Below are 127375 nucleotides of genomic sequence, written 5' to 3' on the forward strand. Positions count from 1 at the left end.
GTGTAGCATTTTGGAAGCATTTCAGAGAAATTTCTATTTTCAGAAACAAAGGCAACACCGTTCATCAAAATAAAAATGTAACAGAATTATGTACTTATGTAGTTTTTTGGGCCAAGTTATAATGAAATCAGACCAAACTTAGGAGGAGTAGCATATTGAAAGTATTTCACAGAAATTTCTATTTCTGGTAACCACGGCAACACCGTTCACTGAAATCTAAAATGGATATACAGAATTATGTATCTTAGTATAGTCTACTTATGTGCCAAGTTATAATGAAATCAGACAAAAAATGTAGGAGGAGTAGCATTTTAAAAGTATTTCACAGAAATTTCTATTTTTAGTAACAAAAGTCTACTTGTGTGCTAAGTTATATTAAAATCAGACCAAAATGTAGGCGGAGTAGCATTTTGAAAGTATTTCACAGAAATTTCTATTTTTAGTAACCACGGCAGCAAAGTTCATTGAAATCAAAAATCGATACACAGAATTATGTATCTTAGTGTAGTCTACTTGTGTGCCAAGTTATAATGAAATCAGACCAAAACTGTAGGAGGAGTAGCATTTTGAAAGTATTTCACAGAAATTTCTATTTTTAGTAACCACGGCAACACCATTCATCAAAATCAAAAATCGATATACAGAATTATGTATCTTAGTGTAGTCTACTTGTGTGCCAAGTTATATTGAAATCAGACAAAAACTGTAGGAGGAATAGCATTTTGAAAAATTGTTTACAGACAGACAGACAGACAGATGGACAGATGGATGGACGCCGGATGCATTACTATCACATAAGCGCTTTTGGTCTCTGAGCTAAAAATGACACCTCACCCAAAAAGACACCGAAAGCGGGAGACCACAATTCTTTGAATTTGCTTTTTTCATATTTTTACATGGCTGATTTTGATACATAACAACTTTTGTTCCCAATGACATCTGTTTTATTGAAAACAAATCGTTTCTTTAGAATGAAGTATTTCCAAAAACTTAACCTGGCCCCTCATCTGGAAAATGTAGGACTGATTAGATACAGCATCTGAAGCAAGTCCAGAAATCTTCATCCATAGATGTATAATCTATGCAAGTTTGGTCCCAATAAGCCCTATACTTACTTTTGAATGAAGCTACTCCAAAAATCTAACCTGGTCACTCCCCCAATAAAATGTATGTTAACTTACTGTAGATCACTAAATTTTCGCGACACCTTATTTTTGCGAGATAGTCATTGACTCTTGATTAGCGAGACAAAATTTTCGCAAATTGTGGTTATTGCTCTATCTATTCTTAAGGAATACTATTACACACGAGAATTAAATTTTCGCGAGCACACTGTCTCGCGTAATTACGCGAAAATAAAGTTCTCGCGAATAAAAAGTGATTTACAGTAGTTGATTCAATACCCAAGAGCATGCTCTGTGTATAAACAATTTCTAAAAGAGGTAAATTATTGACAAATGAGTTGATGAAACAAGAATATCAGCAGTCTCATTTTAAGTCAACATTTCATAAGTTCTATGGTCACTACAATGACCTGTCAGCAAATACAATTTGTCATTGAGTCAAATGCTGACTGACATTTTTCATATTAATTGTTAGTCCATTTATTTTATACACTGAATTGTTGATGACAGATTTTTCTGTTATTTCCTGATCATGACAAGGAGCACACAGTGAGAGTGACTGGTCGGCAGGGGATGCTCACTCCTCCATGGCACCTGATCCCACCTCTGATGTTTTGGAGGTTTGTGTTTGCTCTGCTCCTATTTTGTATTGTTTTATGGACTTTTGATCTTGAAAACTGTTTGTTTTCTCCACTCCATATGTAATTAACATGGTCCAAGCAGGTCTTTTAGGGTGCATCCTTAGATTTATCATCCATAAAAGATTAATATAGGGCTAATAGTTACTTCAAGTAAAGACTGCTCCGAAAACTTAATCTGGTCCCACATCTAGACAAGAGGCCCGCGCTTTATAGGTCACCTGAGCATCATGCAACAACTTTCAAATGATTGAATTTGGTTCATGTTCATGTTTTAAGTTAGATGTTATGGCATTCACAATTTTGAAAGAGGCACCATTGATTATCATAACTATACACTTAACAATTGTTTAGTTTGTTTACTTTATACCCATAAGCAGGGTAGGGGAACAAAAAATGCATTTCAACTAATCAGCAATATTCAGCAATAATCAGAAGTGCCCCTACCACACACCTACCCCTGACCCTAGGTCTACACATTGCACAATTTTTGAAAAGGCACACTTCCTTATCAAAAATGTTTGATTAATAACAAGGAGCAGATTTCAAACAATTCATTTTTAGTATATAAGTAGAGCCTCCCCATTGGTATTCTGAACCAGGGGCCTTGAAATTCACAATTCTGGAAGAAGAGTCCTTGCACATCATAACTACTGTATACAGGGAAATTTTCGCCCCCTTTTTATTTTCGACCCTTTTGCCCTACTCTCATTTGGGCGAATTTAAAACGGGCGAATTCAAAGAAGACAGTAAAATTTCTTAAACAAAAGAATGATTGGGCGAATTTAAAACGGGGCAAAATTGTTTGCAAGTGTAAAGGGCGAAAATAAGATGGGGCGAAAATAACCCTGTATACAGTATATAGGTAGTTCATCTGCTTATTACCCAGGAGTAGAGAAAAAGATTTTCATAGATGTATTATCACTATATAATCATTATAGACCCACGCTCTAACACCATAACCCCTGATTTTGGAAGAAGCACTCTTGCTCATCATAATATTTACTTTGTTGGTTTATTTAATACCCAGAAGCAGAGAAGAAGAATTTTAAAGAATTAATGCATTTTCACTATATAATCAATAGAGCCCCGCCTTAACACCAGAACACCTGACCCTGGGGCCATAAAATTCACAATTTTGGTAGAGGCACTCTTGCTCATCATAACTATGTACTAAGTTTATTTAATACCTAAGAGCAGACAAGAAGATTTTCAAAGATTTAATACATTTTCACTATATAATCAATAAAGCCCCACACTAACTCCAGAACACCAGACCCTGGGGCCATAAAATTCACAATTTTGGTAGAGGCACTCTTGCTCATCATAACTATGTACTTAATTGGTTTATTTTATACTTAGGAACAGAAAAGAAGATTTTCAAAACAAGAGGCCTATGGGCCACATAGCTCACCTATTGAGAAGCCCAAGTCATTCCGTTCTTTACCAGAGTTCCCCCTTGTAATCCATATTGTGACCCCACCCTACGCCACTGATCATAATTTAGACATTTTGAAATCTACACTTCCATAGGATGCTTTGATTCCCCATTCCAGCCCGCCCTACCCCACGGGGTCATGATTCAAGACAATTTAGAATCTGCACTACTCCGGTATGCTTCAACATAAGTTTCAGCTTTTCTGACCCAGTGGTTGTTGAGTAGAAGATTTTCAGAGATTTTTCCTATATATTTCTATGTAAAACTTTGATTCCCCATTGTGGCCTCGCCTTCCCCAAGGGGTCATGATTTTAACAATTTAGAAACCTGCACCACTCCAGGATGTTTCCACATAAGTTTCAGCATTTCTGGTCCAGTGGTTCTCAAGAAGATTTTCAAAGATTTTTCCTAAATATTTCTATGTAAAACTTTGATTCCCCATTGTGGCCACGCCCTTCCCCCGGGGGTCATGATGTGAACAATTTAGAATCTACATTATACCAGGATGCTTCCACATAAGTTTCAGCTTTTCTGGCCCAGTGGTTCTTGAGAAGAAGATTTTCAAAGATTTTTCCTAAATATTTCTATGTAAAAATTTGATTCCCCCATTGTGGCCCCGCCCTACCCCCGGGGGTCATGATTTTAACAATTTAGAATCTGCACTACCCCAGACTGCTTCCAGCTTTTCTGGCCCAGTGGTTCTTGAGAAGAAGATTTTTAAAATTTTTTAAATATTTCTATGTAAAACTATTGTGGCCCCACCCTAGGATGAATTTTACAATTTAGAATCTACACTACCCTAGGATGTTTTCACATAAGTTTCAGCTTTTCTGTCCCAGTGGTTCTTGAAAAGAAGATTTTTTAATGACCCCACCCTATTTTTGTCTTTTCTTGATTATCTCCCCTTGTGAGGGGACTTGGCCCTTCATTTTAACAATTTAAATCCCCCTTTAAACAAAAATTGCTTTGTACCAAGTTTGGTCAACATTGGCCCTGTGGTTCTTGAGAAGAAGTCGAAAAAGTGAAAAGTTTACAGACGGACGGATGACAGACAAAATGTGATCAGAAAAGCTCACTTGAGCCTTCAGCTCAGGTGAGCTAAAAATGATGCATTTTCACTATATAATTATTATAGAGCACCACCCTAAGACCAGAACCCCTGACCCTGGGGCCAAAATATTCACAATTTTTGCGTAGAGGCACTCTTGCTCATCATAACTATGTACTTAGTTAGTTTATTTGATACCCAGGAGCAGAGAGGAAGATTTTCAAAGAAATAATGCATTTTCTCTATATAATCAATACAGCCCCGCCCTAACACCAGAACCCCTGACCCTGGGGCCATGAATTTCACAATTTTGGTATAAAAGGACTCAATGCTAATTACAATCATGCCAACAGTTTGACTGCTTGATGTCCAGGAGTAAAGAAGAAGATTTTTAAAAGATTGCACTAATTTTAGTGGTTTTGGTCCCACCCCCAGGGGGAGCAGGGACCATGAAATTCATGATATTTTTTCCCCCTTAACCCACAGATGCTATATGCCAAAATTGGTTGAAATTGGTTCACGGTTTCAGAGAAAAGGGCTGAAAATGTTTAAATGTTAACGCACGACGAACGGCGCACAACGACCGAAGAAAACAGATTCTGATAGCAATATGTCACCTGAGTTTACTCAGTGACCTAAAAAAGTGGGTTGGATGCAGCATCTGAAGCAAGTCCAGAAGTATTCAACCTCAGATGTATTATCTATGCAAGTTTGGTCCCCATTAGCCCTATATTACTTAAGAATGAAGCTACTCCAAAAATCTAACCTGGTCACTCAACTGTAAATTGTAGCTCAGATCAAGCATCTGAAGCAGGCTTTTTAGTGTGTATCCTTAGATGAATCATCTCTGAAAGTTTGGTAAATATAGAGCTTATACTTCAGAATGAAGGTGCTCCAAAAACTTAAACATGGTCACTCATCTGGAAAATGTAAGTTGGATACAGCATCTGAAGCAAGCCTGATCGTGTGCACCCTTAGATGTATCATCTATACAAGTGTAATCATCATGATGCTAATTGTTAATTGGAAATAAGACCTGTTATAAAATTTTAACCTGCTTCAAAAACCTTAATCTGCCCTAAAACATATACGAAGCCATTCCTTAACTTAAATTGCAGCATCTGAAACCTTGACTGTGTCAATGAACTCAGGAACCTACTAGAAGTAAGTTCCATGCAAATATGATTAATGTTCTAGGGCATTACAGTTCTTAAAAAGACAGAGAAATTAAAAGATCACCAAAACTAAAATTTCTAAAAATTATGTAAAACCTAAAGTCAAAGTCAAGGCATCAAAAATCATAGTAATTGCTTGGAAATATCTTGTCATGTCAAAATTTAAAGCCATATGGCTTTTAACATTTTTGTATCTGTGCGATATCTCATAAACCTTTTAAGCTTTTGCAATGATATTTTATACTCCCTATGGCTTGAAAAAGACCCCTATTTAATTTGTGGTCAAAAGGTCAAAGGTCATAAATTCTTACACTTTGTGTGTAGAAAACCTTCATTTCTTGGCGATATCTCAAGAAGCTTCGAGTTTTTGCAATTAACATATTATACTGTAACTGTTTATGTACCCCCATCACCCTTCTGTCCATCCCTCCATTTGGCTGTATTTCTGCCTTTCTGGAACACTTTCATTTCCAAGCGATATCTTAAGAAGCCTTTGAACTTTTGCAATTATTGAACTTTTGCAATTAAATTCTACATAACTCCCTTTGGCCTAAAGAAGATACCTATTGATTTTGATGTCAAAGGGTTTAGTAGAGGCTAAATTAGACACATTTGGCTTCTTGTAAAATTTTGACAATGTAGAATGTCATGTAAATATGTATGCAATATGTATGTGACCTATTGTTTGCATTTAATTCCTCGCTAAATCAAATTCGTTGAAGGCAGAAGGGAAAGATTCTAGTTTAGCATGTGAGAGGTCCCCGGTTCAAATCCCAATTGAGCCTTTTGAATTTTTTAAAAAAAAATCAAAAGCCTGAAAGGTTTCTATGGCGTTGAACAAGGAAAATAATATCAAAAGATCTAAAGATAGGTCAAGTGAGTGACTCCGGTAACATAATACAGTGAAAACTGTATAATCCGACACCTGAATTATCCGACACACTGTGAATTCTGACATAAAATTTCTTTCCCATTTTACCATTTTCCTTGTTTTTAACACTGTGCAATCCAACACCCTATCTATACCGACACAAAAATTGTACCCCAGTCATGTAAAAGAAAAGGTTTCACTGTAATAAAATTAACAAGAGGCCCAAGGGCCTTGAATCGCTCTTCTGATAAATTATACAATCTATCCTAAGACCCTAGATGCACCAACTGAATAAGTTTGATGATTCTTAGCCAGTTAGGACTGAACATATTTAAATGTAACAAAAAAAAATCTTAAGTAGGTCATGGTATACTTTTTGATTGAAATTTTCTGAGGACACAAGATGCAATAATTGACAAAGATGGATGATTCCAAGCCAATAAGTACTTGAGATATTTAAAAGTGGGTCACAGTGCCCACTTATTGGTAACATTCTCCAAAAACCCAAGATGCATCTACTGACAAAGTTTGATAATTCTAAGCCAATAAGTACCCTAGAATACTTAAATATAGCCATTAATGTCACAAAAGGTACCATACCTTTTTTCGGATCATCATTCTTGGAAAACCTACGATGCTTTAATTGACGAAGTTTGATGATTCTAAACCAAGAAGCACCTAAGATACCTACATATAGCCATAAAATGTCTAAAGTAGGTCACCATGACCTACTTTTTGTAACATTTCCAAAAACCCCAAGATGCATCTACTGACAAAGTTTGATGATTCTAAGCAATAGACCTGAGATATTCAAAATTGGGTACCATGACCTTTTTTTGGTCAACATGCTCTGAAAACCTAAATGCATAAAATGAAAAAGTTTGATGATTTTAACCAATCAGTACCTGAGATACCTAAATATAGCCATAAAATGTAAAAAGTAGGTCACCATGACCTACTTTTTGGTGACGTTTAAAACCAAAGATGCATCAACTACAAATTTGATGATTCTAAGCCAATAAGTACCTGAGATACATAAATCTAGCCATAAAATTTTAAAAATAGGTCACCCTGACCTATTTTTAGTCAATGATCTCCGAAAACCCAAGATACATCAACTGACAAAGTTTGATGATTCTAAGCCAATCAGTACCTGAGACAATAATTAAAAAGAAATTAAAAAATAGGTCACCATGACCTTTTTTTGGTGACTGTTTCAAAACCCAAGATGCATAAAACAAAAAGTTGAGCTCTAAGCCAATAAGTACCCTATATTTAAATATAGCCATAAAATGTCATAAGTAGGTAAACGTGACCTCCTTTTTGGAATATCTCCGAAAACCCAAGATGATCACCTGACAATTTTACATTCTAAGCCAATAAGTACCCAAGATACTTCTGCCTAAATTTAAAAAGAGGTCACTGTGACTTACTTTTTGGTCAACATTTTCTGAAGACCAAAGATGCATCAACTGACAAAATTTGATGATCATAGGTCTAATAGTATTCAAAATATGCCTTTTAAACAACTTGAAAACAAATGCCGTCAAAGTACAAAAAGTAGGTCACAGTAACCTACTTTTTAATAAATATGTTTTAAGGCCCCAAGATGCATCAACTTACAAGATTTGGTGATTTAAAACTTTCGAAGTCTGAAATAATGGGATTAAATGTTTTAGAAAAGATTAGCCATAAAATTAAAAAGAGGTCAAGTTGACCTACTTTTAAGTTGATGTTGTTTGAGGACCCAAGATGCACCAACTGACAAACTTTTATGATCATAGCCCTTAGAGTGTCCAAAATATGCCTCCAAATCAATTTGAAAACAAAAGCCCTAAAATTTAAACATAGGTAATCAGAATTACAGAGCTCACCTAAACGAATTTATCTTAGTAAGGCAAAATCACACAATTGACCAACAAAAAAGTGTACATCCTAAACTGAAAATATTTATGCAATTTTGATCTGATACTTTGGAATAGACCTACCTAAAAACTTCAAATTAGTTCTTTTTCATAAAAATGTAATTAAAATCCAGCATCTGAAGCAAATTTGAGAGTTTTCATCCCTTGAGGCATCATTTGTACAAGTTTGGTTTATACAATGTTATACATGTATAAGCCTTATATTTTTTTGGTAAAATTTTAACCTGTTCACTTAACAGAAAATGAGGTAGATTCAGCCTCCAAGCAAGCCTGGTAGTGTACATCCTTAGATGTTCATCCATGCAAATTTGGTCAACATAAGCTTATGATTACTTGGAAATGAGACCTGCACCAAAAACTTAAGCCTCCTCCAAAACATCAACCTGGTCATTCCTTTGCTGAAACAGGTCGAGGAAACTCCTTATATGGATATTGTTGTGATTGCGCACAGAGGTGCTCACAGCAAACAATTGCCCAATCCAGTGAATGAGCCGAAATGCATGATGGCTACTACATTTTTATTTTTACTACAAACAAGTGGATCAGGGAAATTTAATCACTGAGGAAAGTCAGATAACAATTTTTTTAAAATGTGTTTGAAAAATAGAAATTGGGCATAATTAAAATTCCCCATGCTCACATTAACAAACAAAGTAAGTTTTCCTCATTAAATAGTACTTTGAAATACCGCTCACAAAGTTTCACAAGTAAATAAGACTCAAGTTCTTTAACTCTATTTGTTAATTTGCCATGTTCTGGTTAAATTTATTTAGTTGTTGCTCAGTAATTTGTTACTAGAAATTAAAAGTTAAATTAAAAAAAAAAAAAAAAAAAATTCTTAAGTTTACTTTTTTATTATTTACATGTTATATAAACCCTCATGCACGTTGATCATAGAATGTGGGTAGCATATTTTTTGAAGTTGATACGTTGAAAACATTGACAATAGTGAGCACACCTCATAGTTGAGTTTTTGGACCAAGGAATAGTCTCGTGAAATTGATTTACACACAGCAGGGGGAAAGCTGTCAACAATGACAAACGGACTTGTACGATGGAGTGGAGAAAACCCTAATTTTAATCATTGTAAATCATTTGTATGTAAATGTGAGCATGGAATTTAGTAGATAATGATGTTCATAGCGTATTAAGTGTGTAAAATGCTTGGGAAAATGCATCACGTTTTTCCGAGAGTGATTTAAAATATTGTCCTTGTAGAAACACACGTGTAGTATTTTTGTAGTAAACCATAATGCAACTCACTAGCTGATTGGTCATTTGTAGTCCCCTTTGGGTTTTACTTAACATGTAAATTTATTCCACTAAGAAAATAGTTTCCTCGACCTGTGAAATTGCAGCATCTGAAATTTGACTGTTACAATAAAACACACTAGAAGCATCTTCCATGCTTTCTAATCAATATAGGAATAGAAGTACTTAAAAAGAAAACTGCTCCAAAAACAACCTGGGACGCTGACACCGACGCCGACACCGAGGGTTTCATAAGCCCCCCAAACTTCGTTGAGGTGAGCAAAAAAGGGTCCCCGTGACCTACTTTTGTGTTAACATGATGTGAAGTCCTGAGATGCATCAACTTACAAGATTTGAAGATCCTAGTCTTTATAGTAAGCAAAATATCAACATTTTTTTTAAGTGAAAATTTTGGTCAACTTTGAAGTGACCTTGAGACCACACCCTTTGCCCCAGGGTCATGCCTTGAACAATTTCTAACCCCCAACATATCCCGACCCTTGTATGTAAGTTTGGTGAAAATCTGCCTGGTGGTTCTACTACAGGAAAAGAAGATTTTTTAGAACCAGTACTTTTGATTTTTTTTTTGATTAGGGGTCCACCCTAGTTTTAGTATAAATGGTAGCCCTTGGGCCAAGGACCCCTGTAACAAATTTGACAATGTTTGGGCCCAAAGGGGGTTTTGAGTTATGGCCCATATTCTAAAAAGTTAAGCACACCGCCAACGCACACCACGCAAATGGCCATAGCATTAGCTCTTTGAGCCTTTGGCTCAGAAGAGCTAAAAATAGTCGTAACACAAATACAGTATGGGCCTTTGTCCTGGTCCGAATGAAGCAGGGTTCGAATTGACCAGACATCGTAGAAATGTTCATCTCAATATATCAATCTGATTTCTTTTCAGTCAATCAAAGACCAATGAAGAGTTTAATAAATTTATATGTTATTCTTTCTAATTGTCAGAGGTTTTTCAGTTGTGTTTGATCTAAACTACAACCATGACTCTACTGTTACAAGTCGATCGACTTACGATAGGGCGCGGTAAACAAATGGAGGAAATGGATAAATACAGTAAGACTGGTCAATATCATCAGTTGTTCAATAAAATGGATTGCAATTTAAAAAGTAAAGCTAAGATTAAGAAATTCAATCTTTATAGTCTTGTAGTATTCATGTTTATTTTGTAATTATTTCACCAACTTTAAGGTTGTTCGTATTAAAGTAATACCCCCCAAAATGTTATTCATGTCATTGATGCCCCTCTGTAGAAATTCATTGCAACAACCATAAGGTTTTTCTTGCAAAAATTAAACATAATATCATTGTTTTGTAGAGAATTAATTGAAAATACAATGATTTAATTTTATATTCAAGCTATTATTCATTGTGAGCATTTTAAAAAAAATTGATTTACAGCTGTTGCTACTTTCTATTGCGGATGCATCCACTGACACATTTGGTCGCGTAAAGCTGACTGATCACAGATGACGAAGCTTCGCTCAACGCCATAAAAAATCAATTATTAATGAAAGTATTTATCCCATGTTTAACCCTTTATCCTGTTGATATAGCTCATGTGATATCGTTTTCATATCACACAGTTGGACTCACAATGGATTTTGCATTTAATGTAGCTGCAATAATGTAGGCCTCTCCGATTTTTTTTATTTGAGTTTTTTGGAGAGGGCTACAATTCCACACATTCCGTAATGAAGAATTCATCGTCGAAAACCAAGGCCAAAATGTTGAACCTCTCCTACTTTGGCTGTAGTTGAATGAGAAGAGAAATATTTCATAGCTCATAGCTCATTAAAATATTGACCAATGTGAGAAAAGCACAGTCAGAAAATGAACTTTGATGTAACCTTTCAATACCCAATCGCAGTTTACAAAATATTTTTGTTTACTTTTTTTGATGATGTCAGTTGTTGATTTCAATTGTGAAGGAAACAAATATAGTCATTGGCTGAAGATGAAACCCAGTAGCATACACCATGTACGAAAATTCCCGTCTGCCCGCACGCCCGAGACGCACTAAATCGAGAGCGGACGTATAAACTTTACTTTGCATCAGTCCGCCTGAACGCACTAATTTTACCACACCCCTTCCATTTTTGCAGAAAATGTTTTAAACAAATAAACAATTATTGATCAATATGAAGAACACCACCATCGTCTTTTAACCTGAATTTCCTCTGTTTTCATGCATGAAACGATATTTTCAGCTTTCCTCTGGTATATTAATTGTGCATAATTTTAACTTAAAGGATCAGATAGAATTCAAACACATTCAATGTGTTTATTTATAAGAAAAGCTTAGTGTACTATATGAACTTTCATCTAAGGGTAACATGCTGTGCTTTTATTCAATGGTTGTTTTAAACTCATTTTTGTTTTAGTTAAATAAAAAAAACTTAAGTAATATTAAATCATATCACAATATTTTAGCCTTTTAAAATTCTTATTATAAATTAATTATAATGAGTGTTAAAAATTGCTCTTAATAAGTACTAAAATTAAAGATTGTATTTTTTTCTTTTCAATTTCAATTAAAATCAAACAAATAAAATATACATGTGAATATACCTACATGTATAAACGTTGATATTATTAAATAGCATTATGACCATTCATGTATCTATGCTATCTTTCAATGTATTTCAAATGTAAAAAAAATTATAAGAAAAAAACCGGCCCGACAACATAGGACATGTCTTTCAGATTAGCAATTAATAGTGATTATAGTGTACTGATTTTCATTTTTCCTATAACTTTATAATGAAGTAAACAATGACTGTGTGAATAAAATTTTAATCCTTGTAATTATACTGTGTATGAAATTCAAGTGGATGTGAAATAATTTACAAGTCTGAGTGTGTGTATACCCTAGTATTGAATTTTATTATGCGGGCTTGCTAATTTTCAGCAGGGCTGACAGATTTTTTGAGTAGTCAGCCCTGATGGTCCACCTAAATTTTTTCTGAGTTTCAGACACTGCATACACTCGTAAATACTGTAGACGTACTTTTTTCCACAGGGTCAAAATTCCGCGGATTCACAATTTCTGTTTAATCTGCAGGTAGAAAATTATGCGAATTTCTTAGACTGTCACCATTTGCCTTACGTTTATATTAAGTATGCTTGGACAAATTTCCGCGGAAAATATGTGACCGCATGCATAGCATAAATTAATACCACACAGAAAAAAGTACTTCTACAGAATTCAAGATAACAATTATTTAATTATTTATGTGATCAAGCAGCCACAGGTAGGAGAGAAAGCTATAAGTGGACTCCAAACCATGGCTTGAGACAATGAAAGAAGTTATGACATGTACAAACTATTATTATTGTGTGATAAATATTTTAAATTAAAATAATCTTCATAAACACATTTTAAAGAATAAGCAGTCAAATCTTTATGGCCACATTTGCATTTTTTGTTTGCTTCAGTGCATTTTGATAATTCTGCAAATCAGGGGAAAGGGGGTTGGGTTCAGACCCCCCTCCCCCCCAAATCTTAGCATCCTCCTCTTTTTTCCTTCAGCCTCCAACTCTGAGTATTCTAAGACCCAAATTGCATCAACTGATTGATGATTCTTGGCCAAGAAGTACCTTAGATATTCAAAAGAAGGTCTTAGGACTGAAAATATTGCAATATAGCTATAAAATACCGTAAGTAGGTCACAGTGACCTACTTTTTGATTGAAATTTTCTGAGGACTCATGATGCATCAATTGACAAAGATTGATTATTCCATGCTGATAAGTACTTGAAGATATTCAGAAGTATGTCACTGTGACCTACTTTTTAGATAGACATTCTCCAAAAACCAAAGTTGCAACAACTGCCAAAGATTGATGATTCTAAAATTGAAAAAGTAGGACATAGTGACCTACTATTTAGAGACGTACTCCAATGACCAAAGATGCAATTGAAGAATCTATGCCAATCATCTTTGTGAGCCAAGGGTGACGATCCGCTCTTTTTCTCTTTTCACGAAGAAAAGCAGAGTGTCATCCTTATCTAGCGAGGATGTATGCCTATTAGTACCTGAAATATTTAGATATAGCTATAAAATTCAAAAGTAGGTCACAGGGATCTACTTTCAGTGGAAATATATAGAGGACCCAAGATGCATAAACTAACAAATTCAATTTGATGATTCTAAGTCAATAAATATCCGAAATATTATTTTATTATAAACTCTAATAGTAGGTCATGGTGACCACTTTTTTACTTGACATACTGTGAGGACCCAATTTGCATCAACTGCTATCTATGTTCCCTTTTTCCCAAAATCAGTTGAAATTGGTTCAGAGGTTGCAGAGAAGAAGTTGAAAATGTTGAATAATTTACAATAACAATTTATGATGATGGACCAAACAATAATAGGACATCTGGGTGACTCAGGCCAACTAAAAGGTAAATACGGATTCAAGATTTACCTTAGTTTTTTCAACAACTTTATTGACAAGATTGCTCCCTCCAATCCATGAGAACAACCCCCCTCTCTGATTATTCTGATCTGTGGGGGACTCGGGGGTCATCTCTGCTGGAACTGGAATATGAGAACTGGCTTCCCAGGGGGTCTCTATTTGGGCTATTATTAAAATAAACAATACTGTGTGAATGCAAAGAAAAGTGCAAGGAAAATTTTGCCCAAATGAATATAATATTTCTCCCTTTGCCCTAATCCAAGTTGGTGATTTTAAAACAGGATGAATTTAAAGTTGAAAATTGATTGCTGTAAATGTATTATATTTGGTGTGTACGATATTTGGCGGATATTGATTTTTCAACAAGTTAGTGTAGATTTGATTTAAGGGTGTCTGAATGAACTAAGTATTAATAAATGTTTTTATATATAAGAATTTAGTGATGTACTTGATTTAGTGGAGACTGCTTCCCAACAAAATCACTAAACAGAATTCACCACTATATGTAATACATTTACAGTACTTTAACACAACTGGGTCTAAGCAAATCTGAAATGCAGCAATGTCTTTTCCAAGTGTGATATGGCAAAAATAAATGAGGCAAAAATAATCTTGCATACACTACAATATCAATATAAGAATACAGACTTTTTTCAGTGGCATGCTTGAAAAATGTAAAACTTCTCAAAACTTTTTCATTCACTTCTTTAAAAAACACTTCTGCTTACACTTTTTTTAAGCAAAGGGTTATCCCTTTTTTAAAATCATCATTTTAGAAAAAGGGTCCAAAACTATTTTAGATATAATTGTGACATATTCAGGAATGATAAAAATAATATATCTGATTGGCTCATGTGGGTTCTTCTTTGCATCTTATAGCAATCGTAAATAAGCCTATGGGCCTCAAGGCTCACAGCATTCTCTTGACCCTGCTTTTCTTCATTGACAGCTTTGATTCATGTTGTGACCCCACCCTATCTCACGACTGTATTGTGACATGCATTTTTTTTTAATAGTTGTAGCCCCATCCTACCATCGGTTTCATGATTTGAACAAATTTTAATCACTGAACACACTTTCATATGAACACACTTTCATATCAGTATAACTTTATGATGTTCTGTAAAATATAGGTTTCAAAAGATTTTTTAAACCTATTTATTTCTATATGATTTACACTTAACCCCCACCTCCACAGATCTATTCATATCACCCTGATCTTTCTGGGTAAAAATATGCACTGTACAGTCAAATCTTGTCTCAAACTTGATGGGACCAAGGTAAATTTTCGAGATATCAGATGATTCTAGATATAGGTTAAAATACATAATGAATAAGTAATTGGGAAAATAAAGTTAAAATACATCTATTGGGAAAATTGGATTTTTACAGCACAAATAAGAGGTAGCAATAGTTTTCACAGATGAAAAATCTGTAACACTATTTATTAACAAGCGGCCCATGGGCCACATCGCTCACCTGAGTAGCTTTGATTCATGCTGTTCATTACCTAATTTCCCCCTTGTAAAACCTTTTGTGATCCCACCCTACCCCACGGGTCATAATTTGGACAATTTAGAATCTACACTACCCCACCATGCTTTCGCATAAGTTTCAACTTTTTTAGACCAGTAGTTCCTGAGCGGCAGATTTTTAAAGATTTTCCCTACAAAGTTCAGTGTTAAACTTGGATTCCAAATTGTGGCCCCACCCTACCCCAGGGGGTCATGATTTGAACAATTTAAAATGTACACTTCCCAAGGATGCTTTCACATTAAGTTTCAGCTTTTCTGGTGAAGTAGTTCTTGAGAAGAAGATTTAAAAAAAAAAAAAATTTAATGTAAAACTTGGGTTCCCTATTGTAGCCCCACCCTAACCCTGGGGGTCATAATTTGAACAATTTAGAAATCTACATTACCCCAGTATGCTTCCACATAAGTTTCAGCTTTTCTGGCACAGTGGTTTTTGAGAAGATTTTTTCTATATTCTATCTAGAAAGTTTTTTCCTATATATTTCAATGTAAAACTTTTATTCTTGTGGCCTTGCCCAACCCCTTGGGGGTCATGATTTGAACAATTTAGAAATCTACGCTACCCCAGTATGCTTCCACATAAGTTTCAGCTTTTCTAGCCTGGTGGTTCTTGAGAAGAAGATTTTTAAAGATATATTTCTGTATATAAAACTTGGATTTCCTACTGTGGCCCCGTCCTATCCCCGGGGTCATGATTTGAAAAATTTAGAATCTATACTACCTTAGGATGCTTCCACATAAGTTTCAGCTTTTTCTGGCCTAGTGGTTCTTGAGAAGAAGATTTTTTAATGACCCCACCCTATTTTGATATTTTCTTGAATATCTTCCCTTGGAAGGGGACTTGGCCCTTTACTTTAACAACTTAAATTTCCCTTTACCCAAGGATGCTTTGTACCAAGTTTGATTAAAATTGGCCCAGTGGTTCTTAAGAAGAAGCTGAAAAATTTGAAAAGTTTACAGATGGACGGACAGCCAGACAGACAGATGGACGACGGGTGATCAGAAAAGCTCACTGGAGCTTTCAGCTCCGGTGAGCTAAAAATCAATGCATTTCCACTATATAATCAACAGAGCCCCACCCTAACACCAGAGCCCCTGTCCCTGGGGCATGAAATTAATAATTTTGGAAGAGCCATCCTTATTAAACATAACTATGCACTTGGTTAGTTTATTTAATGCCCATGAGCAGAGGGGAAGAATTTTAAAGAATTTATGCATTTTCACTATATAATCTATTTAGCCCTGCCCTAGCACTAGAACCCCTGACCCTGGGGCCATGAATTTCAGCATCTGTTAAACTTAACCTAAATGCTGATTATAATCATACCAACAGTTACTGCTTTCATGTCCAGGAGTAAAGAAGAAGATTTTTTAAAGATTGCATTAATTTTACAAGGTTTGGCCCAACCCCCAGGGGGGCAGGATGATGAAATTCACAATTTTGGAAGAGATAGCCTTATTCAAAATAACTATGACAGTATGTTCTTGGTTAGATTATTGAATACCCAGGAGAAGAGAGAAGATTTTCAAAGAAATAAGTAAATTTCACTCTATAATCTATATAGCCCTGCCCTAGCACTAGAACCCCTGACCCTGGGGCCATGAATTTCATAATTTTGATAGAGGACTCAATGCTGATTACAATTATACCAACAGTTTGACTGCTTGATGTCCAGGAGTAAAGAAGAAGATTTGGAATAATTTTACTGGTTTTTGGCTCCACCCCAGGCCCCAGGGGTACAGAAACTATGAAATTCACAGTATGTTCTTGGTTAGATTATTGAATACCCAGGAGAAGAGAAGATTTTCAAAGAAATAAGTAAATTTCACTCTATAATCTATATAGCCCTGCCCTAGCACTAGAACCCCTGACCCTGGGGCCATGAAATTCACAATTTTTGTTCTCCTTCACTCAAAGATGCTTATGCCAAAATTGGTTGAAATATGTCCAGCGGTTTCAGAGAAGAAGCTGAAAATGTTCAAATGTTAACACATGATGCATGGCAGATGAAAGGGATAGCAATAGAGTGACTCAGGTGACCTATAAATAGACAATATAGGCATTGTTTCATTGTGGTACAATACACATTCCATATTGTACAGCCCTTGTAAACTCTGCCAATGCTTGACAGACCTGATTTTCACTGTCACTGGTCTGACTATTTTTAGCCAGTCTACTTTTGCTGCCAGCATTCCTCCTTAGTAGCTCTGAATCTCTTTAGCATTGACTAAAGCAAAAATACAGAACAGAGTATGGTGGGGATGATCAACAGCTGTGTGATGAATAATCTGAAAACAATAAAATCAGAAGTATAAAAAGTATCGATAGCAACAAATTTGAAAACAAGATCAAAAGATCTTTTAAATAATCTTCACCCAGCAAAGTTAAAACTGAACAAAATATATGATTTGGAATTGAGAGGCCAATGTTGTAACAATTTGAGAGTTCCAATGATTAGATTGAAATTGTCTTTAATAGTTACATGTTTATATATTACTGAATCTCTTTCTTTTGATGTTCAGTAAAGACCTACTTTTTGCAGTGTTTTCTGTAGAGAGGGAGATTGATCAGCAGGTGGATTAGTGTCCATTCTAGCACACAGTTGGTACATCAAACTCAGAAACTTGTAGGATTTAATATTGTCCATGTTTATCTAGGATTTTAAGAAGCAAATTAATAGAGACGAAACACTATACATGTCACATATTCTGAGTGAAATATGTTCTCAAAATTCATTACCATAATCAAACCACTAATGTCTGCATAGGTAGGATTACTGAACCATAGGGATACCAGACGGAATATGCGGATATCGTGTTTGTCCCCATGCTTCAGACATTTGATATAGTTCTGGACAGCCTGTTTTAGGCATCTCCATCTATCCTCCTCCATAGCATTCAGTTCTGACTGATCTATCTCACTCTGTTTGCTTAAAGTTCTATAATATCGACTGAAAAAAGAATTTTAATTTTATTTGACCAAATAAAAACTGCAAAATCATATGTAATGAAATACATGGAGAAAACAAACAGTATTTTAGCTCAAAAGTCCATTAAACATTACAAAATAGGAGCAGAGCAAACATGGACCTCCAAAACATCAGAGGTGGAATCAGGTGCCATGGAGGAGTGAGCATCACCTGCTGACAGATCACTCTCACCAAGTGTTCCTTGTCATGTTCAGGAAAAAAACCCAGAAGTATCTGTGGACAACTTGGTGTGTTAGCTAGTAGATTTTGATTTTTTTAACCCCCCTCCCCCAACTTCTCTTTTTACCAACATTAACAAGTGCAATTTTACGATCAGGGTCAATAATACAGACCCTGAGACGTGCTACCTCCCCACACGCTTGCTGCATGAACGGTACACGAACGCTACATGATTTGCACGAAACGCTGCATGGTTTGCACGAAACGCTACACAATTTGCACAAAACACTTTGCACGAAACGCTTTGTACAGGTTTCTCACACGCTTTGTACATGATTCTACACGTTTTGGCCTCGGTTTGGATTTTCTACTCGGAATCTCTCGGACATTATTACGGTTTTATTGTTGAAATATTAATTACATCTCAATCTCACAAGCTAGTTTAACAGCTGTTTAAATTAAAATTCAGTAAACAGCAGTATTAATATATAGAACGATAGAAATATTCAATACTCTGACAGTTGTAATTAATTAATAAATAATTGTCAATAAATAATTTTGTATTTATTTAACCAGTTGTATAGAGATAGAATGCCGATATCATGGTGTACGTATTTTATTCGCAGGCTTACTCACTGCATTATAAATTATTATTTTTATATATTGTTATTCATTACAATACGCTTCTTGCAAATTAATATTTTTACATGTATTATATTGAACAAAAATTTAATTTCTTACTTCAGGTAGCTACAACTCATTTGTTGATTTTAAATAACAGTCATTGATTAAATTGCGTTTGCTTTCCGTAGGCAGATTACATTTCTTGTTTTTTTTTTTTTAATTAAATAATAAAATTTGTCTATATAATTTATCCAAAAAATGATTACTTTAGGGTCCATTTTATTGCTAAATGTATATTACATGTCAGTAAAAGTGCAGAACAGATTTAGTCAGGTTATCATTTCAGTTAATTCAATGTAGATCTAAAGTTACACATACGGATATATTAGAAAGAAAACTGAAATATCCTAGATAAAATAAAAAAAAGGCCTGAAGGGCCATAATATACAATGATTGACATGGATGTAAAATGTAAGGAAATGTAGTATTAGAATATTACTTAGTGTTTCATCAGAAATTTCTTACTGCAAGGGTGGGGGTTCGCTGAATTGACGGTATATACGTTTCTTGGCAGTTGAGTTTATTTTTTCTAAATTCATATTTAAATGAAAAATACAAATTCACTAATAACCTTTTTTAAAGGTAAATAAAAGCTAAATATATAGATTTTGAACAAATTGTCAGTTTTTGCTTAAAATTATTCTACAATAGAGTTTTTCATATAAAAGAGATCTAATCACGAAAAATTGTTCTATTAAAATTTTCTATAAAGCCATTGTCTTTTTACTGTTTTATGTTACGGTATTGTGCTAATTTTGCTATCTACAAATAGGCCTAATGACCCTCCCTTATTTTTTAATGTGTCTACTCTTGCAGTTATCTTGAAACTTTTTGTTCTCATTATGTAGCACCAATGTAATGCTTACTGCATGAAGATATTGTCACTATGGAGCGCTTCTGAATAGTGTATATAGAAGCACATGCGTTGGAAAAGTGCTTTCCATATATGGAAGTAAATTATAGAAACATTGATAATGTTAATCACACGTTTCAGTTTTCAGTACATGAATGCAAAAATTATGTGTTTAAATGATGATTTTTTTTTTTAATGTCGGAGCATCTATGTTATTTATAGAATGACCTGCGAATGTTGGAAAACCCCACATGTACATTAACAATTAAGTGTATTCCTTTTACCGTTCGTACTATCTGACAGCCATCTGCAGTTACATTTTATGGTTATTAATTAATATTTTCATCAACTACAAGCTTGATATTTAGTAATATATGCCAGTGATTAAATTGCAATGAACAAAAATTGGCAGTTAGGCTATTGCATCATACCCCATGCCACGATATGCATTGAGTTTACAACATTGAGTTGGCGGGAGATCGTGATCGCGTTATTGCCAGGCAAAAACGGCCTTAGGAAATCACTGCTTTTAGCAGCTGTTTAAACAGTTTGTAAGGTAATATACATTTAATCTGTGTTCCTACGAACTATCTGGCGCAATAACGTACTCCCAACAGAGTTCTCTTTCTTTCATTTAGATTGACGCTGTTGACACATACGGTCAGAAGATATTCTTCCGCATCCTCACAAGAGTTTATTCAATTTAGTTTTTTTTTATTTGGTTTATCTTGTCTTCAGTGGCGAAAATTAAATGAAAATAACAAGGTTTTTGATTAAGGACTTGGTGAGTAATTTTCACAACAAACGTAGAATAAAATTAAAGAAAAGACGAGGACTATTTTATCTTGCTCATGTCTACTAGAATACACAGTGAACTCTTTGCCGTAAAAATACACCGGGAGCTATAATGGCTTCGTAAGCCATAAAAATGATTTACAAAACAAATAATATACAATATGATTCATAATTTACTTCTGAACTTTAAAATATTATTTTCTTGAGAAGACTAGCAAATCAGTACTACATGTATTTACGGCTAGAAATTCATATTTGCTAATAAAAGATTAAATCCATGGACATAAGTTGTACCCATTAAATAATAATCAAACTTTATTTCATCTCCAAAACTTTTCAGGAATGCAACATGTACATGTCACAAAACAGGTATGTTCAGTTCCATGTACTCGGAGCCCGTGGTTGCTTTTGTAAATGACGTTGATCACAATTGAAAAGGAGGAAAGAAGATTTCAATATATTTTTAAGGGGTGTGGCGGCGCACACAATTAACAAAAGATTTAAAAGAGAATGCAAGAGTCAAACATTATTTATATATAGAAAAATCAAACATTTATTTAAACTAATGTTAAAGTTAACTACAAATTGAAAGACTGTACTATAATTTTCTTTTGACCCCCCCCCCCACTACACACACACACACACTCCCCGGGAATATCTAAACCTGTGCTCGACGGTGCAAGTGAATTAAAATTCTAATCCATTTATTTGATAATAATGAACAACGAATTATATGTATTAAAAGGTATTAAATGACACATCGTTTCTGAACTTTCTATCAAATACTTTAAATGTAAAGACAAGAGCGGATATCTTTCTTCTTAAAATAAATATATGTGTATATGTATGAATACTGGTATATATTTCTTTCTTTGAGAAAAAAGATATCTAAAAACCATAATCGCATTGATAGTATATTGAACTCATTGCCCTTGAAATTGTTGTACATGTACATTATGTATAATTAATTTGAACACATTTTCTTTAGGAGAAAAAAAACGCAAACGAATGTATTATACATTACCTAGGGGTGGGACGATTATATACCGATACACCGATACATACCGATATTTTCCTCTAAGATACGGTTTTCGATACAAGCATGCAAATATCAGTACGAAATGATACACGAACGACCCATCCAAATTGAAAATGGAAGTACCTGTCCTCGGAAAATGGCGGCTTGTACGAAGCAAAGAGATGATGTTGATTATTGAAAACACGCTTTAGAACTAATAAGTCGTTGGTTAGGGGTAAAACGTTTTCACTTTAAAGCAGCCTCGGAAGATTAGACAAGAAAAGTTCAGTATGTAATGCGTGCTATACACAGAAAGTATCGTTTCCAGAACATTTGGTATTATTAATTGTTAGTCCATCTCGTACTTTTTTTTTGTAATCTCAACTTTGCTACAGACTTCAGCAATTAATAATAATGTAAATGTGATGCTTTTTAAAGGTACTTGGACACAGATTTGAAGTCAATATTTTCTCTATAATATTACGACTTATATATTTTAATAGCATTTCACACAAAAATTAATAAAAAATCTTATTTCATGTAAAAGTTATTAATACTTCAAATTTTTCGGCGGGTTTGATTGACACATGCTTGCACTTTCACAAATTTTAACCTTAATATTAATCCTTAGGAAAAGTGGCAATCTTGTGTATTAATGAGAGATATTTAAACTTTTATCCAGAAAAATAATTTTATTCAGAGTAGAGATGTTAGAAAGAAAACTCCTTCACAAGTATCGTCATTCCGAACTAAGAGTTGCGTACAGGATTTAGCAAATCGAGCACACTCGTGTTATGTACACAGTTTTTGTAAACAGGGCACGAGTTATGTTTTTGTTCATGTGTACAATTCACCGGGTGTGTTCTATATCGTCACAGTCTGCTTACCACAACTGCACGGACTGAGAGTATATTGTGTGTTTGTTTTGCTTTCGAACATGTCTACTCTGAATTTTCTGCATTACAGTATTAATATTTATCATTTATACACAACAAGATTGCCACCTTTCCTAAGGATTAAGAATAAAATTAATTTGTAAAAGTGCAAGGACGTGTCAATCAAACCCGTCAAAAAATTTGAAATTTTAATATCTTTTAAATGAAATAAGATTTTTCATTTATTTTTGTGTGAAATGCTATTAAAATATATAACTCGTAACATTATAGAGAAAATAATAATTTCAAATCTGTGTCCAAGTACCTTTAAGTGAATCTAATGTAGCATCTAAGTTCTAAGTTCTCTAATGAATTACACAGCTATTTGTAAATAAACAACTTCTTAATAGTAATTTGGTAATAATAATATGTACATGTATTATTGTTTTTGTAAAGTTTTAGTTAATGAAATTGATGAACTTCAAGTATTAATTTCAAAAGCACACATGACTTGATATAGAATAATTTGATGATTTAATGTCAAGACAAAAAGAAAAAAAAATAATTTAGCATAATATCGAGATATGCATCGTATCGTGCTACTGTATCGAGATACGTATCGTATCACAAGATCTGTGTATCCTCCCACCCCTAACATTACCGTGTAATTTCATTTACTTATTCCCATTTTTAACTCCTAAAATACCACAAGTATAACTAATAAAATAATAACACAATTTGACATCATGACATCTACTTCCGAATGAATCTTACACATTTCTTACATGATTCTTACACGAAAGTCGCACGTTTCTCACACGCTTGCTACACGACTTGCACAAAACGCTCGCACGACGCTACACGGTTTGCACGAAATGGAAAGCGCATGAAAGTTACACGCTTTTTTTGGGTAGTAGCACGTCTCAGGTCTGTAACAATGCAGTGCATCTTTCAAGTCATTTAGTCAGAAGGATCTTAAGTTATGGTCTGGTCTTGTTTTTCTTAATTTGACCTTGAATGAAGAAGGTGGTTTAGGTCATTTTCAAACAAATCTTCAATTACATTATTCCAATTGGATTACATGCGCTGATATTTTTTTCAATAAAATATCAAATATTTGCCAGATTCGATGTGCTGCCTATTAATACAATAATGCCTGTTTTTTTAGTGGACTGCCTCTTAATTCTTTACTGTTTCTTATCAATTCTCGGTAAAATAATTTGAAAAGTTCAGAAAATGGCACAGATTTGTTTTAAAATTGATTTTAATGATTTGGGGGCTTTATTTTGTAACCTTGATCTTGAGCCTTACAAAGGCTGATTTGTTAAACAGGTTGACCCCAATGGGTTGGAGAAAAAAAGTGTCGACCTATCATTAAAATAATTATGGTAGGAACTTCCAGTGTTTTTCCATAGCAGTTATATCCCAGACAAGATTTCAGACAGACAGACAGACAGATAAGGTGATTTCCATATATTACAGACAGTAGGGGTGAATGGACACATCACTACAGCTTAAGTTAGATATTTACTCTTTCTCAAGATTGTCCATTCCAAGCTGTTGCATCCTTGTTATTTCCTTTTTTGCCTTTGTCATCAAGTTCTGCTTGGCTTCAAATGTACTTGACTTCATGTAGTTCACAATGTGTTGATACTGACCATCAGCAAACCGAGCCAGAGAAAGATACGCATCTAGAATTGTATCCCCTTTCTCCTCCAAGCTCTCTAACAAACTCACTGTCTGAAGGAATATCATTTTGTCATCATTCCAAAGTCCTCATTCTCAAAGCATAGATAATTTCTGAATTCACGGGACAAAAAAGCTTACTACAATTTAAGTATTCCTTGCCTCATTTCTTCCATAAATTTGAAAATAACCTTGTACATCACAACGTGACAATATCTTACCTTTTCAAGATACTCTTCCATAATGGTGTTGGGATCTTCTAAATTAGTTTCTGCTGCCCAGTTTCCATACATACTGAGGACTCTAGGGTACAGCTTTGCTGCTTCCAAGTTGCTTTCTTGTTTCTTATTGAAATAAAAAAAATAAAGTGCCCCATCACTGCATGATACGCCTGTCAAATAATTTCTATCATCATGAACAGTTTAAAGTGCAAGAAAATAATGTCAATCTTGATTCCATGATTTTCCCATTCCTTAAAGTATTTGATGTTTACACCCCTGTGGTGAAGGCATTAATTATAAAAAAATGTTACATCATAAATGTGTTAGACCTTGTCGTATCCCCATCATATTAAGCAATATCAAATTAGTCTTTTTAAAACAACTTAATCTATACCAAGTTAAAGCTGAACAGGATTCGTAAAAGGAATTTGTCCACCATTTTTGTTCCCGAGTCTCGCTACTCTGCAGACCCCTATATATAGGGCAAAACTTAGACACTGTTCAGTGTAATCAGTCGAAACCGAAGAAGATGGACGTATGCTATACAGCACTCGGTAGCAAGAATAATAATGTAATATTTGGTCTAATGCAGGAAAATAAGATACCAAATAAGTTTACAATTATAGTTGTATAAGTCAGTGCAGTATACAAACACGTAACTGCAAAATAATATAAACAAAGGTAATGCAAGATAACCAGCACGAACACGGGTCGCCATTCCACACCGATGCCCGTGACAATAAAGCAGTCAGGTGTAACAAATGCGACGAGTATACCCTAGTATTGATGTATCATAGATTATGCTATCGAAAATGGCGTATGCCTATTTACGAGTCGTGTTCAACTTTAATTTTGAAACTACAAGGCTGGCCATCAAATGACATATGCTATAAACTGACAAGCAGTTCTCCTGTCTTATTCCCAAAGGAAACAGATAAGAGCTGCTTGATCAGAGATGCTCTACAGAAATGACTGAGACAGCTAGCCTTCTTACATTGAACTCATTAATCTTTAACTGGATGCTTGTCCACTCATTACTCCCAAGGGATGAATGGATCAGAACTATCTACCATAAAACATTTTTTTTTAAAATACTGCATCATAATTTTTTTTTAGATTTAATGTCAGACAGGTTTTAATCTGCAATTCATATAGACAAATGGACATGCTAATTCCAACCCCACTCAAATAAAATGAGTTTTAAAAATATTATATATAATATCAGATTAGTTTACTATGCAATATCAAATTAGTTTTAATTACTCTTCATCAAATTCATTTTAAACCTTGGGCTAGCCAACAAGAACTATCTTTAATTCAACAGGCTGACACCCATTTGCCCAATTCCAAAGGGATATAGATAACACCTGCTTGATCAGAGATGCTCTACCAGTTACCTCCTCACACTAAACTCATTAAGTTCTCTCTGATTTGACAAGCAATTTTCTGTTATCAAAATTCTTCTTGACCAGCGCTTTATAATTATACCTATGGGAGAGATGGAATTTCTCTTATAACATACATTACATTAAATTTTGTTACTGTTATAGATTGCTGTAAAGTATACAGCTCTGCATACTTTTTAAACTCACATGGTTTTACGCACAAATAAAGGTCATATGTTTCCAAAAATATTTTATAGCATAATAGCAAAACAACAAGGTAATGCACATAAACTGTATTTGATATCCTTTGTCAAGGTAACACACCCCTTAAAAAACTGAATGATTTTTTTAAAAGACTCTCTTAAAAGATTTTAAGCAAAAAAACAAGAGGCCTATGGGCCACATCACTCACCTGAGCACTAAGGGTAGGAAAAAGTAGAAAATGGCTTTTTATTGTAAAGTTTAAATCCAAAAGTAGTCCCATGACCAATCATGGATTTGCTATTTTTTAGAAAATGATTTTTAAAGAATTTTCCTATACATATCTTTAAAAAATTTGGTCGGCCATTTTGGCCCCGCCCTACCCCCGGGGGTCATGATTTGAACAAATTTGAATCTACACTACCTGAACATGTTTCCATATAAATATGATGAATTATGGCTTTGTCATTCTTGAGAAGATTTTTAAAGAATTTTCCTATATATTTTTATGTAAAAGTTTGGTCAGCCATTTTGGCCCCGCCCTACCCCCGGGGGTCATGATTTGAACAAATTTGAATCTACACTACCTGAACATGCTTCCATATAAATATGATGAATTATGGTTTTGTCATTCTTGAGAAGAAGATTTTTAAAGAATTTTCCTATATATTTCTATGTAAAACTTTGGTTGGCCATTTTGGCCCCGCCCTTCCCCCGGGGGTCATGATTTGAACAAACTTGAATCTACACTACCTCAGCATGCTTCCATATAAATATGATGAATTATGGCTTTGTCATTCTTGGGAAGAAGATTTTTAAAGAATTTTCCTATATATTTCTATGTAAAACTTTGGTTGGCCATTTTGGCCCCGCCCTATCCCCGGGGGTCATGATTTGAACAAACTTGAATCTACACTACCTAAGCATGCTCCCATATAAATATGATGAATTATGGCTTTGTCATTCTTGAGAAGAAGATGTTTAAAGAATTTTCCTATATACTTCTATGTAAAACTTTGGTCGGCCATTTTAGCCCCGTTCTACCCCCGGGGGTCATGATTTGAACAAATTTGAATCTACACTACCTGAACATGTTTCCATATAAATATGATGAATTATGGCTTTGTGATTCCTGTTAAGATTTTTAAAGAATTTTCCTATATATTTCTATGTAAAAATTAGGTCGATCAATTTGGCCCCGCCATACCATAGGGGTCATGATTTGATCAAATTTGAATCTAAACTACCTGAAGATGCTTCTATATAAATATGATGAATTATGGCTTTGTCATTCTTGAGAAGAAGATTTTTAAAGAATTTTCCTATATATATCAATGTTAAACTTTGGTCGGCCATTTTAGCCCCGTTCTACCCCCGGGGGTCATGATTTGAACAAATTTGAATCTACACTACCTGAACATGTTTCCATATAAATATGATGAATTATGGCTTTGTCATTCTTGAGAAGATTTTTAAAGAATTTTCCTATATATTTTCATGTAAAAGTTTGGTCAGCCATTTTGGCCCCGCCCTACCCCAGGGGGTCATGATTTGAACAAACTTGAATCTACACTACCTGAACATGCTTCCATATAAATATGATGAATTATGGCTTTGTCATTCTTGAGAAGAAGATTTTTAAAGAATTTTCCTATATATTTCTATGTAAAACTTTGGTCGGCCATTTTGGCCCCGCCCTACCCCCGGGGGTCATGATTTGAACAAACTTGAATCTACACTACCTGAGCATGCTTCCATATAAATATGATGAATTATGGCTTTGTCATTCTTGGGAAGAAGATTTTTAAAGAATTTTCCTATATATTTCTATGTAAAACTTTGGTCGGCCATTTTGGCCCCGCCCTATCCCCGGGGGTCATGATTTGAACAAACTTGAATCTACACTACCTGAACATGTTTCCATATAAATATAATGAATTATGGCTTTGTCATTCTTGAGAAGATTTTTGAAGAATTTTCCTATATATTTTTATGTAAAACTTTGGTCTGCCATTTTGGCCCCGCCCTACCCCCGGGGGTCATGATTTGAACAAACTTGAATCTACACTACCTGAACATGCTTCCATATAAATATGATGAATTATGGCTTTGTCATTCTTGGGAAGAAGATTTTTAAAGAATTTTCCTATATACTTCTATGTAAAACTTTGGTCGGCCATTTTGGCCCCGCCCTACCCCCAGGGGTCATGATTTGAACAAACTTGAATCTACACTACCTGAGGATGTTTCCCCCTAAGTTTCATCTTTCCTGGCACAGTGGTTCTGGAGAAGAAGATTTTTAAAATATGCCACCAAATTTTCATTAATTCCCAACTATCTCCCCTTGAATGAGGGCGTGGCCCTTCATTTGAACAAACTTTAATCCCCTTCACCCAAGGATACTTTGTGGCAAGTTTGGTTGAAATTGGCCCAGCGGTTCTTGAGAAGAAGTCGAAAATGTGAAAAGTTTACAGACAGACAGACAGACGGACGCCAGACAAAATGTGATCAGAAAAGCTCACTTGAGCCTTCGGCTCAGGTGAGCAAAAAAATGATGCAAAAATTATAATGATTCTTCAATATCATTTTAAAAATTCATTTACTATAGTTTTTGCAGTAGTATGTGGTATGTATGTAATATTTAATTCAATTCTTAAACATTAATATTTTTCAATGAACTTTGATTATATATCATTTTCCTCTCGGTTTCATTGGGATCTAGTGACAAAAAAGGATAAGCTGCACATGGAAACCATGCAAAAAGGTAAGATTATTTATTATTTCTTTTTAAAAAAAAAACATGTTATTGTTACTATTGAAAAGATTTTTTCCTACATTTTTGGACTTTGTTATTTTGAGTAAGACAAATCTCTCTTGATGCTAGACTTCAGATCATTACTTTGAGAAATGCAAAATTAACATGGAAAGAAGTAGAACAATAGATAACAGCTGAGATACTGCATCTCCATCTCACACTACGGCCTCATGTGACGGTATAAGTTACATGGCACATTGCATGACTTGCCTAGACAAGGGAGAAAAAGCAAAGTCACCCACAGACAAGAAAGAGTGATAAAGAACCTAGCGTTGCAAGATAGGAGATTTACAAAAAGAGAGCTGAAAACAAAGATTGTAACCAGGATATCCTTAAGTGAAATGACTCTAAGAAAGAACAAGAGGCCCATGAGCCTTATAGGTCACCTGAGTATCCCATAAAAACTTTACAACAATTGAATTTGATTCATGTTTTAAACCTGAGGCCATGAAATTCACAATTTCGAAAGAGGCACTATTGCTTATCATAATTGTACACTTAGAATGCTTACTTTGGTTACTTAATACCCAGAGGTAAATCAAAGTAACAAAGAGAAAATGCATTTCCACTTTGTAACCAGTTGTGCACTCTATCCCACAGGAACCACAGACCCTGGGCTTATATACTGTACAGGGGGAAAATAACTCGCGGTGTTAATATTCGCTATATTCACGGTGTGAACAAATCCGTGAATTCAAGAAACAGTGAATAAATTGTCAATAATCTCCATGTTTTATTTGGAAAATTGAGAATAGACTACGATAGATTTATATAGGTGTTCGTGCAGTCCGTGGTCATTTCAGTAATTGCGAGTAGTACTGTCATTCAATTAATTTTAATTATCACGCTTTACTTTAATTCAAATCGGCAGATAATAATTTGTGTTTTTCAGAAGCTGTTTTAATAGCTAACGCTACATGTTTCATCAATCAAAACACGTGAGCCATGGATTTTGATTACCCGTGCGTAACTTATGTTACCACGTGTATTTGTTACCTGCATTCTCATGCATATTAGTTCATGTAGTTTTTATCGACATTTTGGTTTTTAAAAATCGTTCAAATACATATCGAACTTACTGACGAAGGAAGTGTGGAGGGATATTATTTTGTAGAACTACATAAAAAGTTTTATTTCTGTCCAGTAGTTTTTCGCTGCGTTGTATTGAAGATCTCGGGTGCACATGCACTCATCTTAATAGCATATAGGAAAGTCATTTAACGTTTAGGGACTATTTATAACTGCACTTGTGTTAATTAATTATTTATAAAATCTAACAATTTTATAATAACTTACCCTGTTATTCGTGAAATAAAGACATAACGCTTATTAATATCGTTTACCTGTAGCTATGGTATGGATTAAATGGAGACAAGGGAAGTAACTTTTATTATTACATACCAAATTCCGCGAATTCAAGAAACCGCGATCGTGTCAGATGAGAGAAAAACGTGAAAATTACAACCCGTGAAATTAATCCCCTATACAGTATTTCAAAATTTTGGAAATTTTAATATCATGAATTTTATTTCATCATAAATTGTTGATTAATACCAAATTTCAAAGCATTAATATATTTTCAGACTATGTACCCCCCTCCATATACCTCTGACCCAGGGGCCCAGAAATTAACCGTTTTGGAAAAGGCAGCTTTCTTCATCATAATATGTACTTAGATGATTGGCATAATACCCAGGAGCAAAGGAAAAGATTTTCAAAGAATTCATGCATTTTCATTATATAAACATTAGAGCCCCACCCTAACACAAGAAGCCCTAACCCAGGGACCCTGAAATTCATAAATCTCAAGGAGGCATCCTTCCTCCTCATAACTATGTACATAGAAAAGAAGATTTTCAAAGAAATAATTCATTTTCACCATGTAATCTTTATAGCCCCGCCCTAGCACTAGAACCCCTGACCCTGGGCCCATGAAATTCACAATTTTGGAAGAGGCAGCCTTACTCAACATACATATGCACTTGGTTAATTTATTAATGCCCATGAGCAGAAAAGAAAATTTTCAAAGAAATAATTCATTTTCACTATATAATATCTTTATAGCTTCGCCGTAGCACTAGAACCCCTGCCCTGGGGCCATGAAATTCACAATTTCGGAAGAGGAAGTATTATTAAACATAACTATGCACTTGGTTAGTTTATTTAATGCCCATGAACAGAGAAGAAGAATTTCAGAGAATTTATGCATTTTCACTATATAATCTATATAGCCCTTCCCTAGCACTAGAACCCATGACCCTGGGCCCATGAGATTCACAATTTGGAAGAGCCAGTTTGACTGCTTAATGTCCAGGAGTAAAGGAGAAGATTTTTTAAAGATTACAATAATTTTAGTGGTTTTGGCCCCACCCCCCAGACCCCAGGGGGGCAGGGACCAGGAAATTCACAATTTATGTTCCCCTTCACCAATAAATGCTGTATACCAAATTTGGTTGAAATTGGTTCAGTGGTTTCAGAGAAGAAGCTGAAAATGTTCAAACGTTAATGCACAATGCACGGTGATGGATGAAAATGAATATCAATTGGTCACTTAGGTGACCTAAAAAGTTAAACAAGTATGAAATTGAGAGCTACATTCCTGCTAAAAAGCCATAAATTTAGAAAGAACAGAAACAAAGATGTTTGCAAACGACAAGACATCACAAACACATGATGAAGAAAGATTGGGAAAGTGATGTGTTTTCAGATGAAAGTTTGTTCAAATCTTACTTTACAATGACAGGAAAAATAGGTTGAGTTTGCATGGAGAAGAAAAGCTGAAAAGGATGATTCAAAATGCCTACAGTTACTGTGAAACATCCATATATCCAAATTTCATGCTGGGGAGTTTTTGGAGCAAACGGAGTTGGGGTTTTGAAAAAATATGAGGGAAACAATTTCATAAAAGCTGTAATGTTTTAAAGTTTATATCAACATGAGTTGGATCATATAGCAATAATAATTACCCAAGCCTTCATTTTCATATAACATTAAACTGTCATCCTCACACATGAGAAAGTAAACCTTACTTGCTCTAACATCTTCAATATCTTCTTTGTTAAGTGTTTGGCAATGTTTTGTTCTCCTCTGGACCAGAAAAGTTTTGCTTCTTCAGTCAGTTTATCAACTTGCATTTGGAAATCTGAGGCTTCACAAGATTTCAATTTACTGACAACTCCTTCAGCAACCTAAAATGTAAACCTCAACATGAGCAGAGCCTAAAACATACCAGTAGACCTCAACATTAACAGCCACTCAAGTTTATAACTTGACACAAGCAGAGTCTAAAACATAATCCCAAATAAAAGCAAAATCTAGAATATAAACCCCAAGATAGGCAGAGCCTAAGATACGAGGGGTGATCAAAAAGTTCGCGAACTAGTTCAATATTTACAAAACCATAATTCAGATCAGAATGAAATTTGGCACACATAAAGTCATACACATGTTCTATTAATAGCATATGTAATGATTCAGAAATGTTTTGCCCCATGTTTGTGATGTCACAATGTGCAGATGATGTCAATATGAAGAACACTTGTGACAAAAAATGATTGACTGTGTAGAAGTATTTAATAATTTGTATGGAGTTTATGTAGACAAAAGGCTTGCCAGATGTTTTGTCATGAATTGGATTGATTGTTTTAGTGAAGGAAAGGGAAATGTTTAAAATGGATATTTGTTCTGTTGCCCAGTGAAAGCAAGCTGTGGAAGAGATGTGCTATTTGTTTAGCAATTTGATATAAAAGATCGCCAACTTACAGTTAGAAAATCAGTTGAATATCTTAATTAACACTAAGATAATTATTAAATCCCTAAAGTATCTTTACTGTAGACTTAAAACAAGTAATAACAAGCTAATTCAGAGAATTTGTGTCCCCCGCTTATGGAAAAAGTAAACCATACGCAGTTCGGGAAGGGGGGGGGGGGTGTCGGATCCCCTTGACTGAATTTGTAGAATTATTAAATGTATACATGTATACATGTATACTGAAGCAAATAAAGTATGCCAATATGGATATAAAGGTTTGATTGCTTATTCTTTATTATGTGTATAGAAGATTCTTTTTATATGGAATATTTATCACACTGTAATGATAATTTTATGAGTTTGTACAAGCCAGACCTAATAAATTTTTCTTTTCACATGCATAATACTATCATTTAGTAAAAAAAATGTATTTTTAAAAAAAATGGATCGTTCGGGATGCGAACCTGAGACCTCTTACAAGTGAAGAGAGAGACATACCACTAGACCATGGAGCCTCTTTAATCTAGCGAGAATGATATGCAAATATGAAGTCACATAGATGTACATATTAACGTTCGATATTGTCAGAATCTTACACAATGCATGGTGTCTTATTAAAGTTTATAAAACAGTTCTAATATATGTAATAAAAATATTAAGTCCATCAAGAACCTGTTTAATACGTAATGACTCTCCTCATGCCCCTGTGCTAAAAATAGCGACATGTAATACAATAAATACTAATAAAACAAACAGGGCGGGACACTTTGAGAGGGGAGAGAGAGGTCCTAGGGAGTTTTGATATAAAATTACATTGCATAAGCTCAAAATCTTCTTGAAATATCGCCCGGAAATGATAGTGTTTCATACAGACAGAATGTATAAATTTACAACCTAGAACTTTGACCTTTTGACCTCAAAATCAATAGGGGTCTTCATTAGGCCACAGGGAGTTGTTATGTAAAATTTCATTGCAAAAGCTAAACAGGTTTTCGAGATATCGCGCAGAAAGGAAAGTGTTATAACAGAGAGAATTTGCGAATTTATGACCTTGACCTTTGACCTTTTGCCCTCAAAATCAATAGGGGTCTTCTTTAGTCGATAGGGAGTTGCTATGCAAAATTTCATTGCAAAAGCTCAAAGGGTTCTCGAGATATCGTGTGGAAACGAAAGCGTTACGAGACAGAAAGACGGACGGACCCAAATTAATATCCCCCACTTTTCAAGCGGGGGACAAAAAAAAGTACTTCGAAAAAAAAAATTGATTGCCCAAGATGCGAACCCGGGCCCTCTCACATGTGAAGCGGGAGATATACCACTAGACCATGGAGCCGCTTTAAACTTGCGAAAATTATATGGAAAGATGAAGTCACATACATGTATATATTCACGTTTGATGTTGTCAAAATTTTACACAATGCATGATATCTAATTTAACCTGTATTAAACAGTTCTAAGTGATGTAATAAGAATATAAAGTCCACCGAGAACCTGTTTTATACGTAATAACTCTCCTCATGCCCCTGTGCTAAAAATAGCGACATGTAATACAACAAATACCAATAAAACAAACGGATGGGGACACTTTGAGAGGGGTGAAAGAGGTCCTAGGGAGTTTTGGTTTAAATTACATTGCAAAAGCTCAAAATCTTCTTGAAATATCGCCCGGAAATGATAGTGCAACAAACAGACAGAATATATAAATTTACGACCTTGAACTTTGACCTTTTGATCTCAAAATCAATAGGGGTCTTCCTTAGGCCACAGGGAGTTGTTAAGTAAAATTTCATTGCAAAAGTTCAAAGAGTTCTCGAGATATCGCACGGAAACGAAAGTGTTATAAAAGACAGAATTTGCTTATTTATGACCTTGACCTTTGACCTTTTGACCTCAAAATCAATAGGGTTCTTTTTTCATCCATAGGGAGATGCTATGCCAAATTTAATTGCGAAAGCTCAAAGGGTTCTCGAGATATCGTGTGGAAACGAAAGCGTTACAGACAGACAGAAAGACGGACAGACAGCTAGACGGACGGACAGATAGACCAAAATTAATATCCCCCACTTTTCAAGCGGGGGACAAAAAACGGGGCGGGACACTTTCAGTTTGAGAGGGGAGAGACAGGCACTGGGAATTTTTGGTATGAAAATATTTTTGTCCCCCGCTTGAAAAGTGGGGGATATTAATTTGGGTTTGTCCGTCCGTCCGTCTTTCTATCTGTCTGTAATGCTTTCATTTCCACACGATATCTCGAGAACCCTTTAAGCTTTTGCAATGAAATTTAGCACAGCAAATTCCTATGGACTACAAAAGACCCCTGTTGATTTTGAGGTCAAAAGGTCAAAGGTCAAGGTCATAAATAAGCAAATTCTGTCTGTTATAACACTTTCGTTTCCGCGCGATATCTCGAGAATCCGTTGAGCTTTCGAAATTAAGTTTTACATAACAACTCCCTGTGGCCTAATGAAGACCCCTGTTGATTTGAGGTCAAAAGGTCAAAGTTCAAGGTCGTAAATTTATACATTCTGTCTGTATGAAACACTATCATTTCTGGGCGATATTTCAAGAAGATTTTGAGCTTATGCAATGTAATTTTATACCAAAACTCCCTAGGACCTCTCTCACCCCTCTCAAAGTGCCCCGCCCCTTTTGTTTTATTAGTATTTATAGTATTACATGTCGCTATTTTTAACACAGGGGCATGAGGAGAGTTATTACGTATAAAACAGGTTCTCGGCGGACTTTATATTCTTATTACATCTATTAGAACTGTTAAGTTTAATAAAGGCTAAATAAATCAAACACCATGGATTGTGTAAAATTTTGAGAATACCGAACATGAATACATACATGTATGTGACTTAAGTTCTGCATAGACTTGATTCTATATGAAGCGATTCCATGGTCTAGTGGTATGTCTCTCGATTCACATGTGAGAGGTCCCGGGATTGAATTTTGCCGGGAATCCAGAATTTTTTTTCTTTTTTTTAAAAAATACTTTTTTTCTTTTTTTTTTTTTTTTTTAATAAATGATAGTATTAAGCATGTGAAATGAAAAATTTATGAGGTTATAAAATCATCATTACAGTGTGATAAATATTCCATATTAAAATAATCTTCTATACACATAATAAAGAATAAGCAATCAAATCCTTATATGCATATTGACATACATGTATTTTATTTGCTTAAATATACATGTATACATTTAATAATTCTACAAATTCAGTCAGGGGGATCCAACTTTTTCCCTAAGTTGGGGACAAAATTGTCTGAATTAGCTTGTTGGTTTAAAAATATATTCATTGCAAAAGCCCGAAATCTTCTTGAAATATCGCCCGAAAACGATAGTGTTACACAACAAGAGGCCCAAGGGCCTTGAATCGCTCTTCTGATAAATTATACAATCTATCCTAAACCTAAGATGCAACAACTGACAAAGTTTGATGATTCTTAGCCAGTTAGGGCTGAAGATATTTAAATGTAACAATAAAATACTATAAGTAGGTCATGGTGACCTATTTTTGATTGAAATTTTCTGAGGACACACGATGCATTCATTGACAAAGTTTGATGATTCTATGCCAATAAGTACTTGAGATATTCAAAAGTGGGTCACAGTGACCTACTTATTGGTCAACATACTCCGAAAACCCAAGGCGCATCAACTGATAAAGTTTGACAATTCTAAGCCAATAAGTACCCTAGAATACTTAAATATAGCCATTAATGTCACAAGAAGGTCACCGTGACCTATTTTTTGATCATCATTCTCCGAGAACCCAAAATGCATCAAATAACAAAGTTTGATGATTCTAAACCAATAAGTACCCGAAATACCTAAATATAGCCATAAAATGTCAAAAATAGGTCACCTTGACCTACTTTTTGGTCGACATTCTCCGAAAACCCAAGATGCATCTACTGACAAAGTTTGATGATTCTAAGCCAATCGGTAACTTAGATATTCAAAAGTAGGTCACCATGTCCTACTTTTTGGACAACATGCTCCGAAAACCTAAGATGCATCAAATAACAAAGTTTGATGATTCTAAACCAAATAGTACCTGAGATATATAAAACTATCCATAAAATGTCAAAAGTAGGTCACTGTGACCTACTTTTTGGTTGGAATTCTCTGAAAACCCAAGATGCATCTACTGACAAAGTTTGATGATTCTAAGCCAATAAGTACCTGAGATATTTATATATAGCCATAAAAAAAAGTAGGTCATCGTGACCTACTTTTTAATCGTTAATCTCCAAAAACCCACGATGCATCAACTGACAAATTTTGATGATTCTAAGCCAATTAGTACCCGAGATACTTAAATCTAGCCATAAAATGTCGAAAGTAGGTCACAGTGACCTACTTTTTGGTCGACATTTTCTGAAGACCAAAGATGCATCAATTGACAAAATTTGATGATCATAGGTCTAATAGTATTGACAGTATGCCTTTTAAGCAATTTGAAAACAAATGCTTGCAGACATCAAAAAGTAGGTCACAGTGACCTACTTTTTCATAAATATGTTTTAAGTCATCTAGTTGCATCAACTAACAAGATTCGGTGATTCTAAGCCTCTCCGTGTCTGAAATAATGGGATTAAATGTTTTAGAGAAGATTAGTCATAAAATTCAAAAAGTAGGTCACGATGGCCTACTTTTAAGTTGATGTTATTTGTGGACCCAAGATGCACCAACTGACAAAGTTTTATGATCATAGGCCTTAAAGTGTCCAAAATATGCCTCCAAATCAATTTGAAAACAAAAGCCCGTAAAATTAAAAAAGTAGGTCACCGTGACCTACTTTTGTATTAACATGATGTCAAGTCCTGAGATGCATCAACTTACAAGATTTGATGATCCTTGTCTTTATAGTAAGCAAAATATACAAGTTTTTAATAAGTGTAAATTTTGGTCAACTTTGAACTGACCTTGTATCTCGCCCAGGGTCAAACCCAGGGTCATGCCTTGGATAATTTTTAATTTTCAACATATCCCAACCCTTGTATGTAAGTTTGGTGAAAATCTGCCCGGTGGTTCTGGAGAAGAAGATTTTTTAGCAACCAGTACTTTTGGTTTTATAAGGCTGATTATCTCCCCTTGTTTTAGGGTCCCAGCCCTAGTTTTAGTATAAATGGTAGCCCTTGGCCCAAGGATACCCTGTGACAAATTTGACAATAATTGGCCATGGGGTTCTTGAGTTATGGCCAATTTTCTAAAAAGTTACCGCACACCGCACGACGCACACCGCACAGATGGCCATAGCATTAGTTCTTTGAGCCTTTGGCTCAGAAGAGCTAAAAACAGAATGTATAAATTAACGACCTTGAACTTTGACCTTTTGACCTAAAAATCAATAGGGGTCTTCCATGGGCCACAGAGAGTTGTTATGTAAAACTTAATTTCGAAGCTCAGCAGATTCTCGAGATATCGTGCGGAAACGAAAGTGTTATAACAGACAGAATTTGCAAATTTATGACCTTGATCTTTGTACCTTTTGAACTCAAAATCAATAGGGGTCTTCTCTAGTCCATAGGAAGATGCTATGCCAAATTTAATTGCTAAAGCTCAAAGGGTTCTTAATATATCGTGTGGAAACAAAAGTGTTACTGTACAGACAGAAAGACAGACGGACGGACGGACAAACCCAAATTAATATCCCCTACTTTTCAAGCGGGGGACAAAAAAGAAGGCACCCCTACTATATTCACATTGAATAAACGACCCTCCAAAGACAGAGGATTTGAGTTTTGATGGTCACCATGCTCATTCTGGAAAAGGATATCAACTAGAGCAAAGCTCTTTGCAACAAGTAGGTCTTCCGTCCTGTTTGACCGGAAGTAACTTTTATTTGAAAAAAAAGAGAAATGACATCTCTAATGATTTAAATCTTACAAATCTATGTTGAAAATTGCAAAAGTAAGCCATTTTTTGCTACTTCCTGTTTGACCGGAAGTGACGTCGACAGACGGAAAATAAAGTTTTATGCTTCCAGTGACAATTTCCCCAAAACATGTCAAAAATGGCAAAAATATGCAGTTTGGGACTACTGCCAGTTCGGCCGGAAGTGACGTCACAGGACGTATTTTGATGACATCAGTAGATTTTACCAGAGATTTTCAACAACTTTGCTTTTTTGATGTATAACAAATTCTCAATACCTTTTGAGATATCTGGAAAAAAATTTTGGCCCCTCTAGATCCCTTAATTAAGGGGTCAATTAAATGTTCTTATAACATTTGTAAGATTTCTAATTCTGCACAAAATGTTCTATATATTTTAACAAAATATTTTTAGTTTAGAAGATAGAAGACAAAATATGAGTAATTTTTTGCTCTTTTAAGCGTTCTAATTTTTTGACCCCTAATATGGAGCCATTTTGATTAGAGCCTAAATCGAAAAACAAAAACCAATGTGCACAACTTCAATTCTTCTATTATCTAAAATCAGTAGAATTTCTGCTCCAGCTTTAGCCTTTGTCTGGAAACGAAAGCCTATAAATTTTCGTTTAAAGGGAAATAACTTAAAAGCGGAAGTGACTTTTTGAAATTTTAGACAGCATTCTGATAGAGTTTTGTAACTTCTAGTATCTCTGAAAATTTGAGCGAAATCAATTGAGAAATGAATGAGATATGAGGCTTCAAAGTTGGCGATACTAGGAAGTGGAAGAAAAAAAAAAGAATAATAATCTTTACCAACAGAATTATGTACACTAGGTCTTCCGTTGGAAATGGAAGACCTTAATTTGCCATTATCCACCCATACTATTGCCAAGTATTTTGGCCATTTCTGAAAAATGGACTGTTTTTGTTATAAATAATAACTTGCATGGTAAGAAATATCAGAGTCTGAAAAAACTTGAAGCTTCTGTGGCAGAACGGTACAGTGCATTTCATGTGACCGCCTATATCACGTGATCAGTGCATGGGCAGAACAGCTGCAGATGCATGTTAAAATCGGAGAGGACTACTATTGAAAAAATTTCAACATTAAAATTATATCATTTTTTTTTTCAAAGTTATTCAATTAGTTCACAAACTTTTTGATACCCATTGTATAATCCCCAACATGAGCAGACCATAAAATATAAATCTCAACATATAAAGCAGAGACTAAAATATAAATGTCAACATGAGCAGAGCCTACAATACAAAACAAAAATAAAGACCATGCAGAATGTAACCTAAAATTTAAATCTCTAATAACAGTAACCAAAGCCTCATAGGGAACTTCTACATCTATACAGGTACAAGAGGCCCATGGGCCTTAAGGTCACCTGAGGATCATGTAACAACTTTCCAGAAATTGAATTTAGTTCTGTTTGAAAAAGAGGCCATGACATTCATAAGTTTGAAAGAGGCACCATTCCTCATCATTACTATACACTTAGAAACTTAGAGAGTACAATAAATTTATACCCATAGGCAGAGTGCGAGAACACAAAACTAGAGGCACATGGGCAACATTGATCACCTGAGCACAAGGGCTAGGAAAAAGCACAAATCAGTTCACTATTAAACCAGAAGTATCAATGTCGAGACTGAAGCTCTACTGGTTTGTTCTTATAGAAATGGAAGGGAAAAGTTCTTAAGCTGTTGGGAATTAAAACTTTACCACAGTATAAAAAGAATAATGATCCTTGATTAAGTCTTTTTATGTTCTTAGTATAGTCTGCTTGCATGCCATATTATATTATAATCAGATTTAAACTGCAGGAGGAGTAGCATTTTGAGATTCTTTTAACAGAAATTTCTATTTTTAGTTACCATGGCAACACTGTTCATCGAAATCAAAAACCGATATATAGAATTATGTATCTTAGCGTAGTCTACTTGATGTGCCAAGTTATATTGACATCAGACCTTAAAACATGTAGGAGGAGTAGCATTTTTAAAGAATTTCACAGAAATTTCTATTTTTAGTGACAACGGCAACACCGTTCATCGAAATCAAAAACTGATGTTACAGAGCTATGTATCTTACAGTAGTCTACTTGTATGCCAAGTTATATTGAAATCAGACCAAAACTGATAGCAAATAAAGTTTTAAAGAATTTCACAGAAATTTCTATTTTTAGCCAACAACGGCAACACCGTTCATCGAAATCAAAAATCGATATGACAGAATTTTTGTACAAATATTATTTTTTATTTTGGGTCTACTTGTGTGAATATAAAGTACATATATATTGAAATCAGACCAAAAATGATAGATATCATTTGCATACCACAGTAGTATTTTGAAAGAATTTTACAGAAATTTCTATTTTTATTAACCACGGCAACACCGTTCATCGAAATCAAAAACCGATACACAGAATTATTTATCTTAGTGTGGTCTACTTGTGTGCCAAGTTATATTGAAATCAAACCAAAAATGAAAAAGGAGTAATTTGATGAAAGAATTTCACAGAAATTTCTTTTTTAGTAAGTTTAACGGCAACACCGTTCAGTCATGTTTAAATTATCGAAATACAAATTAAAAATCAAAAACTTTGTGCTGTTATCATTGAAATCACATTTAAAATGAAATTAAATTTTGTATGAATTCAATAACAGAAAGAAATATATTTTATGTGAGTCACAAAACACCTTTCTTTGAAATCAAAAACCGATATATAGTAATTTAAAGATATAGCTGCATGTAGTCTACTTATGTGCCAAGTTATATTGAAATCAGACCAAAACTGTAGGAGGAGTAGCATTTTGAAAGAATTTCACAGAAATTTCTATTTTTGCAACAACGGCAACACCGTTATCGAAATCAGAAACCGATACACAGAATTATGTATCTTAGTGTAGTCTACTTGTGTGCCAAGTTATATTGAAATCAGTGCCAAAACTGTTGGAGGAGTAGCGTTTTGAAAGATTGTTTACAGACAGACAGACCTCCTTGTAGAAAACCACTAGCTCAGACCCCCCAACAGACGGACGTACCAGGACGCATTACTATCGCATAACCCCTGGTACATATGACCAGTCAAGCTAAAAATTTGCTTGGGGGAGATTTAAATTTTATACTATAAATTGAGGATGCATCAGTTTCAAAGTCTTGTGTGTTTGGTTAATATTGACAATTTAGGATTTCCTTTGCCCAGGGATGCTTTGTATCAATTTTTTGTTTAAAATTACCTAATTTGCATTTGTAAAAAATAGAAAATGTGAAAAGTTTACAAATTGGGCCTTACAGCTTGTACAGACATATAAACTGTTGGGTAGATCTGCATGGATGATGGACAATGGGTGATCAGAAAAGATTGAGCTTTCACCTCAGGTGAGCTAAATAAGACAACATACAAGGTATCTCCTATTCTGTATTGCAAGTCTTGTTAGGCATAGTAAACTTCTGCATGCAGACTTGTACTGCATCTGTTTGGATGGGTAGCACCTGGAGTACCGAGAGTACTTGATTAAGTGTAGATCAAACTCATTAAAGGAGGGCCTCTCTTGTGTCCACTTTGTCAGCATATTATCAAATTAATTCTTGGCTGTAAATACAAATTATAGAATGGCTTTTTACAATCTTCAGAGATTTGTAATGCAGATAAAATGGTCGCATTTGTGACCAAAAAATGGGACTGGACACCTATTCTCCATTAATCTGTCCAATTAACAAAAGAAAGTATGGGAGCCAATGCTCATCTAGCAATGCCCAACTTTATCATGTTTATATATACAAGATTTCTATTCAAGACAAAGTTTACGGATAAACAGTAAGTACTGATATCTGATTTGAACAAAAATCATATGGACCATATATGTAAGGCGACAAAGAATGTGCTAAAATTTCAAGCATCTGCAACTCTTAAAATTTGCATTTCAAAAAAAAGCTAAAAAATTTATTTTTGGTATGGACAGACACGCGGATAAACAGGAACTTGACATTGAATTTTAAAAAATTGTAAACACATGTGGAATGCCTTAGCAAAGAAGGTGAGCTGTCAAATTTTTAGCATCCGTGATTAGTAGTTGCTGAAAAACTGCATGTCTCAAAAATTTTTGTGTTGCTGATATATACAGATGCACAGATAAACAAGTTTTTGACATCAGATTTGAACAAAAATGGATCCCACCATATGGCTAGCCTCAGCAAAGTATGGCTGCTGTAAAATTTACCGGTAGCATCTGCTGAGTAGCTGCTGATAACAGGTAATAATCAAATTTGTTATGTATGGTACAGACAGATAGAGGCAGTGTACGAAATTCTCATTATCCGCATAAAAAGTGTACTAAAGACGGGAGATACCAGATGTGGAAATTTTACTGTGCATCAGCCCGCTTGGACGCACTAATTTTACCCTATTCCCTCCCATATTTTGCAGATAAATGGTTTATAAGGTAAAGATCAAATTTTCAATATACATGCATAAATAATACGGTGACCAGGAAAGACATAAACTAAAATAAAATTAATAAATTGTAAAGATATATGAAAGCAAGTACATTTTAATCTAATTTCCTCTGTTTTCACGCATGAAACGATATCTGCGTATTTTGAGATTCAGTGACTTAAAAAATCCTACAGGATCAACACAGTATATAAAAGCCCTTGAAACTGCAGAGCAACTTGAAAGTACCTGTAGAAGACTTCTTTGAATAATTCATATGTCTATATTAGACAAATTAAGCTAGTGTATTTCAAAATATGAACTTTAGCCAAGGTAACATGGTGAGCTTTATTCAATGCTTTGTTATAACTACTTTGTTTTAATTAAATTAAGAATGCAGGATCTAAGAATCCATCTAATTCATTCTCAATATTTTTACCCATTTAATAATTTAAAAAAAAGTTTTAATATAGAAATAACACATTCATTTTTTTTTAAAATATAAGTTTAATGGCAAATAAAATCCAGGAAACAGTTCTCTTGCTCCTTATAATGAGAATTATAATTGTTCTTTCTTTTTAGTTAAAATAAAGCAGACTTGTTCTTCAGAATATTAGTGTTCTGTTAATATACCAGTATATATAAACATTGATATTACCCTGAATATTTTTATAAATGTACATTCAAAAAAATTGAAAAAAAAACGACAATGATTTTTTCCTAAATCCATATTGAAAGTGAACAATTAATGAAATTTTAAGTTGTCATTTTTATAAATAACAACATGTGTACCAAATTCCAGTGGATGTGTATTAATATTAAAAAAACATATCTTGTAAGTTGCGTATCCTGAAGTTGTTTTGTTTTATACTACAGTGAAATGTGTGACTTTTTAGCAGGGCTGACAGATTCGTTGAAGTAGTCAGCCCTGCTGGTCCACCTGAATTTTTTCCGAGTTTCGTACACTGATAAAGGCACCTTTTTTCATCATAAATATATATACTTAGATCATTGGCAAATACCCAGGTGCAAAGAAAAAGATTTTCAAAGAATTAAAGTATTTTCACTATATAACCAGAAAACGCACTTACACAAAATGGGTAAACCCCTGATACAGGGCCATAAAATTTACAAATCAGGTTGAGGCACTCTTGCTCATTATAACCATATACTAATTTAGTTTATTTGATATCCAGGAGCAGAGAGGAAGATTTTCAAAGAGTTAATGTTTTTTTCACTATATAATCAAACAGGTAAACATGATAAACAATTGGCAAAGAACCCCTCACACTGGAGCCATAAAATTCACAATTTTGAAAGAGGCACTCTAACTCATTATACCATGTACTTAGTTAGTTTATTTAATCCCCTTCCTTGCAGTAACGCATTTTAACGCATATACAAATATATTTCTAACGCAATATCACGCTTATACCATTTCCCCGCAATCACACATTTTCACGCACTTAAAAAAGTCCATTTAATATTCAATTTATTATCAGATTCCTTCTATTTTATACTTGCTTTTCATCATAAAATAAGAAAAGTTATTTTTTAATTAAAATATTACGTGATAATATTATTTACGCTAAACTTTAGAGAAGCTTGTACCCCGCTATAAAGTGCTTGCGGGGAAATGGTAACATAATATTACTTATTATGACTAAAGCTATATGTTATACCACACCTTTGTTGTAAATGGAGTTAATACCCAGGAGCAGGGCATTACATTCTCAAAAGAATAAATGCATTTTCACTATATAATCAAAAGAAGCACTTCCGCCCTAACACCAGAACCTCTGACCCTGGTGCCATAAACTTCACAATTTTGGAAGAGGCACTCTTGCTCATCATAACTATGTACTTAGTTAGTTTATTTAATACCCAGGAGCAGAGAAGAAGATTTTCAAAGAAATAATGCATTTTCACTATATAATCTATAGAGCCCCGCCCTTATATCAGAACCCATAGCCTCGGGGGCTATAAATCTGGAAATTAGTTGAAAGTACTTATGAATGTATACTTTATAGGTATAATTTCTTCTGCATTAGTGCAAGGCCAAGGAAGCAAAAATTTTTACAGATTTCATTAATTTTGATATCATCTGGCCCCACCCCTCAATCAAGTTTTGACAGCAAGATACAATCTGTCTTACATATATCTGTTTGCCCCTTCACCCACAGATGCAGTATACCAAAATTGGTTGAAATTGGTTCAGTGGTTTGTAAAGCAAAATGTTCAAATGTTAGCAAACGATGCACGACACACAACACATAACGACAGACGAAAAAGGATAAGGATGAGTAATTTGAGTGACACAGGTGAGTTTAAAAACACTGACGTATATGCAAAAATTTCTTTTTTAAGAATGAATTTTAACAAATCAGGTTCTGTATATATGAGTTTTGGTGCTATAGTTGTGGTAGTGACCGCTTACAGATTTTGTTAACCAATTGTCATCGTTGTAGATCTCCTTGCAGGACGGCTACAAATTACCAGCTGTAGATGAGTTGTAGAATGGAAGTTGTAGGCTGTTAGTTGTAGTGGTAGTTGTTGGCTGTTGAGTTGTAGTGGTAGTTGTTACATTTTTAAAAGTTGTAAAAAATGAGTTGTACAGTAGTAATATTTTGCTGTTGTAAACCGCTGTTGAGTTGTCACGGTCAGCAGTGCCAGCTCTGCTGGTTGTTGTATTATATACAGAAAGTCTCGTAGGCTGTTGAATGGAAGTGGTTGTTTTCAGTAAAAATTTAAATTAATGATCATTTTATATTATGCCCTAGCTATAAGGGTTGAGTTGTTGTGGTAGTTGTAGGCTGTTGAGTTTTAGTGGTTGTTGTATGCTGCTGAGTTGTAGTGGTAGTTGCATGCTGCTGAGTTGTAGTGGTTAATTTTGTAACTGTGTATGTACCTTTTTTTTGTCAATGGCTGTCAGATTATGATAGATGTTTGTTGTTTACCTATTGACTTTGCAAAATTTAAAGGTTGTAATCATGTTGAGCCCACGGGCCTTATAGGCTTTTGAGTATTGTGTAACAACTTTCAAACAATTAAATTTGTAGCGGTTGTTGTAGGCCACGAAATTCACAATTCAGTGGTTGTTGTAGGCACCAGTTGCTTCTCATATTTATAGACTGTTGAGCATGGTACTCTATTTACTTAATGGCTGTTGAGGTAGATCAGAGTAACATTAAGAGAAAATGCTGAGTTGTACTTTATGCTGAGTTGTACTGGTAGAGCTGCTGAGGTAGTGGTTGTTGGCTGTTCAAAAGTTTTGCAAATTTTATCATAAAATGGTTGATTAATACCAAAGTAGCAGATTTAGGTATTAATTTATTTTAGTTGTAGGCTGCTGAGTCGTGGTAGTTGTAGGCTGCTGAGTTGTAGTAGTAGTTGTAGGCTGTTGAGTTGTGGTGGTAGTTGTAGGCTGCTGAGTTGTGGTGGTTGTAGTTGGCTGTTGAGTTGTAGTAGTAGTTGTAGGCTGTTGAGTTGTTGTGGTAGTTTTAGGCTGCTGAGTCGTGGTAGTTGTAGGTTGTTGAGTTGTAGTGGTAGTTGTAGGCTGTTGAGTTGTGGTAGTTTCTACAGACTGCTGGGTTGTACTCACACTCACTGTTGTAGTCACAATAAGATTACAGGTCCCGCCATCATTAGCCAGGTTATAACCTTGGTTACAATAACAGAAGTAGCTCCCTTCTGTGTTACTACAGGCCTGGCTACAGTTGTGGTTGTTAGTTGCACACTCATTTACATCTGTGAATAAATCAAATAAAACAGTTGTAAAATAAATTCAACACATTTCAACTGAGATTTCTAGTCAGCTGGTTTTAATTATTTTTATGGCTTTCAAAACAATAAATTTAAAGCATCATTTTAAAACCTTGACATGAGATGCCATCTGACTTCAGCTCAAATCCAGGTCTACAAGAACAGTTGTAGCTTCCTACTGTATTTGTACACAATTGATGACATCTAGCTTGGCCGTTGCTGCATTCATCAACATCTACAAATATGATTTAGACAACTTATTCAAGAAAACATTGAGAATGGAAAAGAAAACAACCCCTCTTTTACTGTACACAAACGAACCTTTTTTCTTCTGTACATTAATGTTTTTTTCTAGGAGCAGAGAAGAAGATTTTCAAAGAATTAATGCACACTATATTATCAATAGGGCCCCGCCCTAACACTAGAACCCCATTTTGGTTACTCTGGGGCCACAAAATTCACATTGAAAAAGGCACTAGCCATCATATCTACACTTATGTTTTTTTAATACCCAGAAGTAGAGAAGAAGATTTTCAAAGAAATCATGCATTTTTAAATATCACACAGTAGAGCCCTGCCCTAACACCAGAGACAGTGACAGCCTGGGTCATAAAATTGATAGGGAGGCACTCCACCCCACAGTTACAGGGGGTGGTTAGTTTATTTAATACCCAGGTGTTGGTGAAGATTTTCAAAGAAAAACACTAGATTCTATTAGCACTGACACATCTGACAGCAATACATGTTTGCATACTTATGAATTTCACAATTTTGGTAAATACTCAATGTCATTACATCTCTACAACAGTTTGCCTGCTTGATGTCCAAAGTACATGTTTATAGTAAATTTTTAAAGACTGCAATAATTTTGGTGGTTTTGGCCCCACCCCTCAGGCCCCAGGGGCGGGGACCATAAAATTCATAATTTTTGTTCCCCTTCACCCAGAGATGCTGTATACCAAATTTGGTTGAAATTGGTTCAGCGGTTTCAGAGAAGAAACTGAAAATGTTCAAATGTTAACACACAGACGCACGACACATGATACACGACGACGGACGAAAACATTAACATTGGTATCTACAACATCAGGTGACTAAAAACTTTAACTTCAACATTGATATTTACAACAAAAGATAAGATGTCATGATCAACAATAGGCCCAAGGGCATTGAATCGCTCTTCTGATAAATTGTACAATCTATCACTTCTATTAGAAGCCTCCAACTCTATTAGAATCATAAGACCCAAAATGCATCAACTTACAAAGTTTGATAATATTTAGCCAGTTAAGACTGAAGATATTATAATATAATTATAAAATACCATAAGTAGGTCACAGTGACCTACCTTTTGATTGAAATTTTCTGAGGACTCAAGATACATTAATTTTGAACAAAAGCTGATGATTCTAATTAAATAAGTACATGATATATTCAAAAGTAGGTCACCATGACCTACTCTTTGGTCACTACATTCTCTGAAAATCCAGATGTATCATCGGAAAAGTTCTATGATTCTAAGCCAATTAGTACCAGAGATAATTAAATATAGCCATCAAGTGTCAGAAGTAGGTCACGGTGACCTACTTTTTGGTCGACATTATTCAAACACCCATAATGCCTAAATTGACAAAATTTGATGATTCTAAGCCAATAAGTACCTGAGATATTCAAAATTAGGTCACTGTGACCTACTTCTTGTTGGACATCGAATGAAACCCTACGATGCCTCAACTGACAAAGTTTGATAATTCCAAGCCAATAAGTACCAGATATAATTAAATATAGCCATAAAATGTCAAAAGTAGGTCACAATGACCTACTTTTTGGTCCAGTTTTCTCCGAAAACCCATGGTGCCTAAACTGACAAAGTTTGATGATTCTAAGCTTATACGTATATTCAAAAGTAGGTCACTGTGACCTATTTTTTGGTCCACATTCACTGAAAACCTAAGATGCCTCAACTCACAAATTTGATGATTCTTAGCCAATAAAGTGCCTGAGATACTTAAATATAGCCATAAAATGTCAAAAAGAGGTCACTGTGACCTACTTTTTGGTCGACGTTCTGAAAACCAAAGATTCATCAACTTACAAAGTTTGATGATTTCAAATCAATACCAGAGATACTTATATATATAGTCACAAAATGTCAAGTAGGTCACCATGACCTACTGTTAGGTTGTCACTCTCCAAAACCCAAGATGCATTGACTTACAAAGTTTGATGATTCTAAGCCAATAAGTACTGGGATACTAAAATAAAGCCATAAAATGTCAACAAGGTCACCGTGACCTACTTTTAGGTCGTCACTCTCCGAAAACCAAATATGCATGGACTCACAAAGTTTGATGATTCTAAGCCAATAAATACCTAAAATTCTGAAATATAGCCATAAAATGTCAAAAGTAGGTCATCGTGACCTACATTTTGGTCGACATTTTTAAAGACCCAAGATGCATCTACTGACCAAGTTTGATGATCGTAGGTCTCAAGGTAATCAAAATATGTGTTTTAAACAATTTGAAAACAAATGTCGGCAAATTTAAAACAGTAGGTCACAGTGACCTACTTTTTCATAAACATGTTTTAAGGTCCAAGATGCATCAACTTACAAGATTTGATGATTCTAAACTTCCCGGTGTCTGAAATAATGGGATTTTATGTTTTTAAAAGGATAAGTCATAAAGTTCAAAAAAGTAGGTCACTGTGACCTACTTTTAAGTTCACATTGTTCAGGGACCCAAGATGCATCAACTGACAAAGTTTGATGACCATAGGCCTTAAAGTGCCCGAAATATGCCTTCAAATCAATTTGAAAACAAATCCCCACAAAATTTAAAGTAGGTCACCCTGGCCTAACTTTTGAGTTAACATGATGTGAAGTCCTAAAAGATGCATCAACTTACAAGAATTGATGATCCTAGTCTTCATAGTAAGCAAAATATACACGTTTTTATTAATCTAAATTTAGGTCAACTTTGAAGTGACCTGTAGACCACACCCTTTGCCCCAGGGTAATTCCCCATGCAAATTTTAATCTTCAACATATCCTGCATCCTTGTATGTAAGTTTGGTGATAATCTGCCTGGTGGTTATGGAGAAGAAGATTTTTTAGCAACCAGTATTTTTGGTTTTGTTTTCCTGATTATCTCCCCTTGTTAAGGGTTCCAACCCTTATTTTAGTATAAATGGTAGCCCTTGGGCGAAGGATACCCTGTGACAAATTTGGTACTGATTGGCCAAGGGGTTCTTGATTATGGCCTATTTTAGAGAGGCCCATGGGCCACATCGCTCACCTGAGTAGCTTTGACCATTCTGTTCATTACCAGATTTCCCCCTTGTAGTACATGCATCCCTAACCCTACCCCACTGATCATAATTTAGACATTTTGAAATCTACACTACCCCAGGATCCTTCCATGTGCACGTAAGTTTAAGCTTTTCTGGCTCAGTGGCTCTTGAGAAGAAGATTTTCAAAGATTTTTTCTATATATTTCAATGTAAAACTTTGATTCCCCATTGTGGCCCCGCCCTTCCCCCGGAGGTCATGATTTGAACAATTTAGAATCTACACTATACCAGGATGCTTCCACATAAGTTTCCTATATATTTCAATGTAAAATTTTGATTCCCCATTGTGGCCCCGCCCTTCCCCCGGGGGTCACGATTTGAACAATTTAGAATCTACACTACCCCAGGATGCTTCCACATAAGTTTCAGCTTTTCTGGCCCAGTGGTTCTTGAGAAGAAGATTTTTAAAGAGATTATTTCTATGTAAAACTTGATATATTTCTATGTAAAATTTTGATTCCCCATTGTCAAAGATTTTTCCTATATATTTCTATGTAAAATTTTGATTCCCCGCCCTTACCCCGGGGGTCATGATTTGAACAAATTAGAATCTAAAATATGCCAGGTTGCTTCCACATAAGTTTCAGCTTTTCTGGCCCAGTGGTTCTTGAGAAGGTTTCCAAAGATTTTTTCTATATATTTCAATGTAAAACTTGGATTCCCTATTGTGGCCTTGCCCAACCCCTTGGGGTCATGATTTGAACAATTTAGAATTCTACACTACCCCAGTATGCTTCCACATAAGTTTCACCTTTTCTGGCCCAGTGGTTCTTGAGAAGAAGATTTTCAAAGATTTTTCATACATATTTCTATGTAAAACTTGGATTCCCCATTGTGGCCCCGCCCTTCCCCAGGGGGTCATGATTTGAACAATTTAGAATCTACACTATATCAGGATGCTGCCACAGTTTCAGCTTTTCTGGCCCAGTGGTTCTTGAGAAGAAGATTTTTTAATGACCCAACCCTATTTTTGTCTTTTCTTGATTATCTCCCCTTGCGAGGGGATATGTCCCTTCATTTTAACAATTTAAATTCCCATTCATCCAAGGATGCTTTGTACCAAGTTTGGTCAAAATTGGCCCAGTGGTTCTTGAGAAGAAGTCGAAAATGTGAAAAGTTTACAGACGGACGGACAGACAGACGGACGGACGACGGACAAAATGTGATCAGAAAAGCTCACTTGAGCCTTCAGCTCATGTGAGCTAAAAAGTAAGTGTTTCTATTGTCTTTTATTTACAAGTAAATTCTTTTCTAAGAAATTTAGGGGCAATACGACACTACTAGTCCTATCTTGTTCTTTATTACAGACAGACAAACAAGGGTAAAACAGTATAACATCCTCTCCTTCTGATCGGGGGTATAATACATATGAATTCAAATATTATATTGTTAGGAACATAAACAGATTTGTTAAACAACAAAGATTTTCATAAAATATAGAGCATATAAAATACTGTAGACCAACTTTTATGCACCTGTGAGAAATATCCGTGAGTTTCATGACCTTCTTTAACATGCGACTATTTATTGACGTGAACCAATTATTATAATTTGTATTTGTAGAAAATGTTTAATCAGTCGTGAAAATTAATCGTCCTGGATTGACTTCAAAATGAATAATCATGAATAAAAGATGACATAGTAGTTGGTTTACAGTATCTTACTGATGGTATAAATAGCTCAAACCATTTTCTTTCTCAGTTAAAACAAACCCTGTAATTGCTCTGACAGCCTGGTCAATCTGGTAGATACACTGCAGATCAGAGAGGATGGGATACAGACATCTACAGCTCTCCATGCTGGCATCTCGTAATCTGTCTAAAGCATTTTTCCTTGTAGGTAAAAAAAAAAGTAAAAGTTTAAAATCTTACTTCATATAACAATTTCAAACACAACAAAAAAATATCGCTTTAGTTTTAAATTTACATGAATTTTTTCACAGAACAAAGTAGAACTGTCCAAAAGGGACAAATACCCTCACTGAGTTTTTCAGAGAAGGTGCCAAATCATGAATATGTGATAGATCTAAGAGGTATTCACAATTTCACAAACATTTAGAATAAAAATAAAATTAATTGCTTATTATATTTTTTTTATGAATGAAACTAATGTGCAGCCTACTAAGAAATCAATAATAAAAATATTGACCGGACATGAATTATAAACTTTTTTTTCTTTCAGAGACCTTGAAATTGCCCAAATGACCTTGGGTCAAAGTCATGAATCACCCTCAGGTCATGAACAATTTTTGTGAGAAGTGGTTTATTCCAATGTTCCTTTGTAAGAAAGATATGCACCCAAACTATAAACTTTTTTCTGTTAGTGACCTTGAACTTGCACAAATGACCTTGATTCAAGGTCTGAACAAACAGGCAGCAAGACAGAATTGAGCAAATTCAGATATAGTCAAACCTGTATTAAGCAGTCATCTACAGGATGCATTAAAAGTGACCTTAATGGAGAGGTGACCTTTAATCTTTTTTAAAGGAATTTATATTCAAATGCATGTATGTCAGTTTTGTGTTTATACAAGTTTATCTTTTGAAAAAGATAGGTGAGCTGGCGCCGTGGCAATTTTTAAAACACAGAAAGGAGGATCCGTGATCAAGTGATTTATTTTGCTGAATTCTTTAATTTTTATCGAGGCTGGAGAGTGATAAAGTTATAATTGTTTTGTGAAGTGTATTTTATAGACACATAGGTAAAGAAATAAGGTTTTTTTGGTGTTGACCTATTGTAGTTTTGGTGCAACGGAACATTTATAACATTTACTGGAGAGGGGGAGAGTCTATATAATATGGAGAAGATGCCAATTGAGGCATCATATGAGCTGGTTTAAGAATAGAATTTCTTGGCAATGTGGCAAATAAAATATAGGGGAGTTAAAAAGAATATAGAAAACAAGTAGAGCTTTTTTAAAAAGCTGTCTTTAGCAAAACCTTAAACAGTAAACTGATCTACACCTATCAGGCCTTATTATTCTTTTGAATCTCTTATATATTTCTACCACGGTTATCACTCGGTCATCTCCGTAAACTTTGACTGGCTGAGATCTTTCGTACCTTCTTCAGACAAGAAAGGGGTAAAGAATAATAACAAATTCTAAAGCCTGCAAGAAATAAAAATCAAATTTTATTTACAATGAAATTAAAGAGACCTTTTTAGTTATTTCTATAAAAAATATCAGGTTATTTAGAGTTAATTACTGCTGATTTTATTGTTCGCTTTGTCATATTTTAAGATTGTAAATCTTGAAAAATTGTTAAGTCATAGAAGTCATAACTTAGATTATCAGAAAGTTATCTCCCTTGCCTTGAACACCATTTCAACCAATGAAATAATTGAAAACAATTTCTACCGATCACAAAAGTAGAGGAAGTGCATAGTCCGAAGACTGTAAAAAACTTCAACTATATACATGTAATACCAAGGAAGACGGTAAAGATGTGAAGTAACTTGGTCCTTTGGATCATCTTTGTCAAGAAATGTTAGGATAAAAGCCAATACACATCAGATTTTTTAAAAAATAAATAATGGATTTATTCGTTATTTTTTGTGTAAAGTCTTGTTTCTGCAATTTGTAAGATTGGCTGAATTGACCAATCAGATATTAGGGTCTATCTTTGGTTGTGCTTATAGACTTAAAAAAAAAACTCCCTGTCTTTGTTTAGAACAATCAGATAATGACTCGGGCTTTTCCATCAGAAAAAAAAACAACAAATATGTAGTTGTCTTTTTTTTCTTCCCCAGAATGCACGACCATGAAGCAGAGCATGCATATTCAAGGAATTTGGACTAATGTAGTTGCTAAGTAGTACTCAAGAGCACTAGCAATTATGTATTTTACTACAAAATATACAAGAAAGTTAGGTATTGGACATTAGTGATTTCACTTTTTTGTATTCAGTAGATGCATGACTTTTGTAGATGAATTCAAACTAATTTTAATGAATTCAAAAACATTTAAAATAAAATACCTGTATATTGAATCTTACAGAATGTTGCATATTATCCCTCATCCCTCTTTATTTAAAACTGACTTACACACAATTTGATACAAGTGAGGTCAAAGTCAAATAAAGGGTCAAGGTAAAAAATGTTGATACGGTTGAATTGCTCTCATCAGTATGAAACAGCATATGAAGTTTGATAAAATATCTTCAACAGTATTTTTAAATCGGAGCTAAACACTAATTAAAGATAAGTGAGGTCAAAGTAAAGGTCAATGTCAAATAAAAGATCAAGGTCAAAATGTTGATGCAGTTGAATTGCTTACATCAGTATGCATCAGCATATGAAGTTTGACACTGATTTAGGAAAAGTGAGGTCAAAAGGTCAAAGGAAACATCAAAGTAAAAAATGTTGATGCAGTTGAATTGCTCTCATCAATATGTATCAACATATGAAGTTTGATAAAAATATCTTGAATGTTATCTTTAAGACTGAGCGAAACACTAATTAAAGATAAGTGAGGTCAAGGTCAAAGGAAAGGTCAAGGTCAAAAAATGTTGATGCAATTGAATAGCTCTCATCATTATATATCAACATGTGAAGTTTGATAACACCATCTTGAATGACATGTTTAATTTACAGTTTAAAACTGAGCTAAACACTAATTCAAGAAAGTGTGGTCAAGGTCAAAGGAAAAGTCAAGGTCAAAAAATGTTGATGCAGTTGCAAAGCTCTTATCAATATCTATCAGCATATGAAGTTTGATGAAAATATCTTGGATAGTTTCTTTGAAACTTAGCTTTGAACAGAGCTAAACACAAAGTATGACGGAAAGGATGGAGGGATGGAAAGACGGAAGATGGACATGACAAACTATATATGCCCAGGCCATATTCATGGCAGGGCATAACAATTATAAGGGATGTTTTGTTGTGGAAACAGTGAAAGAAATATGTTAAGAACACACAGTTAGTAATATTTTGAGATGACAGTTTAAAAATACAGATAAATAAATTGAAAAACAGCGCATTTTTTTGGGGCACAAAAATATGTATAAATATACATTTTTTTTTTTTCAATGGGTGGCTATCTACCTCTGTCTGTCAATTTTTTTTTATGGAGAGCTGCAGATCTGCAGCTACTGTGTAACAAGAAACAAATCAAAAATATAATTTGAAGAGAAATGCCAGGTATTTTAGGCTTATGGTGATGGTGACAGGTACTTCAGGATAACTAGTTCAATTTTTATACATCAAACAAGTTACAAAATGCATTGTAGTGTCGCTCACTTTTTTATTTACAGTGATTTTCATTGGGGTTTATCCTAGATTTAATTTTTTTTGTATATGCCAGTTACTTGGGGGTGAATTTCACATTTTACTGGAATATGTCACCTCGATTCAGTACTTTCAGTACTTTGATTTACATTAGTAACAAAAATTAGGAATCAACTGACTCCAGATCAGGTCACGTGATTGGACAAAATAGCCACTAAATACAGGGAAAAGTGGCAATTTCTTTTGAAATTTGATGACCGCTGACCATGTTACATAGGTTACACAGTGACTGCTTAATAGAGTTACTATATACTGTATATGGGGATAATAACCTGAGGTGTTTATATTTGCTATATTCACAGTGTTAATAAAGCCATGAATTCAAGAAAAAGCGAGTACAGTAAAACTCGTTTAGTACGAACATGGATATAGCGAATTCATGGATATAGCGAAGTTTTTATGGAACCCCGGCAAAATTCTTACAAATTTTTGTAAAATTTTACGGTTATAACGAACTCTGATATAACGAATTTACGGATATAGCGAACTGAATTTGAGTCCCGCTGAAGTTAAATATAATGAAATTTACATCTTTTATAACGAACCCTCAAAGATTATAAAAAAAATGATAAATTATACTTACTTTATTTCCTTTTAGCATTTTGTATATAAAATTCAATTCATAAGAAAACCTTAGTTATCGAAGATATGCCTTGTAATATATGCTTCACTAATATAGTAGGTAGTTATTCTTGAAGAAAAACATGCATAGTGCGAATTTGCTATAATGGTTATAAGAATTCGTTATACCAATATAACGAATTACGGATATAGCGAATTAAATTCACAGGTCCCCAGGACTTTGCTATAACCGAGTTGTACTGTAGGTTTTCGTATAAATTGATTTTTTTAAAAATTGAGAATAAATTAGTCAATACGATAGGTATATGTACATAAGAACAAATGATAGAATGCATGTTACTTAGTAAATACGAGTAATACTTGTAATTCAATTATTTTAATTATCACGCTTTACTTTAATTCAAATAAACAGCTAATAACCTGAACGCCAGATGCTGGGGCCATGAAATTTACAATTTTGGAAGAACACATGAGCCTTATTCCACCCTAAAACCAAAACCGGCAAACCAAGGGCCATGAAATTCACAATTTTGAAAGATGCAATCTTGCTGATTTTTATGCCCTGCCATGAATATGGCCAGGGCATATAGTGTCTTCCGTCCTTCTGTCCTTCCATCACACTTTGCGTTTTGCTCTGTTCAAAGCTCAGTTTCAAAGAAACTATGCAAGATCCCTTACAGAAATTTCTGATAAGTGACTTATAAGTGATTTATTCTTTTACTTATAAGTTGTTTATTCTGGACTTACACTTCACTGATACATTTAACTTATAAGTGACCAATATGTTACTCATTAGGATTTTATATGCAAATGAGCTGCTTGACCTATAAGTGACTTATAAGCCAGTATTAGCCACTTATGCTTTATGTTACTCATTAGGATTTTATATATAGTCACTTATAAGTGACTTATAAGTCAAGCATTAGTCCCTTCATACTTTATCAAGTATTAGTCATCTATAAGTCATCTATAAGTCACTTATAAGTGAAGTACAACACTACCAGTAAGATCTTAATTTAGAACAGGACTTCCAACCATGCAGGGGTTGCATGATATGTTCAAAGCTATGTTTTACATATACACATGTATATCTGCACTTTAGATGAAATAATCAAGTAAAAGTTTTCTGAAAAAAAATCCCTTTCATATGAAAATTCTTTGATGATGCAAACTTAACATATTAATTCAGTTTACAAACAAGAATGTTGAACAAAAAGGCAACAAGATTTAATGACCTTGAGGCTTCTTCAAATTTATGAAATCTAAAAGCAACTGAGTCAATTGATTCAAAATTTCAGGCAAAGGAAGTTAAAATAGAGAGATGATGTAAATAGAACCTACTTGTTGTACCTGATGTGAAGGCATACTCAAAATAAATCTAAAATCTCTAACAGCCTTTCACAGACACAAACTTGGTTTCAAATTCTTGTTGCTGATCTCTGCAGAGACAAACTTTCTGATTGGCTACCTTGAATACCCATAATGCTCCTTGAGAGAAGTCTAGTATATGGTAAAAATTCTAAGTCCACACTTATACTTGCTCATACTATACTGATCTTCACTTATAAGTGAGGTATAAGTGAAATATTCACTGATATGTAGCTCATCTTTACTTATAAGTGAAGTATTAACGAAATCTGTTCCTCACTTTTACTTACTTTGACTTATAGTAAACTTATAAGTAAATTAAAAAAATTATAAGTGACTTATATTTACATTTCCAATGTCTTTGTCCGAGATAAAATTACCAATTGTAAATGTAATTGATTTCCTCATGAATGTTTTGGCGCGGTTCCAAAAAAAAAAACAAAACCCACGTGTAGGGCGGAACAACAACTAGAGAGAAGCAGGCTTGGAGCCCGTGGATTGGCGGAATCAAAGCATGTAAATTACTGTTTAGCTCAGTTTTAAACATACCATTCAAGATGGTGTTATTAAACTTGTGTGATACATACTGATGAGACGCTATTCATCTGCATCAACATTATCACACTTTACCATTCCATTGATCCACTTCATGAATTCGAAAAATAAGACAGTTATTCCTTAAATAAATTGCTAATAAGTGGATTATAAAACACTTATAAGTTTCTATTAGTTTTTTATACGCCCGTCTTAAGACGGGACGTATTATGTTATAGGCTTCGTGTTCCGTCCGTCTTGTCCGTCTGTCCGTTGTTGTTAGCTTTTTGGTTCCGGCTCATAACTTAAATACTACTAGGCCTAGGATTATCAAACTTTGTCATCTGATGCATCTGGGTAGAAGGTGTGTCGCGCACAAAAAGTAGGTCGCTCTGACCTTTAATTAAAGAAGTTATAGCCAAATATGGAAAAAAACTCGGCCCATAACTAGAAAACCATAAGACCTACAATCATCAAACTTGGCCAGTTTATGCATCTTAGGTAGAAGGTGTGTCGCGACCTATTTCAAGGTCACTGTGACCTTTAATTTAAGTGAATTTTTAAAAAAAAAATGTGTCTTTTTACTATTCATTTATACGTCCCAAATGTTTGTATTCAAACTTCACATGCTGTTACATACTAATGGTGTGCATTAGTGCAATTAAACTTGAGTTTTCCTTTTGTATACATTTTTGACTTAAAAAATGTTATTTAACCTTAATCCAATTTGACCATGTGTGTGTTGGTGACGACCTTGACATACCCATGGGAGCCAGTTGGCGGGAGTCCGTCGTGAAACGGGGCGTGTCTGCGTCTTTGAGCCAACGATATTAGTGACTTTAGTTCTATTTATTGTAAATAATGGCTGTGTAAATATATTGTGAATATTGGTATTTAATTTTCAAGAAACCAAAAAAAATTTTTATCAAACTTCATATGTTGATACATATTGATGAGAGATATGCAACTGCATCAGCATTTTTGACCTTTGACCTTGACTTCACTTTTCCTAAATCACTGTCAAACTTCATATTCTGATACATACTGATGTAAGCAATTCAACTGCATCAACATTTTTTTACCTTGACCTTTTATTTGACCTTGATCTTTCCTTTGACCTTGACCTCACTTATCTTTAATTAGTGTTTAGCTCAGTTTTAAAGATACCATTCAAGATATTTTTATCAAACTTCACATGCTGTTACATACTGATGCAGGCAATTAAACTGATCAACATTTTTGACTTTGACCTTTCCTTTGACCTTGACCTGACATATCTTTAATTAGTGTTTAGATCAATTTTCAAGAAACCATTTTAGATATTTTTATCAAACTTCATATGTTGATACATATTGATGAGAGATATGCAACTGCATCAGCATTTTTGACCTTGACCTTGAACTCACTTTTCCTAAATCACTGTCAAACTTCATATGCTGATACATACTGATGTAAGCAATTCAACTGCATCAACATTTTTTTTTACCTTGACCTTTTATTTGACCTTGATCTTTCCTTTGACCTTGACCTCACTTATCTTTAATTAGTCACAGTTTTTTCATTCAAGATATTTTTATCAAACTTCACATGCTGTTACAAACTTCATATGCCTTTCCTTTCCTTTGACCTTGACCTCACTTTTCCTAACTCAGTGTCAAACTTCATATGCTGATACATATTGATGTAAGCAATTCAACTACATCAATATTTATCAAATTGTGTTTAAGTCAGTTTTAATCAAAGAAATCATTCTAGATATTTTTATTCAAACTTCATATGTTGATACATGCTGATGCGAGATATGCAACTGCATCAACATTTTTGACCTTGACCTTTCCTTTGACCTTGACTTCTCTTTTCTTAAATCAGAGTAAAACTTCATATGCTGATACATACTGATGTAAGCAATTCAACTGTATTAACATTTTTGACCTTGACCTTTCATTTGACCTTGACCTCACTTTTATCAAAATGTTTTTAGTCAGTTTTAAAGAAACCATTTATAATATTTTTTTTTCAACTTCATATGCTGAAACATACTTTTCAACTGCATCAACAGTTTTTTACCTTGGCATTTCCTTTGACCTTGACCTCATTTTAAAGAAATTAGTGTTAAACTTCATATGCTGATGGATACTGATGTAAGCAATTCAGCTGCATCACTATTCAAGATATTCTGATCAAATTTCACACACAAATACAAATTTTCATGTTACATTACTAATATACCCTTGGCGGGGCATTCATGTCCAATGGACATATTTCTAGTTTCTATATACTATGTTAGTTTATTTAATACCCATGAGAAAAGAAGATTTTTAAAGATTTAATTTTTTTTCACTATATAATTAAGAGCCCCCCTTCCCCCCTTACACCAAACTCCTGACACAGGGGCCATGAAATTCAAAATTTTGGAAGAGGCACTCTTAAGTTCTATATATTAAGTATATGAAATTCACAATTTTCGAAGAAGCACTCTTGGTCATCATAAGTATGTACTTAGTTCGTTTGTTTAATATGCAGGAGCAGAGGAGAAGATTTTCAAAGAAATAATGCACTTTTACAATATGATCTATATAGCCCCACCCTAACACCAGAAACCCTGACCCTGGGGCCATGAATTCACAATTTTTGAAGAGGCACTCTTGGTCATCATAACTATGAACTTAGTTAGTTTGTTTAATACCCAGGAGCAGAGGAGAAGATTTTCACAGATATAATGCACTTTTACTATATGATCTATATAGCCCCACCCTAACACAGAACCCCTGATCCAGGGGCCATGAAATTTACAATTCTGGTAGAGGACTCAATTAAGGAATGTTTTTAAGTTTTGTGTGAGTTATTGGTGTGTGAATCACACAGACTTGTCACGTAGGCATATGCCTATGTGCAAGTCTGTGTGATTCACACACCAATAATTCACACTAAACTTAAAAACATTCCTTATATTTACATTTTACATGTTTGGAAGCAACTAAAATATACTCAATATTTGAATTTCTACTGTATTTACTATTTCTACTGGATCAGGTCACTGAGTATACACTTAAATGGTCTTCAAATCAATTTCACAATTGGTTAGAAAAACACAGCTAATGTTTTGCTAATTACATCAGTTTGACTGCTTGATGCTAAAGAAGAAGATTTTTAAAGGTTGCAGTGGTTTTGGAGCTGTCAGTCCCAAGGAGGGCAGCGACCATGAAATTCACAATTTTTGTTCCTCTTCACTCATAGATGCTTTATACCTAATTTGGTTGAAATTGGTTCAGTGGTTCCAGAGAGGAAGCTAAAAATGTTCAAAAGTTTACGACCAATGTCCGATGGATGACAACAAATGAAACAAGAGGCCCACGGGCCTTATAGGAGCATATGCAACAACTTTCAAATGATTGAATTTGTTTCATGTCTTCAAATCACAATTTCACAATTGTACTTAGTTAGTTTATTTAAAACACAGATTTTCAAAGAAATAATGTAAATATTGCATAAAATTACAATTTTCAAGCATCATAACAGTACTTGTTAGTTTATTTAAAACCTAGGAGCAGAGAAGAAGATTTTCAAAGATTTAATGCATTTTCACTATATAAGTAAAGTTTCACAATTTTGGTAGAGGCAGCTCATCATAACTATTTAGATTTTTAAAGGTTGCATTAATTTTACTGAATTGTGTTTTGAAGATTTTCAAAGATTTAATGCATTTTCATTATATAATCAATCCCAAGGAGGGCCATAAAATTCACAATTTTGGTAGAGGCATCAGCATAAATGTCTTAGTTAGTTTATTTAAAACCTAGGAGCAGAGAAGAAATTTTTGTTAATGCATTTTCACTATATAATCATAGATGCAGAACCCCTGACCCTGGGGCCATGAGTTTCACAATTTTGGTAGGCACCTTAATTTGTTTATTCAATACCCAGGAGCAGAGAAGAAGATTTTTGGTTGACAATTTTTGGTCACATCAACAGTTTGACTGCTTGATGTCCGGGAGTAAAGAAGAAGATTTTTAAAGATTGCACTATTTTTAGTGGTTTCCAGAGAGGAAGCTAAAAATGTCACCCACAGATGCTATATGCCAAAGAAATTGGTTCAGTGGTTTCAGAGAAGAACCAATGTCCGATGGATGACAACAAATGAAAAAAGATAGCAATAGGTCACTGAGTTAACTAAGGTGACCTACAAAGGATTTTAATAAAATGGGAAATAATTTTGGAATATACAGTTATTTTAAATCTGAATCAGTACTGCAGTTTTTCTCACCTTGCCATATCCAGAGCAGTGGACACAATAGAGAACTGAGAATGTTTGAGTGTACACAAGGATCTGTGTACTGCTTCATCAAAACTACATTCACTGCTAGAATAAAAACAAGAGGCCCTTGGGCCACATCGCTCACCTGAGATTGCTTTAACCATGTTTGTCTTTACCAGATTTCCCCCTTGTAATACGAGGGTTGATCCAAAAATAATGTCACAACTTTGATAAAATTGCTATAAATTGACGTAAAGCAACAAAATTACACATGATGGAAGCTTCATTTATTTCAAATCAGACCTGAAAAATTCAAAGGAATATAATGTATACTTTCCAAAATATCGAATTTTAAAGAATGTCCATTTATGGTAGTCGCCTCACCTAAATATAATGTCATATGACGGATATGCACCGTCATACTTTTAAGCGTTACCCCTGTTTATTAAAAAATATTTGTGATTCACAAACACTTTCACCAATTCCACTTTCTTTAAGAGTCCTTGGTACCATTATACACTCACTCATTTCATAATTAAGCTCTCTAGATCTGTCAAAATTTTTTGAACAGTAGCAAAGACAAACTTTTTTGACATCAGACACCACTGATTGAACGTTTCCATCCAATCTTCTATCTTTCGGTCTTTTTGTCCTCTGCTGATCATTCAGTGACCAATCACCCGCCCAAAGTTACTGAAACCATCTATTAAGATGTCTCTTATTTAGATTCTTTGTTCTGTAAGTCTGATTAATTAAGGTTACTGTCGCTTGTGATGATTCCCATATTTTGAAGCAACAAATGCGTTACAACTCGTTGAGCCATTTTTTTTCCCATTTCGACAATCCCTTTGTTCAATTTAACGGAGTAAATCAACAACATTTATGATCACAATAAAGTGCCATGCCACAGCATGATACGCCCGTCAAAAAATTACATTTTTCTTGAACAGTTTAGCGTGCAAGAAAATCAGGTCAACCTTGATTCTAAGATTTTGATGATTTTTCCATTCCTGAAAATATTTATCCATCCCCTGTGATGTAGGCATTGATTATAATAAATATTACATCATTGATAGATTTCTACGCTGGTTGTGTTAGACCTTGTCAAATGCCCATCATATTAAACAATATCAAATTAGTCTTAACACCTTAATCTATACCAAATTAATTTTGAAAAGAAAAGGCTGGCCATCAAATGACATATGCTATAAACTGACCAGCAGTTCTTCTGTCTAATCCCCAAAGGATACAGATAAGACTGCTTGATCAGATAGCCTTCCTACAATGAACTCATTAATCTTGTCTACTCATTACTACCAAGAGATGAATGGGTCTGCACTATCTACCATAAAAATTTTTTTTAAAACATATAAAATACTCAAAGATTTTTTTTGGTTGAGATTTAATGTCCGACAGGTTTTTTTATGTCATTCATATGGACATACTGATTCCATCCCACCCCATAAAATTAGTTTTTAAATTAATGATATTAATGTATAATATCAGATTAGTCTATTATGCAATATCAAATTAGTTTTAATTACTTTTCATCAAGTTCATTTTAAAACTTAGGTTAGCCAACAAGAGCTTTTTTAATCCAACAGGCTTAACCATTTGCCCAATACTCAAGGGATATAGATAGCACCAATGCTCTAGCTGCCAGTTAGCTCCTCACACTAAACTCATTAATCTCTCTCTAATTTGACATGCAATTTTCTGTTATCAAAATTCTTCTTGACCAGTGCTAGATAATTACACTCATGGGAGAGGTAGGATTTCTCTAACATACATTATATTTGTTATAGATTGCTGTCAAGTATATTCTTAAAAAAATAAGTATTTTCTTGATTTAACACTTTTTTAATAAGGACAGTGCAATACTCTTACATTATTTGGGATGTGAAAATGAAAAGTAATAAGACACATTTTTTTTTAAAATTTCACTTAAATCAAAGGTCACACCTTGAAATAGGTCGCGACACACCTTCTACCTAAGATGCATAAACTAGCCAAGTTTGATGATTGTAAGTCTTATAGTTTTCTAGTTATGGGCCAGAAAGGATTTTTCCATATTTGGCTACATCTTCTTAATTAAAGGTTAGAGCGACCTACATTTTGTGCGTGACACACCCTCTACCCAAGATTCATCAGATGACAAAGTTTGATAATCCTAGACCTAACAGTATTAAAGTTATGAGCCGGAAACAAAAAAGCTAACAGACAGACGGACAGATGGACGGACACGAAGCCTATAACATAATACGTCCCGTCTTAAGATGGGCGTATAAATACCATTGCCGTCATTTAATTTTCAATTAAAGAATAGAAAATGATGAGAATTGTGTCTTTTAAAAAAATTAGGAGATAAGATATTTTTTTAGAATCTTTTTAATGTGTTTGTCTTTTTCATTCTAAAAAAGATACGCTTTAAAACGTTCCGTTCCGTTGTGACACAGCGACACCCCCTATACTCTATATTTTAAACATCTACAAAATAAATCCAAATAAACATTAAATTAAAATTTCAATGTTAATTAGATTTATATTTGTGCATCTTTTGGTATATTGTATTTGATAATGTGACAGTGTCCATAAAAGATATGGACACTGTGACATTACTTTTGGATCAATCCTCATACCTATTGTGACCCCAACCTACCCCACAGGTCAATGACTGTCAAATTTGGACAATTCAAAATTTACACTACCCCATAATGCTTTCACATAAGTTTCAGCTCTTCTGGCCCAGTAGTTCCTGAGAAGTAGATTTTTAAAGTTTTTTCCCAAACGTTTACATGTAAAACTTGGATTCCAAATTATGGCCCCGCCCTACCCCCAAGGATCATGAGTTGAACAATTTAGAATCTACACTATCCAAGGATGCTTTCACATAGTTTTTCTGACCTATTGGTTTTTGAGAAGATTTTTAAAGAATTTTCCTGTATATTTCTATGTAAAACTTTGATTCCCTATTGTGGCCCCGCCCAACCCCCCGGGGGGTCATGAATCAAATAATATAGATTCTACACTACCCACGGATGCTTCCATATAGTTTTCAGGTTTTCTGACCCAGTTGTTCTTGAGAAGAAGATATTAAAAATTTTTTAAAAATATATTTATATGTAAAAGTTTGATTCCTTTTTGTGGCCCCGCCCTACCCCAAGGGGTCATGATTTGTATAATTTAGATTCTATATCACTGCAGAATGCTTCCAGATAAATTTCAGATTTTCTGGCCTAGTGGTTCTTGAGAAGAAGACTTTTCCTTTATACTTCTATGTAAATCTTTGATTCCCTATTGTGGTCCCGCCCAACCCCTGGGGGTCATGATTTGAACAATTTAGGCCAAAGTTTTTTTTTTTGGTTTATGATTTTTTCACCACAAAAATATGCATTGGGTGGTCGAAAAATAAAAATAGAAATAATTTGGAACCTTGACATATTTTTTCTCGAGCAGCATTGAAATCTATTCAAATAAAAGTAATAAACACAAAACATTTTTCAACTTTATTATTTTTTCTTAAGAACCATTCAGTTTTATGTCAACAAAAATGAATCGCACGCCAAATGACTCAAGAACAGAAATGGTAGTATCAGGATCTGTTACTGTCAATGGTTTTCATTCTTCCGAATTACAAGTCTGAGTTTCCGTAATAGACACATTGCACTGGGACAAATATGGGTAAATTTAAGTGCATCGCCTATTCTCTGGTCAGCCTTTCCACTTATGAAAAAGTTTTTGGAAACTCCGAAAGTGATGGATTGCTTTCACAACAAACTTTTTAAAATACGTTTGTCCCGCCATGTAGTTTGACAATCTGTATTTGAGCAGGTCATTTGAATGTTTGTGAGAGTCTGCCGCAGTACAGTTAAGGCGCACAATGGAAATATCGACAATATATTGTAATTAAAACTGTATTCATAATCGGGATGGCAATTATTTTTAGTACATTATTTATATCGGATAATTGTAATTATGGTTAATAAGTACATACTGAGAATTATTAGATTTTATATTTAGACTTGTATCGTGATGCGGAAGTCACGTGATTTTAGCACATTTACGTGCAGTATAGATGTTACTTATAAATTTCACTAGTGCAAGGGCATAACCAAGTTAAAATTCCAAGTTTAGTTTGTAAATATTTTCAACACGCATTCTAGTTTCTGAAAAGTGCTGCGATCCTATCTAAATTCTGCAATTTTATTGTTAAAATTATATTTGTATGACAGAATGCTGTATTTTTTGCTGGTCAATGGCATTAAATATTGATATATCTAAATTATATTTAAGATTTCATCAGGATCGCAGCAATTTTCAGATAACTTATTACTTCTAGAGTTGAATTGTAAAAGCTTACTATGATCCATTGAGTGTATGCACTTGCACTAGATCAATTTATTAAGACCCCCACGTAACCCTCCAATTTGCTTGCATGCAAATATAGGGCAGTATCTATTATATACGTAATATACAGAAAATAAATTAATAAAATCATAAAGAAGACATTGAATCCAAACTAATGGCCTATAACATATCGGTAACTAATGTTTTATTTAATTATAGAATACATTTTTTGTTGAAAAAATATTTGTTAATCTGCCTCTCACTGCATACAAACTGTGTCACGTTGTACGAAATGACGTCACATTGACAAGTGGATTGCGATCAGTGACTTGTTTATAACTTGTTATGTGGGATTTAACTAACGACAAAACAGCATGCTTTAGTAAGTTTTGATGAAGTTTGATGATTTCTTACAGGTTAAATTAGCAAATCACCTCATTTTATGGTATTTTAAACAATTGTTGTCTGACGTTTTTTGCTTATGATGTCATAGTTAAGTTTTCCAGTACAAATTAGGCTCCGCCCCCTTTTGTAACCTTAGCTGTGCTGCGATTTTAAAATGCTTTAATGATTAAGATGTGTTGTAACTTAAAAAAGCAGTTGTTTGGTCGAGAAAATTTCGGAATAAGAAGACTGTTTCGAGAGTCAGACACATTATGTTTATTTTCGTAAATAGGGGAAAAAAGGGTTGGCGGAATTGTAAGCCAAGAGAAAAAAAACTTTGGCCTTAGAATCTACACTACCCCAGTATGCTTCCACATAAGTTTCAGCTTTTCTGGCCCGGTGGTTCTTGAAAAGAAGATTTTTCCTATATATTTCTATGTAAAACTTTGATTCCCTATTGTGGCCCTGCCCAAATCTGGGGGCTATGATTTGAAAAATTTAGAATCTACACTACTATATGCTTCCATATACCATATGAGTGGAAATTTTAGTGAGATGCAAATTTAGCGATTTGTCCTTAAAAATTGGTATTTTATTTTTTTCGAGATGTAATTTTAGAGATTTTAGAAAGCTTACTAAAGAATCTATAACAAATAAAGTGCAATTAATTTTTAGCGATATTCAATTTTAGCGATTTTGACACCCTCGCTAACAATGCCAAAATTAAATCCTCACTAAAAATTCTACTTATATGGTAAGTTTCATCTTTTCTGGCCCAGTAGTTCTTGAGAAGATTTTTTAAAGACCTCACCCTATTTTTGTCTTTTCTTGATTATTTTCCCTTGTAAGGGGACTTGGCCCTTCATTTTGAAAATTAAATTTCCCTTCACCCAAGGATGCTTTGTACCAAGTTTGGTTAAAAATGGCCCAGTGGGTCTTGAGAAGAAGCCAAAAATGTGAAAAGTTTACAGACAAACAGACAGCTAGATGGACGAACGACGGACAGAATGTGATCAGAAAAGCTGACACTTGAGCCTTCAGCTCAGGTGAGCTTTTAATTAAAAGAATGGAAAATTTGAAAGCTAAACGATAATGTAAATACTTGCCAACAGAAACTACAGTGTCAATGATGTGTTGATGTTTTTAGAAGGTATAATGCCAGAGCTTTATCATTCCAAAGATTGTTTTACCTTTCATCCATGTTAAGATCCCACTTTCCTACTTTAATTGCAGACTTGAAGATAAGATTTCTTATTGCACCAGACTTTGGATTTGGATAATTTTCTAAGTAGCTGTCCAACAAGTTTTTTGATCCAAAACTGTCCAGAGCCTAAAGATTTAAATTATAAAGAAAATAAAATTTTCCCCATTTATTCCAGGTATCACGAGTTGTTAGATAGAGATGTCCTTTACCTTAAGTAAGTCCACTTCCTGTTGGCTGTGCTGCTGGAGCCCTATATCGTATGTGATAACAGCCTTCTCCCACTGACCCTCATGTTCATACATCCTTATTCTGTACAAAACAAGAACAATATCAACTTAATTATCCTATATTAATTAGTTAAACCATAAAAATTGGAGGACATTGTTTTGGTGAATTCCGCAAGCAATATACAAAATGTGGTCCATAACATTCATATTTTTAAGTTTAACTATACCACCAAATTGATTAATTAAAGAAGAAAACTGTTTCAGTTTATTTACAAAAATGGATCAAGAGATAATCTAGGCTACCTTGATACTGGATCTGGGAGACGGCCTGCCCCACATCCATACACCCCGTCTGGATCCCCGATCTGTCTGTAGGCCTCCAGGAGTAGGTCCTGTACATTGAGGGTCACCTCACCAGACACAGAACTCAGAGAATCCACCTGGGAATCTTGTGTAAAACTCTGACTTACAACCTCACTCAATGAAGAGGATTTCTTTAATGCCTCCTCCTGTTTTATTCTAAAAAAGTTTTGTTTTACTCCGTTATATTGTACATGTACATAATGTTGTAATGAAAGGAGAAGAAATACTGATATATATATTGGAGGATGCAGGTCTAATCCATTATGATGATTAGTTCATCGCAAATACATATATCTGCATAAAACTTTTTAAAAATCTTGTACATGTATATATATATATATATATATATATATATATATATATATATATATATATATATATATATATATAGAAAGCACAAAGAAATTCACTTTTATATGGATACCCACTTCTGCCCCAGCCCGGGGTTGAACTCTCGAACCTTCGAATCTTCTCCTAGCAGTGCAGGAACAGCGCGCTTTCTAGACCGCTGGGCTATCTAGGCAAGACTTGCCTAGATAGCCGAGCGGTCTAGCGCATATATATATATATATATATATATATATATATATATATATATATATATATATAACCCCGGGGCTGGGGCGGAAGTGGGTATCCATGTAAAAGTGAATTTCTTTGTGCTTTCTATATTAATATTTCTTCACTTAGGGCAGTTATGTTAGTTTAAGAGTTGTTGTAAAATGTGCTTTATATATATATATATATATCCAAAATTTAAATAATGTCTCAGTAATCGCATAACAATATCAAAAAAAAATTTAAAAAGACAAGAGGCCCATGGGCCTTATAGGTCACCTGAGCATCATGCAACAACTTTACAACGATTGACTTTGGTTCATGTTTTAAACTAGATGTCATGGCATTCACAATTTTGAAAGAGGCACCATTGCTAATCATAACTATACACTTAGCATGTTTAGTTTGGTTACTTAATACCCATAGGCAGGGTAGGGGAACAAAAAAATGCATTTCGACTAATCAGTAATGAAATTGTTTGAAAATCTTCTTCACATGTACCGCATCGAGGGTTCTTAAATTTAGAGACTGTATAAGCATGGTCGTTGAATTGGGAAGAACAAAGTATTCTCTTTAGGTTTTTGGGTTGGCGTTTACTGTTGATAAAACGACAGTTCTTGTATATGTTTTTCGTTTGTTCATCCTCTCTAAGTAGGTTGTTCAATTCATAAATAATTGAAGTCATGTTTTGATTTCTCGGGTTATGCGTGTGCACAAATGGTATTATTTCAACGTCATTCGCACGTCGTATGTTTAAAAGTAACTGACTTCTATCACACTCCTTGGCTTTCTTTATACCATTATCTACAAGTTGTTCTGGATATTTTTGGTTTAATAAATACAGTTTTAATTCCTCCAGTCGTATATCCCTGATATTGGTATTACTCACAATGGTGCATATCCTTCTTGCGAGGTTATATGGTATAGCTGTTTTAGTGTGATGGGGATGGCTCGATCCAAAATGCAGATATTGGTGTGTATCGGTTGGTTTATAGTAAATATCCGTATTTAAGCTGGTATTATCCTTTGTTACAAGAACGTCGAGGAATGGCATTTGCATGTCATCTGTTTCCATCGTGAATTTGATATCCGAATTCATTTGGTTCAAAAAATTATTTTTCCTTGGTATAGAGAAAAAATAAAATCCAAATTCAAATGACAAACTCAAACTTTTATCTAAAGCGCTTTTGACCCATGCAGGCTCATCAGTAAATTTGAAATTGTATACAACTTACATTATGACGTCATTCTCGTAACATTATGTAGGCAACGTTAAACATAATGATTGTGACGTAATAATAATCAAGTTTTACAGTTCATCTGATCAAACTTTAGCACCTATTATTAATGGCAACATTTTAAATATAAATTGTACATAATAAAATAATTTGATATAAATTTCTTTTAACTGTTCAATTTTGGTTTAAACAGATTTATAACATACTGTTCTTTGGCTTTCTGTAATTGTTCATTTTCCTCTTTTATTTTGTAACAAGAGGCCCATGGGCCACATCGCTCACCTGAGAAGCTTTGACCATTCTGTTCTTTACCAGATTTCCCCCTTGTAATACATTATGTATCCCCACCCTACCCCACTGATCATAATTAAGACATTTTGAAATCAACTACCCCAGGATCCTTCCATGTGCAAATAAGTTTCAGCTTTTCTGGCCCAGTGGTTCTTGAGAAGAAGATTTTCAAAGATTTTTCCTATATATTTTTATGTAAAACTTTGATCCCCCCATTGTGGCTCCACCCTTCGCCTGGGGGTCATGATTTGAACAATTTAAAATCTACATTACCCAAGAATGCTTCCACATAAGTTTCAACTTTTCTGGCCCGGTGGTTCTTGAGAAGAAGATTTTCAAAGATTTTTCCAACATATTTCTATGTAAAACTTTGATTACCAATTGTGGCCCCACCCTTCCCCCGGGGGTCATGATTTAATTTAGAATCTACACTATACCAGGATGCTTCCACCTAAGTTTCAGCTTTTCTGGCCCAGTGGTTCTTGAGAAGAAGATTTTCAAAGATTTTTCCTATATATTTCTATGTAAAACTTTGATTCCCCATTGTGGCCTCTCTCTTTCCCCGGGGGTCATGATTTGAACAATTAAGAGTCTACACTACCCAAGAATGCTTCCACATTAGTTTCAACTTTTCTGGCCCAGTGGTTCTTGAGAAGAAGATTTTCAAAGATCTTTCCTATATATTTCTATGTAAAACTTTGATTCCCCATTGTGGCCCCACCCTTCCCCCGGGGGTCATGATTTTTACAATTTAGAATCTACACTATCCCAGGATGCTTCCACATAAGTTTCAGCTTTTCTGACCCAGTAGTTCTTGAGAAGAAGATTTTCAAAGATTTTTCCTATATATTTCTATGTAAAACTTTGATTCCCCATTGTGGCCCCGCCCTTCCCCCGGGGGTCATGATTTGAACAATTTAATATCTACACTACCCTAGGATGCTTTCACATAAGTTTCAGCTTTTCTGACCCAGTAGTTCTTGAGAAGAAGATTTTCAAAGATTTTTCCTATATATTTCTATGTAAAACTTTGATTCCCCATTGTGGCCCCGCCCTTCCCCCGGGGGTCATGATTTGAACAATTTAATATCTACACTACCCTAGGATGCTTTCAGCTTTTCTGGCCCAGTATGAAGAAGATTTTCAAAGTTTAAAAGCTGAACAATTTAATATTTCTAGGATGCTTTCACATAAGTTTCAGCCCAGTGGATTCCCCATTGTTTCCCCCGGGGGTCATGATTTGAACAATTTAATATCTACACTACCCTAGGATTTTTTCACATAAGTTTCAGCTTTTCTACCCCACCCTATTTATGTCTTTTCTTGATTATCTCCCCTTGCGAGGGGATATGTCCCTTCATTTTAACAATTTCAATTCCCCTTCACCCAAGAATGCTTTGTACCAAGTTTGGTCAAAATTGGCCTAGTGGTTCTTGAGAAGAAGTCGAAAATGTGAAAAGTTTACAGACGGACAGACGGACAGACAGACGGACGGACGACGGACAAAATGTGATCAGAAAAGCTCACTTGAGCCTTCCGCTCAGGTGAGCTAAAAAGGAAATATATAAAAATATCCTTTGCCACAAGAATCAAAGTGTTCACTACATGGCATGTTTCTTATGATTAACATAAAATGGTCAGATTTTTTTAACAAGAGGCCCACAGGCCTTATAGGTCACCTGAGTATCCCGTAACAACTTTCCAATAATTGAATTTGATTTGTGTTTTAAGCCAGAGACCATGAAAATCACAATTTTTAAAGAGACACCATTGCTTATCATAAATATACACTTAGCATGCTTACTTTCAAATTGGTTACTTAATACCCAGAGGTAGATCAGAGTAACAAAGAGGAAATGCATTTCCACTTTGTAACCAGTTGTGCATCCCATCCCACAGGAACATATGACCCTGGGGCCACATGATATTTCAAAATTTTAAAAATTTTATCATAAATTTTATTTCATCAAAAATTGTTGACTCATGCCAAAGTGCAGATTTCAAAGCATTAATTTATTTACAAAATAAAGTCCTTGTTTTCGTGAATGTTGCAGAATAACCTCCGAGGTCGAGAAATGTTGTTTGAAAGATAAAAGCCGAGGCGTTACCCGAGGCTTTAATATTTCAATCAACATTTTGAGACCAAGGAGGTTATTCTGCATCATTCACGAAAACAAGGACTATATTTCTATTCTGCGACATGTAGTTAGCAGCCCTAAAATACGACTGATCTTTTCTCTATAGAGAATCGAATTAGGTCACCAAGCTGCTTTAATGCTGTTCCATTTTACACCAGAGTGTAAATTTGTTTGTTTACCTGTGAATAGAGTGCAGACAATTAAAGCTTTTGCTGCATTAAAATTAGCCTTTTATTGTTTGTAGCTTAAAAAGATTAATCTTTTTGAATATACAATAACAAAATCAGTTTCCTATTTTACCACTTTATTACCAAGATCACAGAGTTTAAATATGGTGGAGGGAGGTTCGGGAAACAGCCCCGCTTGGCCTTAGAAACCACAGGGGCCGGTAACATACTGTTTTTGATTTTACGTAATCACTATATATATATATACAAACAAGAGGCCCACGGGCCTTATAGGTCACCTGAATATCATGTAACAACTTTCCAGCGATTGTATTTGGTTCGTGTTTTAATCCAAAAGCCATGAAATTCACAAATTTTGAAAGAGGCACCATTGCTTATCAAAGGGCAGATTTCAAAGCATTTATTTTTAGTCAAAGTACCCCCCTGGTACCCCTGACCCAGCAGCCCTGAAATTATCTATTTTGAAAGAGGCCCCTTTCTTCATTATAAGGCCAGCATTTTTTTTTATGTTAAGGTTTAGTTATGAACTAAAAAAGTCCCGAAGGAGAAGGAAATAAAATTTCTTTTTTGATAAATCAATTATTAACATTTGTACATTCTTTTTTATGCTATCCTAATAGGCTCCTTACCACTGGACACATAATGCTTACAAATAGGAAAGTTGAACATTTAATTGCTTATTTCATCATCTGCCAGTTTGGGCCAGTTATATAAATTTTGTGATGTTGATCAAAATATATTTTTAAAAATCAATTCTTTAAAAGTCTTTCAATATATCTTCATTTTTTAAATATGTGTTAGGTGAATGTGTAGACATTGTTCTAAAATTTACTTGATGCCTAAAATTATAATTCCTATCATAAAACAGACAGGGAGTATTGGGGAGTAGGGTCAACATTTTTTCAATTAAGTGTAAAATAATTTTTCTGACTGATACAAATGATACTACATGCCTGTATATATTTGTATAATCTTGCTTTTTAATAGTTGATTTTTTTTTTATTTCTTCAGGTTATTGTTTATTTCTTCCTCAAATAGACTTCATTTCTCCCATAGTTTTATTCATTACATCTGATGCATAAGCAACCCTTTTCTGAAGAATGATGCTTAGACTGTAAGCTATAACAGAGACCTAAACAATGTCCCTTATGCAATAGCTACCACGGGCAGTTTAAAACCTGGGGGAGGAAAATAATTTACAGTTACTTTTGAAATGAATACATAATTATCTCACCAGCATGTCATTGTGCAACAAAGTCGTCAGCATTTTATTTGTCCTTTGAACAGGTGAAACGTTTTGAATGGCACTCTTATCGATGAATTTTACACTAAACCAAGCTATCTTCTCAGATCTAGCTTTATTTACCCGCCGTTTCATCGTAAAACCGGAAGTGCGAGTTCGTAAATTTGAAATCTCTATCCCGACTCAAATTTGACATCGGAAAAAAAAAATTGTTTTATTTTATTCTGAAAATTCAAAACCTTGAGCGGAGGGTTTGTAAAACTGAAAATGAAATAAATCCTGGCCTTAAATATGTAATTAGATCATTAGTATATTAACCAGGAGCAAAGGATAAGATGTTCAAAGAATTCAGGCATTTCACTATATATAATCATTAGAGCCCCACCCTAAAACAAGAACCCCTGACCCTGGGGCCATAAAATTCATAATTTTGGTAGAGGAACTCTTGCTCATCATAATTATGTACTTTGTTAGTTTATTTAATACCCAGGAGCAGAGAAGAAGATTTTCAAAGAATTCATGTATTTTCACTATATAATCAATAGAGCCCCGCCCTAACACCAGAACCCCTGACCCTGGGGCCATAAAATTCACAATTTAGGTAGAGGCACTCTTGCTCATCATAACTATGTACTTAGTTGGTTTATTTAATACCGAGGAGCAGAGAAGAAGATTTTCAAAGAAATAATGCATTTTCACTACCTACTTATTTAGCCCCGCCCTGGCACTAGAACCCCTGACCCTGGGGCCATGAATTTCACAATTTTGGTAGAGGACTTATTGCTGATTACAATCATGCAAACAGTTGGACTGCTTGATGTCCAGGAGTAAAGAAGAAGATTTTTAAAGATTGCATTAATTTTAGTGGTTTTGGCCCCACCCCTCAGGCCCCAGGGGGGCAGGGATCATGAAATTCACAATTTTTGTTCCCCTTCACCAATAGATGCTTTGTGCCAAATTTGGTTGAAATTGGTTCAGTGGTTGCAGAGAAGAAGCTGAAAATGTTCAAATGTTAACACACGACGAACGACGCACGATGACGGACGAAAACAGATAGCAATAGGTCACCTGAGTTTACTCAGGTGACCTAAAAAGGAAAGGGAAACAACGTAAGCCCGAATTTACACAGGGTCGATCTCAGAAATATTTCGTATTTCATAGAAAAAAGAATGTAGCCAATTAAATTATAACTAGAAATCATACTACAATAAATATTCTTTAATAAAACAGAAACCTCGTTACTTTTTATAGTGTTTAAGTTGGGTTATATTTACTTGATATCCCGTTGTACGAGTCGATGTACGTTAAGTCGTCCACTAAAACGAGGCAAAATTCCCACATTTTCTCCAGTTTTGAAGTCTTTCCGGAGATGGAAAACACAAAGTAAAGATCCAGCATTCACGAAATTCATCTTTTTCTTTTGTTAATTGCAATTAAAAGGTACAACATCTCCGATTTGAATAAATACGGTAGCTTTTTTCGTTCACAGAGAGGCTCGAGCCCAGAACAGACGAAATTTTGGGAAAACCCATGATTGGTAAAAGGCGGAGAGTGATTGGTCCGATCTGTTCTAGAAAAGCACAATTGACCAATCACATCTCGCGTTAAATATTGGATGCAATGTTTAGCGAATTTAGCGGACGACTTAAACTACATCACTTGCATGACAGGAAATCGGATCTGCAAAACACGACTTACACAATTCTTAAATGACCGCGATGGTATTTTTATTAAAGAGTGATTATTACTGAATGATCCCAGACGTTATTTCACTAACTGCAAGGTATTTTATTGAAAACACGAGTCATTTCCGAGATCGACCCTGTGTAAATTCGAGCCGACGTTGTTTCCCTTTCTCTTTTTGTATACATATAGTGATTACGTAACATCAAATACAGTATGTTACAGGCCCCTGTGTTAGAAACCTACATTCATCAGCTACTTTCTGCAATATACAGTGTTTAAATTGCAAAAGACGACACATCAACGTGGTTTAAATACGTATTTCATTCTTAAGTCAAATGTACATTTCAACTGCACAGGTTTTATACATGTTCCTGATCTGATAATTTTTTGATGACGTTCGTGATTTATTGGAGAATAATGTCTGCAGCTTTCCTTTGAAGTAGCCAATAATCGTAGTAGAATTTCAGATAATGTACCCCCCCCCCCCCCCCCCCCCCCCCCTCCAAGTACCTCTGAACCAGGGGCCCAAAAATTAACCATTTTGGAAAGTCAGCTTTCTTCATCATAAATACGTACTTAGATCATTGGCATAATGCCCAAGAGCAAAGGAAACGATTTTCAAAGAATTCATGCACTTTCATTATATAAACATAAGAGCCCCGCCCTAACACAAGAAGACCTGACTTATGGGCCTTGAAATTCAAAAATCTCAAAGAGGCATCCCTCTTCCTCATAACTATGTACATAGTTCATTGGTTTAATACCCACCAGATTTTCAAAGAAATAATTCATCTTTACTATAAAATCTTTATAGCCCCACCCTAGCACTAGAACCCCTGACCCTGATGTCATGAGATTCACAATCTTGGAAGAGGCAGCCATATTCAACTTATATATACACTTTGTTAGGTTATTTAATGCCCAGGAGCAGAAATGAAGAATTTTAAAGAAATAATGCATTTTCACAAAATAATCTATTTAGTCCCGCCCTAGCACTAGAACACCTGACCATGGGTCCATGAATTTCATAATTTTGGTAGAGGACTCAATGCTGATTACAAATCATACCAACAGTTTGACTGCTTGATGTCCAGGAGTAAAGAAGAAGATTTTTAAAATTTGCAATAATTTTACTGATTTTTGGCCCCACCCCCAGGGGTGCAGGGACCATGAAATTCACAGTATTGTTCCCCTTCACCTATAGATGCTATATGTCAAAATTGCTTGAAATTGGTTCAGCTGTTTCAGAGAAGAAGCTGAAAATGTTAACACATGACACGTCGTACTGCGACAGATGAAAATGGATAGCAATAGGACACCTGAGTTTACTAAGGTTATCTAAAAATCTTTATGCATTTCTTTGTCGAAGTTGATTTGACAGAATATTCATAACAATTTGTACAAGAGGCCCATGGGCCACATCGCTCACCTGAGCACTGTGGCTAGGAAAAAGCAGAAATTGGTTTATTATTGAAAAGTTTAAATCCAAAAGTAGTCCCATGACCATGCAATCATGGCTTTGCTATTATTGACAAGATGATTTTTAAAGATTTTTTTTGTATATGTCTATGTAAACCTTTGATTGGCCATTGTGGCTCCGCCCTACCCCCAGGGGTCATGATTTGGACAAAATTGAATCTACACTACCTGAGGGTGCTTCCATATAAATCTGATCAATTATGGCACTGCTATTCTTGAGAAGAAGATTTTTAAAGAATTTTCTTATATATATTTGCATATTTAAAACTCTGATCAGCCATTTTGGTCCCGCCCTACCCCCGGGGGTCATGATTTGAACAAATTTGAATCTACACAACCTGAGGATGCTTCCACATAAATATAATCAATTTTGGCTTTGCTATTCTTGAGAAGAAGATTTTTAAAGAATTTTCCTATATATTTCTATGTAAAAATTTGGTCAGCCATTTTGGCCCGCCCTACCCGCGGGGGTCATGATTTGAACAAACTTGAATCTACACTACCTGAGAATGCTTTCATATAAATATGATCAATTATGGCTTCGCTATTCTTGAGAAGAAGATTTTTAAAGAATTTTCCTATATATTTCTATGTAAAAATTTGGTCAGCCATTTTGGCCCCGCCCCGCATGATTTGAACAAACTGAACCCCCGAATGCTTTCATATAAATATGATCAATTATGGCTTCTATCCTTGAGAAGAAGATTTTTAAAGAATTTTCCTATATATTTCTATGTAAAAAACTGAACAAACTTGAATCTACACTACCTGAGAATGCTTTCATATAAATATGATCAATTATGGCTTCGCTATCCTTGAGAAGAAGATTTTTAAAGAATTTTCCTATATATTTCTATGTAAAACTTTGGTCAGCCATTTTGGCCCCGCCCTACCCCTGGGGGGTCATGATTTGAACAAACTTGAATCTACACTACCTGAGGATGCTTCCATATAAATATGATCAATTATGGCTTTGCTATTCTTGAGAAGATTTTTTAAGAATTTTCCTATATATTTCTATGTAAAACTTTGGTCAGCCATTGTGGCCCCGCCCTACCCCCGGGGGTCATGATTTGACAAACTTGAATCTACACTACCTGAGGATCTTTCCCCATAAGTTTCATCTTTCCTGGCACAGTGGTTCTTGAGAAGAAGATTTTTAAGACATACCACCAAATTTTCATTAACTCCCAATTATCTCCCCTTGAATGAGGGTCTGGCCCTTCATTTGTATAAACTTGAATCCCGTTCACCCAAGGATGTTTTGTGGCAAGTTTGGTTGAAATTGGCCCAGCGGTTCTTGAGAAGAAGTCGAAAATGTGAAAAGTTTACAGACAGACAAATGGACAGACAGCTAGACAGACAGACAGAAGGACGCCGGACAAAATGTGATCAGAAAAGCTCACTTGAGCCTTCGGCTCAGGTGAGTTAAAAAACGCAATAGAAAATTGTAATATACAAACCTCTGGTAGTTACACCAAATCTCCGCATAAAAAACTGCGGAGAAATGTGCAGAGCAGGACAAAGCAGCCTTGGCTATGTGGAGATAATTGATATCCAACCAGTAGTTGTTATCCCACACTGTTAGTGAACTTCTCCTGTAAAATATTATTTCCAAAATTATATAGAATTTTAAAATTACAAGTAACAATACTTTTGTACACTTAACTACAAGGGTTGATCCAAAAGTAATGTCACAGTGTCCATGTCTTTTATATTTGGCATTATATTTTAAAATATATCAAAATATGCACATATATAAATCTAATTAACTTTGAAATTCTGGTTAAATAATATTAAATGAAATTCATATTATAGATGTTTCAATATTAGAGGATAAGGGGGGGGGGGGGGGGGCAAAAAGACACATTTTAAAAACATCTAAAAATACACATAATCGTCCAATAATTTTAAAAGACAAAATTTCTGTCATTTCTAATGATCAGTTGAAAATTAAATGATGGAATTACCATTTCTAATTATAAACACAGTGTTTTACTCTGATGCATTGAACAAGGGAAAAGTCAGTACACCTTGACTACATCTGGTCTCATTTCACTATGGGTTACATTCGGAGAACTTAAATGATCTTTCAATTTTTCAAAGAAAAAATATATTTTATCTATATAATAATCAATAAAGCCCCATCCTGTTACCAGAACTCCTGACCAAGGGGCCATGGCATTCACAATTTTGGGGCATCTATGCTTATCATAACTATGTACTAAGAAATAATATTCAATACCCAGGAGCAGAGAAGAAGATTTTTAAAGAATTTATGCATTTTCACTATATAATCAATAGAGCCCCATGCATCCTAACACCAGAACCCCTCACCCAGGGGCCATGAAATTCACAATTTTGGAATAGGCAGGCTTGTTCAACGTTAACTATGTACATAATTAGTTTATTTAATACCCAGAAGCAGAGAAGAAGACTTTCAAAGAAATAATGCATTTATATACTGTAAATCACTTTTTATTTGCGAGAACTTTATTTTTGCGTAATTATCTGAGACAGTGAATTCGCGAAAATTTCAAGCAAAATTTGCGCCAAGCAAAAACCTCCCTTGACGAAGAATTTTGACATTTTTCAGTTTTTTATTGATTCTTGTAGAGTTTTTCTTTCTCTTTCATTTGATGTATAACATGACATATATTTCTGTGTATAAATGTGTAAAATATCGCATGAAAAAGATGGAATATTTACTTTGAAGTATGGTGTACGCGTGTGTGACTTCAGGGATTTTCATAACGTAAAATCGTAAAATAACGTGAAGCTATATAATAATTTGATGATATTTGTATTTTCAAACTTTTGATTTGATTTCCTTAAAAATATCAATAATAAAGATTTTTCATCGTACTAACACTGTGGCAGACCACGTGATACGCGATTGATTAGTTCCACGGAAAAATGGCGGTTTGAAGTTCCACATCGAGGGAAATTTGAACAGTAAGTAATACTTTCCTCTATGTTTTTCACCATCTAACCCTCGCCAAAGTATAACTATTTTCACAATAGATACGGTGTTAATCCAGTAATGTCGGAGTTTTGAGCGTATAGCGAGAACATTCGTGCACAATCTCCGAATCAGCCAAAGTTGCTCGGGATTGTTTCCACGGACTTAATGTCTTTTACAATTCATTAGCAATTTATTAGGAATTCAATGCGTTTTACATAGTACCAAGATAATAACTTTATCACCAGTGACGTGGAGATACTCACCATATCTTGATATTTAGTGTATGTTACGAAAAACTACTCAAAATGTTGTTTCATGAGAAATGATCAGTAACCACGATACAAAATATAACGATCAGTCCCACGATCAGAATTAAATATTGGTAAGAATTCTGCAATTTCAGATGCAAAATTACAGATAAAGAATTCCAATCTTTGTATTTTGAAGCACAAGATGGATACAAGACTTTGTAAATATTGTGGGAAAGTGTTCCATAGTAGGTCCGCGGTCTACGACCATGAGAAGGGACATGAGGGGAAGGCGCCCTACATGTGTTGTGGAAAGAAATTCTATAGCAGAGCTAATCTGAAAAGACACAGGTAACTATATATTTTATTAGACATTTTTTTAGAAATTAAATCTTTAACTTTTACAACTACCGCAGGTGGTGGTGGTGGTTGGGGGGGGGGGGGGGGGGAAGGTGAATGTCCTTAAACGAGAGGCTAATATTAAAATATTAACTAAATGTATATTTCTCTAGTACTATTCCTGTAAGTGTAAAATATGTACAACGCTCTGAAAATGACATTTTTATTGTCTGTGTCCATAATGGCATTTCGTAATACTTCATTGAAGAAAAATAGGGCTCTTCTCGATCTATTTCCGCCTATTCCATACAGGTTTTCTTTTCATCTTTACAGATGTTCGGTGCATGGCGAAGAAAAATAATTTACATGTGATCTATGTGGGAAAAAGTTTGCTATTAAAGCAGATTTGAATCGTCACATAAGAAACCACGAGGAACCCCAGTTCAAATGTGAAATTTGTGGACTGTCGTCAAGAAAAAAACAAGCACATCTGGATCACATGACTACTCACACAGAGGAAAAAAATCATAGATGTCCTTGTGGTAGATCGTTTAGGCATCAAACAAACTTATATAGACACAAAAGAATGTGTAAATCAAAGCAACAATTCACAATATATTTGGCCATTGCATCTTTTTTTTTATATTTGGTAGCTCCTGACCATCAACTTCTTCATTAAAGGAAATGGAGATTTGACCTCACAGCAATACTTGCAAATGTTCTTGTTATTGTACATGTGAAATATCAAACCTTTTTTAAAATAAATCACTGATTTACTTAAAGTTTATATCAATTTATTGTAGACTCATACTTTATATGAACATAGGCAACATGTAATTACAATAACCCCATTTTTGCAGTTGGCAAGATTTTTTATTGATTACAGCGTTCCTTTTCCCATCTAACACCCAGCGACCCCTTCTGTAACGAATTTCTCTCCGTGATTACTGTCCAAGTCTTACGCCTTCCACATACACGTTTCCGTTGCTGTGTATCAAAAGGATGATATATCTGAAATTGGAATAAAATTCAGATAAAAATAAAAAAAAGTTATAGTTAACTAAACCAAGATAGTTTTTATTATATATGTAGGGAAAATATTACAACCGTTTTAATTATACTATTTCGCTATCTGGGAAAAAATGTGGATATTTACCCCGTAAAATTAAATATGAATAGAGTTTTTAATTATTTTTTAAATCGCTGCTCTTATGATCAAGACATATCAAAGAATGAATATGGATATTGACTTGTATAGCAACTGATGTGGATATCAACATTATTATTGCAACGAGTCATTTCACTGAAAGAATCTGTAATAAAATAGAGACATACTTGAAATTGATATCTATTGGCATTTCATGTATATCCTTTCTACTGGAGACATGGATGCTTTCCTGATCTACAGAGTCAGTACCGTCAACCAAATGGTAAACTGTGGATCGCTTGGTACGATAGGAAAATGACCTGAAAGAAGTATTAGATAATATTTTTGAAAAATGAAAATCACTTAATCAATCAGTGAACATATATCAATATTCTTTATGTTCATTATACATTGTGAATTTCATTTTGTGACTGAAGAGAAAACGATATAGCATTTCCAAGTAATGCAATGTCTTACGTAAAACATTTTGTTTAGATCTCAAGAAAATATTCTTTAATTAATCAAAATATGAGGGAACACAGTCATTAATAGCCATTCTCTGTAACCACTTAAACTTTGTTGCCACGCATGGTCACTGATTTTGATGAAACTTCACCCATGCTTAGTACTTGACACCAGAAACAAATATCAAACAAAATTTCGTTGCTATGTGTCTCGGTTGCTATGGCAACAGCCAGAAAAGTTTGAAAAATCGAGATTTTCAGCCACTTTAAATCTTGACCGTGGCTTAATAAAAACTAGAAAAAGCATACAAACCATTCTCACAAAAACATGACACCTTGATGTCACTTATACTGTAAAGAAACTGTTTAGAATATATCTCTAAGTAAATGGTAACCAAGGGTACATTTGGAATACATTTAAAATGCTGAAATATGCTGCAAAACACTCCGTATTCACTAATGGTAGGTGTTACATGCTCAAACTCAATCAAAGACTTAAGAAAAACAATGAAAATGTTTGACCTTAAGTATATAAGTATGAGCAATATTATTCTATAAATAACTTTTATGGTTGCCATGGTAACACAGTGTAACCATGCAAAACCAGTAACTAAGATTGGGTTATTGCTACTGTCTTGAGGAAAAACATGAAAATTCAAGATTGGCAAATATGCATCCTTAGGACCTTGCAATACCAAAACCATAAGAAAAATTGGGTATAAATGCTACTTTGCAGTGTTACCATGGAAACAAAGTACCAGTGCTTAAAAGTGAATTATTTTTCGCTGCATTAAGAATTAAATTGCCATTTAATCAAGAAACAAATTAAAGGACTCAGCTTGAAAAGTACTTATCTGTTAGAACTGAAGTTGCATATCATATATTGATAAAATTGGGTGAATAAAACAACACTGTTGCTATGGTTACCAAGAAGGGAAAATGTTCGATTTTGTGAACTTTATATCAATATTAAACCCTGTGTGCCAACTTCTTGCATCCACTTAGAGATTGGATGACAGTCAAAATTAAAAGTCAAGTTAGCTGTTTATAAATATCAATCATAAAAGTTTTGGGAATCTACATTTAAGGGTACGTATCCAAGGAAAGAAAATATTTTTCAGGTTTTTAAGCATATTTTTTTTACTTATTTCCATAGCAACGCTCTATTTAAAGAATCTAATCTGAATTTTTTCAAATGGGAAAACTTGGAGCACACCAACATCTTATAAAATTGATCATTAGTTATGAGGAAATGTGCTTTTTTTTAAAGATAGGATCAGATTTAAACATACAGAGTGTTACTTTGAAGGCTCCCTGTGGTATAAAAACCTTGGCAACCATTGCCAACCAAAATGAAATATCATATTTTGTTCTTGGTATATGTTTCAAGGCTTTTTTTCTATTATTTGGTCACATTTCATCCTATAATTGCTTTTTATTTTTACATGTATGATTTTATAAAATTCAATGAATATTTTTTTTTACTTTTGAATACTTTGTTACCATAGTAACGTATGTAATAGTTGATTTACCAAACATGTTCATCATGCATTTGAGACATCTGACCTTCAACTTTTGGAAACAGTCACTGCCAATTGTTTGCTTTGCCGCAAATGTTAATAAACATGTTAAAAAATGCCATTTTCCGAACTTTAAGACATGTTGCCATGGTAACTATAAAACATAGCAACCAATTTTTGCCTGATTTCAGTTTAGGGTATCAATGACTTTTATCATAGAGAGTTTGGAGAAATTCTGAGACTATGCGTGCCACAGCTCCTATATAAAATTTCAAATCATTACAGAGAATGGCTCTTAAATACTAGTAGTTTGATTATCACTTGTAAGTGTTAATTCCTTTTTTGACCATACCTTTCAGGGTCTAGTCGTATTTGGACTTGTTCGATTGTATATTTCCGATGAATTGGCCAAACTCTTGACAAGACACTGTTCCCTGTCCTCTCCTGTCATTCATGGTCAATTCAGAGAAAAATGTCTCCCCAATCATAATGCTAAATGCCCTGACATTATAAGAACCTTCGTGACAAAAAGAATACAACCATGCTTTTGCATCTATACTAGAAAGTATTGCTTCCCATAGCTGACATGGCCATCCCCCAATGTACATAGTGGGTGGAGGAAATTCGTTAAATTGAACATGGTTTAAGAGACGCCTTCTCAAATTCATCCTCATATTGTGCCTTTCTGTTGAGTTAATCCCAGGATCATCTTCTGACTGCCACCACATGCGCACGTCACAACAAAGATCGGCACTTGCAATATCCCCATGTAATCTCATAACTGATTCTACTTGTTCTGAAAAATGTGTTACAGCCATAGACACTGACATTGGGTCTACTATTTCCTGTATTATAACTGGTGTCAAGAGAGTTTTACCAGAACGGGCAACTTTCATCCAACTGTCATTGGTCAAGTTTTCTATTCCTCCTTTACAGGTCTTGCTTCTAGTTCTAGTAAGCAGATGTGTGGAGTCGATGCATCGCACTTCAAATTGTTTCCTGACAGGACTAAACTCGGGTTTATAGAACCAAGCATAATCATTTCCTTCTACAGTGACATTCCTGACTTCAGACTCCCAGCTATTAATCTTCTCAGGCCAAATCATCTCTGCATAAATAATGTTAAGGAAAAATTTTGGAATTTTTGAAACTGTAGCAGCAGAGAGCTCAGATAGAGATTTGACCTTTTTGGCACGTGTTTTGCTCTTTGGATTGACGGAGCCATTGGATAACTGAAGGTTTGTCTCTAAACCAAAAAGTTTGGCAAGGTCTTGTAATTTCACAGATTTGGCAACTGATTCTTTGATTTTGCAGGATTTTGTCTTCTTCAGATACCGTATAACTGCACGCAGCTCTACATCAAGGAAACGATTAAGCTTCTCTGCTGATGAGAAGTACTCAAGAAGTTGAACAGGGGTGACGCTGTTCCACTTTTCTTTTTTATTGCAGTCCTTTGTCGTTTTGAAAAGGTTAAGTATACATTCCATATCTTGAATTTCAAAAGCAAGCTTTGAACTAACACCTTGTGATGGCCTTCCTCTGTCTTGAGGACATACTTCACATTGGCTTTCTTCTCGATTTCCATTCAAAGCGACGTGACTGGTTTCTTCTGATGTATCATCTTGACATCTTGCTAGCTCTATGGCCCATTCTTCTTCAGCTATATTACTTGCAAACACGTCCATCTCTAAACCCTCGCTGATAGCTGTCATATTTAAGACACTATCACCAATGTTTTGTACTTCCTTCACTGCGTCAGGGATGACATCGGCTAGAGTTGAACTTGTGGTCTTTATTGATTCCTTTTCTTTCTTCTTGAAGTTATATTGCTTCTTATTAATTGGATTTTGCAGGAGTTTAATGCCTCCATTTGATAGTTCAATCACTTTTCTGCTTTTGCCATTTTCTATGTCATCCTGGCCTTTGAATTGCATGATACATGTAAAATCTTTGTTCATTTGCTTGAATTTAGCTATGATGTCATTTTTCCTCTTCTGTTCTACTTCTTTCCAAACATCTTTTTGCAATTGCAAAACTGTCAATGGATGTCTATCTTTTGAGCATGTTACAAGCCCGTGCCATTGCCCATCGAAAGACTGACAAGGAATATGAATTCCTTGAGTGTGACATTTTGTATGTACCTCTTCTACAATCAAGCGTAGGTTTTCAGTGCTTAAACTGTAGCCTTTTGGGAACCAGCAAACTGGCGCACTTCTAACCTGATTCTTTTCCCAGCCTCTGTCAAGTCCTGCTACCAAAAAGACCATAGCTTCGGATGCTCGTTCTCATTTGAGTTCATATTGGTTTTTAATCAGATTCTTGATGTCCTTTAATAGTTCTTGTACTTTTCTCAGCTCGAGTGGATTTGAATTGTAAATGTTATTTTCACTGTCTGAAACAAATGACGAGGAAAGTCTTGCAACGAGACAAATGTCCTTGCTTTTGTTTGAGATCTCTAATTTTAATAGCCTTTGTTCTTCGTTTAACTTAGTTGGCTTCTTTTCATTGTCATAAAACAATTGTTTTGATACATTCAATGCTTTCTCATAAAGGCTATCATCTCGCCCCACCATGAATACATTTGTTTCTTGGGGTGTCCAACTTACAAATACTAAGTAGTCGACTTCTAATGCCTGAATTTCGCAAAGGCATTGTAACAGATATCGCGGCGGGAATTGAGAATGCACTTTATTGACAGGACATTTGATCTCCACTGCTGTTTTAGTTGAACTAAGGGACGTGTCCTCTCTCAAACTGCCGTCTGGTGAAACTACCGTATTTGGCCGAGTATAATACGCATTGATGTAAAATACGCACCCCCCTTTTTGAGTCTGAAACTGGGGAAAAAAACGCAGTTCGGATGTATTATACGCAACAAAAAAATTTACCAAGCGATGTTCTGAACTTTGAAAATCGCGGTTATTTGTTACGAAAATCGGCGCGAGGATTAAGTGTCAAAAATTTACTGAACACACTTTTTTTTTTAAAATACACACTTCATAACTTCTCTTAATCCTGACATTCCATATCGCGGCAATCTGGAGAAAATTATTTATTCATTTATTTCAACAAAGTACAAGATTACATTGCGTAAAAGTATTAACAGATTTTTTTAAAGAATAGTTACGGTGATTTTGAAATAATGCGTCGCCATATTCTTAGATGAAATAATTTTATTTCAACAAAGCAAGAGATATTGTCGAAAGTTTTATCAGTTGTCATATTTAATTTTGGTTCTAGATAATCATGCTGAAAATTATCTGACAATATTTTAACAGGAAACGAAATTGAAACATCAAAGTATTTATTTCTTTAAGAAGACTACGATTTTCCTCTTCTAAATCTTCGCGGATATCTTATTTTCTAAATGATACCACTTTTATTAAAAGTTTTAGCATAATTTATATTTCATTTGTCAACTCTCAATTATTTAAACAAGAGGCCGATAAGTATAAGATAAGGTAAAATTACATTTAACAAGTGTTTAATTATTTAAAGTGCCGTAATCAACACATGCTCACACATACGAAAGGTCATAAACCGACCCCCCTTTTTAACAAAGAAAATAATCAAAGCAATTAACATGGCAGTAAATAATCAGTGCTGTAACTGTAAAAACATTGCTTTGGAGTCGGTAGACATTTAATTGCCTGGAGGGGTGTTGATAGGTAATTATCATTTGACAAGCGCACGTGTGTCACAACATTGGCTTCCTTTCATTGGGACGTATGGAGGGGTGTTAAATATTGTTGCAGATTATCAATGAGTTATTTTAAACCTAAAATTAATATTTATTTTATTGTATTTCATTAAAAAATTATTTATTACTTTGTCTGGCAGATAAGGTGCATGTGCACTATCATTACGGAAACACGTGACATAAGCATGAGTTAACGTCTAAAAATAACATCGGTAATGGTGGCTTCCTCGGAGACAATCAACATGCAGCTCAAATTACTTTTAACTTACTTTTTCATGTTATTTTGGTATCAAAAGATTGTGAAAGTGACATTTTTAAGAAGCATACCTTCCAACAATAACTTTCCGAAGTTTAAAATATGGCAATAAACAAAAGAAATTGCATATGTCTCTAGGTAATACTACGGTATGTACGTATGATAGCCGTGTTTCACCTGAAAGAAAAACTTGTCAAAATCCCATTGTGATGTAAAATACGCATCCCTTTCTCACAGTAATTTATTTTAGGAAAAAAGTGCGTATTGTATTCCCCGAAATACAGTACCATAAATGGCTTTTCATCTTGCTTAATGACAACACATCCCTCCTCGTAAAATGTCAAATTTGGAAAGAATACAGGCAATACTTTTCCAACGATAGTTGCAACTGCATTTTCTTCGTTTTCCGTGTCATGTTGCATGGCAAGTCTTACAATTTCTGAGGGTTCTTTTTTATCAAAGTGGTCTTGAAGTCTACCTAATCCATCGCATCCTGTTGCAGAGTACATTGTACTTCCTGTTACTTTAACACTTTTCCTAATTTTAAACCATTCGTCAGATCGTTGTTTGATGAATCTTGTATTTTCAGATTCTCTTGTCCCATCGATGCATACGTAAAGATCATTTTGTGATAAATTAACTTTCATTCCCTCAACAAAGTGACTACCGTTGATATACGCCACAGTAAATGCAATCCTATTTGTAATGTTTGTGGCAAGTTCTAAGTAGCAGTCAATGTCATGGATGAAAGCAATTATAGCACTTATTGCGTATACATACTTTCCTTTTCTCCAATCACAGTCCCCTCCCCTTTCGATCAGCTTTGCTTTTGCGTATTCTTTCTTATTCTTTATTTCTCTTATCTGAAACATGTCATTTGAAGTAGATGATATTTTACACCATCAGTAAAAAGTTCTTTAAATTTCCTTTCCTTGACTCGTTTAGATCTTTCAAATCGCCTTCATATGGTCTTAGTTCTTCTATAACGTCATCAACTTCTTTTAAACGCTTTTCCAATGTTCTCTTTTTGTCACTTAACGTCTCATTCATTTCAAATCCGAGTAAATCAACATCGCCTGAATCTTCTAGTAAGCCTTGTTTTATTTTCTTGCCATCAAAAGTAAGACAAGCGGACTTCTGAAAGAGATTTTCACTTAGAGCAAATATGATATCGTCATAGATGCCGGGCTTCCTCTCACCTTGAACCCCATAGGGGTCAAAGCCTCTCAGTGCACTCAGATCTGGTACTGCAAAATTCACAAATTCTCCTTCATTCTTGTATCCACTCATGAAATGAACAAATTTTGCTCCAAACAGTCTCTAACCAAGCTTCCAAAACTTTTTCGTTTCTTCAGAATATCTCATATTGCAAGTATTCCCACAGGAAAACCACTTCACAACTTCAGCCCAGAGTAGTAATGAAATATTTTGTGGTGGAAATTTCTGGTTATTTACAAAGTCTAAAGAAATTGACCATAGTTTCGTCCATGTTACCACAATTTGAGAGATTTTCCATCACTGAAGGCACAAGCTTGATGAGCTCCTCCGTAAGGGTTTCCTCCTTTTCGTTTTCTTTGCTCTCTGTGAAATTGCTGATAGGCAAGAAAACATCTTCATCAACCCATGGTCTGTTTTCGTTAATAGACGCATAACTAAACAAAACACGGGCCGAATTTCTTTTTCCACGCTTTGCAAGAGGGGAGGTTAGCCATTTTGATCTGGATACAGCTGATTTTGGTGTAAACAGAGACTTTGAAAATTTACACTTTATACTACTAGTACTTCTGAATGGTGAATTGTGTTTTTGGGTGCTGTTTGATACTCCATGTGTCTCTTTATTGACACGAGAAGTTATTCCGGAGTTAAGAAGAGGTGATTTTAAAGCGGAAATATAAATGTTTTTTTCTTTTGTGGAAGGCCGCCATTTTCTTTTAGGTCTGTTCAGTGATAAATTTGATTTCTTCCTCATGTCAATGTCTATAAGAAAAAAACATAAATGTCACTTTAAGTATTAAGATAACTTGATCGTGGGACTGATCATTATATTTTGTATCGTTGTCACTGATCATTTCTCATGAAACAACATTTTGAGTAGTTTTTCGTAACATACACTAAATATCAAGATATGGTGAGTATCTCCACATCACTGGTGATAAAGTTATTATCTTGGTACTATGTAAAACGCATTGAATTCCTAATAAATTGCTAATGAATTGTAAAAGACATTAAGTCCGTGGAAACAATCCCGAGCAACTTTGGCTGATTCGGAGATTGTGCACAAATGTTCTCGCTATACGCTCAAAACTCCGACATTATTGGATTAACACCGTATCTATTGTGAAAATAGTTATACTTTGGCGAGGGTTAGATGGTGAAAAACATAGAGGAAAGTATTACTTACTGTTCAAATTTCCCTCGATGTGGAACTTCAAACCGCCATTTTTCCGTGGAACTAATCAATCGCGTATCACGTGGTCTGCCACAGTGACTAATAAAATTATATATTCTAAACTATATCTTTGAAAAAATGAAAGAGGGGGGGGGGGGGAATGATTGACAAGGGAAAAAGAAAAAATTCAAATAAAAAATCTTCTCTTTCTCTAAAAGATATTCCAATTTATGGCTTTTTTAATGCAAGAAAATGGCAGAAATCTACATCACTGCAACAGTAAAAGGAAATAATCAACATTTAGATGAAAAAATCCTATTGTGGTAGTAAAAACTATACATGCACCACATCTTCCTACGAGCTTGGGCTAGCAGGTTAACCTTTAAGCTCATTTGGTAGAGCACTGGACTGTCAAGCCAGAGGCCCTGGGTTCAACCCCAATTAAGCAAAGGCACTTAATTGTCTCTGTTACACTAAAAAAGTAGTTATCTTAAAAAAGTTTGAGACAGCCCCTACCACCCCCTCCCCCGGGTATCAAAAGTGTATACAATACACAGTATAAAGAGAAAGTTTTGTCATAGTCTACGTATTAAGTACCTAAATTTTTAAAGAGTGCGACAGGTTTTTTTTACCTAACGGATGCCACATTTCTTTTACCACGTTTACTATATGTATTTACATGTTTTAGCACCGAATGTTTAAAAACGGGAAAAAAGTATGCAGAATTACGCCCTCATCTCTGAAGACTTTTTGGGTTATTGATAAGATATTCTGCATCCAGGAATAAACTGTATTTGTCTCTTGTAGAAGAGTTCGATCCTTTTCTTCTTTGGATGTCGTTATGAAATCGGTCTTTAATTCACATGAGGAATTTGTAAGTTGTCAAACTTGTTTCCAATACTTTTGTATATCTCAATAAATGCGTGTTCAAATCAAAACAATTAAGATTAGATGCATCAAATTTAAAGTGTTAAATTAGAGTTTAAACCATTATTTCTTGTTAATCTTTAAACATTTTATTAATTTTTCCTGGTCCTCAGTTTCCTATTTTATATTCATGTTTGAATTATTGAAAAGAAATATGTTAAGAATTTTTTCGTAACTAAATGCGTTAGCATACTTTTCAGTGAATCAGAATATAACACCCACCCCATCCAATAAATATAATTTAAAATATGATTTGAAAAAAAAAATCTGCAATTTATATGCATGTATGAAGTTGATCATGAATTGATTTTGACTGATCATTGTATACTAACCGAATAACAAACCACAATACAGCAATATACATGAATCCAACAAGTAACACACTCAACAACTTCTGAAAAAGTTACATATCATTTCTTAATATTTTACAAGTTACATCTTGTGTGACACCTGTAAAGAAGTCATTGACTGTAATTGTTTATATAAAGCAAAGGAAGAGAAAAGTAGCAGTTGGGACTTGAGACTTTAAAACCGATAATTAAAATAAAAATTGCCATCACAATAAAAACCTATGCACATTTGTATTTTACATCCTTGTTGATTTTCCTGTGCATTGAGAGTAGCAGAGAACGGGTACAGAAATTTCTATTTTTTATTACGGCAACATTCCGACAAATCAAAAATGGATGCATAGAATTATGTATCTTAGTTTTCTACAAGTGTGCCAAGTTATACTGAAATCGGACCAAAACTGTAGGAGGAGTAGCATTTTAATGTTCATCGAAATCAAAAACCGATGCACAGAATTATGTATCTTAGTGTAGTATACTTGTGTGCCACGTTATATTGAAAAACAAAACGACGTGTACGTGCGCGCATTTTGAGAATTTCATAGAATCGTAACGTAAAAGTTTCGAAATCAAAAACCGATGCACAGAATTATGTATCTTAGTGTAGTCTACTTGTGTGCCAAGTTATACTGAAATTGGATCAAAACTAAGGAGTAGCAAAGAATTAAATTTCTATTTTTAGTAACCATGGCAACATCATTCAGAAATCAAAAACCGATGCACAGAATTATGTATCTTAGTGTGTCTCGTTATACTAAAACGTCACTGTAGGATGGTAGCATTTTAAAAACATTTAATCTTAGTAACCACGGCAACATTAATTACAGTTATACTGAAACAGCAAAACTTGTAAATCAAAAACCGATGCACAGAATTATGTATCTTAGTGTAGAAAACTTGTGTCTCAGGAGTGCATTTTGAAAAATTGTTTACAGACAGACAGAAATGTGATCATAAAATTGTCATCATCAACAATAGAGCTAACAAGGCATACATTACATCGTAAGTTGTAACTTTTGTTATTTAAAAAAAAATAATTAGTTGATGTAATTCAAAAACAGCTCTTTAAATAGGTTTAGTTAAAATTTTAAAACATAGATCGTTTATGATAATTCTTGTGTTTTTTTTTCTATTTTGTGAATCCAACTAGTTTAACACATTTTGCACAAAACTTCAGATATACTGTAGGCATGCAGTGCAACTTTCTATTGTTTTAGTTTGTTACATGTATATATTACGTGTAACTGGAGCAAACTTTATAATTTGAAATTAATTAGCAAACAGAAGTTGGGGAAGAGAAGATCGAAAAGTTTAGCTAGTCTCAGCGGAAGACCTTCTTTGTTATTCGGACTTTTTGTTTTTCTTAATTTTTTACCGATTTTGTGCACAATTAAACAAAAACGGCTCGTTAGATTTTTATGAAACTTAATGGTTTAAACTTGAAGCAATTTTGAAGAGATAGCAGTTGGGCAATTTTGTGATTATTAAAAGAGTCGATAAGTAAAAAAAAATATCCTTGCCACTCATCAAAATAAAAACCTATGCACAGAATTATGTATTTTAGTGTAGTCTACTTGTGTGCCAAGTTATACTGAAATTGGACAAAAAGTGTAGGAGGAGTAGCATTTTGAAAGAACTTCACAGAAATTTCTATTTTTAGTATCCACGGCAACACCGTTCATCGAAATCAAAAACTGATGCATAGAATTATGTATCTTAGTTTAGTCTACAAGTGTGCCAAGTTATACTGAAATCGGACCAAAACTGTAGGAGGAGTAGCATTTTGAAAGAATTTCATAGAAATTTCTATTTTTAGTATCCACGGCAACACCGTTCATCGAAATCAAAAACCGATGCACAGAATTATGTATCTTAGTGTAGTCTACTTGTGTGCCACGTTATATTGAAATTGGACAAAAAATGTAGGAGGAGTAGCATTTTGAAAGAATTTCATAGAAATTTCTATTTTTAGTAACCATGGAAACATCGTTCATCGAAATCAAAAACCGATGCACAGAATTATGTATCTTAGTGTAGTCTACTTGTGTGCCAAGTTATACTGAAATTGGATCAAAACTGTAGGAGGAGTAGCATTTTAAAAGAATTTCACAGAAATTTCTATTTTTAGTAACCATGGCAACATCATTCATCGAAATCAAAAACCGATGCACAGATTTATGTATCTTAGTGTAGTCTACTTGTGTGCCAAGTTATATTGAAATTGACCAAAACTGTAGGAGGAGTAGCATTTTAAAAAAATTTCATAGAAATTTCTATTTTTAGTAACCATGGCAACACCGTTCATCGAAATCAAAAACCGATGCACTATTTATGTATCTAAGTGTAGTCTACTTGTGTGCCAAGTTATATTGAAATCAGACAAAAACTGTATAGGAGTAGCATTTTGAAAGACTTTCACAGAAAAATCTATTTTTAGTAACCATGGCAACACCGTTCACCGAAATCAAAAATCGATGCACTATTCTATGTATCTTAGTGTAGTCTACTTGTGTGCCAAGTTATATTGAAATTGGACCAAAACTGTAGGAGGAGTAGCATTTTGAAAAATTGTTCACAGAACAGACAGACAGACAGTAGACGGACGAAGTCAAAAACCGATGCATTTTTCTATGTATCTTAGTGTAGTCTACTTGTGTGCTAAGTTATACTGAAATCAGACCAAAACTGTAGAAGGAGTAGCGTTTTAAAGGAATTTCACAGAAAATTCTATTTTTAGTAACCATGGCAACACCTTTCATCGAAATCAAAAATCGATGCACTTTTCCATGTTTTTAGTGTAGTCTACTTGTGTGCCAAGTTATACTGAAATCAGACCAAAACTGTAGAAGGAGTTTCTTTTAAAGGAATTTCACAGAAAATTCTATTTTTAGTAACCATGGCAACACACTTCATAAAAAACAAAAACCGAAGCAATATTCTATGAATCTTAGTGAAGTCTACTTGTGTGCCAAGTTATTTTCAAATCAGTACAATACTGTAGTAGTATCGTATTAAACGAATTTCACAGAAAATTCTATTTTTAGTAACCATGGCAACACCGGTCATTGAAATCAAAAACCGATGCACTATTCTATGTATTTTTAGTCTACTTTTTGCCAAGTTATACTGAAATCAAATTAAAATTGTAGGAGGATGCGTTTTGAAAAATTGTTTACAGACGGACAGACAGACAGACGGACGGACGCCGGACGTATTATCGCATAAGCTCATTCTGGTCTCTTAGAGCTAAAAACCGCTCATCACAGGAAGATGAAACCTTGTCTGGAAGATAGAGCAACAAATGTAGATTTGCATTGTGTTGTTAACTTTCACCGGAAATACCGCACGTTAACGCTCGGTATGGTCTGAAAAAAGCCATATTGAGCGTTTCAAAATTTCTTACACTTTTTCTATTATATCGTTTTACTTGTAAATATTTTGTTAAAACATATAGAACAAAAATTGTGAAGAATTCTAAGATCTTTCAAACGATATCTAGAAAAAAGGACTGACTCCTAAAATTAGGGATCTAGAGGGGCCAAAAGTTTTTACTTGATATCTCGAAAAGTATTGAGAATTTGTAATGCTTCAAAGAAGCAAAGTTGTTCAAAATGACAAGCTTAATCTACCTGAGTCGTCAAAATACGTCCGGCGTTGTCACTTCCGGCCAAACCGGAAGTAGTCAAAAACGGGTATTTTTGCCGTTCTTGTCAAGTTTTTTGGGTAACATATGTCTCTGGGGGCATAAAAATTAATTTTCCGTATCGTCGTCACTTCCGGTTAAACCGGAAGTAGTAAAAATTGCTTATTTTTGCATTAATTAACATAGCTTTAGAGGATTCAAACCATTTCTAGGCGTTATTTCTCATTTTTGTTGAAAATGAAAGCTACTTCCAGTCAAGCAGGACGGAAGACCTACTCGTTGCTTTGCAACGAGCTTTGCTCTAGTTAAGGTCTTCCGTCTTCAGCGGAAGACCTTCTTGTTATTCGTTTGTTTCTTTTCCACTGTTTTTCTTATTATTTTTTTTCTCCCCGATTTTGTGCACGCGATTTCTCAAAAACGGCTTGTTAGATTTTTATGAAACTTTCAGGTCTGATAGAACATAAAAAAATCTTCATGCATTTTTTTTCATTTGGATGACGTCACTTCCGTTTCGAAGATTTTCGCAATTTTGTGATTTTTTAAGGGTCATTTTGTCCGTCGCTCTTCTTAAAAACCGCTCATCACAGGAAGATGAAACCTTTTCTGGAAGATAGAGCAACAAATGTAGATTTGCATTGTGTTGTTAACTTTCACCGGAAGTACTGCACGTTAACGCTCGGTATGGTCTGAAAAAAGTCATATTGAGCGTTTCAAAATTTCTTACACTTTTTCTATTATATCGTTTTACTTGTAAATATTTTGTTAAAACATATAGAACAAAAATTGTGAAGAATTTTGAGATCTTTCAAATAATATCTCGAAAAAAGGGCTGACCCCTAAAATTAGGGATCTAGAGGGGCCAAAAGTTTTTACTTAATATCTCGAAAAGTATTGAGAATTTGTAATACTTCAAAGAAGCAAAGTTGTTCAAAATGTCAAGCTTAATCTATCGGGTTCGTCAAAATACGTCCAACGTCGTCACTTCCGGTCAAACCGGAAGTAGTAAAAAAAAACGCGTATTTATACATTTCTTGACAAGTTTTTGGGTAGCATGTGTCTCTGGGAACATAAAAATTAATTTTTCGTCCGTCGTCGTCACTTCCGGTCAAACCGGAAGTAGCCAAAAATAGCTCATTTTTGCATTAATTAACATAGCTTAAGAGGAGTCTAACCATTTTTAGGCGTTATATCTCATTTTTGTTAAAAATGAAAGCTACTTCCGGTCAAACAGGACGGAAGACCTACTCGTTGCTTTGCAACGAGCTTTGCTCTAGTTATTATTATTATTCTTTTTTCTCCTTACCGATTTTGTGCAGAAGATTTCTCGGAGATGGCTCGATCGATTTGATTCAAATTTTCGGTGTTGATGTGGTTCTATCTGAAGTTTGTATCGGCGCTTCGATTTTGAAAAATTCACTTCCGGTCGGAAGTTATCGCCCTTTGATCAAAATTTAGAGGACCTCCATGTCTGTGATGGAACTCAAAAACGGGTCAAGCTAGAAAGCTGAAATTTTCAGGGATGGTAGAGGACATGTTGCCATATTGCACCTGGGTCAGGATATTTTCTGGAAGTGCCTAGTATGGAAGCTCGGTAGGGGTCAAAATTTAGGACACGAATCATGACCGATTTTTTGAGACATTTCGCATCATATCTTTTAAAGCATAATTATTTTGTTAAGACATACTGAACATCATTTGTGCAGAACATCAAGATCTTTCATATTATACCAAGAAAAAAGTGCTGACTCATCACAATAAGGGCAAAAAGGGGACAAAAGTCTTTAATCGATAACTCTAAAACAATCAATATTTTGGTATATATTATTGAACCAAAAATGTTAATCTCAACAATCTACAACTATATATAATGATTTTTATGCCGTATGATACATAATTAGGGGCCACAAGGGGCCAGAATGATAAATCTTTGACGCTTTATATCTCGAAAGGGAGAAATATTTTGATAAGCAATATTGAACAAAAGATGTTCAAAATAATGTTTTGAACAATATGCAACCTTTCATTTTTTGCTAAACGTCCCCATTAAGGAGTTGAAGGGTTGGCCCCTAAATATTTCTTTTGCTAATAGCTCAAAAATGAAAAAGAATTTCTGAACAGTTGTTGAACAAAAAATGTTCAAAATCTTAAGAGCTTTAAGATGAGATCCCGAAAAAGGGGCTGGGCACTCGAATTAGGGGCCAAGAGGGGCCAAAAGTCTTCAATCGATAACTCTTTATCAGTTAATATTTTGTAATACATTACTGAAGCAAAAATGTTTATCTCAACCATCTACAACTATATATTATGTTTTGAATGTTGTATGGTACATAATTAGGGGCCACAAGGGGCCAGAATGATAAATCTTTGACGCTTTATATCTCGAAAGGGAGAAATATTTTGATAAGCAATATTGAACAAAAGATGTCCAAAATAATGTTTTAAACAATATGCAACCTTTCATCTTTTGTAAACGTACCATTAAGGAGTTGAAGGGTTGGCCTCTAAATATTACTCATGCAAATAACTCGAAAACGAAAAAGAATCTCTGAATAGTTGTTTAACAAAAAGTTATCAAAATCCTTAGAGCTTTAAGATGATATGAATAAAAAGGGCCGATTCCTAAAATTAGGGGGCCATTTAGGGGCCAAAAGCCGATTTTTAAGTCTTTAATGTTCAATGTCTTTTTACAGATTGTGGAAAATCATTATTTTAGAATGAAAATCTCAATCAAAAATCTTATCTCATCTCATCAAGAATTGACGGAAGACCCACTCGTTGCTCGCAACGAGATCGTATCAAGTTTCTTATTATTATTCTTTATTTTTTGGACAAAATTTTGTGAAGAAGATTTCTCGTAAACTATTCGGTGGATTTCAATGAAATTTTCAGGAATTATAGCTTTCGTAATATGAATTTTATATAAAATTCCGTTTGTTGGAAAATTCGGTACCAGTGCCAAGTTATGGGCAATTTTCTGATTTTAAAATGCATTTTTGTCTGGAATGTTCTGGAAAATGGTCAGTATATTCACTGGAGACTTGTTTAGAGAAGATAGACCATGAGTTATAGATGTGCAATTTTGCCTTCGTTTGCATCGTCAATACTTCCGGTCGCCACAGGAAGTGAATTTAAAAAGTGCTGTTTTTCAATTTTTTTTGTTTCTCAATAGTTTTCTTTGATATAATAAATGTTGATGTAGACCCTACTGGAAAGGCCTAATATATAATTTATTTTCGTATTGATCAATCCACACACTAGATATTCGCATTCAAAAATCTGAAGCGGTTCCAAGATGGCGGGGTGTCTCCGTAAACTCCGCCATTCAGCAAGTCAGGTTCTAGAAGGTCAACTAGAGCGTTTGGTTGAACGAAACTTTTACCAAAAAGATTCATGAAATGTAAAGGATTCGTTGGATTGTCACGTCTCAGTTACGTTGCATTTCTATTTCGAATTATAGTTTTAATTCGATTTTTTTTACAAGTGGAAATACGATAAATACAAACTTTTGATCTGCACCAAGGAAAACTTATCCTAAACCATAGTTACATATGTATAAGTAATAGCTTTTCAAGAAACTTGCCTGACTAAAACAATCACTATGTTTAGTAAGTATAACTTGACTCATGTTTATTTTCCACGGAGGCGTTTGACATATTAAATGAATAGAAAGACAAAAATTAAGAAAAACCAAAGATTGTTTATTAAGATGACATGAATATTCTTGTAATAAATGCAAGTTATTGAACACAAAAGGTATTAGATTCCTTGACTGTCTGAGGGTGTGAGATTTTCTTTTTCAGCGAAACATTCTAGCATTTTCATGAATGTGTTACCAATCGGAAGAGTCTACTTTGGGGGTAAACAGGATACAAAAATTGTGGAAAATCTTACCAAATTCACTCATAACATTTTCCGCGAAATAATGTATCGTGACACAACTTTAGTAATAAACAAATGGTCTGATGTAGAAATCAACAGAAGTACAGAAATAAATAACATTGACATGTCTGATAAGGAGTTGCATGGAATAAAAAGTTGAATACATATCAAAAAGAAGAAAGTAAGCAGTATCATTTGTTCAACAGTAATAGATCACCTCTCCTAAAAATTACTGTTTAACTCAAGTTACAATTTACGATGTGATCTTCTTGTGCAAAATCTGGCTAGCTAGCACTTATTTTATAATTCCAAACTGAAAGTAAAAAAGATTAATTTGTTTTGAAATTGAAGAAGGCAATCTTGTGATATGATATTTAAATCTGAAGCGGGTTTGCAATGGTGTAATTGGTATAGCGCTATGGATTTTGACGCTGGCGACCCTGGTTCAATCCCCCGTATGTTCGATTTTTGAATAACTTTTTTTCAGTTTAATTTTTTTTTCGGAATCGGACGGAAGACCACTCGTTGCTCGCAATGAGTTTCATATCTAGTTATTATTATTATTTTTCATTTTTATTTTTTTGACCTTTTCAAAATCGCGTTTTCTCGAAAACTACTCAATGAATTTCAGCCAAATTTTCAGAAATTATGTGTTCTGCCATGCCATTTTGAAATATAACAAGAGGCCCATGGGCCACATCGCTCACCTGAGTAACTTGGGTGATGCAAATCTTTACCAGATTCTCCCTCTTGCTATACCTATCATGCCCAACAACCCCCTTCCCTTTTTTATTTTAAAACTTTAGAATCTACACTACCCAAGGATGCTTCCACATCAGTTTCAGCTTTCCTGGCCCAGTGGTTCTTGAGAAGAAGATTTTTAAAGATTTGTTCTATATTTTTCTATGTAAAACTTGGAATTCCCTATTGTGGCCCCGCCCTACCCAGTGGTAATGATTTTTACAATTTAATATCTACACTACCAAAGGATGCTTCCATATAAGTATCAGCTTTCCTGGCCCCAGTGGTTCTTGAGAAGAAGATTTTTAAAGATTTGTTCTATATATATTTCTATGTAAAACTTGGATTCCCTATTGTGGCCCGCCCTACCCCTGGGGGTCACTATTTTAACAATTTAATATCTACACTACCCAAGGATGCTCCCACATAAGTTTCAGCTTTCCTGGCCCAGTGGTTCTTGAGAAGAAGATTTTTAAAGATTTGTTCTATATGTTTCTATGTAAAACTTGGATTCCCTATTGTGGCCCTGTCCAAACCCCGGGGGTCATGATTTTAAAAATTTAATATCTACACTACCAAAGGATGCTTCCACATAAGTTTAAGCTTACCTGGCCCAGTGGTTTATAAGAAGAAGATTTTTCAAGCTTTGTTCTATATAATTCTATGTAAAACTTGGATTCCCTTTGTGGCCCCACCTACCCCTGGCAGGAGGGGGGTCATGATTTTAATAATTTAATATCTACACTACCCAAGGATGCTTCCACATGTTTCAGCTTCCCTGGCCCAGTGGTTTATAAGAAGAAGATTTTTAAAGATTTGTTCTATATATTTTCTATGTAAAACTTCGGATTCCCTATTGTGGCCCAGGTTTACCCTCCCCCGGGGGTCATGATTTTAACAATTTAATATGTACACTACCCAAAGATGCTTCCACATAAGTTTCAGCTTTCCTGGCCCAGTGGTTCTTGAGAAGAAGATTTTTAAAGACTTGTTCTATATATTTCTATGTAAAAATTGGATTTCCTATTGTTGCCCTGTCCAAACCCCAGAGGTCATGATTTTAACAATTTGATATCTACACTAACCAAGGATGCTTCCACGTAAGTTTCAGCTTTCCTGGCCCAGTGGTTCTTGATAAGAAGATTTTTAATGACCCCACCCTATTTTTGTCTTTTCTTGATTATCTCCCCGTGTAAGGGGACTTGGCCCTTCATTTTTCTTTTAACAATTTAAACTCCCCTTTACCCAAGGATGCTTTGTACCAAGTTTGGTCAAAATTGGCCCAGTGGTTCTTGAGAAGAAGTCGAAAATGTGAAAAGTTTACAGACGGAGACGGACGGACAGACAGACAGACAAACGACAGACGGACGGACGACGGAGCAAGATGTAATCAGAAAAGCTCACTTGAGCCTTCGGCTCAGGTGAGCTAAAAAGAATTTGGAAAAATTCACTTCCGGTCAAGAATATCGCAAATTTTCATCTTTTCCACTAAAAATCTATTCCGTGAATGTTCTCAGAAACTATAAAAAGTAGGATTCTCAAACTTTCAGATATGATAGAGGTTGGTTTGAAGATGTGTGATAAGAACATTTCGTGTGTCATCGCCACTTCCGGTCATCACAGGAAGTGGTTTTAAAAAGGGCAATTTTTTAAACTTTTTTGTTTTTTGATATTTTTCATTGATATTAAAAAGATTAATCAAGCCTTATTTGAGAATGACAAATATGTAATTTGAATTAGAATCAAAAATACCAACCTCAAGATATTCGCATTTAAAAATTTGATGCGGTGGTCCCCAATGGCGTAATGGTTAGCGCACTGGATTTTCACGCTGGCGACCTGGGTTCCATCCCCCATATGTCCGAAATTTTTTTTATCACTTTTTCATTTCCGATTTTACATTTTTCTTTCAGAATCGGACGGAAGACCTCTCGTTGCTCGCAATGAGTTTCTTTTCTAGTTATTAAGGTCTTCCGTCTTCAGCGGAAGCCCTTCTTGTTATTCTTCGGTTTCTTTTTCACTTTTATTTTTATTATTATTATTGTTTTTTTTTCTTACCGATTTTGTGCACGCGATTTCTCGAAAACGGCTCGATGGATTTCCATGAAACTTTCAGGACTGATAGAACATAATAAAAATCTCGATACCCTTTTTTAATTTTGATGACGTCATTTCCCGGGTTTTGGAGATTTTCGCAGTTTTCTGTTTTTTAAAGGGTCAGTTTTTTTGTGCTCTTCTTAAAAACCGCTCATCACAGGAAGATGAAACCTTTTCGGGAAAGTGAGCAAAAAGTAGATTTGCATTGTGTTGTTAATTTTCCCCGGAAAGTACTGCACGTTAACACTCGGTTCGGACTAAAAAAGTCATATTGAGCGTTTAAAAATTTTTAAACTTTTTCTATTACATCATTTTACTTTAAATATTTTTTTAAAACATATGGAACAAAAGTTGTGAAGAATTTTGAGATCTTTCAATTGATATCTCAAAAAAAGGGCTGACCCCTAAAATGGGGATCTAGAGGGGCCCAAAAAGTTTTTAATTGATATCTCAAAAAGTATTGAGAATTTGTAATACGTCAAAGAAGCAAAGTTGTTCAAAATGTAAAGCTTAATCTATTTGTTTGTCAAAATACGCCCGCGTCGTCATTTCCCGGTAAACCGGAAGTAGTCAAAAACGTGTATTTTTTCCGTTCTTGTCAATTTTTTGGGGTAACATTTCCTGGAGTATAAAAATTAATTTTCCGTCCTCGTATCACTTCCGGTTAAACCGGAAGTAGCAAAAATTTGCATATTTTTGCTTTAAATTAACATAGCTTTAGAGGATTCAAACCATTTTAAGGCGTTATTTCTCATTTTTTTAAAAAATGAAAGTATTCCCGTTGCTTTGCAACGAGCTCGGCTGTATTTAAAGTTCTTCCGTCTTCGCGGAAACCTTCTTTTTTTTCTTAGGTTTCTTTTCCACATTTTTATTATTAGTGTTTTTTTTCTTACCGATTTTGTACGCGCGATTTCTCGAGAACGGCTCGATCGATTTTCATGAAACTTTCAGGTCTATAGAACATTTAAAACTCTAGATATATATTTTTTATTTTGATGACGTCACTTCCGGTTCGAAGTTTTCCGCGATTTAGTGAATTTCAGAGGGTCACTTTGCCCGGGCAGATTTCTAAAAAAGAAAAAAGAAGCATGACATTTTCCGTGATGGTAAAACAACCTTTGGAGAAGTGCCAAAACTAACTCCCCAATACTAAACCCAGCTCCATTCCCAAAATAGTCCTATCGTAAAATTCAAAATTTCTGACACCTTTTCTTCAATATCTTTTTACCTAAAAATATTTTGTTAAAACATATAAAACAAAAGAAGGTAAAATTTAAAATTTTCGAAAGATATCTCGAGAAAAGGGCTGGCCCCTATAATTGGGCCCCAAAAGGGGGGAAGGGTTTTTTCCCTAATAACTCAAAAAATTCGAGAATTTGTAATTTGTTTAAGAAGCAAAGTTGTTCAAAATGTTAAGATGAATCTATTGGCGTCTTCAAAAATTTTCCAATGACGTCACGTCCGGGAAACCGGAAGTAGTCAGAAAATGCGTATTTTTGCCGTTCTTTACATGTTTTGGGGTAACATCTGTAACTGGGAGCATAAAATTCAGTTTTCCGTCCGGAAGTTGCAAAATATGGCTAATTTTTGCATTAATTAACATAGATTTGGAGGATTCAAACCATTTTGGATGTATTTATTCATTTTTTTTTAAAAAGTGAAAGTTATTCCGGGAAAAACGGAAGACCTACTCGTTGCTTTGCAACGAGCTTTGTATCATTATTATTTTTCTCCGTACAGATTTTGTGAAGACGATTTCTCAGAGACGGATTGGTCGATTCACTTAAAAATTTCAGGATGATCTATCATAATATGATCCTTATTCTTTTTTTTTAATTTTTGGAAATTCACTTCCGGTCTTTAATCGATTTTCATATGACTTTTTTGTCCGGACAAAAACTAGAAAACGAGAAAACTTTAGAATGCTGAAATTTTGAGGAATAAAAGACGACATGTTGTAGTTTTGTACCTATGTTTTCAAAATTTCCGGAAGTGTATAGTATGGAAGCTCGGTAGGGGTCGAAATTTAGGACACAAATCAAGAATTTTCGAGACATTTTACATCATATCTTTTAAAGTATAAATATTTTGTTAAAACATACTGAATATCGTTTGTGCAGAATGAAAAGATCTTTTATCTGACATAAAGAAAAAAGGGCTGTCTCATCACATTAGGGGCCAAGAGGGGCCAAAAGTCTTTAATCGATAACTCTTTAACAGTCAATATTTTGTTATACATTACTGAAGCAAAAATGTTTATCTCAACCATCTACAACTTTATATTATGATTTTAATGTCGTATGGTACATAATTAGGGACCATAAAGGGCCAGAATGCTAAATCTTTGACGCCTTCTATCTCAAAAGTGGGAAATATTTTGATAAGTAATATTGAACAAAAGATGTTCAAAATAATGCTCTGAACAAAATGCAACCTTTCATTTTTCGCTACACGTCCCTATTAAGGAGTTGAAGGGTTGGCCCCTAAATATTTCTTTTGCAAATAACTCGAAAACGAAAAACCATCTCTGAATAGTTGATGAACAAAAAGTGTTCAGAATCCTTAGTGCTTTAAGGTAAAATCCAGAAAAAAGGGGCTGGGTACTCAAATTAAGGGCCGAAAGGGGCCAAAAATCTTCAAGCGATAACTCTTAAGAAGTCAATATTTTGTTATACCTTACTGAAGCAAAAATGTTTATCTCAACCATCTTCAACTATATATTATGATTTTAATGTTGTATGTACATAATTAGGGGCCATAAGGGGCCAGAATGCTAAATCTTTGACGCCTTCTATCTCAAAAGTGGGAAATATTTTGATAAGTAATATTGAACAAAAGATGTTCAAAATAATGTTCTGAACAAAATGCAACCTTTCATTTTTCGCTAAACGTCCCCATTAAGGAGTTAAAGGGTTGGCCCCTAAATATTTCTTATGCAGATAACTCGAAAACCAAAAAGAATCTCTGAATAGTTACGGAACAAAAAGTTGTCAAAATCTTAAGAACTTTAAAATGAAATGAAGAAGAAAGGGCTGATCCCTAATAATAGGGTCTGATAGTGACCAAAAGTCGAATTTATAAGTCTTCAATGTTCAATATCTTTTTTTTTTTTTTACAGATTATGGAGGCAAAATCGTTCTTCTTCACAATCTTTATCATTATTTTTAATGAAAATCTCAATTAAAATCTAATCTCATCTCATCAAGAATCGTACGGAAGACCCACTCATTGCTCGCAGCGAGATCGTATCTAGTTATTATTATTTTTTTTCTGTCCTTTTTGTGCAGACGATTTCTCGGAGATGCTTGGACGGATTTATATGAAATTTTCAGGGATGATGTATCATGATCTGAACTTGATATATTTTTTTTTTAATTTTTGGAAATTCACTTCCGGTCAGGAATTATCGCCCTTTAATCGCATTTTAGTGACCATTTTGTCCGGATAAAAACTCAAAAACGGCAATATAGTTTTTCAGCGATTATAGTTGGCACGTTGTAGTTTTGTACCTATACTTTCAAATCTTCCGGAAGTGTCTAGTATGGAAGCTCGGTAGGGTCGAAATTTAGGACATAAATCAAAAGTGAATTTTCGAGACAAATATCTTTTAAAGTATAATTATTAGGGAAAACATACTGAACAACATTTTTGCAGAACAACAAGATCTTGTATATGATACCACGAAAAAAGCGCTGACTCATCAAATTGGGGGAGAAAAGGGGCCAAAAAGTCTTTAATTAATAACTCTTTAGAAGTCAATATTTTGTTATACATTTGTGAAGCAAAAATGTTTATCTCAGCAATCTACAACTATATATTATATTTTTAATGTCGTATGAAACATAGATAGGGGCCACAAGGGGCCAGAATGCTTAATCTTTGACGCTTTATATCTCAAAATTGGAAAATATTTTGATAAGTAATATTGAACAAAAGATGTCCAAAATAATGCTCTAACAATATGCAACCTTTCATTTTTTGCTAAACGTCCCCATTAAGGAGTTGAAGGGTTGGCCCTGAAATATTTCTTTTGCAAATAACTCGAAAACGAAAGAGAATCTCTGGAATAGTTGTTGAACAAAAAGTGTTCAAAATCCTAACAGGTTTAAGATTAAATCCAGAAAAAGGGGCTAGGCACTCAAATTAAGGGCCGACAGGGGCCAAAAGTCTTTATTCAATAACTCTTTAGCAGTCAATATTTTTGCTATATATTACTGAAGCAAAATGTTTATCTCAACAATCTACAACTATAAATTATGATTTGAATGTCGAAAGGTGCATAATAAGGGGCCATAAGGGGCCAGAATGCTAAATCTTTGACGCTTTATATATCGAAAGTTGGAAATATTTTAATAAGTAATATTGAACAAAATATGTTCAAAATAATGTTTTGAACAATATGCAACCTTTCATTTTTTGCTAAACGTCCCCATTAAGGAGTTGAAGGGTTGGCCCCTAAATATTTCTTTTGCAAATAACTCGAAAACGAAAGAAAATCTCTGAATAGTTGTTGAACAAAAAGTGTTCAAAATCCTAACAGGTTTAAGATTAAATCCAGAAAAAGAGGCTGGACACTCAAATTAAGGGCCGAGAGGGGCCAAAAAGTCTTCAATCGATAACTCTTTAGCAGTCAATACTAGGGGCCGTGGAAGGGGCCAAAGTCTAATTTTTAAGTCTTTAATGTTCAATGTCTTTTTACAGATTATGGAGACAAAATCGTTCCTCTTCACAATCTTTATCAATATTTAAGAATGAAAATCTCAATCAAAATCTTATCTCATCAAGAATCGGACGGAAGACCCACTCGTTGCTCGCAACGAGATCGTATCTAGTTATTCTTTTTTTTTTCTTCTACTTCCTAGACGCCAACCTTGAAGCCTCATATCTCACTCATTTCTCAATTGACTTCGTTCAAATTTTCAGAGGTACTAGAAATTACTAAACTCTATCAGAATGCTGTCTAAAATTTCAAAAAGTCACTTTCGGCTTTGAGTTATTTCCCTTTTAACGAAAATTTATAGGCTTTCGTTTCCAGACAAAGGCTCAGAGACGGCTAAAGCTGGAGCAGAAATTCTACTGATTTTAGATAATAGAAGGATTGAAGTTGTGCACATCGGTTTTTGTTTTTCGATTTCTCTATTCAAAATGGCGCTATATAGGGGTAAAAAATTAGAACGCTTAAAAGAGCCAAAAATTACTCATATTCTGCTTTTTATCTTCTAAACTAAAAATATTTTGTTAAAATATATAGAACATAATTTGTGCAGAATTAGAAGATCTTTCAAATGATATGACGGAAAAAGGGCTGACCCCTAAAGAGCTTAATCCATGAACCATAAAATATGGCCTGATCCCTAAAAATTAAAATGATTTTATTATCGATAGTGTAGACTTTAAGCTTTTCATAACCGTTTTTCTTTTTTCGATATCTATTTTACTTTTTCAAAACGAGATATTGCAATATGGTATTGTTTTGATGGGAAAAATGCATTAGGAACGTCATTTTTGGAACATAACGTCACGTAAAAAGGCGATAGAGATGACTGTAGGATTATAATGCACCTATTTATCAAAGGTGCTTAGACACATAATCCAAACAATTTTTTTCTCAAACGTTCTGTTTAAGTCACAACTTATTATCGAATTGTTTAAAGAGTGAAGAATTCTTATTAGCCAAAGGCGTTAGATTGATACGTCGCCGTTGTTTTATGAAGAACTAATTCTCTATAATCACATCTGGGCGTCATTTTGTTTCCAACAAATGCTTGAAAATCACAGAAACACAATGTCGGCAGTTCTGATAAAAACTGATTTTGATGAAACTGTACATGTATTTTAAAAAACCTGGTTAACAATAAAAAAAATTATTTGAATTATCATCTTATTTAAAAAATCATTTCAGTCAGCGCGATTAAATTTGGTAGGTCGCGTTATAGGGGAAACAAAGGTATTTTTTTTTATTTTGGCTTCGGCAAAAAAAATCGTAATTTTCAGATCATGTAAAAAATTCCATGTTAGCAGGCATTTTAAAGCATAATTTTTAAAAGCTAGAAATAAACTTGTATAGGCTTTTCATATGTCCGATCAACGTATTTAGGGGGGAAATCGATCAAAAGGAAAATGGCATTAAAATATTTTAAAGTTAATTATCATTTATCTTACTACGCAGAGAGAGTTCGTAAAACAAAAAAACAAACAAACAAACAAACAAACAATCAAAAATGAAAATAAAAGTACACGAGTGAATTTTAAGAATTATTGAATTCCTATACGAAGAAGGTCATATTAACTTGTTTGGCATGAATAAACAGGATTTTGCTCAAACTGAAAGCTATATCAATGCAATCGCTAGATGTTTACAGATTCCATTGTGTCTTAGCGAATTTATAGTGAGCCGTTTCAAATGTAACTCGTAAGTTTAGTGGAATAACCTGTCATATAATTTAATTAAGCAATCTATGCTTATATTTTGCCGGTCAGCATGAATCAAGATCGAGTGGTTTTATTGGTCAGTTATTCATTTTTTTCACTTAAGGCGCCCCGCTTTCTCATTCAAATAATACAATTACCTCCATAGCTGTAATGTATGGAACGCCATGGCTGCCTTATGTTAGATGATTATATTATATGCTGTGCTACTTATATTATATGCTGTGGTTTTATAATTATATGCTGTGGGTTTATAATTATATGCTGTGGGTCTATAATTATATGCTGTGGATCTATTATTATATGCTGTGGTTTTATAATTATATGCTGTGGGTTTATAATTATATGCTGTGGGTTTATAATTATATGCTGTGGGTCCATTATTATATGCAGTGAGTCTATTATTATATGCAGTGGATCCATTATTATATGCTGTGGTTTCAATATTATATGCTGTGGGTTCATAATTATGTGGGTTCATAATTATATGCTGTGGGTTCATAATTATATGCTGTGGTTCTTTTATTATATGCTGTGGTTTCATATTATTATATGCTGTGGGTTCATAATTATATGCTGTGGGTGTATTGTTTCATATTTTGTCGGTTTATTAGAAACTAGCTTTTCGAATCTGGACTTCTGTTTTTTTTTAGTTTACTTGCTCAAAAAATGGCGGCAACTGCACCAGGCCTAACCGTAATAGGAATGAGAGAGTGGAGTGCTGAATCAATCGGCAATCCTCGGCTGACTCCGCTATGCTCGAATTATTTGAAATTAAATTAGTATAGTTTTTTTTTTCTTCTTTTTTATATATAAATGTATACCGGGTATTTCCTCTCGGTGTGTCGTCAAATAAAGAGCAAAATGTCTTCTTTTTTTTTTGCCTTAAATTCACTTCACATTTTAAAAATTAAGATCTCTATAAGGAAAAGAATACCAATTATTTTCCCACAGAACTCTAAACAAACCTTTTGTCCTCTCACTTGTTTTTGTGTGTTGAGATTTGAGAGGAGTTATGTCCTTTGTTAAAAGGGGGGTGGTGAGAAGAATGTAGATATAAGCATAGGCGTCGGAACCGGGGCTAGGACTTTAGCCCCCCAAAATTTTTTTCCCAAACATATTAGTATAGACATTGAACATTGTTTCTTAGGTTTAGCCCCCCCCCCCCCTTTCCACAGATACGTCGCAGTATAGGTTAAAAATGGGGAAATTGGTGGTGTTTGGAAAAAAAATTAGGTACTAAAGAAGTTTGTCGAACCTAACCACCCCCCCCCCCCTCCCACGACTCGAAATAGAATCTTTGTGATTAGGGCATTTTCCTTTTTTTTTTTTTGCTTGTCAGGTTTTTTGTCAAGTAAGTCAACAATGTGCATCAGATTTCTCTTTATATGATAAATATTTGAAGTGTATGGCATCGTTTGAAACTTTAATCCAAGCGATTATAAAAAAAAAATTCCCCCAAAATATAGGGCCCATGGCGTTTATAGGTCAAAATTGCAGTTGATAAAAATTAACTTATAGATACCGGGAGTAAATAACACTCTGCCCCCCAAAAAATCAACCCCCACCCCTACAATCTCCCCCTGGTATTTCTATATTTCTGTTATGTTCCTACATTCCATAAAAAAAATCAACCCCCGCTCTTACAATTTCCCTGGTATTTCTATATTTCTGTACTATTCATACATTCCCTCATTTATTTCAAACATTAATATTTTTACTTTATAAAAAAAATAATAAAAAAACATTTCATACATGTTTCTCATTTAAACCAATCAGGTAATGCCTTCCTATTCAGCACTCTCTCATTCCTATTACGGTTAGCCGCCATTTTTTGAGCAAGTAAACTAAAAAAACTAGAAGTCCAGATTTGAATATATAGTTTCTAATAAACCGACAGAATATTTAACAATACATCAACAGAATATAATTATGAACCCACAGCATATAATAATGAAACCACAGCATATAATAATAGATCCACAGCATATAATAACGAAACCACAGCATATAATAAAAGAACCACAGCATATAATTATAGACCCACAGCATATAATTATAAACCCACAGCATATAATTATAAAACCACAGCATATAATAATGGACCCACAGCATATAACAATAGACCCACAGCATATAATAATAGATCCACAGCATATAATTATAGACCCACAGCATATAATTATAGACCCACAGCATATAATTATGGAACCACAGCATATAATATAAGAACCACAGCATATAATTATAGACCCACAGCATATAATTATAGAACCACAGCATATAATATAAGAACCACAGCATATAATTATAGAGCCACAGCATATAATAAAAGAACCACAGCATATAATTACAAACCCACAGCATATTATAATAGACCCACAGCATATAATTGTAGAACCACAGCATATAATATAAGAACCACAGCATATAATATAAGAACCACAGCATATAATAACAAACCCACAGCATATAATTATAGACCCACAGCATATAATTATAAACCCACAGCATATAATAAAAGAACCACAGCATATAATTACAAATCCACAGCATATAATATAAGAAGTACAGCATATAATATAATCATCTAACATAAGGCAGCCATGGCGTTCCATAGTAATGGCTAAGCCGGGATTTTACAGTAAAGTATACGATTTTATTTATTCAATATTATGTATATATTGAAAGTCTCTTTCCCAAAACTCTCTAAGCACTTTTAATTAAAGTATGTCTATATTTTGCCGTTATCTATTAAGTTATGTACATTAGGCTGGAATTAAAAATATCTTTGTTTCCCCTAACCCGACCCTTAATTCACATGTTGGGTCGGTAGGTAGGTAAACAATTTTATTTTCTGACAGCAACTTTGAAAATACATTCTGAAATTTAATGTAAAATTATCTTTATAAATAAGTACAAAAGAAAGCGATTTGTGATCAAAATGCTAAGTATCATACATATGCCGTTTCAAAGCAAAATTCATGATTAATGAATTCACAACTGTTATTTAGTTGAACTTATGAAATATTTCACGCCAATTACATTTATATAAATTGAATAAAATGGACAAGATTCTCAAATACGGAAAGACTGGACACACGAATATATTTTTCAAACCTTCTATCAGCCTTCAGAGCTTACATGTATAGACGACCAATGTACTTTTTCGAGGACAATGAGATTTGCAGTGGTTCTAGAGCATTTTGCTTTGGAGTTAAGAAGTGGCTAATTTTAAATCGCAGGTTCAAATCCCAATGAGTAAAGTTAGGAAAAAAGTTAGATAAAAACTTATGTCCAGTGTCGCAAAAGATGCTGGCTCAAAAAAGATCCCCCACTTCTTAATGGTAAAAAAGTGCTTCAGTGCGTCTAAATTTGAAAATACATGTATGGGGATATATTTAAATGTCGTCCTAACAAATTTCGAAGGGATTAAAAGCAAAGAAACAACCAATCTTCAAGGGCCTAATTAAAGAAAAATACACTGGACGTCTCAGGAAGCTGAATCCTAATTTCAAAACTATTTGGAAAGAGTAGGTGAACAATACCAAACCGAATCTACAAATGATAAAAATATCATAGTCACGAGTTAGTTAGTTTAACCACTAAATAAAGGCAGGAAGAAAGGACATCTGAATTATATTTATCAGGGTTAGAGTATAGGGTTAACCCTTTACCAGGATGAAGTTGCAGATTACCGGTATTAGATCAAAACTCAAATTAAATAAAATGCAGTGAAATTGAATGATGTGTTCACTATAGGTGAGTATTCACAAGGTGGGCTCCTCATCTACTCATAAGGCGGGCCTTACCATGTATTTTGTACCTTAAATTCAAAGACAGATTTGTTTGTTGCTTAACGTCCCTTTCAAAAATTTATTCACTCACATGGAGACGCCAAGACACCTCTGAAACACTCTTAATTAGTCATGATAAATTTTATTATCGAACTGTTTCAAGACTGAAGAATTCCAATTAGCTAAAACCATAGAAATTAAGACCTTGCCATTGTTTTATGAAGAGCTAATGTCCTGTAATCACATCTGGACGTCATTTTGTGTCCAGCAAATGCTTGAAAATCACAGTAGAACAATGTCGGCCGTTCTGATAAAAACTAATTTTGATGAAATTGTATTTTATAAAACTTAGGTAACAATAAAAAAAATATTTGAATAATCTTTTTCAAAAAATCTTTTCAGTCGGTGCGATTTAATTGAGTCGGTCGCGTTAGGGGAAACAAAGGTATTTTTTATTTTGGCCTTAAATACCCAGATCAAAATAATAAACAGAATGTAACTTCTAACCTCCTTTTAGCCTTTTTGTGTATATGAAAAGAAAATGTGAATTGATATGTATATCTTGATGCGACTAACTGCATGGTTAATACATGTAGGTCAGAATGTTTTGCAGTTAACCGATTAGCAAATCTGCAATCGATTGCAATCGCTAATATATTCACATGTAAAGTTAACACACCCCCCCCCCCTCCGATTGGATTAATCGATTTAAAGCCTTTTCCTTGTCAATGAATTTGAGTTTGATTTTTGGAAAGGGTACTTTAAACATTTTATTTTAATTGATAATACAACAAGTGGACACGACTCCCCTACACCACACCACTTTGAAAAAATTATAGTTCCATAATATTGACTCGAATATTTTTTTTACTGAAGTGCCTCGACCATACTGCAAAAAAATGAATGAAGAAATAAAGAAAGATAGGATGAAAGACTCTTCTAAGACCCCCCCCCCCCCCCAACACACACACACATACATGCTTCAATTTGTGTTCTTTCTTAATTATCAAAGTGTATAACTTTTTTAGCTTTTTTTTTTATTTCTTGACTCCAAGCACCGTCTTTAGGGGGAAAGCGATGTTTCTAGTAATTACTATAGTGACCTATAGAAAAATGTATTAAAATTAAAATAAATTATGTAATTTGATTCTGGAAACATATTCAAAGTATGTCGCATAAACGACAGTGAGTGTATAAAGATTTATACTTTTGACGTAAATATAAGATATATCAAATATTATATACTTATACTTTTTTAAATAAGAAGCCAGACAAGTATCTTTCGTTTGTAAAGGATGATACAGTTACTGCGCGTTTTGTACAAATTCATATACAGTTCGATAAGGGGATTCGTCAAAAACATATTGTGTCTTATACGCATCCTCACATGATTTAGGATCCAGTTTACAGAAAACCCAAATGTTTGATTTTTTTTAATGATTTTTTTTGCAAGAATTTTACTCATTTCTTCTTTTTTTCAAAGGGCATTTTATTAATGAAAGCAAGCTACCCAATACGTCCATAAAAGCATTAGAAATTTTTTAAATAAATAAGTGAAACCTCACTTTACATCTTCTATGACGTCACAAGTGACGTATAATAATCAGTAACGTCACATTTATGTGTACATGATCATATTATATTTTTTTTTTTTCGAATTTGATTTCAGAATTTTTTTCTACTATTAATTATCGTCTGAAACATGTGGGATAGAAGTGTGTTGTTCTTTTACTCTTATCAATATAATACCCCCTTGTTCGATGCATTAAATTTATGTAAAACACATGGAAATGTATGATGGTTTGTAGTCATAGCTCTTTCACAGACAATGATTTCTTCTTTTTTCAATAGGGGCGCACACGTTACGGGTAAATATTTTCATTGGAAAATATCTCTTGCATAATGATTGTTATTTTTCTGGTTTAATATTTTGCCGTAACGAATGTGCTCTATGTGTAAATCACGATTAACTGTCCTATTTTCGGCATTTTCCCGGAAAACTTCGAACCATTGTTAGGTTTAGATTTTAATTTGATATCCCAAACATCCGGTATTGACAGAAATGATGCACATGTAAACTGTTTCAATGGTCGAAGGTAAGATTCACCAGAAATATTGATTTTATAGCCCTCTTAAAAATTTTCATATTTGCTAGGCCATATGAGGCACTTTGTGGGTCGAGTTCTTTAGGGATCTACAGGGGCCAAAAGTTTTTTTTCCAGATATCTCAAAAAGTGTTGAGAATTTGTTATACATCAAAGAAGCAAAGGTGTTGAAAATCTCTGGTAAAATCTACTGATGTCATCAAAATACGTCCTGTGACGTCACTTCCGGCCAAACCGGAAGTAGTTCGAAACTGTGCATATTTTTGCCGTTTTGACATGTTTTGGGGAAACATTTGTCACTGGAAGCATAAAAGTTAATTTTCCCTCCGTCGACGTCACTTCCGATCAAACAGGAAGTAGCAAAAATGGCTTACTTTTGCAATTTTCAACATAGATTTGGAAGATTTAAATCATTAGAGACGTCATTTCTCTCTCTTTTTTTTTTTTAAAGAAAAGTTACTTCCGGTCAAACAGGACGGAAGACCTACTCGTTGCTTTGCAACGAGCTTTGCTCTAGTTTATATAATAATTATAATTTAGTCAACTTGTCACTGACTATAAATAAACTGAAATTTTTAGACGATGGAAATTTTGTTTTCATTGTTTCCAGGAAGTTAAAATTTTGCATGTATACTGTGTTGTTCTACAAAAACATAAAATAATATTTATTTTGTCCCCTACTTCAAATATATTGTACTTTAATACAGCACCATTTGCCTCTAAGGAGTGGTAGAAAAAAATATTGGTAAAGATGATATAAGATTTTGTTAAATTTTCAGAAAATGAACATTTTACCAAGGCGGTAAACAGAAGAGAAAAACTGATAGAAAGTATTACGTGTAAATTTCATGTTATGTTTTCAATTTAAAAATTATGAAATTTCTTTTGTACTTAATTAAGAACAGTTTTACTCTCACATCTATATATATAATCAAGATTAATCTGTGGTACACTGTAGCATAGTATTGGATGATTTAAACTACTGGCTTAAACAATGAGGAAAATGTATTTATTACACTAGTATCATGATGTAAGAGAAGAAATATCTACACAGTAAAACATGGTTATGATGAACACGCTATGATGAATTCATGCTGATGGTGAAGTCATTTTCATTTTCTGTACTGGTTTTAAAATCCTATGGAAAGTCAACATAATTAAAACAAATCAAAAATTGTTTTTCCCAGACATTTAAAATGCTACAAGCTTATTTTTTTGTATTTGAATGATTTACATCAGTTTAAAATACCCTACATGACAATGTGTTACCTCCATATTCAGTGTCTTATTGCAGATTTAATATGGAATTTCCCAATTAAAGTTTAAATGAATTAAATCCAAATAAAGAAATGACTCAATGTTGATATTTTGATTCCAAATATTAAAATTCTATGAATCAGGACACACTGGTATTACTATTTTTGTCATTACAACTCATTAATCTTGTCACATCAGTGAAAATTTTACAAGTCATCAATAAGTGTTTCATATTCTTTTTTAAGTGATCTAAAAAAACAATTTTTTTTAGAGTATTTATGGGAACGCAATAAAGAATTGTATATGCTTCAATAAGAACACAACATGTAACAGAAATATTGCCTATTTATATGGAATGTTGGTGTCATCAAAAATAAAATATCAGGGGCAGAATTTTTTTAAAATGTAGTATACTAATGCCCTGTTCACACGACGAGTTTAATTCGCAGTAAATTAATGCGAAGTAAACTAATGCAAATCAAATTAATGCGAATTAATGCCCTGTTCACACGACGAGTTTAATTCGCAGTAAATTAATGCGAAGTAAACTAATGCAAATTAAAATAATGCGAATTAAATTGCGTTCACACTACAGTTAATGCGAAGTAAACTAATGCGAATTAAAATTCTACTTCTACGGCCAGGCGTCAGTAAGTCTATTATGACGTCATTTGCTAATCACGTCACGTTATGCAGGAGCAGATGCATTTGACATAATGTTACAATGTCTGTACAATACTTTTTGGTGTTTAACACAATTTTCCTTAGTTTTTCACCCAAAAATAGCACAAATACTTCAAGCTGACCACGGACATGTGGCATTTGACCTAATTTTGCCATTACGCATGCCTCAAAATTTAATTCGAATTAGCTTCACTTAGCGTTCACACGGAGCTAATGCGAAGTAATTTAATGCGCAGTAAACTAATTCGAATTAAACTAATTCGCATTAAATTCTCCGTGTGAACGCTAAGCGAAGCTAATTCGCAGTAACTTTACGTTTAATTCGAATTAAACTCTCCGTGTGAACAGGGCATAAATTGCGTTCACACGACAGCTAATGCGAATTAAAATTTTACTTCTACAGTCAGGCGTCAGTAAGGCTATTGTGACGTCATTTGAAAATCACGTCACCTTATGCAGAAGCAGATGCATTTGACATAATGCCAAAGTGTCTGTACACACATTTTAGTGATTAACATAATTTTCCTCACTTTTTCACTCAAAAATAGTAAAAGTACTTAAAACTGACTATTAACATGTGGATTTGACTTAATTTTGCCACTACGCATGCCTCAAAATTTAATTCGAATTAGCTTCGCTTAGCGTTCACACGGAGTTAATGCGAAGTAATTTAATGCGCAGTAAATTAATTCGATTTAAACTAATTCGCATTAAATTCTCTGTGTGAACGCTAAGCGAAGCTAATTCGCAGTAAACTTACGTTTAATTCGAATTAAACTCTTCGTGTGAACAGGGCATAAAAATACAACTTAAACAGAATATCACATAAACATGTATCTCTTTATTAGTACATGTACCGAAAACATCACACTACTGTAAAATATATGTTTTCATTTATTTTATAAAATCAATTTATATATGGACAATCATCATGAACAGTTGTAAGATTGTACAAAAGAGCAGGGATGCATATCTATTTACATACATCTCATATCTAATTATGTACAATACATATACCTCATCAAAGTCAGTCAACTTTTTTTTTTCAATTCTAGAAATGTAAATATTCCATTTGAATTAAATATTTTGCATATTTAAATTAAGATGTAAAGTAAATACTTATCCCAATTCACTTCACATCCAACCCCTAAAATGATTAAATGAAAGAAAAACATTAAAAAATACATAGATTATTAAACTAATTAAAAAATAAAGGTTTGAAACTTTGAAAAAGATTAAGGTAGACTTTAAAATTTTGGAACTGTAGTAAAAAACTTTGGAACTTTGATTTACTATAGTGAAAACTTTGGAACTTTGATTTACTATAGTAAAAACTTTGGAACTTTGATTTACTATAGTAATAACCTTGGAACTTTGATTTACTATGGTGAAAACTTAGGAACTTTGATTTACTATAGTTAACTATAGTTTACTATAGTACTAGTTAACTATAGTTAACTATAGTTTACTATAGTATTTTTTTGTTAGGGCTAGGCCAAATATTTATGCTGCCTAAAATAAAATAAAGAAAGTTTGCCCATGTTATGATCTTTCGACTAACAGTAGAAACATGACAATTGAATCTGACTCCTAAATCTTGTGCCATTAGACCACACTTCAACCTGCAAAGCAACATGAACAACTCGTCAATTAACAACATGCTTCTTTGTTTGCCTACATTTACCTGCTGGTTAGGTTTATCACAAAATTTATAATAATAGCTTTTCATACATGTTGCAGTAGGTTTGATGTATTCAAAAAAAGCTAAAAACATAGCCATTGTAGTAAATCCTGTGTAAAATTGAATCATTGAATCGTCATTTGAAAACCGCTGAATTCCAAATCGTTCAACCTCAATCTTCTTTTGTAGAGTCTTTATTTCCTCATCCCTCTTCTGCAACAAACTTTCTAATTCTTGGACTCTCTCATTCTCATGTATATTTCATCAGGAGGAGGAGAACTAAAATCATGAGATTTTTTTTAAAGAGACTCTGCAAAAATTATATTAGTACATGAAAAAAACCCATACCTTACTGATATGATGACCAGCATTCTACTGTCCAGCAGCAGTTGAAAGTTAAATCATTCAAAAAAGTTGATTACAATTGCAAACTGAATATATCAAGTAATCAGTTTGACAAAAGAATAACTTTTCCGAGAATGATTCATGTAAAATTTGACTTTATGAAACATCTCCTGAAAAATTCAAACTTCTGATTGTAAGTCTATATTCCACCAGTATGCATATTTTTAAAAAAAAATGTAGTCACCTTTTGCTTTAAAATGTAAAACAATATTAAACCATCTTGTTGTACACAAATAAATATTATTACAACACGGTATAAACTGACCATCATAAATTTCAATGAAATGTTTTACCGGTAGTACAGTACATGTAATGGTGTTTTGTTCTGTTGACCTGTAGTATGTACATAACAAAAAATCTGACCAAAATTAGAAATGTACTTTTTACATAATTAATATACATATATTTTTTTTTTATAAATCTACGTTTATTTTACTATACAATAGATTAACATGAATCACAGGTCTTTTTTAGCTTTTAAAAATTCAATTAAAATTACCCATCCTCAATTAACAATGGAGTAGAATCCATTTCCTCAGGTCTCACAATATGATCCTCAAATTCCTGCTTAGGTCTTTTCTCTGGAAGGGTGTGTTTAACTATTGGGCGTCGACTGTTGGTATCCGTCTTCCAGGAGAAAACTGAGGGTACCGATCCAGGTTTCAACGTTTTCCTCACTGAAGTCCATTTAATATCTTCCTTTTTAAAATGGTGAGAGCAGACAACTGTTTGATCACTTATCTGAATATAATGAAATGAATTTTACTCTGATACATTACTTACATGACATAAACTAGAAGCAGTAAGCATTTTGGAGCATTATGACATAACTTTAAGCAATAGAAATTAAAAGATGCATCTAGGGATATCAGATGGTTAACTGGTTAATGATACTTGATAACACTTATAGTAAGATACTGTAAATACACGTAGCCTAATCCTAGGGCTATGTGATTTCTTTTTAACAGGTCCAGTCCAAAGACTATTTCTACCTACGTAGGTATTTAAACCTACCCAAAGTAGCTACTTTTACCTACTTTCTGCTTTACTTGCATTTTGTGGCCAAATGGCCGAACGGCGCATTATGGTCAGTACCATATCTCTTGATACAGTCATACTAATGATGGATATGACAAAAATTGACCAAAAAATGCTTACTTCGTAAATTAACAATTTTGCATAGAAACTAATGTAAAATTGAAGATATAGAAAGTAATCATTTTTTGGCCAACATTTCGTAATATCCATCATTAATGTGACTGTATCAAAATATATGGTATTCACCGTGTTGCGCCGTTCGGTCTTTTGGCCACAAAATGCAGATAATACAAAAAGTAGGTAGAAATAGCTACTTTAAGTAGGTTTAAATACCTACATAGCTATTAATAGCTACGTAGGTAGAAAGAGTCTTTGGACTGGACCGGTTTAAGTTAAGAAACTAGGGTACCAATCTTCACATGTAAAACACTGTCATTGTTTAATATTTATCTACTAACGAATTTTCATTTTAGAATTAACATTTTTATTATGATTACAGAAAGTTATGCGAAAAAGGTTTAGCTGACACTGAGCTCAACATGAATAAACAGCTGATTGACTTGCATTAGTCTACTCGATTTACATGCCTCTGCATCAGGTGACATTTCTATTCATTACATAGTATGTCATTCAACATATATTCTGACAAATATATGAAAATATATTGTTAACCAACGGATAATACATATTGTTTATATAAGTGCAGATCACTGATTAGTTTGCATCGACATTGTTTACGTGTTCTTGAAACATATCGGAAGGTCACTCACGGTAAACAGAGGACCAGGGTCTCTCCTAATAGCTTGAATCCACTCCTTTCTCTTTTCTGGAGCCTTTGGCATTGGCGTCGGAACCGGGGGGGGGGGGGGCGCTAGGGGGGGGGCTTAGCCCCCCTACTTCTTTCCCAAATGTATACTTAGTATAGACATTGAACATATCTTCGTAGGTTTAGCCCCCCCCCCCACTTTCCACAGATACGTTTTAATATAGATTAAAAATGCGGAAAGTGGTGGTGTTTGGAAAAAAAATTGGTACTGAAGTTCGAACCTCCCCCCCCCTCCCCCCCCCCCACGAAATAGGATTTTTGTGTTTGGAAAATGGTTGGGAAATGGACATTTCCCTTGTTTTTCTTTTTTGCTTGTCAGGGTTTTTTGAAGGTGCAAAAAAATTTTTTTTTTACACTTAGTCCCCCCACTTTCAATTTGCTTCCGACGCTTATGTTTGGTATCCGGTGAAAGGATAAATCTGGGTTAATCCTCCCATTTCCATTACAGAATGGCACACAGCAGTGCTTGTCGTGACCCTTCCCTTCCTCTTCAGACGCCGACATTTTGTTTACAATTTTACCGACGTTAGCCTCGTTTTCGATTTCTGAGCGCGACTTATGAATATTCTTTGAAAATGGAGTATTTTCCGCTAATCTTCGTACCACGTTAAATATTAATTACTAACAACGTGACAGTTTGCTTGATAGGCGTGCTAAAATTTCGTATGCTGATTATCATTTTACTCATCGATTGGATGTTTGATTTCAATGGAATCAATAATATTTTGCATATGAAACACAGAACCCAGCAATGCCACTGACAAAACTGACCAATCGCATTGAATAAACATCAACGTGAACGTACAAAGCAAGTTTTACTCCCTATAATGATATTGATAGCTACATAGTACAACAGTAGCAGAGTAGCCTTTCTGACTTATTCCATTCTTTAAACTTTCTTATACGTATTTAAAAACCCATCCGGTCAAATCGAAAAAAATATAATACATGCTTTTTGGGGGATAGAAAACGGGCTTTGACTGACAACATGTTGCTCCTGACTACAAATGCAAACATTCAATGTGACTGGCCAGTATTATCGGGGTATTGTTGTATTCCAAGTTTCATACGCAAATTAGTATTGATTTCATTGATCCAATCGATGAGTAAAATAATAACCAGCGCACAAAATTTTAGCACGCCCCAACAAGCAAACTGTCATGCCGTTTGTAAAATGATAATAAGGTAGACTCCTCGGACATACATATCTTTATTGTGCTAAGACCCGGTCATTCTCTTTCATAAAAGAACATAACACAAACCAGGCCGAATTTTGCCGCGGGTCTAAACAAATTTAGAGATAATGCAGTATTCCTTAAACTTAGAATATGCCGGAACTATTGAAACTATTCAAAATTAAGGCATTGTATTTATTCACTCATGTTTGAAAACTATCAAAATCGTTGTAGAGTATATATAGTTTGTCGTGGAAAAGGGGGCCCCTGCTAGCAGTTATGTCACGTCATTCTTTAATTTAAATTAAAACATTGCTGTGACGTCATGCCTTTGTTCTTGCAGTCTAAAAATTTACCTGTAGCCGTCCGATAATAATAATTATCAGTCTGATAATATATTATCGGACGGCAATGATAACAAAATCAGACGGTATTTAAAAAACAAAAAGAAGAGTGAAATAAAGATAAATATGTCCAAAACCAAAAAAAAAAAAAAAAAGTTAGGAAAAAAGTTCAGGGAAAGCAATCGCAAAGAAATCAAGTTCCAATCCATCAACAAATCGAGTTTAAACCTTCCTCAAAATTAATACTTCCCACCTTTTAAAAGTGTTTTGATACAGCACTTTGAGTAAGCGAATTTAATCCATTTCTGAGAAATAATCGGCAAGTCTATTAATTTTATAAGGATTGTTTCCAGGTGGCTGCACTTTTAAAAATCCCGAGAATTTCCATTATATAAACTAAAACTCCAGGATGAAAATCTTTTTATTCTCCATGGTGATGGTAATAATATCACCAAAAAATGAAATATGTATCAATTTCAATTTATGCACAAAATAAATAAAAATGTTCCAAAATAAAAAGGAAATCAAACAGTCTGATAATTTTGAACATATAGACTGTTTTTACAGTATTCGGTTAAAAAAACATATATCCATTACTTTTGATTTAAATGGCAATGTTTTAAGTAAGATATATGTATGTAAAATTGCCCTAACGGGCCTCAAACAGTGCTGATACAGTTTATTGACAGTGCTGTAGTATTACCAGAAGGAAGTACAGTGATGCCAAGGACGCGTATCCTTATAAAAGAAGAGGCCCATGGGCCACCTACATCACTCACCTGAGCACTTAAGATGCATAAGAGGTCCCGACCTACCTCTATAAAGGCGGAAGGGGGTGGTTATAATTTGAATTAACCTTAATCTACACTAACTACAAGGGTACTTGTATACATATTTCTTTGAGTTACTGTTGCTTTTTCCATATACGTTTGAACTTTCATCTTGACGTCACCCTACATCGGGGGGGGGGGGGGGGGGGGGGTGAAATATAAAATATCTACACTATCTGAGGATGCTTCCATATAAATATATCCAATCCCGGCTTTGTTGTTGTTGAAAAGTTTTTTCCTAATATATACTCCTATGTATAGTTTGATCGTCAATTTTGGTACCACCGGTACCCTACCCCCAGGTGTCAAGATTTGAACAAACATGAATCTGCACTTCTTGGGATGCTTCCATATAAATATGACCAATCATTGTCTTGCTGATCTTAAGAGGAGGATTTTTAAAGCTTTTCCCTATGTATTACTATGTAAAACTTTGATCGGGCATTGTGGTCCCACCTTATCCCCAGTGGCCATTATTTGAACAAACATGAATCTACACTACTTGACGATGCTTCCACATAAAATCTACACTATTCAAGGATGCATCCATTTAAGTTTCGTATATTATAGGGCTGGCCTTGTGGTTCTTGAGAAGAATTTTAAGGACTCTCTATACATTTATGAAAAGTGTTTTTGATTTTGAGAAAATTATACAGCGTAAAGGAGGACATTTTAAATCAACTAATTAAATTTTGATAAAACACGTTTTTGACTAAACACGAAAAATATTAATTTTTAAAAATCTGCTTCAGAAATTTATCACGATACATTGACTGTGACCTGTTTATTACGAAATAAAACTGATCATGACGGGTGTGTGTACTTGATCTCACTGCACTGAGAATTCAAACACTACGTCTATGACGTCAGACTGCAGGGTAAAGAGAAACAAATGTGTGGATTGGGCAACTTCACAATATGTAAATGATGGCAAGATCTTTAAAAATTTTATTAATAATAATTTCTAAAATTTAATGTTTAACAAACAATTTTAGAATTAAGAATAACATTACACAAGAACTGTTGATTTCAACAACGATTAACGTGTATATCATCACCGATTATGACGTGATATGTCTTTTTAGTCATGTGACATCTGTCCGTCACTCGTGAAATTTGTTAAATCAAGGATTTTTTGAGAAGTATATTTTGGATAAGTACTCATATAGTGTGACTCAAAATCACAGAAAAAATAGGGGGTCAGTGTGCATCTTACTGATCTACGGTACAATTAAGTTGACCTTTTTGCACTTAAACTTTACCTCTTTGGTAAATTACTTAAAGCTGAACACTACTCGTAAATAGGCATAGCCCGCCATATTTCCCGTTCTTCAACGCTCTACTTACAACCCGTATATAAGGAGCAGATCGCTTATCAGTTCAATGTATTTCACTGAAGAGATCCGACGAGTGTAGACGTACATCTTACACTGCATGCTACTCAATCTCAATGAAATTATCAAATTTTATTTATTTTTTCCATAACAGGACAGAAGTAGCATGAAAAATACAGGTCAATACATTATTTACAAACTGAAAATGCACATAAAAACATGAAATAAACGCAAAAAATCTAAGACCACGAAAGAAGTGCTACATGTCGGCCACGAGTTTCGAGTGTGCAATCGGGTGTAACGAAAGCGAACGGTTTATATACCCGTCTGACGGTGCCTATTTATGAGAAGTGTTCAGCTTTAAACCTTTATCATACTTAATCAGATGTAACCAGCATGGCAATAAATATAATTTTATTTTACATACAATAGTTTGAATATTATTTATCACTGAATAAATCTTGCAAATTAATGTTCGTAAATTATTGTGTGACCTTTTAAAAATCTAAAAAGGTAATAAAGCATTTTTATTAGTAAATCAAGCTTTTTACGACTTAGTGCTGATCAGTCACAAGTATCGAGTACTTTTAAATAATGAAAGAAAACGTTGGTGTCAGTATGTTAATTTTGAAATATTGGTCAAAATATGTGATTTTCAGGCGAAAAATGGTATAAATTTTATCTAGACTTATTGGACATATCTTTATATTTTGGCAAAGTTTGTTGAAGGAAGGTGTAAAACTTGTTCTAAAAATACAAATTAAGGCCTATATTTAATATTCCTAGCAATATCATAACGGAAAATATTCTCCGAGTTGAAGTATGTGAGACTAATGTTCAAAGATATTTAATTTAATAAATGTGCAGATTTGCAGAATTATCTGCTAAATATCCTTCCACCACAAGAAAAAGTCCCTCATAAATCTCGCTTCATTGTAGTTTTTTGAGTAGTTTTTTCGTTGAATGTTAAATCATTAACACTGTTGAATTTCAATATTATATAAAAATTGAGTTTTAATATTAAATAGTTTTGAAGCAAGAAGATATGCGTGAACTTTTCTAAAAAGCTGACAAGTGACATACCTTAAATATCACTTAGATCTTCAGTGACTGCGTATTTATCAAAAATGACGTCATTTTCTGGCTAGTCAATGCATTATGACGTCACGAAATGCGTCAATTTCCTCATATTCTGAAAAAGTGTACAAAACGGCCAATTTTTTAAGCTATTTTTTGATATTTCATATAGAGCGCAACCTCTTGCTTTGTGACAACGCACTTTGAAAAAAATTAGTGCGTTAAACTTTGATCAAAAAATTTTTTTTCAAAGTGCGTTAAATTTGGGACACACTCAACGCACTTTGAAAAAAAATTTCAAAGTGCGTAAAGGGTGTACATTAACATTTTAACCATGTGGACATTTAACGCACTTTGAAAAAAAAAATGTATAAAACAAAAATTCTAGACTTAGATTTTAGTAATTGAGAGAATCAGTTTGTAATAATTATATCTTTCGATAAACGTTTAATCTATTGATTAACCCTCATCGAGAACAAGGAGAAGATGAGTTTATAGAAGGTCTCTCAGACCAACTCTTTTTTACTTAGGTAGCAAATTTAAAGTGGAACACCCCCCCAGGTAAGTCCCAATTTTTAATTCCTATATTATGTATATCTTTGCAAAACATCTGTGTGACTAACCCCACCACCACCTCGGTACTGATGCCTATGCTACACCCAAATATATGTATTTGCATAACTTGTGTGACGTTGACAACTTTCAATAAATTTTAGTTTACATTAAATGCATGCAAACTGGAAAAATTAAGTACAGTAAAACATTTGAGAGAGAAAGAATTTTCAAAGTATGGAGAAATCAAAATCACTCATTTCACATCCTGAAGTGACCTTATCACCGAAAAGTTATCCAACAGGTTCAATTATTTATCATACCTAAGATTTTCAAGAATATTGACCAAGCCATACACAATTTTTTTCAAAGTGCGTTAATATGGTCCATATCAACGCACTTTGAATGAAATTTTATTTTTTTCAAAGTGCGTTGATTTGGTTCCAAAATTAACGCACTTTGAAAATTTTTTTTAAAGTGCGTAATTTTTCAAAGTGCGTTGTAACACACTTTCAAAAAATTACGCACTTTGAAAAATTTTTTCAAAGTGTGTTAAAATTGGGACAAAATCAACGCACTTTGAAATTTTTTTCAAAGTGCGTTAATTTGGGACATACTCAACGCACTTTGAAATTTTTTTTCAAAGTGCGTTAAGAGTGTATATAAACTCTCTTACCATGTGGAGATTTAACACACTTTGAAAAAAAAATATGTATAAAACAAAAATTAAAGACTTAGATTTTAGTAATTGAGAGCATCAATTTGTAATAATTATATTTTTCGAAAACCGTTTTAATTTACATGTATTGATTTACTTTCATTGAAAACAAGAAGATGAGTATATAGAAGATCTCTCCGTCAAACTCTTTTTTCTTATACTTAGCCGCCGGTAGCAAATTGAAAGTGTCCTCCCACGGTAAGCCCCATTTTTTTATGTCATTATGTACATCTCTGCAAAACTTTTGTGTGTAGACCCCCCCTCCATGCTACCGATGCCTATGCTACACCCAGATAAATGTGTTTGCATAAGTGGTATGACGATGGAAACTTTCAATAAATTTTAGTTTACATTAAATGCATGCCATGCAAACTGGAAAAAATAAAGTACAGTAACACATTTAAAAGAGAAAGAATTTTCAAAGTATAGAAAAATCAAAATCATTCCCCCTTCACGTCCGAACGTGACCTTATTACCGAAAAGTTATCCATCAGGTTCAATCATTTATCACACCTAAGATTTTCAAGAATAATGACCAAGACATACACATTTTTTTTTCAAAGTGGTCAATATCAACGCACTTTGAAAATAAATTTTATTTCTTTCAAAGTGCGTTGATTTGGTCCCAAATTTAACGCACTTTGAAAAAGTTTTTCAAAGTGCGTAATTTTTCAAAGTGCGTTGTAACACTGGGACTTCACATCCCGGGAAAATAAAATTAATGTGTCATCTCTCGTGAGAGATGACAATTAATCTCAATT

At 34.2% G+C, this 127375-nt stretch overlaps 2 protein-coding genes and 1 long non-coding RNA gene across 3 annotated transcripts; all 3 read right to left on the minus strand.

Moving 5' to 3' along the window:
- Nucleotides 1-17640: 17640 nt before the first annotated feature.
- Nucleotides 17641-42348, minus strand: LOC134256260 (serine-protein kinase ATM-like). Its single transcript, XM_062738912.1, has 7 exons — nucleotides 42178-42348; nucleotides 32153-32311; nucleotides 24723-24845; nucleotides 24347-24555; nucleotides 18182-18392; nucleotides 17976-18095; nucleotides 17641-17730 (listed from the first exon to the last, which is right to left on the minus strand). The coding sequence occupies exons 1-7, from the start codon at nucleotides 42346-42348 to the stop codon at nucleotides 17641-17643; spliced, it is 1083 nt and encodes a 360-aa protein (XP_062594896.1).
- Nucleotides 42349-46798: 4450 nt separating this feature from the next.
- LOC134256259 (uncharacterized) lies at nucleotides 46799-47201 on the minus strand. The gene is made up of 2 exons (XR_009989692.1): nucleotides 47083-47201; nucleotides 46799-46955 (listed from the first exon to the last, which is right to left on the minus strand). It is a non-coding gene; the product is annotated as an uncharacterized LOC134256259 (long non-coding RNA).
- A 4783-nt stretch (nucleotides 47202-51984) lies between these two features.
- On the minus strand, nucleotides 51985-80635 carry LOC134256258 (serine-protein kinase ATM-like). Its single transcript, XM_062738911.1, has 7 exons — nucleotides 80568-80635; nucleotides 79161-79295; nucleotides 68817-69032; nucleotides 68496-68595; nucleotides 68273-68412; nucleotides 62361-62456; nucleotides 51985-52156 (listed from the first exon to the last, which is right to left on the minus strand). Exons 1-7 carry the CDS (start codon nucleotides 80633-80635, stop codon nucleotides 51985-51987), a joined length of 927 nt encoding a protein of 308 aa, XP_062594895.1.
- Nucleotides 80636-127375: the final 46740 nt, after the last annotated feature.

This window comes from Saccostrea cucullata, unplaced genomic scaffold, assembly GCF_032062105.1.
Source record: "Saccostrea cucullata isolate Sc308-1 unplaced genomic scaffold, CSIRO_AGI_Scuc_v1 ctg4594, whole genome shotgun sequence".
NCBI lineage: Eukaryota > Metazoa > Mollusca > Bivalvia > Ostreida > Ostreidae > Saccostrea > Saccostrea cuccullata.

What these genes read in the sequence shown, in the direction of transcription:
- LOC134256260 (XM_062738912.1), bottom strand. Translation starts at nt 42,348, where the DNA reads ATGCTGACAAAGTGGACACAAGAGAGGCCCTCCTTTAATGAGTTTGAT. An exon ending in TATTGAAGATGTTAGAGCAA is followed by an intron (nt 24,846 to 32,152) that starts GTAAGGTTTACT and finishes TATTTCAATAAG; the next exon opens with AAACAAGAAAGCAACTTGGA. An exon ending in TACAGAAAACACTGCAAAAA is followed by an intron (nt 17,731 to 17,975) that starts GTAGGTCTTTAC and finishes TATTGTTTTCAG; the next exon opens with ATTATTCATCACACAGCTGT.
- LOC134256258 (XM_062738911.1), bottom strand. Translation starts at nt 80,635, where the DNA reads ATGTGGAACTTCAAACCGCCATTTTTCCGTGGAACTAATCAATCGCGT. An exon ending in ATCACGTGGTCTGCCACAGT is followed by an intron (nt 79,296 to 80,567) that starts GTTAGTACGATG and finishes AATATTTTACAG; the next exon opens with GAGAAGTTCACTAACAGTGT. An exon ending in CTCCCAGATCCAGTATCAAG is followed by an intron (nt 68,596 to 68,816) that starts GTAGCCTAGATT and finishes TGTTTTGTACAG; the next exon opens with AATAAGGATGTATGAACATG.